We start from the raw sequence: 118,845 nt of genomic DNA, 5'->3' as shown, positions 1-118,845 counted from the left end.
GACTCCTGGGCCTGTGGGAGGGGGTGCAGGAGAGGGGAAAATTATACCATTGTTGCCAAAGCTGAAATGGACGAATTTTGATTGTCTGAACTATACTAGCAAAGTTGAGGAAAGTATGAAATCTTTTTCGCCGCAAACTGTTAATGATGTATTAAATGTTATAATTAATTCTTCACATTATAAGCTAGGTTCAAAGAGTAATACACCTTTTGTTGGTAAACAACCTTGGTTTGACTATCACTGTTTAAACGCCAGAAAGAGAGTGTTTAAACTGTTACAGCTTTTTAGACAAACCAATTCAACTGAAATAAAGGCTAAGTATGTTGAGGAGCAGAGGAAATATAAACAGCTATGTACAGGAAAGAAGAACGAATACAACTATTCTTTAATCTCAACTCTTACTGTGTCTAAAGATTCCAAAACGTGTTGGCGAGCAATAAACTCGTTTAAGTGTAAAAATAACATAAACCGAGTAGGAAATATAAAACCTGAAGAATGGGTTACACACTTTAAAACTTTACTAAATCCTCTGGTGGAGAGTACTATCTCGTTTGCAGAACCTTTTATTGCCGATGATTATCTTGATAAAGACTTTGATTCCCTAGAATTAAAAGTTGTTTTGTCCAGCTTGAAAAATAATAAAGCACCGGGCCTAGATAGAGTCCCATATGAGTTTTATAAGAATGCCCCAGACCTATTTTTGACTAAACTACTTAGTATTTATAATGACATTTTTCGGAATAAGGTCATACCTGAAAGCTTTAAGAAATCGATAGTTTTTCCATTGGTTAAAAAGGGTGATATTAATTCAGTTCAAAATTATAGAGGATTGTCTTTTATAAATTGTATTGGTAAAATATTTATAGGAATGCTAAATAATAGACTTACAAATTGGGTCAATGAAAACCACGTCTTATCGGAGTTCCAGGCGGGTTTCAGACAAAACTATTCCACTATAGATAATATTTTTAATTTGGCTTTGATGATCAAACTACGTTTAGCGGAGAAAGGTGGCAAGTTGTATGCATTTTTTGTGGATTATTCAAGTGCGTTTGACACGATTGATAGACGATCACTTATGTTAAAACTTTCATCAATCGGCGTATCAACGCACGTTTTAGATGTTTTGAGGAGTTATTATTGTAACCCATCTGCAGCGGTTTAGTGTAAGGGCGGCATTTCAGATGAGTTTGAGACAAAGACAGGTTTAAGACAAGGATGTATAGGAAGTCCTCTCCTGTTCAGCTTATTCATAAATGATTTGCCAGAGGTGCTGAAAGGTGGCTGTAATTTCGGTGGAAAGAGAGTAAATGTTTTGATGTATGCAGACGACATCGTATTGTTGGCCCCCACAGCAACAGCATTACAAATGATGATTAAAAACTTGGAGTGTTACAGTGCAATTTGGAACCTTACAGTAAATATATCCAAATCTAAAATAATGGTTTTCAGGAAAGGCGGTAGATTATCAGGACATGATAGATGGTGGTATAAGGGCAAACAGGTTGAAGTGGTAGATAGTTATAAATATTTGGGAATGTTATTTACAACGACATTGTCATGGGAAAAACATTTCATAGAGAAGAGGAGGCTAACTAATTATGCAATTAATTCAGTATGGCAAAGGCTAATAGACAACAACAAAGTCCCGCTGCAGATTAAAATATTATGCTTCGAATCTATTCTCAGAGCTATTTTGTGTTACAGCGCACAAGTTTGGGGGTTTTCAGAAATTTCTCAGTTAGAAAATGCTCAGAAAACGTTTATTAAAAGGATGTTTAGATTGCCACATAACACTCCCAACTATATTGTTTACTTAGAAACATGTTTTGAAAAGTTGTTTTTCTCTAATCTACAAATTAACGCAACATACATTTTTAAGGTTTTTAATATGCCAGAATCACGCCTACCAAAAATTATTGCTAAATCTGTAATTGGAAAAGGTATTTTTTGGGCCAAAGAGTGGAAATGTCTAGGGCGAAAACACGGTTTGGATATTAATTTTGAGTCAGTAGATGTTTTTGAGGGATTAGTGAAGATAATTGAGGCGGAAAGAGATAGCTGGAGAATTGATATGGTTGGCAGACATCGCAATATCACCAACAACTGCTTGTCGTTGACCTTGACCTAGGGCCCAGGAGTTTTCTCACTGATAGCATCAATTTAAGTCTTATCTCATGGGTCATTAAGGCCCGAGCAGAGCTGGTTGATTTGAATCACAAACCATGGATAACGAATAAAAATCATTTTTGTAGTTTGTGCAATTTGCGTGAATTTGAAACAGTTTTTCATTTTGTTTCTATTTGCCCAATTTTAGGTGATATCAGGGAGTATTGGTTTGGAAAACGAAGCATGCATTGGGAAGAACACATAGAATACATAAATGGTAGGGATTGGCGTAAATTAGCAAACTTTATGAGGGAGGCGTGGAGAAGGAGGTGGGAGTTAATTAGAGAATTTAATTACGAATAAATTAAATGATTTTCTTTTTCAAATTCAAAATTGTTTTATTAGGTTTTTAATTTATAAATTAAATCAAAACAATAATTTGTAAAGAAAAAAAGGAAAAAGTAACTCTGACTTTGACTCTCATATATTTAAATATTATATTTAAATATATTTACTCCTTGCAATGCTCTTTAATGAATTCTTTACAAATGTTGGTTGCCCCTAGGTTGGAAGAACTCTAGAAAATAAAAATATCAGGCAGAGCTTTTTGGCAGTGGAAGCTTGATGTTAATGAAAAATATGAGTGGACCCTGCAAAATATAAATATTCCCCAAAGGTCCTTAGGGGACGCCCCTGGCACTGTTTGTAGTTCTTCCAATAAAGTAATACCTTTAATGAGATCAATTTACCAGTCTTAATTCTACACTGAATTTACTTGCTCACTACTACAATAGTGACTAGTGTTGCACTTAAAAGGTGAATCTTTTGTAGTGGCTTATGATTTACTGAATTACCTTTTGTTTATCAATTAAATACTATTGCATATACTAGAATACCAAGGTTATTGAGAACTAAAAGTGAATAACAATTGGAGTTTATTGCACAGAATTTAATAATACACTTATTTCAGTTTACAGTCGTTGTTGTATTCTTTCAAGTAAAAATGACCTTGAGATACACAATCAGTTGGAAATTTATTGAAACTGTTGAATGGATTTATCAAAGGGGAGGTATGGTGCGGTTTCACACCGATCTCGAAAGTATCAATGGAAGAGTGGTATTTAATCTAATGGTTGAGATGACCTGTACCAAGCAAATCCTTTCGTTGGCCAACGATTAAAAACGAAGGTCGTCTCGCAGTCCAACTGATTGAACAATATTGTATTCAATCGTAGTAATGTTTATCAGAATGTTGCTTTATTATTTTATAGCTAATTTGGCACTTTGGTGGTTCATCTATGTTCAAACTGGCACAACTTCCAACAACACTTCCGTATCAATCGAACCAGCTACCTGCTCCCTTCTTTGATAATAATTTGTTTCCCCCAAAAGATACTGACTGTGACACTCTTTAAAAGAATTGTACCATTTGCTCAACAATGAAAATTAACAATGACTCTGTGTAAAATTCCAACACTATAAAAATCTTATTAAATAACTCTGAATTGCCCTATAAAAACATTTTTACCTATTTATTCTTAATACTATAGGGTTGTTACAATCTAATTAATAAAGCGGATTGCTACAATATGAATGGATGTGAAAATCAGTGATTTGAATTTGAACCTGTGAACATGTGCTTACTCTACATGAAATGACAAAACAAGACAGGAAAAATTTACAAAAGTGCGACTCACTGAAATCTTAAATTAACAAATAAATAACACAAATTACTTACAGTTTGGACGTCCACGAATATGACACAAATAAAGGGGAAGGGATTGGGAAATGTAACTAGCCGGTATTCTACAAGACGCGATCAATTGAACTCGTGAAACGAACGTGTAATTTTCAAATGGCGGAACTGCGTTGGCCGGTAACGAACTTTTTCACTTTCTGACAATGACACTGATACTAATTTCCAATCGCGGGGCAATTATATCCCTTAGGGATATAGGCTGTACGATTTTAAGGAAAAATAAGATTGCCCGACCAAACGCCGCGAAATGAATTTAATTTCCACGAACGAAAAACAATTTTACCGAACTAGCTACGATGAGATTTGGATAGGAACTGGAACTGCTGGAAGCAAGTGACCATCCGGCTAGACCTTATTCCCCCTCCTACTTTAGTGCGTGGTGCATTCTGGTCTATACTGATCTATTGTTTAAACCAGCTGACTGTTCTTCGCGTTACCCTGTATTAATTTGTTGCCTTTTTACAACAAAATCGGTACAAATTATGTCAAACAACTTGTCAGCCTGTTTTCTTAAATATTCATAGTAATTTTTATAGTTTTCATTATGCGTAAACCTTTTAAATTCTAATAATTTTAAAAATAAAATAATAAAAGTTATGTAAACAATATTATGAAAAAGGTATTTTTTTTTAGTAATAGTATGTTTTTAGTAAGGTGTGTTTTTTAGTTTTGTTGAAAATGGATGTAAATTTGTGTATGTTAGTAAGTGTATTTTGTTTCTACTTAATTTTCATAAATGTGTTTTCCAGGTGTGCCAACCAAACAGACGGTCGTAGACCATTGTTTAATTAAGTGTATGCTTATGTTATGAGAGGAATGTTTATGTTAAAATAAAGCACTTTATTCATTCATTCATTCATTCATTCATTCATTCAAACATAAACATTGACATAAAGAAAACCAAAATCGGCTCACTAATAACAAAATGGTGCCCTAAAACGTTTCAAATCCAAATAACCATGAGGGTGGCACAAAAATTAACTTGTACCCTCTTTAACTTTTTAACTATTTGAGATATTTGAAATTGGTTTATGGCAACTTGTTTGGATACGAAGGGCTACAATAATTATGGTCAGTTTTTAAAATTTTTTCCCTTAGGGGTAGCAGGAGTAGGGGGTAGCTCAAAACTTTCAAATAGCAAGTATAGTCGAGTTTGGTATCATTTTGTAGGTCTTGACGAAACATAACATTTAACATAAAGAAAATAGAAATCGGACCATTAATATCAAAATGGAAGTTCAAAATTACTTTAAATAACCATTGCCTCAATCATTTTAGCTGCCATTTTGTTATTAATGGTCCGATTTCTATTTTCTTTATGTTATTTGTTATGTTTCATCAAGACCTGTAAAATGATACCAAACTCGACTATACTTGCTACTTGAACATTTTGAGCTACCCCCTACCACCACTACCCCTAAAGGCAAAATTTTCAAAACTGAGCATAATTATTGTAGCCCTTCATTTCCAAACAAGTTGTCGCAAACCAATTTCAAATATCTCAAATAGTTAAAAAGCTAAAGAGGGTGCAAGTAAATTTTTTTGCCACCCTCATAGTTATTTGGATTTGAAACGTTTTAGGGTGCCATTTTGTTATTAGTGAGCCGATTTTGGTTTTCTTTATGTCAATGTTTATGTTCCGTCAAGACCTGTAAAATGATACCAAACTTGACTATACTTGTCATTTGAAAATTTTGAGCCTCCCCCTACCCCCGCTACCCCTAAGGGCAAAATTTTCAAAATTGACCATAATTATTGTAGCCCCTCATATCTAAGAATAAGGTTGCCGCAAACCGATTTCAAATATCTCAAATGGTTGAAAAGTTAAGGGGGGTGCAAGTTACTTTTCAGCCACCCTGTATAATAAGTTACAAGTCCTTACATTCTTAAAGAAAATAATGTAGTCAGTCAATTTTAATAGTTTTTTGTTATTCAGAGAAATGTTGAGTTATGGATTTTAAGTTGGCAACAATGATTGTTTTGTACCAGCTGAGAGTTCTTATTGTTGTTGTTAATATTTCTACATGTTTCTAGTTTACTTTCATGTTCAGTAGTGATGTTTTTAATTCAATTTCAGTGCATTTTATGAAAAAAGCTAATCTATTATTCTAATTCCGTAAGGAATTTCTTGTGCACAGCAAAACTCTTTTATTTATTAACCGATTTTGATGATTGATGTGTCAAATTAAAGGGAATTACCTGCTGAAGTCATGGAATAATTTTTGTCACGTTCAGTTCAATGTGCTTCGCCCCATTGGACTTTAAAGTTTCCATTTATTTTTAAATATAAGTGAATATTTAGTTAATTTGATCAAACATATGATTCATTTGCTTTAAAAAATCATCTGTCTTCATAAAAGTAGCCTTTTTCCCTATAGTACAGTGCAATTAGCTTAAAAAAGAGCAAACCGGGACATCCAAAAAAAAAGTTTCAAACCAGTGCCAAATTTTTGAATACACTTCCCTCAATATGTAAAAAAAAGTTACACTGTTTTGAGTGTCGGGTTTGGGGGGGAGGGGGTGAAAATGGGATTAAAATAGGACTTTTTTTACTTTTTTGCAAATACCTCAAAAACTGTGAGTTTTTCTTAAAATACAATGAATTACAAAAATAATCTACATTAAATTTCGAACAAAATGATACCATACAATACCTATCTACTATGAACGGTTCCGGAAATATTGGGGGGTAAATGTGATTTTTTCTAAAAATTCTAAAAAAAAATTGTTTTTAAATGGAGAAAAACCATGGACACTCATAAAAAAGTTTCTAATGAGTGCCAAATTGTTCAATATTCCTCCCTTAATATGTGTAAAAAAGTTACACTGATTTGAGTGTCGGATTTGGGAAGTAGGGTTTAAAGAAAATGGGGTGAAAATAGGACTTTTTTTTACTTTTTTGCAAATACCTCAAAAATGGTGCGTTTTTCTTAAAATACAATGAATCACAAAAATAATCTAAATTAAATTTAGAACAAGATGATACCATTCAATACCTATCTACCATTTACGGGTAAGGAGATATTGAGGAGTAAATGTGATTTTCTTCTTTTAATTCTAAAAAAGTTGTTTTTTTAAATTCATGAAAACTATGGATACCCATAAAAATCTCCTAATGAGTGCTAATTTATTCAATAGACCTCCCTTAATATGTGTAATAAAGTTACACTGATTTGAGTCTCTGATTTGGTAGGAGGGCTTTTCAAAAAGGGAGGCTCGTAAAGGGTGCTTTTTTATATAATGAATTACAAAAAAAAATCTTTATTGAATTTCAAACACAATCATATTTACAATACCTATCAACTATGCACGGTTTTAAAAATTTCAACTACATTCTAATAAAATACGATAAAAATATTGATTTCCTTGTAAAAAAACTTTCCACCATTTTCCAAAATGGCAGCTAACTTTAATATTGGAACCTTCTGTATTTCATGGTCTGTTTAAGATATAAATGCGATTTTAACTCTTTTTTGTTCTTTGCATATCTATATATATAAAATCCAATGTATGTTTGTATATTTGTATGTTTGTATATTTGTATGTTTGTCCTTTATGGACTCGAAAACCGCTCGACAGATTGTAATGAAACTTTCAGGCATTATTAAGGATTATTCAAGGATGGTTTGTGTGAAGTTTGGTGCAGATCCGTCAATAGGGCTCCGCCCCAGTGGCTCTGGAGTTTCCCATGTTAACCTTATGAGTACTCATATTTAAATGGAATTAAAGAATCTTAACAGCTGGTGCAGCTAAACAATTAGTTGAGTAATATATTAATAAAAATTAAATAATTTCACCATCACTTTTATACAGGTGCTATAAATATACAGCAATATAATATACAATATATAATATATAATATAAATATACAGCTGCATAAATATACAGTCCATGTTAAATATACAGTACACAAACCACAACATTAGTTAAATACCCCCACTGCAGCAAACCTGCAGACTAAGCGATAATTTCCATTTTCCTGATTGGATTTACACTAAAATGTCTCCTTAAAAATTTCCCATTTATTCCCTATTTAAATAGCATTAGTATAACGAGTGAGTAGCGAGTAGGCCTACTTAGGTTTTCTAAAACGGGGGGGGGGGGGGGGGGGATAAAATGGTATAAGGGGCTGGTTGTTTTTTTTAATGATAACAGTTTAGTAAGAAGTACAGTAGAACTCCAATTATCCGAACTCCAATTAACCGAATCTCCAATTATCCGAATCGCTTATTTCAACAATTTTAAAAACGTAAAGCTACAGTAATAAGTTTTGCAAAATATCAAAAGAATTGTTATTAAACACATTTAGCCAATTTTGGACTTGGATGGAACACTATTGACTTAATAACATGTATAGAACACTAACTTGTACTATGAGCATTGTAAACTGTAATAATGTTCTGATTTAAATTATTATTAATTAAAAGTTCACTTAGTACTGAAAATGAGGATTTTTCCTTAAAATTCCCGGAATTCAGGTAAAACTCCGATTATCCGAATTTTTGATTATCCGAATGGGGTCTGGTCCCTATTGATTCGGATAATCGGAGTTCTACTGTAAATGCATTTTCCAAATTTGATCACAATACCTATGTTCATAAACAAGCAAACTACAACAGTTTACTTATTATATTATATACAGTATACTCCATAATAATAACATGGGAATTTTAAGTTTAAAATTTTTTGGAATTTTCTCCGTAACCATTAGGAGCATAAAAACACTTCAATATAAATGGTTTTGTTTGTTTAAGCTCTACAAAATAGTTTGGAAATAAATTGTTAAATATTGTTGTTTTTTTGTTTTTTTTTTTAAAGGGGAAAACCCAATTTTTAGCCCATAAACCCCCCCCCCCTCTAATAAATGTAGGTATACACGCTAATACCAAATTTAATCAAAATCGGATAATTTATTTTCAAGTTATCATGCTAATGGGGATATGTTTTTGGCCTCTAGGGACCTCAAAAGGAAAAAATTAAATCGGTCTTGGGTCTAGATCTTATAAGTACTATGGTAATAGCTTATTCCCTATATGAAAAAGTCGCTAATAAAAAGTAAAAAAAAATGTATTTATATGTTTCCTGATGATACTAATAAATCTATACTATTATAAAAAAGAGGTGGTGTCTGTGTGTGTGTATGGGAAAAGTAAACGCGAAAACTACTGGTCGGATCGGGCTGAAATTTGGCATGATGATAGCTCACATTCCCGATTAACATATAGGCATATTTTTATCCCAAAAATCCTTTCGGGCTCCGCCCCAGTGGCTCTGGAGTTTCCCATGTTAACCTTATGAAATTATTGAATCTAATTAATATTAATTAATTAATATGAATGAAATTATTGAATCTTAACAGCTGTTTCAATTAAACAAGTTGGTTCTGTTCTGTGATGTTCAATAGCATTAAAGTTACAAGGATTACCAACAGGGTGCAGCACTAGCACTATTATTTCTTTTACATTTATGACAACAGCAAAAGGTGAGTGAGCGTAGCGAACAAACTTCAACCTGGAGGCGAGTGAGCGTAGCGAACGAGCTAACCTGAAGGCAAGTGAGCGTAGCGAACGAGCTAACCTGAAGGAAAGTGAGCGCAGCGAACGAGCTCCAACCTAAAGGTGAGTGAGCGTAGCGAACGAACTTCAAAAAGAACCGAAATTTCTTAAACCATGTCCTCACTCATAACTGCTATAAGCATTTGATACTTATATGCCAACCCCGTACGAAGGACGGGTACTCTGCTAGTTCTCTATAAACTTATTCGTATATGAGCTACAGGATGCGGAATGTATACAGCAAGCCTTTTTTCCATAAGTGTAACACCAGTTGTAACTCCTAAATGAGTAGTTTTTAAGAGAAAATGTCAAAATTAAAAATGTCTTAAAATTGCATTTGAATTATAAAACAATCATAAACCACAGGGTGTTCCATAAGAAATAACAAAGTTGTCAGCCATATTGGAAAATGGCAAACATATTTTTAAAATTGGAAATCATCCCAAAAAACATCTAAAAAGTAAAGGGAAGTGCTCCATAAGAAGTCAACTCTATAACTAACTCATAATAAAAAAAGGTGAGTTTCAACGCTATTGGTTCACTTTACGTGAGACATCCTACAGGGTGTCCCGTAAGAACAGCCAATCTCCAGAAAATGGTTCTATGGGTCAAAATAATTAGAAAATCAAGAGTAAATTATTTCCCAAAATCACTTCGTTAACCAGATATTTGTCATTTTGTTTTTTTACACATAAACAGTATTTTATCTTTGAATTTTTTTACCGATCATTATGTAACTTGGTATGTATGTTGAGGTAAAATAGACTCTCGTTAGAAAAAGAATGATCTTAATCCAATTAAAAATTTCAAAATGTCGGCCATTTAAATTTTTTTAAATTGAAATTGCAAAAAATGACTAATTTTATGAGACTTTTATGAACTTCATTTAGCTTTTAAAATGATGAAAATAATAAAAGAAATAAATGAAATATCACAATTTTTAGTTGTAAAATGAGGCAAACCTGAATAGCGAAGCCTTGATCTTAATAATTTTACAACTAAAAATAGTTATAATTTAGTTATTTTTATTCAATCTTATTGAGCTTGGTGTCGTTTGATAGGGAATTTTAAAACCTAAATAAAAGTTTTCATTACATTTTTCATAAAAAATAGCCTTTTTTGCAATTTAAATTTAAAATATTAAAATGGCCACCATTTTAAAATTCTTTATTGGATTAAGATAATTTATGGGTGTCCATGGGTTTTCTCCATTTAAAAAACAATTTTTGTAGAATTTTAAGAAAAAATCACATTTACCCCTCAATATCTCCTGAACCAATTATTGTAGATAGGTATTGTATGGTATCATTTTGTTCTAAATTTAATTTAGATTATTTTTGTAATTCATTGTATGAAAAACTCGCCATTTTTGAGGTATTTGCAAAAAAGTAAAAAAAGTCCTATTTTCACCCCATTTTCTTTAAACACTACTTCCCAAATCCGTCACTCAAAACAGTGTAACTTTTTTACACATATTAAGGGAGGTCTATTGAACAATTTGGCACTCATTAGAAACCTTTTCTATGGGTGTCCATGGTTTTTCTCCATTTAAAAAACAATTTTTTTTAGAATTTTAAGAAAAAATCACATTTACCCCCCAAAATTTCCTGAACCGTTCATAGTAGATAGGTATTGTATGGTATCATTTTGTTTGAAATTTAATGTAAATTATTTTTGTAATTCATTGTATTTTATGAAAAACTCGCCGTTTTTGAGGTATTTGCAAAAAAGTAAAAAAAGTCCTATTTTCACCCATTTTCTTTAAACCCTACTTCCCAAATCCGTCACTCAAAACAGTGTAACTTTTTTACACATATTAAGGGAGGTATATTGAACAATTTGGCACTCAATAGAAACTTTTTTATGGGTGTCCATGGGTTTTCTCCATTTAAAAAACAATTTTTTTTAGAATTTTAAGAAAAAATCACATTTACCCCTCAATATCTCCTGAACCGTTCATCGTAGATAGGTATTGTATGGTATCATTTTGTTTGAAATTTAATGTAGATTATTTTTGTAATTCATTGTATTTTAAGAAAAACTCACCGTTTTTGAGGTATTTGCACAAAAGTAAAAAAAGTCCTATTTTCACCCCATTTTCACCCCCTCCCCCCCAAACCCGACACTCAAATCAGTGTAACTTTTTTTTACATATTGAGGGAAGTGTATTCAACAATTTGGCGCTGGTTTGAAACTTTTTTTTTGGATGTCCCGGTTTAGGTCTAATTGCACCGTACTACTACTGTCATTTTAATGTTTACATTTTCTGTTTACCTATCAGTTTACTTTCAAATACAATGATAACTTATGAGATGGGATAGTTTATTTATGCAGTTTCATTCATAGGGAGTAAAAATCAATCTATTTCATTATGTGATTGTATTTTTTTCAGATAAGGTGTATTTTAATGTTTTCATACATATTTTTATGTGTTGTGTTTTCCAATTTTCAATTTTGATTATCATAAAATGCCACCTAGAAGAAACAATTACGTGTTTGCGATTCGGCGAAGTATTAACAACAGAGATCGTATGATAATAAAGCTTGAAAAGTTACCTATGTTGGTTTTTGAAATTCAAAGAAATGTTATGCGATCGCTTGATTATTTTTTAAATATTGCTCGGACAGATGCTGTCACAACAGACTATTTTGACTTAGGAGATCTTAGCGTACAGTACAAAACAGATTTAAATTGCCAATACAATGAAATGAGTCAGTTTCAGTTTTCGGAATAAAATACAAAAGTAAAGAAGCTAAATATTTGTAAAATAATATTATGGGATGAAGCTTTTATGTACAATAAGTATGCTTTATCTTCTGTAGAATTATTACTGCGAGATATTGCCAGAAGAGAAGACCAAGAAAAGCCTTTTGGTGGAGCGGTTTTTGGAGGTAATTTCCGGCAATGAGCTATCATAGTCTCTGGTGCGAGTCGCTGTGCAATGGTAGAAAATTCAATAATTAATTATATCACCTTTATGGCCAATGTTTAAAAATATATCTTTTGCTAAAAACATGAGAGCAAATCCAAGTGAATCAATATTTGCTGAATATCTTTTACGAAAAGGGAATGGCAATAATGATCTTTGTGAGACATTGACAATTAGTCTTCCCTTCCTTCACAATGTTTTGTGAATATAAGATATCAAAATATAATTGACAAAATCTTCAGTGAAGGATTCTCTCAAGATGCTTAAAAAAGACAAAAATCATGCAACAATTTCACCAAAGAATGAACATTAAATAATAAAATAGCCAAGCAACTAAATAATAACAGTAGAGTTTCTTCTCAGTAGATACTTTGATTCACGAAGGGGAACAGTTACATCCACACTTTAGCACCAAGTGGTTATGTCTCACAAGTTATGCTTTAAAAAAGGTGTAATAGTAATTTTACTAAGAAATTTAAACCCATAAAAAGGACTGGTTAATGGAACCAGATTAATGGTGAAAGAGGTTAATTATCTTAAATCTTAAATCTGGAAATGATTACTGGAAGTTCGGCTGGAAAACGAGATTTATTATTACAATTAAGTTTAGAATCGTCAGAAGGAAATTTTCTCCTGAAATTCAAACGTCGGCAGTTCCAATGCCCAATATTTCTTTTGCCATGACCATCAAAAAAATACACTTGAAAAAGTTGGTCTTATCTGCCATGCTTCCAGCATGGGGCATTGTACGTACCGCGCTTTCGATTAACTAAAAATAATGGTTAAAGAACAACGAAACTAAGGTCATCCGGTTCAAGACGTTATTATTTGCGCAAAGAGATCTTATGGAAAGAGTTTCCCCTTAAACATTTCAAAAGTAAGATATTAACTGTTCTGTAGGGCAGTATTCTGAACTCTGTTAAAACCTTTATTAAAACAGTATTGAGTATTGACTTTTGATTTATTATGTAGTGACAAGGTAAAATGGTATTTAAATAATTATTAAAATGACATTGAAATGTAGTTAATATTATTAACTGGAAACAACTAGTTTGAACTAAGCAGCAAAAAAAAACCTGTGATACAAATGAGAACTGTAAAAGTAGGATTGTTTACAGTTATGTTTATGTTTTTAATTTCATGAATAATTTGTGATATTTTGCTAATTCTTAATAACTATTTTTCTCTATTGTGTAGGTGAAGTGGTAGAGCTTTGTGACTATGGTAGATGTGTAATACTATTGCATACCATACCGTAAATTTGAGGGCGCAAATTTTCTCAAACCGTGTCTTCTCACATTGCAAAAGCAAAGATTGAGTATAACTGCAATAAGCATTTTATGTACTTATTTGCCAACCCCCACGAAGGACGGGTACTCTGCTAGTAGTATAATGCTTATACTATATATATCACAAACGAGATTTTGTGGCAATGATATATTTTCAGTAAGAACGCAAAACTCGAGAACCATTTGGGCTGAAACTTTTCATAAGAGTAGGTAGTAATTTGGACAACACAAAAATGACTATAATCATGTTTCGAAAATCCGATGTCTTGGGGCTCCACCCCATTGGCCATAAAAGTTTAGTGTTAATTCTTATTCCAATTTACAGTATTTATTTTCATGATTACAGTACCATGGAAACTATTTATTTTTCATGACCAAGCACATATTTAGATCAATTGCCTCATAGACACATTAAACGATATGTATACTTTAACTTCAGAAACCGCATTCTACTAGCCTGAGAAGAATACACTGTAGCCTAATGGAAATCTTCCACGTCCTTAAGCTCTCTTGCTCTTGATAGGAAACATTACGTTTCTTGATAACCTCAGAAAATGCCCCTGCTGGAACTACTCTAGCTATAATACCCATGCCATGGAAAGTTCCATTACCATCTAGTCTAATTATATTGTGGCCAATGTTGTCAGCAGAATATTGAATAAAACACTCAGGAGATGTGGATTGTGATCAGGCATAATGTGCAGCAGCAGAATGGGCGACCTGGTAGAGCTTATGTCACTAATTGTTGTGGTATAGATTTTCCATTTCGAAATTTTACTAAACATTGTTTGTGATAACATGCTTTCATAGCAGGCAAATCATACACATTTAGAAGCCGTATTTTGACTTTGACAGCCCATTCATCTTTACATTTCGTTGCACTTTTCTAGCACTGATGTTCTTAAGTTTAGCATCCGAGCTTCAAACCGTTCGTTTTATTCCTCTGTTTATATGTTAGGCTTAATTCAGCTGTGCACAACAAACAATTTACTTTTGAAATCAAAATAGGTTTCACTAAAACGTGTCAAACGGGAACAACTGGTTTCATCCTCCCGCTTTCTGAATGAAGACTTTAAGTCAATAAACTGTGCTCTACATTTTTTATGAATTTTTTACCAAAAATTACATGGAATTCAGTTATTTTCCTTGCCTTACTGGTTCGGTGTATTGCTTCAATTGCTTTTTGAGTGAGAACACCTCACAACTGTTGTGTATAATTTTTTCACAAATATAACATGTTTCGATATTCATTTTTCTATTTTCAGTTGTCATACTAAGGGGGATTAACATCCCCATCGCAACACTAATGTTCCTAAAATTTAATTTAAAACATCACTACTGAACATGAAAGTAAACTAGAAACATGTAGAAATATTAACAACAACAATAAGAACTCTCAGCTGGTACAAAACAATCATTGTTGCCAACTTAAAATCCATAACTCAAAATTTCTCTGAATAACAATACCTAAACTATTAAAATTGTTTGACTACATTATTTTCTTTTAAGAATGTAAGGACTTGTAACTTATTATATACCAAAAGTTGCGCAATTTAATTCTTTAAAATTTACTCATTTACTTATTTAAGCTACCTGTAATAGTTTAGGACTTATTGGCTAAAAACATAAATATTTACGGTAGCCATTTTGAAAAACCTTTCATACAAGGCCAACCTCCGCAGAGTGGTAGACTTTTCACCATCGTTTTTTCCGCCATTTTTACATAAGAATCCATTTATAGAAATTATATTACAATTACTTCTAGGTTAACCAACAATTTTACTAGTCTAATATGTGAATGGATATATGCAAAGTAAATGTTTTCCAAAGTTTTGACATCACAGTACGAGTACACAGACATTTTTGAAAGGGCAAAAATTCCAGAGTTGATTTTTGAAACTATTTTTTTGTATGATCATTCCAATTCAAATTTTGATCAATTGTTAGACCCAAAAAGTTTGTGCTGGTCTTTTGCTCAATAAGTTACGAGTCATACATTATTATTGGGTGATTGGAATTTTTATTTTGTGGTGTTTTAAATGTGATAAAATTAGTTTTTTGGTTATTTAATTTTAGGTTTTGGCACACCAGATAACTGCCCAAATTTCCAAGTTCTAGAAAAGCAGAAATTTCCGTTTGTTCTAGTGTAGGAGAGGAAATCATTAAATTAGCATCGTCAGCATACAGGCACAATTCACTTCTAGGTCTACATACTAGGACACTGCTTATGTCCTTTAAATAGCACAAAAATAGCAATGGTCCTAGAATAGACCCTTGAGGCACTCCATATTTTATTGTTTTAATTTCTGAGGCAGTTTGAATAATTTTATTATTTTTTAATTGAGTAATTTCAACATGTTGTGTTCTATTACTCAGATAGGAATTAAACCATTGCAATGCATTTTTAGTTATTCCAAGCAATTTCAATTTATTCAATAATATTGGATGTTTTACACTATCAAAAGCTTTAGATAGATCCATGAATATGCCAATTGTTGTTTCACCTCTATCAACCGATTCAATAACTGACTCTAAAAATGATACTGCTGCAGTGACTACCGACTTTCCAGCCCTAAAACCATGCTGGTAATCATCAAGTAAGTTAAACTTTTTAAGATAATCACTCAACTGATTGTAAACAATTTTTTCATAAATTTTGGAAACAGTTGGAAGAAGTGAAATGGGTCTGTAGTTTATTACATCTGTCTCATCATCTTTTTTATGCAGAGGGATAATTTTTGCCTTTTTTAATTGATCTGGAAACAAACCAGAAATGAAGGAAGAGTTTATCAAGCGAGCCAAAACTTAACTGATATTATGACCTACTTTCTTAAGTAAATTAATAGGTACATCATCATGCCCGCTAGACTTTTTGTTCTTTAGCGATTTCAATACGTTTTCCACCTCCTTCTCACATGGCCATTCAAAAAGGAAATGTCACCAGCATCATTGGATCCTCACCCGCAGACAATGACCTTTCATCGATATTTTATTTGTAGAATTATTGTAGAAATTTGTATACTAGCAATAAATTGTTTTTTATGTTATTTGTGATATTATGCGAAAGTTTGATAGTTTACTTTTTTTTTTGTTTAGGTGCAGTGGGAGGATATTATGGCTATTGTAGAATATGAGAATGTTATCGTAGAAGTCTTTTACTAACAAACCGTTAATTTAAAGAACAGAATTTTCTCAAATTGTGTCCTCCCCAATGCAAACGTAAAGCACGAGTATAACACTACACTGCAATAAGAATTTTATACTTATACGCCAACCCCATACAAAGGACAGGTACTCTGCTAGTAGTGATATATTTTAAAACAAAATTAATAGTTAAAAAACTGTAGTAGGGTATCAATACTTTATTTAATTAGACTTTAAGGTTTTCCAAATATTCTCCAAGGGTATTCTTTTTTAATGTAATATTTTTTTATTGATCTTTGAATTGTGTAACTTTTAAACAAGAGTAGTTTGTTGTACAATCTTAGTCCCATATATTGAGGGCTGTTCCTGAGTATCATCAACTTGTGATCAGGTGAACATTGTACTTCTGTGTTTTTTTAGCTAAGTGCTTACTTTTGTAATGTAATGTAGCAGTTAGAATTTGACACTATTTGACATAGCTCCCTATAAAATGTTGCAAACTGTCCTTTAGTTGTCAACATCGGATGCACACAGTATCCCTTTCTTTTTCACTTAACATGCCCACAACACTGATGCACTAAAATGTCATCTTGACACTGAAGCTAGGTATAGCATTTGTTGTCGTAGTAGTGGTCGTGTCAATCTCTGGATGCATCGTGTACTAGGACAAGTCGAGGCTTTTGTCGTGGTCAGACTGGAGCGCCATTACCCTTAGTCTACTAACCTACTCCTCGAGTTGACGGCCATTACTCAAAACCAAAAGTAAAACAACCACCACATACCTTCCTTAAAAGAATAAAACCTGATAGGTTAAAGATGTGCATATAATATTAAAAGGCCAATATTAGTATGGTAGTAAAAAGCTTTAGGGATCTCCAATGTTTACTTGATGGCAATTCCCCTTCAGTATTATTCATTTTGTAAGTTAATATTGCATTGTTGAAATGGAATTTAGTCAATTTACGGTTGAATATTAATACTTTGATGGACATTTGAGTGAAATTTAAACAAGAATATTAAGGGGACTGTGACTGCCTATTTGATATAATGTTAACTATTATGCTATATAGATAACTATAATAGAGCCTCAATTTTAATTTTTTTTATTTTAAAGGTCAAATGTTTATCTAGTTCCTCATAGAAGATTTTAAAAATATATTTACTCTAAAATCCTTCTGGTGGTAACTAATTTGTTGTGTATAAAATATGTGGTAAAAATTTGGATATTCTTAGTCAAAAAGATAGGTGAGAAAAGTAACATCAAAGTAATGAAAAACTGACGTTCATAGTGTGAATGATTAGAAAGTAGCAGACGTACTGAACTGACTGAATGCTCAATTAGTTCATTGAATCAGATCGGATCTTCGGATCCGGATCCAAATTTTTCAAGATCCGGATCCAAATTTTTCAAGATCCGGATCCGAATTTTTCAAGATCCGGATCCGGATCCGGTACCGACATTTTCTTGGATCCGCCCATCACTAAGGCTACGGCCACACGGGCGTTTTTTCACGCAAGAACGCAGCGTGAAAAAACGCAAGAAATATGAGCAGCATTAAATGTAATGAGGTATGCCACACGCAGTGTGTTTTCCCGCATTAGCGGTCGCCTATTTGTTTCAATGCTACTCTAATTTTTCGCGTGTTTTCACGCTGCGTTTGTGCGTGAAAAAAACGCCCGTGTGGCCGCAGCCTAAAAGATAACTATAATAGAGCCTTAATTTAATTTTTTTTTATTTTAAAGGTCATATGTTTATCTAGTTCCTCATAGAAGATTTTAAAAATATATTTACTCTAAGTGATATCTTTTGAATTTTCAAAAATTACCATTTTTTTTATAAAAAATTAGTAATGAAACTTTTTTTATTAAAACTTGTGTGTTTCATAAATCAAAATCCTTCTGGTAGTAACTAATATGTTGTGTATAAAATATGTGGTAAAAAATTGGATACTCTTAGTCAAAAAGATAGGTGAGAAAAGTAACATCAAAGTAATGAAAAACTGACGTTCATAGTGTGAATGATTAAAAAGTAGCAGACGTACTGAACTGACTGAATGCTCAATTAGTTCACTGAATCAGACCTAGGAGAGCTTAGTGTCATCGTGTGCTTGCTTAAAACTGCAAACTACCTGATCGCCCGATGGTGGTATGGTAGCTCTGTCGGCTAAAGCATTGCACTGACGAGTGTAGCGCTGAGGTCTTTCTACATGCGCGAGTTCGTTTCCCGACGTGTGCAATCCTGACTAAGCTCAATAATGTGTGGCTAAGCTGGCTGGAGAGGCCCACCTTAAATAAACGGTGACTGGCTTGGGTGGAAGTTGACGGCATTATTGAGTTTAAAATGGATTGCACACAACACCTGTTATGCCACTTTTTACTATAGAGGAGGACACACTTTTTTTGCTTTATTTCAGTGTGTTTCATACATATCTGATACCAACAATAACATGACTTAACGTAGAAAAAACAAAAGGATAAGAAATAATTTTTTTTAATTTTCAAAAATTGTTCAGTCACAGTCCCCTTAATCTGACTGGATAGAGGTAGAAAGAGGGATTTGTCCCTTTGAGTTTCTGTTCCATTTCTAAGAAACTCACTTAGTACCTATGCTGGTTTACCATGTTGGATGTAAATACAATAACTACAACATATGTTTTTGCACATTTGGAAAAGGGGAAAGTGATGTAAATGAGAATCATTTGTCTTTAACAAGTTTACTGTGAGTATGAGCGAGTCTACAGCCAAGCCAAACGAGTACAAAAGGGTGGCTAGCAATCACACAAAACAAAAATCAATGGGGTCAATGGTTTATTTCATACTTTCTAAACAACTATGCAATATAGATTAATATTATCCTAATATATTATAATTAATTTATATTAATAACCATAATAGTATGAATCGGATATGATAGACAAAAATTACAATTACTCTTTTCTATAATAGCGGAAAATTATTTACAGCAGTTAAAAACAAAATGAACATTTTCAGGTCATACTCAAAATTATTATAGACAACAAAATGGCCAAATCATACGGGTCGAAACTTTGGCCCTCATTGGCATACGGTACTTAACATTTAACACACGTTTTGTACCATTCAATACACTAGCACCAACAAAACTGAATCTCTCTCAAAATTTGATTCAAAAGCGACTGGCACTGGAGTATAGATGCGGTAACTGCTCTACTGGCAAGTACAGCTACGCCACTCTGGCCCTATTCTTTTGTTTGATTAGCTGATGTTAACATGCAGGTGAAAACTGTGTAAGGACATTTAACTGTAGGCTTCCTATACACAGGTTCAAGTTGTATACAGGTGTATAAGGATGTGCATAACTTATAAATATAAACAATTGAGACTTGAGGTAATCCAAAGAATTCAGATTACCAGGTGAGAGTAAATCAAATAATTTTTTAGTAAAAATGTGGTTATTCGCAGTTGGAACAGAGTGCAAATTGTAAATTATCCAATATTAAGTTGGCACCGAAGATAGATTGGCAATTCAACATTTGGTTTGAGCGGATGAATATAGTTTAAAGAATATTTCTGTTTTCACTGTATTTGGTAAAGGAATATAATTCACAACACAAAGTGCGAGTGAAGTGCTTTTGAATTGCAATAGTGACAGTAATAGTTAAGTACAGTGAAGGAAACATCGAATGATTTACTGTCCAGTGCGACTTTTGAACAAATGCTATAAACAACGTCAACAGAATTAAAGAGGCGTAGGCCTGTGATGTCAAACATACATCTATCCTGTATGTACAGTCCACTAAACGATTAACTGATAGTAGCACACTTTACAAAAGATTCTATATCAAGACTAACTACGTTGGTTGTCATTTAAAATTATCTACAAAAAGAAATGGTTTCCGAAAGAATTGAACTTTTGGAGCGGTGAAGTAATAAAAAATCGACTACAAATACTCGTACATACACATGCGCTCGTAAGCTTTACAAGTCTATACAGAAGTTTCGTACACTTGGTTTGATAATTTGTATACAGTCGGTGCAGAAAGAAACGCTAATGAGCCATTAGGTTGTTTATTCGCCAATCAATATGATATGTGAACACAACATGATCCTACGGTGCATTTCAGATATCTGTGTCGCCTAAGTAGGGTTTATACTAGGTCCCTAGCGAGTATCGTTATATAATATAGAAATTTGTTCTAACATAGATGGAGAGGCTAAAGCACAACAAATAAGCATCCCTATTATCTACAGCACCTCTGAAGAGGTCAAAATTCACCATTTATCTGTTCTCCCTCACATTGCCCATGTGCAAACTCCCATCTCATAAAGTAGTGACTTATATTAATCTTTTAACTAGAATTTCAACAAATTACTTTTGAGTATTCCTCAATCTATCCAAATTGAAGGATATTTTTATTACCGTCAATAAATGTACAAATGACAATCTTTTCATGTGTACAACTACAAAATACCATTTGAAAAATTGAAATCAATAATAAGCATGCTAAACAAATACACTGTACAATATATAAATCAAAGGCAATATCCAACCGTGCTTGGGTTTAAATAAAAATAATGATGATAATTTAAAGCTTAAAAAATACATCTGTACTAACAATAAAATGAACAACAAATTAAATGTAATAAAACTCATAATAGCTACTTTCAGTAGGCCCTAATAATATTGCCTATTTATAAAAGGTAAAACTGCTTCCTTATTTACAAAAAAATCCATAAAAATATTTTTAACTAAAATATTAATAAAATATTCACAAATTTAAAAATGTTTCTTACTAACAAACTGATAATCTGTCAATTTAAAAGCATAAATATATAATTCAAATGGTTTTTATAACATAACAAAACTTAAATAAGTAATTACATTACTTAAAGGGTTACATTTTTGGTCCCGGCGGATCAAAAACCAAGTTAAAAGATTAATACTCAATTTTAATGCAATTCAAAGAATATCTATGACATAAAAAGTCTACCAGAATGTTTGTTCAATTCTTGTACGTTTTAGTACTTGCAGTAAGGCTTTTAAAACAAAAATCAATAGGATGCCTCTAGTTTTGAATGAAAACAAATGTAGAATTCGACTCTATTGCACTTGAGAAAAACCGCATGTCATGATCACAGAAATACATGTAAAGCTCATCAGACTGAGAAATGAACTAAACCAACTAGACGGTCTAGGAATAGTACAAGCCAGGCATCTAAGAAATCACACTTTGACAAGAACAATGAAATAACAAAAGAAGGTTGGGCATTAAAAAAGTCGTACAAATAATATTACGCAGTATAATCCCGTAAATAAAATTTATGTAATGCCAAAATAATACAAATAAATAAAATACACGTCGAACATAGTCTATTCTTTAAAAAGAATAAGAACTTAATATGGTGAAAACAATGCCGGTACAAAAAATATAACTCAATCGGAGAAGATTTAAAATCTGTACAATTGTGTAACGAGTCGGAGAAGATGAGCTGAAGCGAACGACTCTTCCCGTCCAGGTTTGGTCACCATCACCTGCCTCACTGCAACATACAACCACCAAGATATAGACAACAACATAAGCTACATACATTTCATAAGTCTCACCTATTTTATTTTTAAACATCTTTTTTTAGAACTGAATATATACAAATTGTAGACAACTTAATAATAAAATACCCCCACTGCAGAAACCTGGAGACTAAGCGAATTTCCATTTATATGATTGGATCTTTTTAAATAGCTCTAGGTTTAACAAGCACCTAGGTTTGCTGCTACAGGGAGTTTAATAAAGTGATAGTAAAATAATTAGGGGTGTGCAAATAGTGATTTTCAACCTCGAGCCGAGCCGAGCCGAGCTTTTTCAAAAATTTTCGAGCTCGAGCTTTTTTGAGCTGAGCTTTTTCTAGCGTCACCTTATCTAAATTATTAAACTTTTTTTCCCTAAAAAATTGCATAATAATAATGTTCAGTCAATTTTTAAATAAACACAATGTTATTTTAATATGTTTAAAAACATTGAGAATTGTCAAGACATCAAATAGTAGATAATCAAGGTAAGAACTGAACTGAACTAAATTAAGATGCAAGAAATAAAAGGATAATTGAAGGCCTGACGAGATATGCAGTGCAGACTGAGCTGAGACAATTGGATTGTCTTTCATAACAGAACAGCAACGCAACCTTGAATGACGACAAAACAACTAGCAAGTCGATTACATTATTATGTATATTGTAACTACTATGAATATTTAATTCTATTTTGTATAAATACAAAATAAATTTAAAAACACGTTATTATTCTTGTTGTTTTCCATGCACAAAATATTTAAGTTTTATCAATCGTATTAATCAAAAAAGAACATAGTTGGTTTGGATCCAAAAAGGTGGAGAGACAAGTAAAAAGTAAACTTATATTAAAAAAGATATAATTGACATATGGAGGAAAGGAAATAGACCAAAACACTAAAATTAATAGAATAACACACAAAGTAAACAAGAAATGAAATAAAGAACACAATGAATTAACACTGTCACTCAATTTTGTTATCTAGAAGGGTCGGAGAAATAATCAATAAATAGCCAAAACCAGTTTCCTCCCCTTCTTGCAGTCTCACCACCACCCCTCCCCCCTAAACCGGGAGGCCCAACACTTTGTCCTTGAAACACCCACGTCCTTTGTACCCCTATGAAACAATAAACCCTTACACCCGTGTTGCTGTTTTGACAACAGGTTTATGAATGCGATCACTATTTTTCAATTTCCAGAATTAACTATCAATTATTATTATTTGCAAGTTACTGAAATAGGAAACTACATCACATTATGGTATTCAATGACCCATGTATTATTATCAAAAATTAATAATTCATTACTTATTTTGATAATAAAAAGCATTCACTACAGCACGCACCACTTATTGATAAATATAATCATCAAGGTAACTGTTACTTTATACAAAATAAAAAAGGTACAAAATTGTGTGGCCAGTCAAACTTTATGAAAAAGTAAACAAACAAGGAACAACGTTTACAGCCTTATTGTGTCGCCCACTACATTTGCTCACGTGACCACTTTTTGTTTCTTCCTTATCTTTCATCCGTCCCAAAATAGAATTCCTGAAATTGTTTGTTGGTATAATCTTCCCTCCCACACAAGGCGCAGTGCTCAGCGCTCACTGTAGGTTGTCATGGCAACCGTGTGTCGTCATAGCGACAAGCCAATCACGCACTCGCACTGCGTTGTATATTACGATACGAATAGCTGTTAGAAAGACAACGCAATAGGTGGTCGTTTGTCTCTTTCCTATCTCCTCAAAATTACGATCGATAATCATTGCGTCTTGACTGAGCTGAGGTTCGTGCTTATCAAACCTCGAATGCATGAACAACGTAGAATTGTGATAACATTGTTTTCAATTATGACACAAATTAAGTGTTTTGACTTTGTATTAAAAGCTCGGCTCGAACTTCGAGCTTTTTCAAAACGCCTCGAGCCGAGCCGAATAATGAAAAGCTCGACCAAAAAGCTCGAAGATTCGAGTACTCGCACACCCCTAAAAATAATTTTAGCTTAGTATAGAGTAAATAAATTTGCCTAGTTTTATTCAAATACATCACTAAAAAACCAAACTAAACCGTTTACTTATTTTCCATAAGAACAACATGGGAATTTTACATTGACAACTTTTAGAAATTTCTCCGTAACAAAAGAAATTAAAAAAACACACTTCAGTATACTAAATTATTTGCTTTTCCTGCTCTTTATGCTTTCAAAATTTCATGTTTTGAGGTTAAAAAAATGATATGCATTTTTACCCCATAAAACTCATACCATCCTGTTCCCATGGTCCGGTCATGCTGCTTCGCAAACTCATTTAAGTTTATCCCGCCTTACACCTTTAAACCAAATTTCATCAAAATCGGACAAAAATTACTCAAGTCATCGCGTTCACGGGTGTATACATATGTATATTAATCTATATTCAAAAATTTGAACAGATTGTGTTTTTTCCCAGGGACATCAAAATGAAAAAGTATATCGGTACCGGGTCTAGGTCTTCCCGTGCCTACGGTAATAGCTACTTCCCTATAGGGAAATTCGCTTAACACCAGATCTTTGTTGCAAATTGAGAGAAGGGAACTTTCCCACTGGTGGATAACCCCCAACCTAAACCTAAATAAATAATCAGGTAATCCTACCCCTACACAGCAGGCTTTTGTTAACATAGAATTATTTGTTTGGTATAATATTCAGTTGTGACTTAGTGATAGGGACTAAAACCATTGACTAGACAGCCCATTCTTCTTCCTACTTCAGCACCCTACAAGAACAATAACAGACTTTACGACTGATGAAATGAAATGTGTTAATTGTCTTGTGAATTTATACAAATTATTGACAATGTCAGAAAACTGCTAAAATTAGCATAGTCAGTTAATGAATACAATATTTACAAGAATACTACACACAAGGAGATATGTTACAATACATACTTTAATATTACAACCAAATAATCTTATTGTTAAGGAAAATGCAAGGCATTTGGAATAATGGAAGTTATTAAACCCCATAACCAACTAAATCCAACAGTAATTTGGTAGATTTGCTAGCTCTACTTAAAAATTAATAAAAGGCATTTCAAAAAATCTTTTAGAGAATAAAAAGGGTTGTTCAAAAGCCATTTGTGGAATTTAGATTTAAAAGTTTTTTTAGGATATTTTGTTATTAAATGTATTAGCTTGTTGTATATTTTTAGTGAGATTACAATATGACTTTTAAGAGTTTTAGACAGTCTAAAAAAATCTATGGTAGCAATAGCAACGTTTTTATTCCTTGTATTATGAACGTGAGAATTTTGTTTGATAAGGTCGGGATTATTTAGAATATATGATACAGAGTCAAATATACTAGGTGGCGTTCGCAGAGGCATCCACAAAATTGAGCGGAGTCATCAAGGGTTAATATTATATTGTTTTTGTCATACTGCAGTAAAAACAGTAGTTTTAATGCATGCGTTGCGGGTCTACAGTAGCATTTTAATTCTTTAGGGAGCCAAAATCGTTTTTAGCCTCTATTGAGTAAAAATCAGCTGTTGTCAACTCAGTTGTAATTTTCTATTGTAAACGATTGCATGTATCGAAATATGTATCGATTTGTGCTTTGTAATCATTTTAGCCTACAGTCTACAGTCTCTTCCCATAGCGTTTTAGCATTGCAGATACATTAATCCATTCCCACACTCAACACTGCTCACCTTTACTACTTCCTTCACCACCCCCTACGTCGTGGTCCTGTTTCACTCTCTTCCCATAGAATTTTAAGATTGTAGATACCTTAATCTAATCGTCATAAACAGTCCCCACTCTCCGAACAGCTCGCCTTGACTACTTCCTTCACCACTTCCTATGTCTCGGACCTGTTTCCCTCCCTTCCCCTAGCATTTTAGGATTCCAGATCCCTTAATCTAATCGTCATAAACAGTTTCCACACTCCGGACTGCTCGCATTTACTACTTCCTCCACCACTTCCTACGTCACGGATCTGTTTCCCTCCCTTCCCATAGCGTTTAGGATTGCAGATACCTTAATCTAATCGTCATTCGTCATAAAAAGTTCCCACACTCCGGACTGCTCGCCTCTACTACTTCCTTCACCACTTCCTACGTCATGGACCTGTTTACCTCCCTTCCCATTATTGGATTGCAAATACCTTAATCTATTGGTCATAAACAGATCCCACACTCAGAAGAACTCACCTTTACTACTTCCTTCACCACTTCCTACGTCACGGACCTGTTTCCCACCCATAGCATTTTCGGATTGCAGATACCTTAATCTAATCGTCACAAACAGTTCCCACAGTCCGGACTGCTTGCCTTTACTACTTCCTTCACCACTTCCTACGTCACGGACCTGTTTCCCTCCCTTCCCATAGCATCATATGATACCTTAATCTAATGGTCATAAACAGATCCCATACCCCAAACAGCTCGCCTTTACTACTTCTTTCACCACCTGTTTCCTTTAGGATTACATTGTATTTTAGGATTGCAGATACCTTAATTTAACCATCATAAACAGTTCCCAAAATCCGGACAGCTCGCCTTGACTACTTCCTTCACCACTTCCTACGTCGCAGACCCGTTTTCCTCCCTTCCCATACAATTTTAGGAATGCATATACCTAAATCTAATCGTCATAAACAGTTTCCACGGGTCCGCGGAATTGGCTAACTCTGGAACTCACTAACCCCATGTTAAACGCCCTATCTTCAAATTTGGTCGATGAGAGGAACTCGCTAACTTGTTCGGTTTCGGAATTGGCTAACTCCGGAACCCGCTAACCCGCTCTAGAGCCGGGTTAGCGAATTCCGTCCTTGTACGGAAGTCGCTAACTCGGTCCCTCGGCGGAACTCGCTAACTCCCAATCAGAAGCCTCGCGGGCCGTCCAATGGGAGCCAAGCACGAATATTTTTGGCCAGTGTTGCCGAAAGTGTAGTACCTATATCGTATCGGTACCATAATGTCGTATCCTACGATTAATTAGGAGTAAGAGCAACGTAGTCGATAAAATAAATATATTTAGAAGTATGTTTAACATTATTCTTATGATTATTAGGGTGGAAAATGCATTATAGTCTTGGAGTATGTTTTATCTATGGTCTTACCATAGACTAACCAACACAAGTAAACTTTACATCCCATTGTAAACTTTGAAGCTCGTTTTTCGTGTCTAGTTCATGTCCGGTGACACTGATCGCTAGTGTCGACAAAATTGTGTTTCTATTATTTTATAGTTAACTTCATGATTTGTTCTTTTACTGTTTGGTTATATAACTAGGGGACGTGATATTAGTTGTGATTAGAACGTTTTATTTGGTTAAACGAGGTTTTAAATTACTGGAAACAAGAAACAATTGTAAACAAAACACGACCTCTTAAGACACTGCACCGGACAGAACTAACAATACAACTGTCTTCAGATGATCCATATGGATGAAAAATGTACTAATATAAGGGAGTATGTTTTATATGTAGGTTTCTTACTTAAATAGTAGCTTATTGGTATGCAAAAAGATAAAAATACACATTTAATTTGGATCTATTATATGTTATGAAATATATATTTTCGTAGTCTGCCATTTGTTTCTTTTATTCAAATAAATACCATTTTGTGAACTTCTGCAAATAAAATTATTGAGTTCGTATTTTATATACTGGGCTTGTAACCTTAAATCATAAATCATAATAAAATTTACACGTTAAACGTCATTACAGAATTACATTGTAGTGGTAATGTGTTTTTAAATAGAGCTATTGAATTTAAATAAATATTTATCATTACATTATAAAGTAGTAGGCCTAATGTATTCATGGATTGCATTAAAAGTTAGTCTATGCATAAATACAACTTGTAAATTTCTTTTGTCGTAGGCTATTAGTGTAGAACCCGGGTCATCCTCTTAATTTTGTTGAATTAATATTAATTTTAAGTCTTTAAGTAGGCCTACTTTTTAAAAGTCTGGAGTTTTTCTCCAGGCTGGTTCTAAATGGACCCGAGCGTTCTTTTGTTTGTTACAATTCTATGTATTGGTGGCCATAGCTAAAATTACTTAATCTTATCCAAAAACAAAGCTATTGTCTATTGTGTAGCTCAGTACTGGGGAACGGTGAACCGAGCAATGGCTTGGTATAGTTTATATCGATTGTGAAAGCAATATAAAGGAAACCCAACACTCAAATCAGGAAAATCCGTCAATTTGTTTATTAAGAATCGTGAATTAAAATAGCCCTGTCACGTTTTATTATATATGAATATTATATCTTCTCCTATTTTTTACTAGTGGTGCTTAGGTTTACAATCTAAAAACGGTTTTAAAACATGTAATTGCAAAAAAAATCACCACATTTTAGAATTAGGCAACCATTTACTAGTAGGCCTACAATGCTTTGGTTCAAACTATTAGGCCTAGATAAAAACTTAGTCTATGTCATCATATTTGTACACGTAAGTTGGACGGTTCAACGACGAACATTTAATTTAAAATATATGAATTATTTATAAAAGTTACGATGGTTGATGACTATAATTAATGGTTTTGGTTTATTACGACATTACAATTAAATCTGTTTTCCGTGTTTAAGAACTTGCGTGTATTTTAGCTTAATTTCGTAGATGTTTAAATATTTAGTACCAATAAAACTAAATTTTAAATGTTTTTCATATTCTATTATTTTCCTTTATACTGATGGCATTTATATTTAAGATCGAAATCATAAACATTTAACTGGCCATTGTACAGTTTAATAAAAAAAAACACTTTTTCATGATTTTTTAATTGTCTTTTAATTACTTTAGGCTAGTTATCTGTTAAAAGTGGAATTGATAACAAAAAACAATAACATTTACTGTATCTTTATAGATACTGACATTTTGAAATACGGCAGTGTACGATTATTTTGTCGTACAAGGTTGGCAACGCTCCGAGCAGTGGGCGCGGCCGGGTTAGCGACTTCCAGAGTTAGCGAATTCCGCCTCGAGACAAAATCGAGTTAGCGGGTTCCGGAGTTAGCCAATTCCTGACTGAGACGGTTAGCCAGTTCCAGAGTTAGCCAGTTCCGACACACGACCGAGTTAGCGAGTTCCTGTGTTAGCCAATTCCTACGTCTCGGTTCCACACTCCAGACTACTCACCTTTAGTACTTCCTTCACCACTTTCTACGTCACGGACCTCAAGCTAGTGTCGTCTTTTGATTATATTTATGATCCATACGGTTTCTGTTCTAATATCTGTGGAATCATGCTATCAGCTATTTCTTTATCTACTGCATTCAAAAGTTAACAGCTGATCATATGTCTTTGTTTATGTGTCAAATACTGCTTCCATAAGGTTTACATTGAAACTTTGAGACCCAGTGGGGCTGATTCCTGAGAGACATGTTCAACGCCATATAGATGTTAGCACTCACCGATATGTTCTTTATCACCATGCAAAATTTGAAAACGATTGATTTAGCCGTCTAGGAGGAGTTTGCGTATTACAAAATGCACAAGAGTCGACGTATAAGAGCTCCGCTCAATAAATGTTAATTACTGTTGGAATTTGTAGCTGAATGAACAGGGGTTTACAGTGTTCCTGTAGGGGTTCACAAGATATGATTCTAACCAAATTATATGAAATGAAATGAAAATGTGCTTTATTGTACAATTTAGAACATAAATACATTTTTTCACAGACACATAAAAACAATGGTTAATAACTGTCTGTTTTGTTGGCACTAGAGTTGTTCCATTACTTAAGATTAGAATAGTAGGCCTATTGAGCACTAAAAAGATTTATTAATATTTCTGAAATAAAGACATAAGAGAAAAGATATAAGAGAGAACGAAATATTATTACATAAGTGATAAAAAAACAAAAACATACTGATCCTAACTTATCTGTAGACGAGTTTCATATACAATTATTTAGATTCAAAAGTTAAATTCTGTCACTATCTCCCATCTATACTTCCAAGCATTTTCTAGATAACTAGCTAAAGCTCGCCAATTCCTCCCATTTATAAATTGATGATATTCTATTTCGTTTAAAAAAAAGTTTTCCCAGCCACAAATGTCTTATGTGTTTTAAAATCGGACAAAGTGCAATAAAATGATAGACTGTTTCATTTTCAATTTGGTTACATAAAGAACATCTATAATTTTGATTGAGCCAAGGCTTGTAGTTCAGGTTGATAAGCTCTAATCTTGCTTTAAGAATCCACGAAATGGTACGAGTATTGTTGAGTTTGAGGGGACTCTTATCTCCAAGTTCAAGGTCGAGCGTGAGTAACTGGCTGTGATGGACGGAGGTGCGCGCTCGACCAACACACTCCCCCCTCCACCTACAACGTAGCCCCTCCGCTACCGACCTCAACTGTTCGCTAAGCTCCGCTAAATCATCATTTTGAAAATTAATATTTATATTAAATTGTTGTCCCAGAAGCTTCCATTCTTTACTCCAAAATACATTCCTTGAAATAATTTGTTTAGCTAAAATTTCGGGCAATCTCCCTGCTGGTAACGTTAAACATTTCAATAAATAATTTAGATTTACATTCAAAGTATAAAAGTATAACTTTTCACAGCATGTTTCCAAATATAATGCATAATTTGGTGTGTTAAAAGGTAAAGAGAATAATTTTTTGAGAAATATTTTTTGAACAGATTCTATTTGATCGCTTTCTATACATCCCCACACCTGAGCTCCGTAGCAGATTGTAGCTCGCACTACCGCTTCGAAACAACACATTTTAGAACATAGCGGTACTTTTGGGTTTTTAAATAAAGCACTCCAGACTGAATTAACAGCAAATTGACCTATTCTGGCTTTTTCTTTGAAATGATTACTCCATGAAAGGGAACTTGTGAACGTGATTCCTAAATATTTGTACTCATTTACCACCTCAATAATTTTACCCATATACCACCATTTGTCGCTCGTCTTCAATTTCCCACCATTTCTAAAAACAATAATCTTTGATTTATTTAAATTTACAGTTAAATTCCATGTCCCACAGTAGGTTTCTAAATTTTTTATCATGTGCTGCAGCCCGGTACTAGTTGGAGACAGAAGAATAATGTCATCAGCGTAAAGCAACATATTTATTTTCGATCCACCAAAATGGAATCCACCTCCTACCGCCTCCGGCAGGTCATTGATAAATAAACTGAATAAAGTCGGTGAGAGATTGCAGCCTTGCCTCAGACCTGTGTTAGTTTCGAAACTGTCAGTTACACCTCCTTCACACCACACACTCGAACTGGTGTTGTTGTAGTAGTTTTTTAATACATTCAGCATGCGCGTCAATAATCCCAAACTTGACAGTTTAAAAAACATTGATTTTCGATCGATTGTATCAAAAGCCGCACTAAAGTCAACAAAAAACGCATAAAGTTTCCCCCCTTTTTGTGATAGACGTAACTTAACCATACAAGCAAGATTAAAAATGTTATCAATGGTGGAGTAACCTTTCCTAAAACCCGCTTGGAATTCCGTTAATATTTCATTTTCTTGAACCCACGTTTGTATTCTATTGTTTATGAGACTTGTGAAAATTTTGGCCACGCTATCAATAAAAGATAATCCACGGTAGTTTTCAACTAAATCGAGGTCTCCTTTTTTGTGTAGAGGGAAAATAATTGAGGTTTTGAAAAATTTTGGAACAATTTCACTTTTTAAAATTTTGTTGTTTCCCTGTGTTTCCCTCCCTTCCCCTAGCATTTTAGGATTCCTGATCCCTTAATCTAATCGTCATAAACAGTTCCCACACTCCGGACTGCTCGCATTTACTACTTCCTCCACCACTTCCTACGTCACGGATCTGTTTCCCTCCCTTCCCATAGCGTTTAGGATTGCAGATACCTTAATCTAATCGTCATTCGTCATAAAAAGTTCCCACACTCCGGACTGCTCGCCTCTACTACTTCCTTCACCACTTCCTACGTCATGGACCTGTTTACCTCCCTTCCCATTATTGGATTGCAAATACCTTAATCTATTGGTCATAAACAGATCCCACACTCAGAAGAACTCACCTTTACTACTTCCTTCACCACTTCCTACGTCACGGACCTGTTTCCCACCCATAGCATTTTCGGATTGCAGATACCTTAATCTAATCGTCACAAACAGTTCCCACAGTCCGGACTGCTTGCCTTTACTACTTCCTTCACCACTTCCTACGTCACGGACCTGTTTCCCTCCCTTCCCATAACATCATATGATACCTTAATCTAATGGTCATAAACAGATCCCATACCCCAAACAGCTCGCCTTTACTACTTCTTTCACCACCTGTTTCCTTTAGGATTACATTGTATTTTAGGATTGCAGATACCTTAATTTAATCATCATAAACAGTTCCCAAAATCCGGACAGCTCGCCTTGACTACTTCCTTCACCACTTCCTACGTCGCAGACCCGTTTTCCTCCCTTCCCATAAAATTTTAGGAATGCATATACCTAAATCTAATCGTCATAAACAGTTTCCACACTCCAGACTACTCACCTTTAGTACTTCCTTCACCACTTTCTACGTCACGGACCTCAAGCTAGTGTCGTCTTTTGATTATATTTATGATCCATACAGTTTCTGTTCTAATATCTGTGGAATCATGCTATCAGCTATTTCTTTATCTACTGCATTCAAAAGTTAACAGCTGATCATATGTCTTTGTTTATGTGTCAAATACTGCTTCCATAAGGTTTACATTGAAACTTTGAGACCCAGTGGGGCTGATTCCTGAGAGACATGTTCAACGCCATATAGATGTTAGCACTCACCGATATGTTCTTTATCACCATGCAAAATTTGAAAACGATTGATTTAGCCGTCTAGGAGGAGTTTGCGTATTACAAAATGCACAAGAGTCGACGTATAAGAGCTCCGCTCAATAAATGTTAATTACTGTTGGAATTTGTAGCTGAATGAACAGGGGTTTACAGTGTTCCTGTAGGGGTTCACAAGATATGATTCTAACCAACTTATATTGTAAGACTAAAATGTCCTCTATCCTACTGCAATTTCCGTAAAAGATGAAGGAGCTAATAGCTCTGAAAACTAAGTGTTTGTGTTATTTGTGCATTTTCTTCTATTTCCGTTGGTAAGGTAAGGCAGCTGTTAAACCTATCCAATACAAAAACCATTCAATGTCAAGGTTAATTACATCCAGGGCAAGGTTTATTATCCACAATTTTGGCTATTCACAATCACTCACTAACATGGATAATCAGGAGTCTACTGGCTTTGTATTATAGAAATACTAGCTGTAACCCGCGGGCTTTGCCCCGTTTAACTTCTTAATTTTCAAGATTATCTCGTTCGCATGGCTCAATCACGTCCTGGTTGAAGTTTGTTCGCTACGCTCACTCACCTTTAGGTTGGAGCTCGTTCGCTGCGCTTACTCACCTTTAGGTTGGAGCTCGTTCGCTGCGCTCACTTGCCTTCAGGTTAGCTCGTTCGCTACGCTAACTCGCCTCCAGGTCGAAGTTCGTTCGCTACGCTCACTCACCTTTTGGTTGCAAATTAGCTGTTGTCATAAATGTAAAAGAAATAATAGTGCTGCACCCTGTTGGTAATCCTTGTAACTTTAATGCTATTGAACATCATAGAACAGAACCAACTTGTTTAATTGAAACAGCTGTTAAGATTCAATAATTCCATTTCTCATAAGGTTAACATGGGAAACTCCAGAGACACTGGCGCGGAGCCCGAAAGGATTTTTGAAATAAGAATATGCCTATATGTTAATCGGGAATGTGAGCTATCATCATGCCAAATTTGAGCCCAATCCGACCAGTATTTTTCGCGTTCACTTGTCACAAACATCCAAACTTTCTCATTTATAATATTAGTAGGATAGAGTTACCTTGTATAATGTTCAAGCCATGTCTGCCGAGGGCTGGCTGGCCTGACTGGCAGGGTCAGGGGTAGGTGCTGGGTCTGAGGGTACCTGTGACCCTCCGGCCCCCTCTGCACTACCACTCCCCCCTCCACTGCCTCCACCCTCCGCGGTGTTGGCGTGGCGAGGCAGCAGCACCGAGTTGAGTGAAGGCTGTATGTTCAACTCTGTAATAAGAAAAGGAAACATATTTTACCACTGCTTGAAAAGAAAACCCTTTTGAAATAAAAATTTGTTGTTGTAGCTTAAAAACTACCTTGAATATCAAAAACTGGTTTGGATACCTGCTTTTAAATAATTATACTGTCAAATATTGTGCAACTAGTTACAAATTGTTAAGAAGTCATCTTCAGGTGTTGGAGGATGTCATAATCGCTTGATCAGAAGTGATGTCACAGCATAGACCAAGTTGACGGGTAGTCTTGACTTTACATCTAATCTGTCTTGTCACATCATTCAGTGAGCCGTGAGCCGAGTTACTGGTGATATTGCCATTTAATTAATTGGTTTAAGGTGCCGTTTGATTATTTTTATGTCCACTGTAATGTTGAAGTGTATTCGTTAGTCAACACGACAATGCATATGTACTTTTAAATGACAAAATTCTGCAGCAATTATGAATCCTACAATGCCTGAACATGTCTGTCACCACTTATTATATTTACATTTTGTTCTGTACAATTAATTTCCCTTTTGTACTTTTTATTTAATATCATATGTTCAGCTGTTTTTTTATTTATTTATATTTTCTTAACAAATATCAATTACATTCTGTTGTTCATTAAAACAAGACCTCTCTCTTCTCTTTCTTTATAAATACTTTTTTACTATTCAAATTACCAACAACCTGCGTTCTGCCAATATTATATTCAACTATGATCTCCTCCTCCGGTATGGAAGTGGTGGAGGACAAAGCGTATAATAATCCTGATGGCGGGGGCAGCGGTGTTGACACGTCCTTTGAAAGAAATAACAAGCCAACCTATGGATGATATGAATTCTCTGAGCCTGAGAGGTAGGAATATAAGACCTGAGAGCAGAGTGGAAAAAGAAAAATCATTGAGAAACAAATCAATTAGATCCTCAAGAAAAACAGAAGCTGAAGATGAGCTACAAGAACTAATTGATTTACAAGAGATTGAGAGGGATAAGACCTGAGAGCAGAGTGGAAAAAGAAAAATCATTGAGAAACAAATCAATTAGATCCTCAAGAAAAACAGAAGCTGAAGATGAGCTACAAGAACTAATTGATTTACAAGAGTTTGAGAGGGAAAAGGAACGATTAGAACAAGAATTTAAGATCACTGAACGTCAAAGAAATGGAAATGGAAAAAGAAAAAGCAAAAATGAAACTAGAACAAAAGTTTAAAGAATTAGACAGACTGAGCATTTTTCACTGAGGTGAATAGCAGACTATTAACACGAGTTTCGACAGACCTAAATGATGATGAAAATCTAACTCGCAATCACTTTCTCATAGGAAGGACAGGTGCAAAGTCTCCTTGTACAAAAATACCTGTGAAGAGTCTTCGTAAATCTATCGAATGTTACCTGTCTCTGTAAAGTTGAAGAGAGGAGGCAGGGGCCGGCCGTTGGGCAACCGGGTGTTGGGTTCGCGCAGCTCGTCAAAGAAGTTGTGGGCGCAGGCTTGCAGTGGGGAGATACGTGAGGAGGGCGTGTACTCTAGCAGCCGAGACACCAGGTCAATAGCCTCTGCAGGTGTCCTGGCTCTGAACACCTACACAACACAATTACAATCATTGGAGGAAACATAAGTACAAACAGACTACAGAATGTAAAGAGAAAGTAACCTAACACTTGCACTTACACTCTCAATTAAAACACAGTAAATATATACATAAGTTGGTAGGTGATCGATTTTGAAGGACAATCCGATCATCAAATTCATTAGGGAATCTACTGTCTTGTAATGAAAGAGTTAACGTTTAAAACACACTATTAACGTTTGAAATGTTTTAGATGTATTTTTATTTACAATAAATATAATACCGGTACCAATACTGTGCCGATATATTATACCAATATACAGTACAAACACCGCGCAGATTCATAAGTAATTTATAACATACAGCACTAGGCCTAACCCTAAAGTCCTGACTATCAAAATAATACCTACATCCATAAAAAACCTACACTATTCATGACCTTAGTTGTAAATATGACCTTAGTTGTAAATAATTAAGTTCTATCTGAGTGTTTTAATCTTAGTTTATTGGTGAAGTATTTGGCATAGGAACGCATGAAGGAAAATTAATGAAGACATAATAACTCGCCCCAGAAAAGATTTCCTGGTTGTTAATAGCACGCAGAGTTTAAAAGCAATTTACATGATATTTTGCTACTACAAGTGGGCTTTTCGAGTCAAAGCAGTATAGTGGATAAACAGGGGCTGAACCTCTCAACCCCCTAAATGGTTGAAATATCAATGGTGTTATGGATATTCTTTGAACCATTATCTGCCAGTTACTATTTTCCTATACTCCATTCTACGTTCCCTATGCAGTACGGAGAGTCAATAAGCAATGTATTTCAAATGGCAGATCCATTCAATGATACTAGCCGGCAGCCGGCCAAAAACCATATACATACCCCCAGCACGATGGTCCATACGGAAATGTATTTTTTTACATTAATACTTGTTCCTACACTGTTTTACTACTAGACTAATTTTGACTATACTAAAGTCAAATCATAATTATTAAATGAAAATCATTTTTATTAAAGGCACTTTTGTATTATAACCTCTTTATTTTACAGCGCGCTGCGGCTGTTAGGTTAGGTTGGGTTATCATAAATATGTTTGTTGGACTTTCCTCGTTTAGTTATGAATCAAACGATACCAGATGAAACATAACACAATTATGATAACCCCACCTAACCTAACCGCCACAGCGCGCTGTATTTTGGTGGCCTCCGTATAATATAAAAGTACCGTATAAAAATCACACAAGTTGTGGAAGTAAATAAATTGTAATTTACTATACATCGTATTATGTTTTCACTACTACCTAGCATTTAAGATACACAGGATACAGGGTACAGCAAAAAAACCAATCTATTTTCTGCAGCACACTCAATGTTCAGGGACAGGTCGATGGAGGGTGGATACCATTATATGTAGTCGTAGAGCAGTGGTCGCCTGAGCTATGTGCGTTTGTTATTGAGTCGTATTTAAAAACTAGTGAATTCATTCATTGCAACTCAGCGGCAGTTCCGTGCATTCTTTCAGTTAAATGGATGGAGAAGTTCCGTTGCGTAGCACAATCATGCGGTGGGTTACTAACTGTAGAACAACGGCTTCTGCGTCCTAAAGGAAGCTGACAGGGGTCCAAAGTCAGGTCAGACGCCAGACAACTAACATTCGATAGAGCTGCTGTGGAAAACAGTCCTCGTACTGCCCAAAAACAAGCGGCTGCCTTGAACATTTCTGACATTAGTTACACAAATGTTAAGGTTAAAATTCATCCCTACAGATTAATTAGAATACTAATCAGTTTAATTTGGTTAATTATCCACACAGAATATCACAACGGAACCTCTCATAGTCGACAAGGAGGTCGACCTAATTGAATGAATGCACGGAACTGCCGCAGAGTTGTAATGACTGAATCATTATTTTTTTTAACAACTCGATAACAACCGCATGTAGCTCAGTTGACCACTGCTCTATGACTACAAAAAATGGTAATGTGTAGGCTTTCCAACGAGCCTACTCCCACTACCCTCAGACCTGTCGCTGAACAGTGCACTGCAGAAAATATATTAGTTTTTTTGCTGCACCCTGTAAAATAAATTACTAAAATTTATTGAATCATTAATCAGAAAAAATATCATGTAGCTTAATCCCAGGATCTAGATCTAAAGAAGGTGCCTCCTATATCTAGTTTCAAAAACTTGTATATTCATATTTTAATCATGATAGGCAAAAACAGTAAGCATATGATATTTTTTACTGCAGTGGATGTAAAGAATTATGCTGGGGTTATGAGAGTTTAATTAAAAGTTACAAGATACTTTTTACCAACATAGACATACTACCTGACTTTAAATATCCAACCCTTTAAGAAAAGTTTGCTATAATACACAGAAAATCTAGTTATGGGTAGAAATCAGCTGGTAAAACTTCCATTCTACTCATTCATAAACAGGTATCACTCATCCTTCATTCATCTTGGCCTTAAAGTAACAACAAGAGGTACAGTTCATTTAGGTGTTACATTCAAAGATAACTCTTAATATATCTTCAAACCCTCCATTAGTCACATTGTTTGCACACAGAAGTTATTCCAGGTTACACAAAAAATCTCATAGAATTTTTTAAAAACTACAACAGACACAATTTAAAAAGAACCATTTGCCAAAAAGGAGCATTTTTTACAGTTATATTACCAAACATTAAATGTGTGTTTATAGGGCAAGGAAGATAACACAATCTTTCTAATCTTTATCAAATGTCAATTCCGCTACTTTTACTAACATTGCACCTAGCTCCATATAGGTAAAATACATATATGAAGGGTACAAAATGGTTTCAATGTGTGATAAAAATACTTAAGGAGTGAAGTTTACTTTTTGACTTAGTACCCTTTATAATAAACCCAAGGAAATAGTTAAACAAAACAAAACCTCTGAGTAGCTAGGCTTAGCATAGAATGTTAAAACCGATTCATTAATCAGGAAAAAAGTCTTTAGATTACATTCAAATAATAATTTTTAAATTTGAGAAGGAAATTGTATCCAATACAACTTAAGCATATAAATATAGGTTTAGTACAGACTTATTTGTCATTCTACAAGATTTATTTATCATTCTGCAAACAAAAATATAAAAACTGATAAAGGAACAACATGTGTTATACAGTGTGATTGAAAAGTCCCACGGTGAAATAAATTTTATACTATTATGGATAAAGAAATTTAACTTCATAAATAAATTATAGCCATAAAACAAGCTATTATTACTTTTTCATCCCTTAAGGAGGACGGCCCAAGAGGAGTCAGACAATATTCTTAAATAGCATCATAGGTCGAGTTTGCTATCAAATTAAAGGTCTCTATTATTAGTAAAACACAATGCCACAAACACAAACTCAAACAGACAATAGAGTAAAAATTCTGTTAAAAGATTCCTTGAACTTGCAATGCTTATTATCTTGTAGGAATACTAGAAGTCAGAATCATAAACGTAAACATAGGTCGATATGCACATCACATTAAAGGTCTTTATTAGTAGAATACAATGTCACAAATTTGAGCTCAAAATAAAAGCTGGGTAAAAAATAGCAGCCGTTCAAAGATCTAAATGGCAGATTAAAGAAATATTTGAACGGCTGCCATTTTTGACTTGCTTGTCCGTTTGAGTTCGGGTTTATAGCATTGTGTTTTACTACATAAGACCTTTGATTTGATACTAAACTTGATCTATGCTGCTATTTGAGAATTTCGTCTTACTCCTGGTGGGCTATCCCCTTTAAGAGGTAAAAATGTAATAATAGCTTGAAAGAGTAGACTTATGGTTATTATTGATATACCAACACCAAGTTGTATTAGCCTTTATAGATAAAGTAATATCTATAAAGGTAAAAAATATAGTACACCGTTCCGGGACTTTTCAATCACACTGTATAATGTACTGACTTTATAAAAACATTTTATACATCGGTTGAGTTACAGTACGGTACAGATGCGAGTAATTTGTTTACCTGTTAAAACACGAGGAAAACTATTAGTAAATATTACTACAAACAAAATATGACGACATAAAAAGAAATAAAATTAAGTCTAGATGAGTTTTACAGATCTTCAATAACTAGTCAGGCACTTTGAAAAAAAAGAAACATTGGCTGAAGCGTTTTTTTCAAGGACAACAGGTTAATTTATTTTTATAAATTTTGCACAGCAACATTTAAACAATTTGTCCCCTCTAAAGTAGAGGTGCGCAGATATCCAAAAAATCGGGACGGATTCGGTTCCCAACCAAGCCCAAATTTGATATCCGACACCATCTGTTAAATATCCAACTTTTTCGGATAGACTATGTATTTTGAAATTTTGGGCAGAAAACAAAATCTTCAAAACCATCATCAATTTCCCAGGACAAAATTTCAGTATTTCGTTTCCAACGACCTATCAGCGGTCAGCGCGTCGTCTACGACTTTGACTAAGGAAGTGTAATTACCACAATGCTTTGAAAAATAATCCAAATTACGATTTAATTAGATTTGATGCATCAAATCACAATCAAGTTCTACGGTAATAAAAATTGTGATTCGATTCATGCACAAAGGGGTCACCTATAAGCAACTCAACTCTTACATCACGACATAAGGAATACACTAAGACATTGCCGAGCTGTTTAAGTTATTTATATCAAGATTATAAGGCATACACCGAGACACTGCGTAGCGAAATATAAGCTATTTATATTACAATAATTAAGTTTATATAAGTACAATAATTAGATTCTGAGTCATCGTTAGTCATATTAACATCCGGGGATACATTATCAATGTATTTGTTCTCTACCTCACTGAAGCCTTCTCAACCTCATATACCTTTCTCGATGAGCATAAACTGCTTATAATCTACAAGTAGATACCTGTAATTTTTAAACACGTCAAAGTCTTAACATGACTTCCCATACAAAACTCTTTGGTTCTTTACGTGATTTATTGCTGTAAAATGTTTTGAAACTTTTTTGTTAAGTTTGAGTAAGCTGTGAATTTAAACTTCAATTTTTATAACTGATCCAAGATTAATGACTTACGTATCACAATAGTAATTGTACAATATTCATATTGTAGTTTTTGTATATAAAAATGCAAATTATAAACTATTAACCTTAATAATGATACATTAAGTACTTGGACGTCAAACTATCCAAATTCGGACTGATTGTCCGGATCTAATTATCCGAAACAAACTCAAATTTCACTATCCGCACACCTCTACTCTAAAATAAAATTTTTATTTTCCAAAAGTTATTCAGTTTTAGTTACCATGTTTAAAAATCCCCATAACATTAATAGGCTAGGAATATTAGGAGTATAAGTGGCAGTTAGCGGAAGGTTTAGGTACAGTCCTAATCATCACTTTTCATTATGTTTTTTGGGTCGTTAAACACGAATATGAGGTTTGCTTAGAGATATTTTGCCCGAAACATTGTTTATTTTGTAAAAACCTTAAAATTTGGACACTTTTTTAGGTTTTTCGGGCAAATCTCGCTAAGTATGGGTTTTTGAGAAAACCCTGCTTTGTAAAATTAAAGATGACAAAATTTACTACAGGTTTCCTATATAATGTTTGTTTCTACGACGAACCGTTTTGCCACTAGAGCACACTAAAAAAGGCCAGAAGTACAAAAAAATTAAAAACATTGCTAAATGCTGCCATTTTACATTAGGTTTCCATGGAACCAACCCATGTTTCGATAATTTTAACTATTTATTTATGATAATAAACTGAAACACACTTAAAAATAAACAAACTAGTGTGTCCTCTGACCACAATCCTCCACCTGAAATAAATACCCGTCTTTTAAGATTAAATTAAGGAAAATGGTGACCATCTTTTTTTATAATGTTAATAACCTCATGAATAGCAATAGGTTGGTAGGTAGAATCATGTTATTCACTCTCTTCGGGTTGAAGGTTGGCATTCCATCCATCCTTTTTTTTTTGAGGGCCCAAGAGGAGAGAAAGCATCTTCTTCCACATCCTAATTTGCTTCTAAGGCTTCCTCAAGGGTAAGAAACTGAGGACCAAGTTTATCTTTGAATATTCTCAGCTGCCTACAGTTTTCTTCTTTATAGCAAGGCAAGGAGTGGTGAGTATGTTGTCGATTAAGTTTTTCTTGGTTTTTGATGGTTGATGCTCTGGTCATAGCTTTTGTGTAGTTAGGAACCCACCATCAATAACATACTGCACTTGACCATGGAAGTGCTTGTTTTCAATGGGGACAGGGGCTTTAGGCTGAGATAAAACATGAATGTACTCATATGTGAATTGTAGCTAAATTACTTTTAATATTTATTAATTACTGTATTTTCAAAAAGAATATTTAAATTTAATGAAATATAAATTAGTGAAGAAGAAAAACTATATTCAAAAATACCATTCTAAAATTAAATATTGTCTAGGTAGGAAATATTTCTTTTGTACTGTCCAGTGTCCAGGTGTGAAGTAATTGTTGGAAGGAAAGCTAAAGAAAAGGAAGAAAATGTGCTTGTGGTGGAAGATATAGAGAGAGATGGATGTGGGAGCCAAGTCTCCAGTGATTTAAATATCCAAAATTGAAAATTAACATTCAGAATACATATAAATATTGAATATAAAGAGACATAAAGAAAGAAGAAAATCACTATTCAACAAAATTGGTAATATCAACCTCAATTAACACTTAAAAAACTCATCATCAATTTCCAACCACCACATTGTGAATTGACTAAATTCAAGTGACTTTCAAATTAAGAACTTATAGCCTAAATTTTGTTTATCCTCATTATTAGCCTATCTCATATTATTTAGCCTATATTAGTACTGTATAAATTAAGTTAATCAGCCTATCAGAATTCCATACCCGGCACGAACCAACCCCTAGATTTAAGATAATTTGCTCTCCAAATTGTTATCTAGCCTAGCCCATCAAAAACCTAGACCAAAATATATTTCACTGTCATAGCCTAGCCCAATGAGATTGTTAATAGCTATAGAACCTAAATATATTTTATTGTAACTTTATGGGAATTTTATTATCTATTTTAAGTAAATTCATATTTTGAAATCCATTAATAAAGAGGAGTAGGTTGCAAAATGGCGCCCAACGTGGGGCTATTGAAAATTCTGATCTGGGCCTAACCTACGATTAACCTACACAATTTAAGATAGACCCTAGTAACCAAATTAACACACAACTAACAAACCTTCAAATACACAAATAACAAAATATATACAACAACACAGGGAATCATCATTTAATCAATATGAGTGACGATGACAAAAGGTACAATTTACGACCAAAGCCGAAGTTATCGTGGAAGGCAGCCGAAAATAATTTGCGTTACAATACCGACAGTGAATCAGACCCAGACGATAATTGTGGCGAATTAGCAAATGCTAATAAGCAAGATAATTTTGTGAACACCGTAAACAACATACAATCAAACGACATGAATACACAGCACAACGAAGGACACAATCTACAAGAAAATATTCATACACAAAGCATCACTAGAACAGCGATAGACAACACAGCAGCAGACGCACAAGACAACGCCGCCATGACATCCGCATCGAATTCACACCAGCCAATGGGAACACAGGGAATGGTGGAACGAGAACTGGACACAGCAGAAGGACTTGACATAGAGGAGAAGAAGAACGGCGGAGATGAATCGTCACAACAACAGACAGACAAATCAGCTGATGTGAGTGACGTCACTATGAAAGCCACCACACTGACATCGAATACGACTGGAGTCACAGACATCGCATCACTGCCTCTAACATCTGCGAGTGAAATAAATATGAATGATTCTATTCTTCAATTAATGCGAATGGTTCAACAGAATAATGCATTAATAATTTCACAACACGACACATTAAAATTAGAAATACAATCTGAAATGTCAGAAATAAAATTACAAAATGATAATTTAAAATCAGAAATTCAGCGTGAAATTAAACAGTGCCAGATTTTCCTTGAAGAAAAAATCACCTCTGTTAAAACTAACCAAGAAAACATGCGTAAGGAAATGGATCAGATACAAATAACTCAGATTCAACATACCAAAGAGATCCTTACAATGAAAGAAACGTTTAAAGCAGAAATATATGAATGTGATACCAAAATACGTGAAAATTTAATCCAAGACTTAGAAGAACAAAAATCCGAAATGAAGTCCATGATAATCCAAAATAATTCTCAAACTCTTGAAAAAGTGAATATGGAAATACAAAAACAAAAGTATGATACTCATACACAGATAAACCAATTCAGGTTGGAACATGAACAACTAATAACAACAAAATCAGAACAAAATACCCATGAAATACAAAAGTCAATGATCATTATTGAAAATCAAGGTCAAGAAATATCAGCTATCCAACAGAATCTACAAAAACAAAGTGAGGAGATTATTGAAATAAAACAAAATATCACTAAACATGGACAAGTAACATCGTCCCCTCAACATATCTATGTTACATGTAACGGAAACTCTGGAATCGTGTCAGATATGACATTACCAAAATTCAATGGTAGAGGATATAATCCGAAAGAATTCATTGCTAAGCTGCAAAAATACTATAAAAAGAGTATACTAAGGAAAGATCCAAATATTGACAACATAGAGTTTCTCATCGACCTGATTGAAACCAGCCTTGAAAATCACGCTGCACGTTGGTTCAACCTCGTAAAAGGCGACATTAGAAATTGGGAACAATTCCAACACCTGTTCGAAAGCAAATACTGGAATAAAGACACACAACGAGGAATCAGACAAAGACTGGAATCTGAAAAATATCGTAACAATGGTAATCTTTCACGATCTGAATATTTTGTCGAACGTGTCCTCACACTACAATCATTGACACCACCCCTTGATGAAGAAGAAATAGTGGATTGCCTGTGCGAACATTTCGAAGAACTAATCCAGAATGCACGACGAGTACAAAATATAACTACAATCCAAGGGTTTGAAGCCTTACTTTTACGGGAAGACATCAAAGATCAACAGAAGAAAAATCAACATAAACCATACATCTCAAACTTACATCAAAATCCGCAAAACAAATTCAACGAGCAACCACGAAGAAATGAAGATTATAATGATCCACATAAGAAAGAATGGAGGGGATCAGATTCAAATCGGAACCGTTACGATAATGCCTATGTTCCAAAGAACCAATACTACCGGACAGCACCTCAACCAAATGATCACCCTTACAATAGATATAACGACCGTAGGACAAATAATTATCCACCACCACCAGAAAACCAACACAGATTTAATCCACGTCAACAACAAAGTAATCAAAATGACGGAAGGCGATATCCTACCCATGAACAAAAACAAATATGCCACATGACTATCGAACGAAGTCCAAATCAACCAAATATTTCCCCAACAACTCCTAACGAATATAAGGAGCCTTTAAACTGTTAAGCACTGTCGATAATAGTTGCCTACAATCAACATCAGAATCTAAATTAAATGAACAAAGATCTTCAGTGCCAAATATTAACAAAATCGGATTAAGTAGGCAAATTAATAATTATAAACCAAATGACGAAGACGCTCAAACTATATGTAATATCTATTGTGACCGAGAATTCCTACTTACAGAAGAACCAAGTCTTAATGAACAATGCTCATTAAAACAAATTCCAATTCATTATCCAGAAATCAAAATTAAAATTAATAATATTTCTGTAAATGCTCTTATTGATACAGGTTCAAACGTAACATGTATGTCTGAAAATTGGTACTCTGAGAACCAAATAAACATTGGCCGTCATGAGCAATTACCAGTTGTTGGTACAAGTATTAAAACCGCTGTAAATGTTAAATCAAAGAAAATATCAAAAATAATAATGTTGCCAATCACCATAGATGATCAAATCACGAACATTCAAATGTTGATTGTACCCAATTTAGTAAGACCTATTATATTCGGAATGGACGTGTTAAGCTCATGGAAAACTGTTATGGATTTCAATCAAGAACAAATAATAATAAATATAAATGATTCACAGAAAATATTAAAGTTTGACAAAGTTAGTACCCAAGGAGTATTATATCATATAATCAATGAAAACATCAATCAAATTAATAACCATAAAATGAGTGATAATACATTTGAATACGAAAATATAAATAGAAGCAACATAAACAGTGATCTTACACCGCAAATGATTAGCAAAGCTATATGTGACAACAACTTAATCAACAATGAAGAGAAACAACAATTAGCTGATTTATTACTTAACTACAAAAGTACCTTTTCTGACATTCCTGGTATATGTAACAAATATGAACATGTTTTAAAGGTTGATAATCCCAAAAATTTCAAACATCATTGTTATCCAGTCCCAACCATACACCAAAATGCTGTTATGAAAGAAATAGAACGCATGGAAACTCTTGGAATCATCGAAAGAAGCAATAGTACATTCATAAACCCAATAATACCTGTAATAAAGAAGAGTGGAGAAATACGCTTATGCCTTGACGCTAGAAAAGCGAATGAGATTATCACACCGGATTACGAATGTAATCGAAGTATCAATGAAATTTTAGCAAAATGTCGCAACACTAAATTTATAAGCAGTATTGATCTGACGGCATCTTACTGGCAAGTCCCGCTATCTTTTGAATCACGACAATTTACCGCCTTTCAATTCAGAGGTAAAACATATCAATATAGGGTCACACCTTTTGGGATATCCACGTCGCAAGCCGCCCTAGTTCGAGCACTCGACCAAGTATTTGATGATAGCGTTGAAGACTTCACAATGATCTATGTAGATGACATTTGTATAATATCTCCTGATTTCAAAACTCACTTAAAACATTTAGAGTACATTTTCAAGAAACTACATGAAGCAAATATGACGATAAACTTTGGAAAATCACAATTCTGTTTGAATTCAGTACCATTTTTGGGCTATACTCTGACAGAAAACGGGTTGGAAATGGATCAAACTAAGATAAAACCAATATTAGATTTCCCCAGTCCCAAAAACCGAACACAACTAAAATCTTTCTTAGGATGTATTAATTACTACAACAAATTCTTGGATAAATTTGCAGCCAATGTACAGCCACTTTTACGTTTAACATCAAAAAAGAATAAATTCATTTGGACACCCGAAGACGAACAAACTTTTACTAAGATCAAACAACTGTTCTTAAGTGCAAATGTTTTACATCACCCAGACATTTCAAAAACGTTCTATTTACAAACAGACGCATCTGATTTATCCATAGGTGGACACTTATTTCAGTATTTGGAAAATGGAGACAAAGCAGCGATAGTATTTATGTCCAGGGCCTTGCAGCCAGCCGAGCAGAGATATACTACTACGGAAAAAGAACTACTAGCAATAGTATATTGTTTACAGAAAACCCGATACATCATCTTGGGAGCAAAACTTAAAATTTTGACTTATAACCATGCCATTACTTTCTTGCAAACCTGTAAATTGTTGAACAATCGGTTAACTCGCTGGACTCTAGCCATACAAGAATACAACTTTGAAATTGAACATTGTAAAGGATCAGATAATCTCACAGCAGATGCTCTAAGCCGCATCACCCATTCAGAACAACCAGAGTCAACAACTCCTGAGTTAACCATTAATTACATTCGTCGTGTTCCTGATCCTCAACTGAGAGACGCTCTTCAGAATTTACCCAAATTACAATCAGAAGATTGCCGACTCCAAACCATATATCAAATACTCTCTAATCCAGAAGATACACCTGAATTCCATCGAATCTCAACGAAATACAAACTTCATAAAGGGATTCTATATCAGAAATACAAAGATAATTGGTTAATTAGTGTTCCAAATTGTGTCATTGACAGATTAATATGGGAATGTCATTATTATTATCTGCATTGCGGACCAAAGAAATGTTTTCTTCTACTGCAAGAATATTTCATTTTCAAAAATATGCATCGACGTATTAGAGTTAACCTAGCCACCTGTGACTCATGTCAAAGATGTAAAGTTTCTCCTCATACTCTGTATGGTTCTGCTCAAGGGATTAGTTGCACTGGCAAAAATGAACAAGTGGCAATCGACATAATCGGACCACTACCGACTAGTATTGGTAAAGTAAAATACATATTGATCGTTCTAGACATTTATACTAAGTTTGTCAAGTTATATAATATGAGACGTGCTACTACTCAGACTATTTTGAATAAATTGTTTAACATTCATTTTCCCACATATGGCATACCAAAGCGATTACAATCTGACAACGGTACTCAATTTAAAAGCAAGGCATATATTAAGAAACTAGAAGAAAATGACATTACTCCAATCTTCAGTCCAGTATATTATCCCCGATACAATATGGCAGAACGACCCATTAAAGAAGTCAAGAGGTGTTTACGCACATATTGTGCTCATCAACAACGAAGGTGGGCTACTTATATTCCAGACATTAATGAGTGCCTTAATGAAATATATCATGAGACAACTGGTTTCTCCCCAAATGAATTACAATTTGGGCAAAGAAACATCCGCTTTTGGGAAAAATACATTAAGAATCCTTTCATCAATGAAGTACCACTCCCACGCAAACTATATTTAACTTCGAAGAGAATCATAGAAAAGCGTCATATAAGAGCTAGAAGAAACCATAACAAATCACATCCAACTTATTTTCATCCAGGCGATTTAGTACTCATAAGAAATCACCCTCTTTCAAATTTAGCGCAAGGCGAGACTGCCAAACTATTTGAAGTGTATGAAGGACCATTCAAGATTAGCAGAGTGTTAGGATCATCGACATACTTCATTAGTAGTTTAGAAAACCCAGAAGAATTCGGTCCATACCACATTTCTTCAATCAAGAAGTATTTCCCCCCATGAACAACGAAAATGTTTAATTCCCTTTCCTGTTCTCTGAAAATCAAGTGTATAAACAATCTTTTAGTGAAAATGACCGTATTGTTTAAAAGACAATTATAGTGCTCAAGATAAACTTTTATAAAAGATGAGAGGACTGTGTGTTCAGTGGTGATAGACTGATAGACAATAGGAAATGGTTAATTCCCACACACTCACACATCACAAATATATAGACACAAAACCACTTTATGTTTTCCACTGTTTCTGTTCTTTACCACTGTTTGTTTGTAATAATAATATTATTAATCATGTTTTGTTGTGTTAACGTCCCATGTTATGTTTTATCAGGTTATATTTATGTTTTCAATGTTTGTTTTTATTCTAGATAAAAAAAAGGTTCTGTTTATGTAAATTAGTTAAGTTGTCATACATTCATTCATTATCTTATCGAAATAATGTTCTGTTGATTCATCACCATACCATCATTTCTGAGGGGATATTGAGATAAAACATGAATGTACTCATATGTGAATTGTAGCTAAATTACTTTTAATATTTATTAATTACTGTATTTTCAAAAAGAATATTTAAATTTAATGAAATATAAATTAGTGAAGAAGAAAAACTATATTCAAAAATACCATTCTAAAATTAAATAGTGTCTAGGTAGGAAATATTTCTTTTGTACTGTCCAGTGTCCAGGTGTGAAGTAATTGTTGGAAGGAAAGCTAAAGAAAAGGAAGAAAATGTGCTTGTGGTGGAAGATATAGAGAGAGATGGATGTGGGAGCCAAGTCTCCAGTGATTTAAATATCCAAAATTGAAAATTAACATTCAGAATACATATAAATATTGAATATAAAGAGACATAAAGAAAGAAGAAAATCACTATTCAACAAAATTGGTAATATCAACCTCAATTAACACTTAAAAAAAACTCATCATCAATTTCCAACCACCACATTGTGAATTGGCTAAATTCAAGTGACTTTCAAATTAAGAACTTATAGCCTAAATTTTTTTTATCCTCATTATTAGCCTATCTCATATTATTTAGCCTATATTAGTACTGTATAAATTAAGTTAATCAGCCTATCAGAATTCCATACCCGGCACGAACCAACCCCTAGATTTAAGATAATTTGCTCTCCAAATTGTTATCTAGCCTAGCCCATCAAAAACCTAGACCAAAATATATTTCACTGTCATAGCCTAGCCCAATGAGATTGTTAATAGCTATAGAACCTAAATATATTTTATTGTAACTTTATGGGAATTTTATTATCTATTTTAAGTAAATTCATATTTTGAAATCCATTAATAAAGAGGAGTAGGTTGCAAGGCCTATAAAGATTTGATTTGGTTTCTTGTGCAAACCGTTATTATCAAACAACGAGAAAGAGTATGGACCCAGTTCGTAGGACAAGAAGTGGTTTAGTTCTTCATCAGAATCCCTAGCGATGCTGATACGTTGAAACAATGTGTTGGGGTTTACGGGTAAGAATTCTCTACTTTCATCGCGTTATTTATTATGGCAAGTGGCTGGACACGGTCTGCTCGTCTGAATTTGACGTTGCCAAAGTTAAAGTCATCTACAACTCTTTTAATGTCTTTCATCATTTTTTCTCTATCACTATAGCAGTCAACCCTGTGGCCAGCAACATCCCTGTGCTGAGAAAATAAATGGGGGTTTTGTGGGAACGGGAAATGTTCCAGCAGTCAGTCATACATCATACATAGATAGATTTATCAAGTGTGTTTCAGTTCATTATCATGAATAAATAGTTCAAATTATCGTAACATGGGTTGTTTCCATGGAAACCTAATGTAAAACCTTTGTAAAACGGTTAGGGTTTATTTTAATTTTTGGTACTTCTGGTCATTTTTGGCGTGCTCTAGTGGCGTAACGGTTCGTCGTAGAAACAAATATTATATAGGAAACTTGTAGTAGATTTTGTCTTCTTTAATTTTACAAAGCAGGGTCTTCTCAAAAACCCATAATAACCGAGATTTACCCCAAAACCTAAAAAAGTGCCAAAATGCTTAGGTTTTTCACAAAATAAACAATGTTCCGGGCAAAATATCCGCCAGCAAACCTCACATTCATGTTCAGCAACCCAAAAAACGTTAAGAAAAGTGATGATTAGGACTGTACCTAAACTTTCCGCTAACTTTCCTAATATGCCTAGACTATAAATATAAAATATTCAAATGAAAAGGTAAATAATTTAAGTTATTATATAATTCTTTACATTGAGGGTGAACTGAACATAAATCGTTGTTAATATGTTAAACTTCTTAAACAACTTTATAAAATTTAAAAGTAAATGATACAGAGGAAAAATTACTAACACTTTTTGATCTCAAAATGAACAATGGTGCATTAATCCAATGACACATTTTTTAATGAAAAGTATTCCTGAAGAGCAGTTAAGCGATTATTGAAATAAGGGACAGACGGGTGAATATTGGTTTACTAATTACTTCAAATAAATGTTTGCACCTTTACGCATTAAAATAACTGAGAAGTATAATGGGTACATTCTTCCACTTAACCCTGACTGATATTCATTGAAGTTTAAAGGTGTGAATACATACATATTATATTATAACTTTACTTTGTAATGAAGTACTAATGAATTACTATGGGTACTAAAACAAAAATATAATTTTTTTTAACGGGCTTAAACTTAGAAGAGAAAGGAACTAGGGATATTCTATCCAGGGGTTGGTGGCCAAGGTGTTTAGTAAACAGAGTCCAAATATTTTGGCTGGAGCTAAAGGGGCCTCAAGTTCAGATAAGGATAAGATTTCTTGGATTGGAGTTGTTTTACAAATCAGCAATCTAGTAAAATAAGTTTGGTGCATTTCCAATCTACTCTAACTTTGGGTTTCACTACAGTCCCGACAAAATTTAAGATGAGAACAAAGCTGTACACACAAAATCTAGTATAAAATATTTAACAAGATAAAAATAGACAATGTTGCGTTTAGTTCCTGGGCTAAAACTCCCGAGTGATACTTGGTGATCCTCAAGAGTAGCCACAAGGCATGCCTGCAGTATACATTTTATCTATGTGACTTAATTTATGTATTATATGTATCTTTTGACAAAATATTTGTTGCCTTGATATTTTGTTATTGCTTGTTAAGTTTGACGATGTCTATTACAATATGTGTATATTGTTGAAGGAATAAAGAATTTGTCTATTTGTCTATTGTCTATTGTCTAACCTTAACAACAAATTGTAGATCTTTCAAAAAAATATTGCAAATAAAAACTATGAAGGAGAAGCATCACACATTCATTTTGATGATTTACTTTTACCCACAAAAAAATAATTTAAAAGTCAGTAGAAGAGAATATTCAAACCAAATGAATAATCCCTTGTGAATTTAACTGTTCCTTTAAATTAATTGTATGCCTAGTTTAGTAACAGTTTTGATAACTTAAGTTTCGTTACAATGGAAAAACTGAAAAACATTTTCAATAAATTCCCTAAATTGGAGTCGAGTTGTGTTCCGTTGCTCCCGTCCGTCCCTTGATCGAGTTAGGGGGAGCACACGCACACACACACACAGACACACTTACTCTTATCTTTTGGTGGTCAGTTGTACATTTCGGAACAGACATTTGCTGGAGCAAGAACTGCAATGAAGGAATTGTCTGTCATTTTACAAAAGCATCGCCGTGTATCATTAAACTAATTTTGAAAAAAAAGTGTTTTGAAACTAAAGGGTGTTTCTTATCTAAAACTGATAATGCAACAAGGCAAGTTCTACGGCTTCCTTCTGATATTCCCAACCTGCATTTAAAAAATAGTAAATCAGTGAGATCGTAAACTATTGTATAGCATCTACTAAAATAGGAGTCAATAGAATCTTTTTGCCATCAGTTTTAGAATAGGAGTAGTTGACTTGAGCCACTGACAGTGTGTGCTGGTGTAAATTAGTTATCTCTGTTGGAACAATTTATTGTAAATAATGGAGTAAGAGTTCAGCCAGCTTACCTTATAAAATTATACTCCAGGGGCTAATAGATACAATCAAAAGACACAAAACATGACACTTCTTAAGAGAATAGGCTGAAGTGAAACCGACTGTAAAATATAGTTTCTGTTGTGCCCCAACAACTATTCAGTTTTAATTTTTCAGAAAATAAAATTTTGACACTATGCGCACTACGAATAGCTCAATCAACAGTATTCTTTTTAAATCAGCTGGTCCACTGCATAGACAAATAGAATTAAAGACTGACAGTAGTGCTACGGTTAGAATAAGTTCTGGCATCCACCGCTAGGAGTGCCACACGCTATTTAACTACACGGCAATCCTAGCAGTGGACGCCAGAACTTATGCTAACCGCAGCACTGCTGTCGGTCTATATTTTAATTCTATTTGTCTATGTCCATAGAGATGTGGTGATGTCTAATCTTGTATCAGGAGTTTTTGTGACCAAGTCACTGTAGGAAGTATTAACTCACCTTCTGCCATGGGTGTGACTTTATCTGAGGGAACTTGAACTCTGTGTAATTTGGGTTCATCTCGCGTATCTGCTCCCGTGTAGGTGTGCCAAGCACTTTGATGATCTCAACCAGCTGGTCCACACCTGAGTCTCCAGGGAAGATGGGTTGTCCTAGCAACAGCTCAGCCAACACACAGCCCGCACTCCACACGTCTGTTACAACAAGTATTGATATAGAACTCGGCCCACGATCTTGCCTACTAATAAATTGATTATTTTGGCTGATACCATTAATACCAATAACATTAGGACACTTTTTGTCATATTTAAACCCAAAAAACCTTACTAACTAACCTACCTTATTTGTAGTGATGGATAAATCTAGGAATTTTGAATCTCGAATCCAAATCTGAATCCTAAAAAAATCGAATCTTGAATCTTGAGTCCAAAAAAATGTACAAACTGGCCTATGATGATTAAAAAAGCAAGAATGGAATAGGAACCATTTAATAATAAATATTACAATAACCATAAATGACATACTCTTTGCAATGAAAAGTTACGTTATTACTTTTGACACACGGAAAAAATAACAGACGACTACTCGGTTAAATCTTTTAAAACCTATTAACCTAAATCGAACGGTCGGTCGGTTATTTGGATGGGAAATATTTATTATTGGTTTTTTATGGTTGTTGTAGGTACACTTTATCATTTTAAATTCATTGATCGATAAGAAACGGCCTACTCTGTTCATAGCATTTTATTTTAAATAGGGATGGACGGGATTGAATTTTTAGTTCGGGACGGGATTTTTATTTCCTTCCCGATTTTCGGGATGGGACGAGACGGGATTTTTTTCAGTGCATAAAAAGAAAGTCTTGAGTATTGCAAAAAAGACGCAATCAATTTTTACCGTTTGTAGCACTGAATTATAAAAACCAAAAAATTGGTAACAACTTACAGGTACCTATAGAAACTTGTGACTCGCGGTCGAAATGACTCGCAGCCATGGTGCGATCGTCAAAATGACCGCGGTCACGGTGTGATCGTCGGTATGACTCGCGGTCACGGCATGATCGTCGGTATGACTCGCGGTCACGGCATGATCGTCGGTATGACTCGCGGTCACGGCATGATCGTCGGTATGACTCCGCGGTCACGGCGTGATCGTCGGTATGACTCCGCGGTCACGGGACGATCGTCAGTATGACTCGCGATCACGGCAAGATTGTCGTTATTACTCAAGATCACGGCACGATCGTCGGCATGACTCCGCGGTTACGGCACGATCGTCGGTATGACTCCACGGTCACGTCGTGATCGTCGGTATGACTCGCCATCACGGCATGATCGTCGGTATGACTCGCCATCACGTCATGATCGTCAGTATGACTCCGCGGTAACGGCGCGATCGTTGGTATGACTCGCGGTCACGGCGTGATCGTCGGTATGACTCGTGGTCACGGCGCGATCGTCGGTAGAACTTCGCGGTGACGGCGAGATCGTCGGTAGAACTTCGTCTCCTGCATTCGCAGACGTATTGCTCGCAATAGCGGCGTTATCGGCACTCGCGAAGCGGAAAAATCGCCGACAATCGGACCAAATCCCGTCCCGAAAAATTCCCGAATCAAATGTAATCCCGTCTCGATAATGGGGCATATTTTTCCCCCGAAAAATTCCCGAAAATTCGGGACCCGTCCATCTCTAATTTTAAATAACATATTAAAGACTAAACATCAATTCAATCCACAGTCGAGCATTGATTGAGAATCGTATTGTGTAACTGAGTAAATCGTTGAATCGTCTGTCTAGTGTCTACGGTACAGTTCCACAATTGCAACCCAGACAAATACTTATTTTGGGCGGTCAAGGTTAAGTCTATGATACTGGCAATAGTTGCTCGAACACTCACGCTGAACTAGAGCTATAACCTACAACCGACGGTAGCAGTAAAAGCAGTTGAGATACATTGGCCTCCACATGTACTACGGGACTAGTACTATGGAACCAGGAGATTGTGGGATTGCAATTAAGCCAACAGCCAATGAGCTGGTTGATTTGTCTGGTGGTACCAACATAACAACATTACACAGCGGCTCGATTTTCTAGCAGAGTTACCGTGCCACTGCTACCTCCATTTGGATGTTTTCAGTCTACAACTATTTCGTTTTGTAAAAAGCAAGAGCAGTTCCCTGATTCCATTTACTTATCAGACTTGGATACGATAAATAACTGAGAGTGCACGATAATTTTGGGCCGGCATGAACTACGCCGGTTGTCTGATTCAGAATGTAAACGAACAACAAAACATTGACCATCGCAACTTCTATCCTCCCAAAAATCCTAAAAACCTAGGCCCTTGTGCTCTATATTACATCGATATCATAAATTTGTGTGGTTAGGTTTTGTAAAACTTGATGTGGTGAATAAACATTTCATTTTAATGTAATTCCGTAAGCGAATCGGTCCCCACGAAATATCTCGAGCTAGGAAAAAGGTAGCATGGCTGTTGAGGGTTCATTTGAAAGGTTTACGGTGGTAAAGATATCAGAAGTGTCAAAAATTACTCCTGCTCTGCCCCACAGGTCCTCAAAGATCCAGTCATTTTATAATGGGAAGTACTGCTACAGTGTTTCTATAAGCTGTTTTAAGTATACCAGCTGATGTACACCACGACTAAATGTGTAAAAAGTGTGTATTTAAGTTCAATTTGTATATATAACTAAACAGCAGAAATTTCTGCTATGGTCCCCTAGTTTCATTTTATTACCACACATAGACAGATGAGTGGTTGAGTGTTAGGGCCGGACTACACGAGCGTATGAAATGCCGCCGATAGTCCTTGTAAGCTATAAATAATAACAATTATAGGTAAATAACATAACATAATTATAATAATAACAAATATAATCCGTACTCAAGTCCTTGTAAATTACACTTTCAAAATTTAAAAATTCAAACACTCACAGGACTATACATATTTGAATTATTAAATTACATACACAATATAAAAAATAACCTCCCGGATTCATTCAAATTCACACACAACTACAGTACAAGAAACGAAACAATTTTCAGATTACCAAATCACCGTTTGACCTTATTTGAAAAAAGTCCTTTGTATGCAGGTTTAAAAATGTATAATAAACTACCGGTATATTATAAAATAATGAGTTCAAACAAGTTTCAAGAAACATTGAAAAATGGACTCCTTGAACGTGCATTTTATAAAATAGAAGAATTCTATAACCATCCCTTGAGTTAATTTTTTTGTTTTTAATTTTCTTAACTTGTATTTACATTATTTGGCTAGGTATTTTTTTCCTGTTACTTTGTACTTTGTATTTTTCTAGTCTAGGCTCAATTTTGACAATGCACCTGTTCTATATGTTATCACATCTAAAAGAATGTTATGTGCAAATAAATAATGTCTAATGTCTAATGTCTAAAAAGTACGCGCAAAAATGTCTAGGACTACACAAAGCCGACAATCAGTAGCGGATTAAACGCGAAAACATTGACTGCATGAGCGAATAGAACGCCGCCGACTGTCCTCGCCCAATGTGACTAACATTTGGACCGTTCCAATATGGAATGGACACGATACAGGTCGGATGTATAGCTGGTATGGTATTGTTGCAGGCTGTTAAGAAGAAATGTCGTGCAAAGAGGCGTTGGTAGTCACACCGAACATTATCAAGTCGTTTAGTAACAGTTCAGTTTCAATTATTGTTTAATACCCATAGAATGTACCCAGACAAACTTTTTCAGCAAAACAAATACAAATATTAAGGCACAAAACAGAATCAGACGACTCCAAATACAACAAGTAGTGCAGATGCAGAATTTGACTCGCCCAAGTGAGGGGAGGGATGTATCAACGCGCAGGAGAAATGCTAGTTGCTGCTTCGTGTAGTCCGGTGCGCCCGCGTATTTTACGCATCCAGAGACGTTAGATCTGCGTTAGATTTTGCGTCCTCACCGGGTAGACAAAACGCTCGTGTAGTCCACATCATATAAAGCTATTGGCTCTGCAAAAAAAGCAGACGGTCGGTGGCGTTCCTTATGCTCGTGTAGTCCGGCCCTTAGGCTATAATAAGTTGCGAATATTGATGGTATACAAGCAAATTTCAGACTGTAAAACAAAACAAAAATGACCAGTTGAGTAAAATATCTCATTATAGATGTATTGATGACAGGGTGCAAACACCAGAAAAACTACCCTAGGGTAGTTTTTTGTGCACATGTCCTACGTTAAATTCGCTTAAATGTGAGGCCAAGCAGTCTTGATGATTCTTTGTTCGTGTTATGGTCTTTTCCCTGTTAATTTCAAAGTTTTTATTATTACTGATGCTTTATCCTTTTAAGATTCTTTTAACTTAATTTTAACATTTTCTGTAGAATATTTAATATTTTATATAACATATGTAACAAAACATGTTGACCTTGTCTATTGTAATGTTTATATTACCAAACGACAATAAAGATATATTATTATTATTATTATTATTATTAAGAGTTACCAAGGTGGCTCTTAAACTAACTGAAAAAGCCATAGAACACAACAGCTTACCAATCTTGGTAGTGTAGTCGATAGCCCCGAAGATGAGCTCGGGAGCTCGGTAGTACCGTGAGCAGATGTATGACACGTTAGGCTCTCCTTTGACCAAATGCTTGGCTGAGCCAAAGTCACACAGCTTGAGTACACCTGTCTCTGGGTCCAGCAATAGGTTCTGTGGCTTGATGTCTCGATGGCAGATGCCTAACGAGTGGATGTACGCCAGGCTCCGGAACAGTTGATACATGTACAACTGGACAAACAACAGTTCTTAACACTTTGAATTTCATTTTTGGCGATGACATTCTTTGTTATTGAAGAATGAAGAGATTGTTGCAGTCATTTTCCACCACAGTTAATACAACACACACAGTTATCATGTTTTGGTATCTGCAATCTGATACTGTCCTCAGGTGAGAAAGTTTTCCATAACAAAACGATTAGTCGAAAAATCTAGCCAAGTTGATGTATTTACTTGAATGTGTTAATTTAATTTAAGCAAAGCAAGGGATGAGCCAGTACAGTACGGAAAAGAACTGTACTGTTAATTTTGCTCATTGGCAGCACCAAGATGAAAACCCAAGATATCGCTACCTTAGCGTCACAGTCTGACGCACCACTGAGTTACTTTAATTTTATTTTCCTATTTTTTAACTTGTAAAACAGGGTGTACAACAGACCAACCAGAAAAAATGCATGAGTAATTCATGAGTAAAAAAAAATCCAGGGAGTTCAGTTCGTACTTTTCATAGTAAAATTTCCAACGTGTTTTGCGCCAACTTTCGCAATGCTGTTTTATCGGTAACACAGCTCGCTATTTTAGTTATCGGAAAGAGCATTCTCAATTAAAGAAACAAAATTTATCATTACTGTAATATTGCCTGACACAAGTGTTCAATTTTTATACATCACTGTTTAAATAATCCGAAAATTAAAAACTAATCCTTAAACCTGCAATTTATCAACAACTTCTTAAAAAAAGTGATATGTCAATACCAATTTTTTTTTCTCTGTACAGACACCTGAAAATAGATTCTTAATACTGATTTCAACTTTACCAAATTTTCTGTAATGATTACTACACCAACCCCTGTCTTTATGTACTTTCATATAGCATGTAATGAGCCGTGTCAGTCGGCTCAGTTTGAGAGAGGAGAGTATTTCTTATAGTACATATTACGGCAGAGGCACTGTACGCCGACGCTTGCCAAAGGCCGTGGGCGAGTCCACTTTGTCTTTACTCCCCTTCTTCTCCGATTTGCTTGGAGACGTTCTCTCTACTTGAAATCTTCCTCCGAGATAGACGTTTCAAATTTTACTGGCACTATGGAGACTCAAGAAAGAAGTTTATATTGTTCGACCTTCCTAAAATGCTAGCTTAAATTTGTTTTTGACACCAAGCCAGGTATGTCAAATCATTGTATTAGATTAATTGTCCGTTTTTTCATTTTTAAACTTAGCCATTTTCCCTCAAACTTTTTGTCTGTTCTTGAAAGCGTTCACAAGAGATTTGTCCTTTTTCTATATTTTTGTGTAAAATGTTGTTTATAATGTCTTTTAAAGTTGTTTAAATTGTTTAACTTGTTTTGTCAAATGTTTAAAATTGTAGTTGTCAATAAAATTTTGTGCTTAAAGTTAGTTTTTGTCTGGTCACAGACAGGAAAATTTCATGTTGGTGTTCAGGACACACGTGTTCGACTTTGGTAAATTTGTTGATTTTAATTATTTGTGTTGTTCTGAGTCGTTAATTGTTTGTGTTTACAGGTTTTCTAAACTAAACTAAAGTGAAAGAGTTAGTTTTTCCCTTTAACAAAATCCACAGGCTAGGCCTAGGCTGGAAATTGTATTAGTATTGGTAACAGAAGGGTGAATGAAAATATGTATTGTTTTGTTAAGCCAAGAAAAAGCAACAGAGATTATTTGTTTAATCATGACTAACAGATATTTAAATTTTTACTTAAAATTTTATGTAAATTTAGCTCTGCCGAAAACTCTCGAAAGACCAAGTCTATATTCTTTGAAAGGGTTAGGTTTGATAACATTCTGAAATACTGGTTATTTTCAACTTTTAAGTAGGCCTGTGTAATTTTAAAGGGCTCCTGTCCTGGACCGACAAGCAGTGGACACATCATGCCTCCTGATCCTGACCTAGTTCGGAGCAAGACGAGGGCGTCGCCCCCGGATTAAACTAGGCCTAACCTCAACCAACTCGCAGCGGAAGGACTTCACCCAGAAACATTCTACAAGAACTTTGACCTTCTTCATCTCTACAAACCAAGTGCTATCTACTCCATGTTATTATTACTCCAACGTTTTCATTCAGCCTACCTTCAAGAACAGTTATTTTACATCAAGTTTTTCCCCAATTTAAAGTTTTACCGTTTCAACTTCTTAAATTCTGTAGCCTAGCAAATTGAACTTAGTGTTTCCCTAACTAGGCCTACTTCTTATTTCTGGACTAAACTACAGACTATAAATCCCCTTGTGTTTTACCGTTTCAATTTAAATGATTCTTCCCCACAATTTTTGCCATTTTTAAAATTCTATTTCTTACTGTTTAAATTAAATTTCTATCCTGATGTTAGTGTATATTCGTGTATAATTGTCTTATGTTGCTATTTAAATATTTTCATGTCAATGTTGAGTGTAATTTTGAACTGTAAGGTTTGTTCGAACGTATTTCTTTAAACGCAACTTGTTATTGATATTTTGGTCAAATACTATTTTTAAATGATTTCATTGTAGGTCATTTCAATTCAATGTTTGTTTTATGTCATATTTTCAATTTCTTGCCTTTTAAGATTCATATTTTTAAATTTTTCATTGTCCTAAACCTTTTATTCCGAGTAGGCCTAACCTAACTTAAAGTCAGGAATTTCTTTTAGTTACCAGCTTGGTCCTTAAACTTGAACTTCAATTTTGGTAAAGTTATATACATAAATGTTTTGGTAAATGATTTAGGCCTAACACTGGTATTGATTTACATTCTCAGCCTTGTACCAAATTGTATATATTGCTGTTGTTTAAGGGCGCATATTTGTTAATTTTTTTTAATTGAGTTGGTAATAAAGGATGTTAATCACATTTCAGTTGTATTTTTTTGAACACCTGCAGATCTCTCATGAGCACAGAATCTTGGTAAAAGTTCCACGTACCCATTTTGGGGTCTGGGAACTCAGTCATGTTTCAGTAATTTCGGAGTTAAAGGTTGTATCTCAAATGTCCTACAGAAATAATTAATGCAGAAATTACAAAAAATTCACGTAGCCAATTAAAATTCTAAACCCTTCTAAACACATTAAATAAATACCACGTTAAAGGTAAATGAAGATATTACAAAACATAAAAAATAAAACTTCCTAAAAGTGTGCCATTTTGAAATTTTTTGTCAAGCCAAACTCGAGGTTATATCGTGAACTGTTGTCCTGTACTGTTGTAAAGACACCATCATCGATTTCTGCGATGACTGAAAAATCCTGAATATCTCACTCAGTAACAGAAATATAACCACTGTCTTTCTTGGTCGTGACAAAATTCTGATATTTTTCAGAGGTAACGGAAACATTATAATTCCTTTTCTGCGGTCACGGAAACGTCATCGTCGTCTCCCGCGGTCACGGTAACGTCATCATCGTCACCCACGGTCACGAAAACGTCATTGTCGTCACCCGCGGTCACGGAAACGTCATCGTCGTCTCCCGCGGTCACGGAAACGTCATCTTCATGCGCGATTGTGGCAAATTGAAAATTCCCGGTAAAATACGAAATTCACGCATAATTCCCGGTTTTCCCGGTCGGTGGACACCCTGTAAAATGTATTGTGTGTGTGTTATGTGTTTCTACTCACTGTGATGACGCTGCTTCAGCCGAAGACGTCTGATGATAGCATATTTATGCCGAAACGGCCGTAACGAAAGTTACAACTCATTGAGCTGTAGACGAAGGTAAACCCTATTTTTTAGCACTGTACCTTTACCACACTTGAATACAAATTTTGCATGGTAATAAAAGAAATGCACAAACTTGCACCTTACCTTTATAAAACTAGTAGGTATAGTCTGTTTGGATTTACTATAATGCCTCGCCACTTTATAAACAGTCTCTGGGATGTATTCCAACACTAAGTTCAAATAAACCTCGTCCTTCTGTAAAAGAAAAAAAATAGTGGGTTTTGTATATACAAATATTTTACTCTAAAGAATATTTAGTATTTTTAGAATGAAATAAAAGTATAAGTTGTGTTATGATACATCTGGATTTATCATTAACATTCTTCATTTGTAATTTTTTAGATGCATATTGATTTCTCTGATAAAATGTATCATCTAATTTAATCTAATTATGTCTAAAACAGTAAATGCCTGCTAATGAAGTACTTTCAATAATCCAGCATCAGTATACAGAATTTTTTTGCATGCTTTTTCAAGCCATATTAGCAAGTTTAGTAGTTATCAGTAGCGATTGGAAGAGTTGGCGACAGTCTGGAGCTCAGCAGATGTTTGTAATTTTTGAAAAATTCAGTAGCATTTGGGAGACATTGGGAGTGATGAACAGATATCAGGACCTATGGGCAGACATCGGGAGCGACCGACAGTCATGGGGAGCGATCAGAAAGTTAGTAGCAGTCAAGAGCTATCAGCTAGTGTAACTCCTCGCCTTCCCATAGTCGTGTGGACATCAGCACAGTCTCCTGCAGTTGCGTCAAAGCTTGTTCATCCCCCATGGTCATGGACACATCACCGTTTTCTGCAATACTATAGCGGCAAAAATTTGCAGAAACATCACATCAGCGTTTTCCGCAGTCACAGAATCTTTATCGTCATCTCCCTGCGATCGGAGCCAAATCTAGCATGTGACGGATTAGAGGGGTTGTACCTACTGTATTTACAAATAAATAGAGAAAACATTCTGTAACCTTGGTTAAAAATTTTTTTTAAACTTAGGGTAAGTTATCAATTTATATTCTGTACAGTGTTTTTTTTTAACTTACCTTGTCTCCACTTGAATAGAAGAAATATTTAAGTTTTACTATGTTACAGTGTTCTAAACGCCTCATTATTTGAAGCTCTCGGTTCTGTAAAAAAAAAAAAACACATTCAAATTAGATTAAAAAAGACAACATATTTCACACAGAATACCATTTATGATCACTGTTTTGTTGAAGATCCAATTGAAAAAATACCCTCAAAACAGACCGTGTCTAATTATTGCTGCTACCTAGTAACGCATTGAACAACTTGGGTATAGCGTCATTGGTAGCGCAATCTGTTGGCAATTGTTGACTTCAGCTTAAATACCGGTTTTTACTCCATAGTCTCCAAGAACAGTTAGCCAAGGTGGCTAGGATGTGTGCCACTTGGCCAGTGGGATATTTTGCTCGGGTTCAAAAATAATTGGAGACCTTTGTGTTTTTAGCCATATACTACAACCACTGGGGCATAGTGAGGTGTTCATAATCCTTGTTTTATACATACACCAGATTCATTGGATTGGGCGATCTTTTAGCAAAGTGGTTGTTGGTGTTGTATCCTATAAACATGCAGTTCGCCAATGGCCGTTTTGGCTACTTTTTTCAAATAAGTAGTTTTTAGATACTTCCTCACTACATCCCTTAGAGATTTTGGTAAACAACGATATATCATTGCATAGCCCTCAAAGAGTTCACAAATTTCTGCAAGACGTCCTTGGATTAACTTGTGCGATAACTCTTATAATTCTCTTTTGGATTTTAAATATTGTTTTACTATCTGTAGCATTTCCTCAGAACTCAACACCATATGTCATAATAATACTCATAGTAATAAATGTAATACCACTAATGTCAGAAAATCATCAATGTTGCTACAACATTTGCCGAACATAGTAATTATAACAGAGAACAACGGAAAGTTAGTTATGTCTCCGTGAACAATAGACAAGCTTTCTAAACTAAAATGTCAAGAAAAATGATCATTGTCTCCTATGATTGCGTGGAAATTATTATCATCTCCTTCAAAATCATCATCTCAAATGATTGCAGCCTATTGCAAAATCTTTTATGTTTGACAGCTGAGATTTGTGACAGCTGATTGCAATGATTTAACTATAGATGTGTTGATTTTTTTAAAGAAATCTGCTTATTCCGATTTCCCACTACTCCCATAATTCCAAGGATTCATTGCCACCGTTTGTCCAACTCACCTTGAACCTCTTGTCCTGGAGTACCTTCTTGATAGCGACCATCTCGCTGGAGTCGCACAGCTTGGCTTGGTAGACAACTCCGAAGCTGCCGTTGCCGATGACCTTGGTGTCTGTGTATGAGACTTCCAGCGGCCGGTCGGGACCTTGCCCTGGAGTCGCCACCACTGTCGTCACCTTACTGCCATCCTTACCTGCCAAACAACACACGCACATGTAGTCAACATCCAAAAGTATTGGTAGATTGATAATGTTAAAACTAAGGAGATACCCTCAAGTCAACCAAGGAACAACCATCTTTACTGAACCATTTGCGAGGCTCTCATTCGCCTCCTGGCTGTGCATTTCAGTGCAATGTCATATTTCTTAAATATGTTCATTTGATTTTAAAAGTCAGTGTTTGTTACTGTTTAGGAAGAAAATTTGTATTGTACAAAGTAGAAAAGGAAAATAATGCAGCAATTGAAAAATTCTACAGAAAGCCTTTAAAGTTTATAGCCAATGCAGCTGTATGGTTTATATGATGGACAATGTTGACGTTTGTAAGCCTTTCTAATGGCCAAATATTTTGAAGTTTTAGTGAGTCTAGTAAAAACAAGTTGTCTTCAATATCACTAACGTAGACTTGGCAGTCTTCAGAATATCTACAGGAATTAATTAAAGAAATTTCAAACATATTTCATTAATATGTGGTGATTATTCAATACAGAATAAAGTAATTATCAACAATCGCCTAGGCTTTTTAGTTTCAATGATTCAATAATCTTAAGGGATTTGGTCTTTTTGCTTCAACAACTAAAATCAACAGATCAAAAAAAGGGTGGGAGGCTCAAGTACTTTCTTGATGACTAAACAAACTGCAATTTCTTGGAACCCTATACTCTATAGACAAGACAAAGTTTACAATATACGAGTAGATGGAATATTTTTTATCCGTGGGTTAGAATTTACAAGCTACAACATTCTACTAGAAATTCACTTCTTATTTTTCAAACATCTACTATCTGATCACTTAAATAATTTTTTCCAATGTAAATGTTTATTGTTGCATAACATATTTTGCAAATAGAAGAAAATGACTAGCCTAAATCATTTTAAGAAACCCAAATTTCAGTCAAGGTAAAAATAGTCACAGAAGTAATTCCTGAGCAATAATCGATTATCACAATGTTGTTATTCAATGCTAAGCAAGTAATTAGTTACTATTTCAAAAACTTAATAAAAAAACATGGTACTTCTAACTCTAATTTTTAAATACTGTATATATTTTTATTTTAAAACAAAATATAAAATCTATGTTTAAAAATATCTAGAATAATTAGAGCCAAAAACGATAAATGTTTTCTTTTTTTACTGAAATATGTTTAAATGTCCTACACAACTATTATTTGAAATATATTACCAACAGTCAAAGACTACTTAGCTATTTGCATGCAATTACACTGAAGATAGTCTTATCAATGAGTAAATTAATTCTGCATCTGTGATCATTACTGCTTATGTCCAATTAATAACTGATAACCATAGCACTGAATCTAGGGAAACATGTCATGATAACATTGCAAAACAAATTTTAAATTTACAGAAGCTATTATAAGCTGTTAGGGAAGATATTTTTAGGTTGATCCAAAAATGCAAAAATTAAAAGAATGTTTCCTTATTTTAATTTTTGCGCAATCTTATTGTTTGTGTATGTGTTTCTCAGAAGAATCAGCTTATAACTAAAGGATCGGTTGATACTGAAATTACACCAACAAGTGCATAGTGTGCTCAAGCAGATCTAAATATCAATCATTTGAACAGTGTTTGTATGAAAATAAATAAAAACAAAATAAACTTAAAGAATAAGACTAAGAAATGAACACAAATAAGGCAGAAACAGACAACATACACATTTAATAGTTAGTCCAAAGCAAAACTAGCTAAAACATTTAATATTGGTAACTTGTCCATAAGTAGTAAGTACAGATTGCTGGGTTTTGCATTATTTTACTGTGACAACTAAAACTTCTTTAAATCCTAACATAATTTATTTCAATTGATTGGGTTCTATGGACACTATGTTAAACTGCTTGGTAAAACTAGTAAATCACAACGTACAACAGATAGAAAACATTTTTAAATTTCCTTGAATGATCACATTAAGAATCATTTGTTTTGTTTATTTTGATAAAGAAAACTTCAAAATGTAGTGTCTTATATAACTATAAAAAGATATGCGACCTTTCTCACTAGTTTTAATCTTGTTTACCACTTCACTAGCTAGGTTGAACACCACAACCAACACTCTAGGTGATCAAGTGTATGTTTGTCGGTATCAGTTATTTATAAAATGCATCTAGAAATATTGACAGCCAGTCATTTGAACAAGATCCAACTCCTTTGAAAAATAAACTGTTAAATTGCTACATTCTCTGGAAATATACAGAAATATAAGTAGGAAATGTCTAAATTTCTACTAAAACCATAAGCTAAGAATCAATGACCAAAGAGATAACTCAAGTGGCATACATTAATAACAACCAATCATAATTGATCTAATTACCTCCTTTGGGCAACCATATGAGACATAAGGTTTCTTTGATTTAAATTTTCAAGAAAATCATTGCACTTCACCTTTGAAAACCAGATTGTAATTAAAAATTTGAATATGGGAATCATTATAATTATTTACTAGTGTACCTGTTGCTCGAATTCGAGCAATTGCGAAGCATTACAGGCGACTCAAAGATTATGGAACTCTCCATAATCTCTTTTGGTGGATTACTCACGATCTACACAACAGTTAGATATAATCAAAATCTTTTGTAAATGTCTTATCTTTTTCAAAAAATTCATTTTGTTTTTTTTAGTGTTTTTAGTGTAAAAAAACATTTCTATTTTTTTTACTTGGTTGTGTTCTATGACTTTTTCTATGTTTCCATTGTTTGCAAATCGATTATTTAAATGATTGCTTAAGAAATGTAGCCACAGTGTTAATTCAGTTTTATTTTTAGCCTATATCAAATTGTCCAAGATTTCTCGCTCTTTTCCATTGTATTAATTACACCAACCCAACTTTCGTCTACAGATGCAATATGCCAAAGAATATCACCTACGTACAATCTCCAAGAAGCGGTAAAAAAGGCAGAAACCAACCCATACAATAGATATAAGTTAACTCCATAAGAAATCATTTTAAAAGTTACTGTGATATTAGGATTTTCCACTGATTTGGTAATAGAACATTATATTGCAAAACATGACACGATGCAGAAGAAAATCAATTTTAAAATCAGTAAAATCCATTGCAAATACTGTACTTTATTTTTACAAATTCAATAAATCACAATTTAAATATTAACAGCTGTTGCATTAAAAAGTAGGTAGTGTAGAATTATGCATATGGTCGTAATGTAAACAAATCTGAAGAGGCAACTTTAAAGGCTTCTGGGGCAGAGCCCCAAGGGAATTTACCTCTTTCCTCTTTTGATGGCTCATCTACAGACCAAGACCTTTCTTTAGAGACCCCTACCAAGTTTCTACGCCCAGCCGTTCTCTCAAATTAGCTGTGACAAAAACCCCGTTTTCCTCCATAAGAATAACATGGGATGGGAATTTAAAGGCCATGGGGGCAGAGCCCCAAGGGAATTCACCATGTTTCTCTTTTGATGGCTCATCTACAGACCAAGACCTTTCTTTAGACACCTCTACCGAGTTTCTACGCCCAGCCGTTCTCTCAAAATAGCTGTGACAAAGAAAAACAGTTTCAAATTAATATATAGATATATAGAAAATTGTAGCCATCTGGTTTATTAGGGGAAAATACACTACTTTTATCTTAACCAACAAAAATGACAGTTATCCAAGAAAAATCATACACAAATTTAATAAGACTAAACTAAAGTTGGTCTACATTTGACTGATCAGGAAATAAAACTTAACAATAAATAACTTTAGTAGTGGGCTACTGTAAATTGCTTAACAGTGAATAAAGATGAACCATTACATAGAAAATACAAGCAGTCCTACACCAGTAACAACGCAAACAAACCAAAAATGTTGTATAGGCTAACTTTATGCAAATATGAAAATTTAAATGTGGTTAAAAACAAACCAATTATTAAGAGGAGGGAGAAAAATTATAGGTTCAGACACCTTCCCAGCGTACTAGCGACACTACTGACCCAAATATCTGCTTAAGCCTTGGCACTTAATACTTGGCTGACCACCAAGGTACCACACTCAATCAGACCACAAAACAATGTAAGACACTAATAAACAATTATAACTTAATCACTGGTAGCACAACAAAACTGCCATGATTTGATGTTAAAAGTAGAACCCCTGTTAACTGAATTTGGGTTAACCGAAACCCGGGGTAACCGAAATGGTTTTATAAGATAATATAAGGCTGTAAAATGCTTTAATAATATCAGTTGTCTGGTTTAAAGTATTTTTTTTGTATCCAATTGTAACATTTTTGTAGCTGAAACAAAACACTGTTGAACTATATAGACATTTTCCTAAATTCATTTTTCCTACACACTGTGGTGTTACATTGGCTATTTTTAGCATACGATGGGTTAACCGAAAAATTGGTTATCCGAAACAGCCTCCCCCCTTTATTTCGGTTAACCGGGTTATCCGAAACAGCCTCCCCCCTTTATTTCGGTTAACCGGGGTTCTGCTATATTACCGTTTATAAACGTATTTCCATATAGGAAATATGCTTTTACTGTAGGTCTCGTGGTAAGATATCGTGATAAGTGGCTGGGTAGCTGAGTGGTTATATAGTGCTCGCCTACTAATCAAAAGGTCGCCGGTTCGATCCTGAGAAATGTCAGTAGCTTTTTGATGGTTCGAAACTGGACCCAGCTGTTCCTGATCATTGGGCTTTAAATAAATGATCCTGGCTAAAGTAACAGCTGATCTTAGTAACAAAGCTACACAAATCATCTCGCACCATTCTACACTCATCCTTCACTCATATTTGGGTCAAAATATGCACCTAAGTGGCATCCCCATCTTAATGATGGATAATTGATAAAGATCTAGACCCAGCATCAATTTACTTTTTTATTTTAATGTCCTCAGAGGACAAAAACACCACCTGTTCAAATTCATGTAATAAATACAGGGTGATTCAAAATGAATGACCCAGTTTTAACGCTTTATAACTTTCATACTATTAAACTTACCGCTATAAAATAGACATCAAACGAAAAAGCAACTCAAAGAGTTGATGCCTTCCAAAGACACATCATTTAACAAAATCGATCCAACAGAACTGTAGATTTAATTGTACAAAGTTAAAAAGTTATCTCCAACTTTTTTTACCACTAGAAATTTGGAGGTTACTTAACGTTTTTGCAAATAACTTTTAAATGGTGAGGAAATCGACCAAAGTGGAAGGTATTATTCCTCCTATAATATACTATTATGCATTTTTTGAAAATAGACAATAAATGTAACCTAAATTTGGCTTAAAATATAAAAAAATGTGAAATTTAATGTTTGCTATGTTTAATTTCTACATTGAAGACGGATATTTTTAATTTTTTTATCTTGAGGCAATTTTTGGTACCTTTCTTGAGTATTTTCAAAAAATGCATATTAGTAGATTGTAGGAAATTTTATTCTCTTTCGGAATATTACCTTCCACTTTGGTCGATTTCCTCACCATTTAAAAGTTATTTGCAAAAACGTCAAGTAACCTCCAAATTTCTAGTGGTAAAAAAAGTTGGAGATTACTTTTTAACTTTGTACAATTAAATCTACAGTTCTGCTGGACCGATTTTGTTAAATGATGTGTCTTTGGAAGGCACAAACTCTTCGAGTTGCTTTTTCGTTTGATGTGTATTTTATTTTATAGAGGTAAGTTTAATAGTATAAAAGTTATAAAGCGCTAAAACTGGGTCATTCATTTTGAATCACCCTGTATATGTGTGTGTGTGTGTGTCCATTAGCCCGATAACTCACATAATAATCATTCAATTTTGATAACATTTGGTACTAAAGTGTAAACCTGCATTTTTTTTGAAAAAGTTCGCAGCTAGCATGAAAATAGTCATATTATGGGAAAGAGGTTTTATGGGGTAAATATTAGTTTGTCTAATTTTACCCCAAAACATAAAATTTAACAATTTCTTTCTAAACCATTTTGTAGATCTTATTTACTTATTTCATACTCAGCTATGTTCAATTCAATAAAATCACTCTTTATTACTTTCCCTTTATCAGCAAACCTAGTAGGTACTCATAAAACGTAATGTTATTTAAATAGGCGTTAAATCTGAAAATGTTAGTAAAAATCCAACTAGCAATAAACTAGAAATTTGCTTGGAGGTATATGAATATATCAAGGATAATACAAAAAACACATTTTATTTAGACCTAACATTAGGTCCTTGTATGAGTACTGAGGAAGGTAAAAAGACAAACACTTTAACTCTAAGGATATAGTGGAAGAGCACGAGGCTCTGGACCCATAGGTCACAGAAAACGTACTACTATACCCAGAATGCCAACCGCATGGTAAAAAGCATTAAGCGGTTTGAGAGAGCTTTGCCTGTCAATCCGCAGCGCCTAATTATATTTACGCCTAATTAGCAATAGCATAGCAACGCTGGTGGCGCTGCCTACGGATTGACAGGCAAAGCTCTCTCAAACCGCTTAATGCTTTTTACCATGCGGTTGGCATTCTGGGTTATAGTAGTACGTTTTTTGTGCATAGGTTCAGAGTTTAAATTCTACCAATCACCAATATGGTTTCTGGCTAAGGCCTATTATCCTAGGGCATAAAAAACATTTTTTTCCTATATCTACCGAATTAATTTATTGTGGATGCATTTTTCTTGGGAAGCTCAGACATAGACTTTGTAAAATCTTTTCTAAAATAATGCTGTTGTTATAATTTTTGGGATACATTAAAAGCATAACTTATAATTTTGTTTGCCCATTATAAAAAGGTTGGATAATACCTTCATGGCAACATACAGGTTTTTGCAAGTTGTACAATCAATTAGGTATCTAAATAGCATTGGCCGTGTTTTCTGAAATAAATACACCCAGTCTTTTAGCAAACAACTAATGATACTATTTAACAAAATGTATACATAGTATGTCTAATGTTACACGACCACAGTTATGTTCCAATGACATTAAAAACGACTAATATTGGACAAAGTAGCTCATATCCATTACATGACCTAAGAATATTTAAAATTGTTTCTTCGCATGTTGAATACGTGTTCTATACAAACTCACCATCAAAATTTAATAACGATTGATAAATAAATTTCCAAGTAGGAACGTCTACAATAGGATAATGAAAAACACAATTTCCCATTATAACCCAACTCACAAAAATGTTTTAGTTTGCGTAGAAACGAGTGTACCATCGCGTGCGGCGACCTGGAATAGCGTTCTCTCGGTTTCAAACCTGCTAAGACAGGAGAGGCGGGTGAATTGGCCGAGTCCGCCACAGAGTAAGGAGCCGGCGACTTGGACGTCTCCACGGAGTAATAATTGTTGTTTTGTTCACAAAACGCTTTGTACGACAACTGCGCTATCTGCGCCTGGTAATGTGTCCACTGACACGGACCACGAGGTAAACTGTTATGTAGACACATAGAGCCTGTCACACTACCCACTGTAGTAGCCATCGGAGTATTTGTACACAAAACAATCACAAAGTCACACACATCGTACGAAACACAACGGACGCGACGCCGAACTCAACTGAACCGGAGTTTGGCATGAGGCACATTTTTATTATTGAAGGATCCCTGACCTGCGTAACCGTGCCAAAACAGGGGGAAGGGGATTACCAGAAATGAACCAAGGAGAAAGAGACAGTGGCGGCCAACGAAAACAGCTGTCAGCGACATGACACAGCGCACACCGCCCCTACTGCGTAGCCAACAGATAAGGTAATCAGTGTACAAACTGGCCAATGCGAGATAGTGGAACATTCCTACATACGAAATTATTGTAACTGAATTTACTTACACAAAGGAAATTGTCTACTCAATTATTATTGCAATCTACTCTGTAATTGTTGTTGGCTACATTTTATAGCTCAACAATTGAATTGGTCTTTGGTTTAAAACGTTAATGTTGATTATGTTAATAGTATACAACAACATTTTTAAGAATACAGGTTACTGTATCGATTTGTGAACCAAGGTAGTGACGTGATTGTATTTACTTATTAACGAGAGAAAATTATTAAAGAACGAGTGCGGTGCATCGTGAAGAAGAATCCTAGACAAAATCAAGGTCCTAACTTTTCTATATCAACTGCACTAAAACACCGGTAGGTCTACAGGACCAACAATCAAACGCAAATCTCAACTAGCTTGGGAAATTTGAAAGAAAAATCTCAAACCGCCTTGGGTTTTTTTGAGATAACACATGTTTGATTGAAAAATAAAAGACAACGATACGAAAGTATAAATTGATTTATATATTTTTTAACTTACGGCTAGAGACACATTTCCACAGGGCCAACACTGTAGCTGAGACGTGGCTCACACCGCGACTTGCACATCACAGTGTTCACTGTTCAGTGTTATGATTAGATAGATAGTCGAGTGTTAATGGGCTACATTAGAGGCCTATCACACACTTTGTATTCATAGCTTTCGTGCACCTCCCACTGGCAAAAACATCCAAACTGATTTTTATGTTTGCAAACCTTAATTGATTTCCGTAGTTAAATCTTAGTTTTGAACGCTGAACAGAGATTCCATCAGTGTAGACTGACAGTACACACATATTTTGGTTCCAGTTCAAGCTAAATTTAAACAAAATTATTTGAATATTGAAGTACTTTTGCAGTAAATATAATTAGGCCTACTGTATGCAAACTATGTCAAACCCCACACAACTTGTTCAGTTTCCAAATTGAACTATCTGAAATCTAGATTCACTCTTGGTCAAACTGGTTACGGTAACGATACTGTACTTTTAGAAGAACCTAACGGATGTACAGACAGCTCTTGCACATGCCTGCTAATACCTTTTTTGTATACACATTATTTTTAGTAAATTTTTAAATTTTTAATTAGTTTAGTATTTTGTTAAATGTGATCATGTCTCACACTTTTGTTCCTTATTTCTTAACCCAACATAAAGAATAGTGAATGAAAAAAAATGGGTTAACTACTTTACTGAACATCCCTATAAGACCCCAAGAATAACAATTCAGTAACTGCCCAAATGCCACAAATAACCGCGGATAAAATTCTTATCAAATCAATTCCCCATTGTGAAAAACGGGTTCACGAAATGTCAACATTAACTCAAATCTATGAATGAAAACGAATAGCGTTAGCAGGAGCAGGGAATGCATGTAACTAACTGGTACAGTGGGGTGAGCTTATGAATGGTGGTGAAGAGAGGGGAGGAGAGGCTACAATCGATGTGGACTGCACTGACAAGCACTTCCATCATAAACCCTTCACCCCCCCCCCCCTTAGAGGCTATTGTCTCGCATTTGTTAGGCCGTCGTGAAAAATTAACCACCGGCCTGGACTGTGAAGAACAGAATACTGTCTCCGCGACTCGCGACTGATGGCTGATGACACGGACAAAACGTAGCCATCCTCCTCGGTTGCTCAATTCGTGTTGTAGGTATTAGTTTCTTTATGTCGACGATATGTACCTATCTATGGCGGAATTTTAATAACAAACTATGGTAAGACGTGTAAGAAAATGTGATAAAATTTACATGCTTTTTTATCATATTGAACTTGGGACCTCGTGGTTTTTCCCGAGTTAAGCGCCAATGAAGGGGGAAATGATTAAATGAATACCTAATTTCCGGTTATACCGATGCACTATAGTATAAAATCTTAAGTTCTTTGCCCTTACTTGTAGAAACAGTTCTATAGTGCCATATTTGGTGACTACATTGACAATAGACGGAAAAGAGCAAATTTATTGAATTGATACATTTTACAAATCAGAAGAGTCTATTGTAGAAGATTTCTTTAAAACGTCTTACAAGCTCCCATACGTCATCAACACTTATTTTTTAAGATCTTACGAGAGACAACACGTTAGTTACTAAACAATGCCGTATTCTATTTTAACATAACTTAGTTTTCCAGCATTATTAAAAAAACTGCAAAACAACCAGATATTTATTTGAAGTACAGTATGATGATGGCGAGTACAAGAAAAACTTAATCCCCTTTTACAAAGAACAGAAAATCAACCAGAATACAAAATTTTCAATCGTTAATAACGTATCATAAAAAAAACACAGCTTTAGGTCTCATTTAAGATACTTTATAAAATTTAATTTTTCAATAAATCCTGGAAATGACCAAATTACTTGATTAATTATTCCCCCCCCCCCCCCCAAATATATTTGAGACGCTCAAGTCCATGAACAGTTAAAAGCAATGAATTATCGTGGGTTTGTAGTGTGAGCGTGTGTGTGTAGAAACAAGTGGAGTAGTGCATCGGCATGTGGGAAGTTCACGGTCTAGTTACACAGCACTGCCCTACTTATACACAAACATCTTGGACCGGCCATCTCCACACACACACACACTCACACCACTACATCACTACCACTACACCACTATCATTACACCACTACTACATCGCGAGTTGTGTCAGGACAACCACGTAGCTCTACACTAATTGGTTAGATATAGGCAATATACGATATTATCGTTGGTTTCTGTGGTGTCGTGAAGATTATATACCAAACGAGACCAAACCTAGTAATATACATCTAAATCCTTTAGGCTAGACAGCAGCTTTAAGTATGAAATGCACGTCTAGATAATAGACTATACATACTGTACTGGTGCTGGCGGCTTAATGAAGCTACACTGCAAAATTTTAGGTCACCAATATTTCTAACAACAAAAAACGAGGTTGGATAATCCACCGAGTGTTCTGATGTGTAACTATTGAATCTTCTTTAGGACTTTGCTATATTATAATAACTAATTTGGTACAGATTATGTTATACAATTGAACGAAAAAAAATGTGTTTCAATTGGGTATTAAGTAAAAAAAAAATTAACAGCACAAACTGACGGTGGCTCGATTTAAATAATTTATTTTCAATTATAAAACTTTTAAAACTTGTCCTACACATAGCAACGCGTTGTTGACCCCACGGTAGAGAATCTATAGTCAATTACTTTTTAAACGATGGTAAAATTATATGACTATTTTTTCTCGAAAAAAAAAAAGAAACAAGTGACATAAAAAGATGCAAACGATACTAACGTTAGGCGTACTTGGAGTTCCTCTTTATGGTGGTTTAAACTGTGTATGAAACATTTTCTCTTTAAACGCTTCGCCAAGTAAAAATAATCAAATTAATTTCAACCAAACCACCATGAAATTTACCAAAGTTCGTAAAGAAACATAAAAGACGGTTTTAGGAAATCTCTTTGTGTTTTGCAACCTCTTTTGTAATTAAAATTTCGTTTGAGCTGGTTTACGCTGAAAGTAACAAAATGTCCTAGTGCTTTTAACGTTGACAATTTTGTATTTACACAGGTTTTTATTTGTTAGTAAATGTGCAGCGTAAACTGTACTTTAAATATTTTAGACATCTTTAAACCCAGCAACATCCAACATCGCGGTTAAGCACAGCGGGAGAACGAAAAGAGTCGGAGTCGAATCTCGGGCGAGTTAAAATTAAAATCTGTCTAACGGGAATCCTCGAATCTGGCGTTGGCGTTTTGTGATTTAGTGGAAGAGAAGAGTAGAGAATAGACCAGACACCTGGGCGCGTGCGCTCTGGCACGTCTGTAGCCTGCTCTGCATAGGTCGTCACTGCGACGCTGCGACCACGACTCGGGCAAGCAACTGCGTGTTCTGACAAATCTGGCATTGTTTATAATTAGTAGCCACGACACTAAAAAATAATAATTTTGATCAAATAATGCGTATACGTACGAAAATTGGAACAAGGATTGTCTCATACATTAGTTATAGAACACGACATGACTCTTTTTCCTGTTGGCCTGGGTTCACCAATGGGCTTTAACTACGGTGAATCGGAATCTATTTGAAGCTATGGTCTACTGTAACTAGAAAATAAAAACAGAATAGGTCCCTCTTACCCGCGGAAATGAGTTGTACAAGTCCTTTAAACTTTTTTTTATAAAGAAAGAATAGTTTGTATTGTTCCCGTTTAAGCATGTGCTAATCAAGGGATCACGAAGGTCACAATTTTAATTGGTCATACATTAATTATTTAAACTAATCCTACGAAACGTTTGTAATCACACCAATGTATGTTGTAGCCAAAAATGTAGGATGAATTGACGTAATATGAGTAGAGACGGTGACTTAAAAATACTTTTAAAAATGTATCACAACGTGTTCATTTACTCACTAGACACAATGGATTGGTCGGATTGGATTAGGTTCCTTAGCTGTAGTGAATAGTTTATGGTAAATGGTTATACTACTCGGTTTTATACTGGCCATTATTTCTTCTTTAGTGTAGCGAAAATACCGTGTTTTAGTAAAAATTATGATTAACTATGCGGTTAAATATTAGTCTGGAATTTGTGTACAGCCTACTTAAGAAACATTAAACGGGATAATAAGAACGCCATTTGTGTCAGGTTTCCAGGTGGTAATGGATAAGGAGAAGGGATTGAGTTTATCAGCAATCCCAACTTGATTGAACTTGCAACCCCAAGTCATGCCAGCCTTTACATACAACGTGCATCACGGAACTAGCTAACTAAAAGTGCAGCTGGTAAATTAGCTTATTCTGACACAACCTTGACAATAGATACTGACCTCACAATCCAACTGTCTACCTCAATTATTTTAAACCTGGGAAACAGTGCTAACTAGGAAGTTGTACGAACTGATGCAAGGACCAAACGTTTTGCGTCACTGATTTTGACACGTGCAGCGTGTGAATCATCAGTAGTGAGTTGAGTATTGCAGAGTTAAAATAAACCGACTACGAGTCAAAACTGAATTAGAACACTAAATATATCGCCTGGCCGCTCACCCGCAGTCAGGGCAATATATTGATCTTGAATTCGCAAGATCATAATGGACCAGTTTGAAAAAAGCCCAGATGTTTCACAAACTAAATTAAGTTATGGCAAAAAATATTTCGTTTCGGTGTTTTGACTGGCGCTAGACACATTTTTTGCATAACTGAAAATATTTGTGGTGAGGTGGTTACTGTTAAATGTTTGCTAATGTACTGTATTAAAGAAAATATTAAACCGCTTCCAATATTAGATAGATTAGTTTACTTTGCTAATAAAATAGTTCAGGTGACACGTGGCATTTCCAGACGTTCAAAATTTCACCTATGAGGTCTGATGATGATTGGAGAGTCCAATCAAATTGATCACCACTTGCATTCTTTTATGTACAGTATAATTAACGTCATATGCGTTAACAGTATAGGCGTAAATAGGCTGTACGTTTAAATGTTATTAGACTTATCTTTTATTTACTTTCCTTAAATTGAATAACACGTACAATGCTGATCAAGAAGTTATTTACGTTCAAAATTTAACGTTAGACTCCTCTTTCACAACTTTAAGGTTACAAATATTCTGCTACATCCTTATCTTATAGAGTGCAGGACTTCTGGTTTAGGGGTCCAGGATCAAATCCTGACAATCACCAATATTTTTAGCTGAACGATAATGCCACGATTCAGTGTTCAGGATATGAAGGTACACACACTAAGCGGTATTTTACACGAATATATAGGAAAGAAACCCCCCATTTTTGGGGAGTAGCACTTTAATGAGGAACCCCTTCACTAAATTACATACCATGGAATAGTCACGAATCATTATACATTCCCGATTCATCCAAACATCCACCTCGCCTGTAGCCGTAGGCGTGGCCTGTGGCCTATATAAAAGATCCCGGAGTTGGAACTAATGAACATATTGTTGACAATCGATGTAATCACTATAATCACCTCACAGCCAGGGTACGGCGTAGAAGTGGCGACGATACAATTTGTGTTGTATAGTTTCAATTAATTATCAGATCAGGTATTGATCATGTACCCGGCCTTGGGTAGAACGGAACACCAAACGTGGGTTTGTCATCGCCAAGTGACTGGAAATTGTTGGAGAAAGAATCCATACAAACATACAGTACTGACCGTATACGTATTTGTAGTTTTAATGGTTTTTTAGTTTATCAGTTGACATTTTTTGTATACCAACGTTGTTTCTTAAAGCTATTGAAAACAATCACGATTGTATGACGAGTAATCACACATCTATGGATTTTTAATAAACTCTACGTCAATAGATTTTTAGGAGCCTTAATTTAATAATTTCTACATTTATTTTTAGTACAAGTAATAATTTAACTATTATTTATTATTTCAATTTTAAATCATATAATAAGATACTATTATGTTTATGCCTGCGTTGGATGAAGATAGCTTATTCCACTTTAGCAATCTGATAAGATTTCAACTTTATAATAAGTAAAATTGAATCGTATTTAGGTTTGTGGCACAAAGCCGATCTCTTCTCTTATAGGGGGAATCAGACCACCCGTGCACAACGCCCAACAAGCGTTAAAAACGACATTTTCATTGAAAATCCGCCATTTATTTTTTTGTCAGTTACAATTTTAAAATGTCACTTAAGGCACTTTTCTTTATATGTTGAGATCATTAAACAAATAAATGTCCGAAAATTAATTTAAAAATTTAAAAAACACGTCGAAATTAGACATTTTACACATTTAGAATAGAGCGTTTTTTGAAGGTGAAGGAATGCGATTTTCGTAAAACACCTTTTAATCAGTGTCATGTCAAAAATATAATTCCTAGCTCTTACCGTTTTTGAGCTATAGCCGTTAAAAAAGACCTGTTTTCTCTAAAAAAAGGGGATTTAAGGGATTTTTTTTGGGGGGGGGAGGGTTTAATTTTAAAATGTAACTTGTTCGATTTTCTGGGTGGTTTGGGACCGAGACGGACCTCCACAAAAAATGTCATATCCCTAGCTATTATAGAAGTGGGTAAACGTTTGTATACCTGATCAAGCGTCAGTGAATTACACAAGCGGCTGTATATCCCGTTAAAGTACCTATGTGCACGGTGGTCTGATTCACCCTGTATAGTGTAACATAATGTACTACAGTATAAATATGGTTTTAAGATAAATTATTTCGTTGTTAAAAAATTTTCAAAGGTTAACATGCACATGTTGATTTTATAAATTATTCCCGTCGCTGACTCACCAAAGCTATGTTTCTTCATTGGAAAAGTGCATTCGCAGTTTATATTGTTATCGATACGTTTAGGTCGCATGTCTAAATGCAAAACCACGTTTAATGTAACTTATTAGTTTGGTTTTGAATGTTAAATAAGTCTTTGCCTATCATATTACGTAACGTACAATCACAGTCCAAATAAATCTACGTATATTATATCAGCTTTATCCATTTCCCTGACATTTTTGTATAAGAAGAATTGCAAAATGTGAACATACATTTAGCAATAAATCGGAAAAAATGAGTTTTGTAGTTTTTCTTCGAAAAGAAAGTATGTAATATTTGTAAAGTTTACCCGTAACATATATACTTTAAATTAGCTTTCAAAAAGGTAAATTTAGAAAACATACATCATGACAGGAAAGCTCGTAACTCGTACCGGTAATCAATTCGTTGGTAAAATGGACTTTTTAACTTCAGAAATAACAGATAATAATCTTCGGACATATGTAGGTAAAGCAACATGAATTACTTGTCAGAATCAAAGCCCTGTTTTACGGCACTGTAATTAGGCTTAAGCAATCGAATTTTTAAGGCACTTTTCGGACGCTCGATTGTGATCAATTGTGTACCCTAGTGTTTTACCCATAACCTTGTTCTTGTTACATTACACTGTGTATAAGGATGGCGGTCTGAGACAATGACCAGGAAAATTCGCTGTTTTCCTCGACGGCTGTGTAATTTACTAAGTTTAAATTTCAACAAAACCACCGAGTGCAGTAAGTTGGGGTTTCCTTCTTGAATCGGTTCCTTCGTTTACGTGAGAAAAGTCGCCAATTATATGGCATACCATTAAGCGCGTTATTAGCAGAATACGCTTAAGGTTCGGTATATGTAAGGGGCGTTTTAATTTTACTCTCATTTTGTTAAGTAACATCATTATTGCATCTACAAGAATATAAGTGCATCACGAGGTAGGTTAAAATGGGGGAATTGGGTACCAGGTTTTGTAAAATGTACTTGTGGGCTAAACGAAATAGCTTACTCAATTCAACGAGTCAGATGAAACTACGTAGCCTATTGTATACTTAGATAGAGAACTAGATTTGTCTTGGTAACTAATAGACCAATGTTTATAAAGAACTTACACAATACATGCCACTTGGCAACAAATAAGACAAGCGACATTAAATGTAGTTGATAACTGGTACCATACTGTGAATTTTCGTGCTGTAAACTTGTAAGGTTACAACACATTCCAACGATTGAAAGAGTCGGGACACGCACAGCATAATCCCGCGGTTCAAAGTCGATTTCGGGTTGTGAACACAAAGTTTGCAGATGCGAGATTCGACAAAAGCTGTTACAATCGCTTTATCACGAGAGAGAAACACCCGGCCTCTTGACCATTGTGTGTTGACAACATTGCCTACATGTCACTTAACATGTTTGTTCTGTATCAATACAAATAATTATGAAATGAACCTTACGTCGTTTTATTGTTTGGTAATTAATTGACCTGGTTTACTGTTTTAATGAACATTTCGTTTAAGAACGGATTAAAGCATTGCTAAATATTTATTTTTTTTATTTTTAAAATATAGTTTTATTTTAGTGACGCATTGTGTTGGTTTATCAACATTTTCACAAACGGTTCAACTTAGAACTAATTGTTTTAGGAGATATTATCTATATTATCGTACAGAAATTTTAAATATGAACCCTTTGCATTTAACCCAACAATATTGTGTAAAAAGGTCATAACTATACATTTACCGGAACTGTACTGACCGAGTGTACAATTTACTCAGAGCTATTCAGGTAAATAATTAAAAACCAATTAAAAACATTTTTATAATTCTTTTCACAACTGATTTTACATAAACAATGATAAAACCAAAACTACACTATTTCCTCAAGCCTGCTAATAAGCAAATTAGAAAGAATTAATAAATAACCTCCAACTATTCCTAAGGGGTTAAAAAAATATTTTCCACACCAACAATCCACGTAGTCTTTCAAACACTTCAACAATAAAATCCAACCAATATCACGACACATGGTATCGATTGACCAGTACGATTGAGAGGTATCGAGGTATCGACAGCCAATGTCGTAGTCGAGTGTCTGAGTGGACCAAGCCATTACGAGGGGGGGCTCGCGTGTCCCTCCCCCCTTCCTACCCTCGCTACACCGTGTCAAGACGAATATAATACACCCGTGTATCATTCACAACTACACTGTGTACAGATGGTCGCTGGATTAACATATTCGAAGACCAATTCCTCGAGACAGTTTGAATTTTCTTTACAGTTAACATCGTAACTTTTTCTCAAGAGTTCACCTTCAAGAGATCTGTCCTTTTGTTTTTTGGATACGCGGACCTGCGAGTTGAATTAGGCTCCAACGAGTCGCGGAATTATTTCAGCTAAAAGACATTTGTGATTGGCAGAGTTTGAACCCAGGCCACCATAGAACAGCCGCGCTCCACCGGTAGTGGTGGCGATGTAAACTGTTTAGGCAAAATTATTCTAAATTATTCTAAGGCAAAAACCAAGATTGATTGATGAACAGTTGATCGTGTTTTGTTTTATGTTTTAATGACAGGGAACCTTTTACGTTTTTGTGAGTGAGTGTTCAAAACTGATATTTGTATCATGGATTTTACATGTTTGGTTACTGTCCAATTAAGTTTCTGTTTTTAAACAGACATGAAACCAACTAAATTTATTAGTACAGTTCTTCAAAAAAGTAAAATTAGTGAAGGAGGAAACACTGTCGGGATTCACGCTATTGGGGAAAGTCCACGGCTGCGAGTGTGCATTTCTGAGCTTAGTAAATGCATAAAAACTGAAAATCTCAATTTTTACAACCACTATCAATTCATTTTTATGTAATCTTATCGAGATTCGACTGAACTGTTAGCATATGAATCAATTAGTAAGCATCACTGATGGACAGATGAAATAAGGCCGAATTCAACTTTTAATTAATTGCAAATAATTACCAAAGGTTTAAAAAGAAACCTCTGAGAAAAAAAGATAACAAGACCTAAAAATACATTTGAATGTGGCTGTGAGAGTAGTAGCAGGATGAAGATCAAGTTGATTTTTTAAGGCCAAAAACAATCTTGGTTTCCAATGCTCACTTGAGTATAGTAACAGACTAAAAAAAGAAGTAAAAAACTACGTTGATCAAATAGTGAGTGGTTGGTCTGGACTAGTGGCTGGAGTGGTGCCTGTGCCGATGCACTAGGTGGTGGTCGATACATTCGCGTGCCGTGTAGGTGTCCAACGTCGTATCTATTCTACTATTTCCAGCTCACTTTCAACACGAGCGATCACGCTACAGTAGTCGCGATACAACGACAAATAAATACATCCAATACACTTTAGTTCGATTTACTGTTAAACTGCGTAACTTACAGAGAGAACTTCTATACCTCTGCATTGTCGAGATGCAAGTGTTTTCAGGATGTCTGAATAAACTCATATAAACATATATATTGAATAAACATCATATTGTTTAGTCCAATATGATTGAAGATGGTTTAGAATTTTCTTTTACATCAAACCACGCAAAAAAGTTTCGATATAAATTGTAGTTGATATAATCTGTTGTATCTAATAAATCATTAGGAGGAGGTTATGTCCTTGAAAATATTTATATGTGTTCAATGTTTGTACAAATTATACCGAATCGACAATATCTCAAGTTTAGCAAGAGATGGAAAACTAAAAGTTTAGTTAGCCTATGAGACAAAGGACTGGCGATAACGTTTCGAAGTAGACACCTAGGTCTCCACTTTAAAATAAATGGAATCGTAAGGTAAGCCTACGCCTCTTTCACACGAAGCGGCGCGCGCCGTGCGGCGTCCGCCGTGCGGCGCTGCGCCGGACAAGCGTGTGTCTTCACACTAGTATGGTTTCGTGCGGCGCGCGCCGTACGGCCCTCCTAAATATTTATTATTTTCTGTTCAGTTGTGGCTTTTAAATTAATACTCCACTTAAAAGTTCAAATAAAATGAATACTGTAGGCTAATTTAATTTCCGTTCAGTTGTGGCTTTTAAATGAATACTCCACTTAAAAGTTCAAATAAAATTAATACTGTAGGCTAATTTAAAATATAAAAACTAGTGCACCTGTTGCTCGAATTCGAGCAATTGCAAAATATTAAAGTAGTTTTTTTACGAATAATTGTCACAATTTCCGTCGACTTAAAAGAGTCAACTCATAGATAATGTAACCAATCACTCCACTCCAGTTATCGAAACTGGAAACGAACTCACTCTGAAAACGAACGCTCACTCCACTCCATCTATCGAAACTGAAAACGAAAACTCTCTGTGTATCATGTGTGTACTATGAACAGTTGTAATTAATACTAATTATTCGTCTGTTTAACCATAGATAAAAAATACTCCCCCTAAAATAATAGAAACAAAATTTCGTCGACACTAGCGCCCAGTATGGCGTACATGAACTAGACATGAAAAACGAGCTTCAAAATTAACAATGGGATGAGAAGTCTACTTGTGTTGGTTAGTCTATGGTTTAACCATAGACGAACCAACACAAGTAGACTTCTCATCCCATTGTAAATTTTGAAGCACGTTTTTCGTGTCTAGTTTATGTACGTGACACATGGGCGCTAAAAACGACGAAACTTTGTTTCTATTATTTTAGGGTTAATTTCTTGATTTGTGCTTTACTGTGTGGTTATATAACTAGGGGACAGGTTATTGTTTATGATTAGATCGTATTATTTGGTTAAACGAGGTTTTAAATGGCTGTAATAACGGGAAACAAATTGTAAACAAACCACGACCTCTACAGAAAACCGTACAGAACTAACAATAAAATTGTCTTCAGTTGTTCCATAAGGATGAGAAATCTACTAAGGGAGTATGTTTTATCTATGGTTTAACTAAACAAAATCTTGTCTTCATAAGATATACATTGGGATTTTCATGGCCGGAGGGCAAAGCCCGAGGACTTTTACTACAGGAATTGGTGAAAGGGTACACAACAAATACTTAATTTTGACACATCGTTTGTAAAAATCCGTCCATTATTAACAGAGGAGTAGTATTTTATAGAAATCGCCTTCACGTATTATATATAAGTATTCGTCATATCTGAAAATATTGTATCTAGAAGTTAAAAAAATGTTACATTACGTATAAATTACTAAATTATTAACTTAATACTAAATATTCTCCTCTAGTTATTAAAGAAAAAAATTTGTTTTAATACTTTAAGTTGACCGATTTGCATGGGATGAACATAAAAATATATGTTTTGTAATAGCTTTAAATATATTATTTTCCGATACAACGATATATAATTTCTTAATTAACTGTTGCACCTTCTTGGTCAGGTTGTTTGCCTAAATTGAGACAGCGTAGGGGTTGGGCCGTGCGGCGCGCGCCGCACCGTGTGAAAGCTCCCATAAGAACCAATGCACCTTCACCAAGTGGTCCGGCGTGGACGCCGCGCGGCGCTGTCGTCCGGCTCAAGGTGCATCCGGCGGTAACTCGCGCGCCGTGCGGCGAATTCGCCGCGCGGCGCGCGCCGGACATAGTGTGAAGGGACTCATATACTCCCATAGCCCTACGCCGGATCCGGCGGGCGCCGCACGGCGCGCGCCGCGTCGTGTGAAAGAGGCGTTAGATTTAACTATGTATTGTAAATGTTCCTGACTAATGGTAACAGATTAACAAAAAGAGGTATCTTCATGCAAACATGCAACAGCCATCTCAATGAATCTACAACAATAAGCAACGTGTTTTTATAAACAAATTAACTGTAGGAATTGCAAATTATTTTCAATAAGTAACAGTTAATGAGAACTTAGATTGCGGATGGCCAACAAATTATTCCTCAGAGTCAAAAGTGCACATTACCAGAGGTTCTTTAGCTACATAATGCAGTCATCAATTTTACAATTTAAGAAAAAATTTGAAAACAATTTATCATTAAAGTAAACTTGGAGTATTTTGGATTCTTTCTATAAAGAAACTAGGTGAAAAAACGAGGTTGGAGCTTAAACATTCGACCAATTCAGGTGTTTAGTAAACAAACCATTAAACCGGAGAGCCTTGGAGGTCCCGGCTTGCTTGCACTTAACATTTTGGGAGACGTGTTCGTCGAAAAAATGGAAATAAATTTTACATTTTTGTTGATTAAGCAAATGACAAAAAATACTCCATCTACAAACTGAATTATGTTGACTATGTTCGTACAAATTTATATTTTCCCATAAGCGTTTTTTGTGGCCAAAGTTGTTCATTAAAATTACCTTTACCTATAAATCTTGCTTAGCATTGCCCTGCATTACCTATTACACATCTCGAAAGCCTGTGATTCATACACGAGTGGCAAAAATACCAGAAGCAGTCCCAATATCACGAAGACTAAGGGTACATCAACCCCTCATTATTGCGGGGACCTAATGATCATCATTTTAAATAACAGGTAATAATGATTGGGTAAAATATATATTTCGTTATCTGCTGTGGCTTCCTGGTATAATTGTTTTTTCCCTTTTTTGTAATGTGTAATTAGTATGTAGAGTAAAAATCATTATTAAAACGATGTTTAGACTGTATAATATGGATGGTCTGATAATAACTCGTTCCCCACGCACAGGCTTCGCCTATGTGGGGAAGTTCCATTATTATTAAGAATACTGTTTTGTTATTTTTGTTTTTCTTGGAATAAATGATATTTGATTTGATTTGATTTGATCAGCAAGTGACGACCCAAGAAGGGTTCACTAACTAACTATAAAACAGAAAGTGCCTTAATAAGAACGCATATGATAAGCAACTACTGTACCGCAATCTATCTATAATATTAAAATGCGACAGGGTTTTTTAATTTCACGATTCTGAATCAACCACTCGACAGATTTTCATGATTTTTGTTTTGAAAGAAAGATAATTTTGAGAACTAGGGAATGTCGAAGCCAAAATTTTAGTTTTAGGTTCCATTTTTTAGAAATTAAGTTTTAAATTTTAAAAAGTCTAGCAGCCGACGCTAACATTCTAAACTATATTTTGGAACAATATAATTTGCTTAACATAACAGCTGTAAACATCCAGAGTTTGTGACACAAATTCAGTATTTGGATGAAAATGAAATGAAATCCTTAGGGTTGAATTATTTATACTATGTGTAATGCTATAATCATTGATACGTTAATTTATTCGGTTAGAGGATGAGGGATAATTTAAATATACATAGTAAAATACTAGATGTTCTTATTTATTTTTTTGAACAGTCTTTAACATCTTTAGTTTATTGTAGTGCAATACATTTTTCGAAGTGACTATTCGCACGTCAAAATGCTCCACAGCCCGATCCCGTTCCAGTTCCAGTATTCTGTTACAGTTCCAGTATTACAAAATAATGCAACGGGAACTTTCAGAACGTTCAGTTTCAGTTATTTTTAAGAAGCCTTGAAATGAAACGTTCAAGAACAATCGATGGAGCCAGAAAGAAAGGTGTTAAAAGTTAAGAAAAACACATAAATGATAATTTGAATTATTATCAATTGACTTACAGATGCATACACAGTGGTACAAGGATAAAGTACAAGCTCGGGAAAGCGGCCAAATCAAAAATAGGATTTTAAGTAGGCCAATTAATATTTTACTTGCAAGCTTACACTGTAAAATGTTAAGCTTTAAGTCGATGACAGCCTGGTGATTTGTTAATATTTTATCCTAATGCCTAGCCTACTTCTGGGCTATCTAGGCCAACATCGGCCTACCAATGTTAGGCCCTACTTTTTATAGGCCTAGCCTTTGATTGGTAAAGGTAAAGTAGGCTAACATGAGGCCTAGGCTAGGCTTAAGTTTTTTACGATTCCTTGATTCTTCTAATGTATTTTCTAATAAACATCTTATTATTGGCCAGCACCTATATTTTTGATTGCTTATAACCTCTTTGGCTCTGTTCAACTCGTTTACCTTTCTCTTTACGAAGTTGATCCCATCCATTTCGATTTCGGCTAATATGAGGTACTAACGTTACCGTTCCTAATACTAGGATACCTTTTTGTGAAACCTGTTCCCAAACAGCTATAGCAGTTACTAGATTAGGAACGTAATGTGAAGTCATTTGGAACAGACGTGCGTGGTAGCGGCGCACGTCTGACGTGCGAATAGCCACTGCCTACATTTTTTTTATAACTAACAGCTGGTTGAATATAAAAATATTCTATAGAACTATGAGGTTAGTTTATTTACTATGTGATTTTGTCATTGATTATAGGAATTAAGAAAGGTTCTATAACCATTGCTGTATACGGATCGAAGCTCACGAGTCTTCAAAAGATATTATGAAAGTGATTTTACCACTCGACTTTTTGAGGAGAGGGTGGGAAAGTAACAACGTTTTAATTCATCATGGCAGCTTTTTCTTTACAATAAATTTTGAACTGCTTAAACTAAGCTTGAATTAGGAATAGACATATTGACTAAATATACAGTATAAAGTTTTAATGGACTGCTCGATTCCCGTACGTAGGACGGGCCAACAGCTCGTCTTTATAATTTTAATACTCTTCAATGAAATGGCGACCAAACAAAGTAGATAGTTTAAGCCAAGTATGAATGGAGATGAGTGTAGGATGAGTGGCGCGATCTTGTAGTCTTGTTAGTGACCAAGGCCGACTTATCCTTTGGACACATAATCACGACGATAACATAATCAGAAACAATCGTAATCACGACACTCAGTTGATCAGCAACTACGGTAATCACGAAGATGACATGATTCACAGCTACCGAAATCACGACGATAACATGACAGTACCTATCGTAATCGTGACACTGAGGTGATCAGCAACTACGGTAATCACGACGCTAGGATGATTACTACGATAATCACAACGATAAGGTGATCAGCAACTGCCACAATCACGACGATGAGATAACCAGCAACTACGGTAACCTTGGCCCGAGATGATCGGCAACTACGGTAATCATGGCCTGAGATAACCAGCAACTACGGTAACCTTGGCCTGAGATAATCAGCAACTACGGTAATCATGGCCTGAGATGATCGGCAACTACGGTAATCATGGCCTGAGATAATCAGCAACTACGGTAATCATGGCCTGAGTTGATCGGTAACTACGGTAATCACGGGATAAGGGGATTAGTAACTACAGTAATCATGACGATGAGGATCAGCAACTGCCACAATCACGACGATGAGATAACCAGCAACTACGGTAACCTTGGCCTGAGATGATCGGCAACTACGGTAATCATGGCCTGAGATAATCAGCAACTACGGTAATCATGGCCTGAGTTGATCGGTAACTACGGTAATCACGGGATAAGGGGATTAGTAACTACAGTAATCATGACGATGAGGATCAGCAACTGCAACAATCACGATGGTGAGATAATCAACAACGACGGTCATCACGGCCTGAGATCAGCAACTACACTGACCTCATCGTCGTGATTATACAGTGATCAGCAATTGCCACAATCAGGACGCCGATGTTGAGGTGTGTAGAGAGTGCGGCTCGCTCGATATCGCGTGATAGCCGTGTCCGACTGACTCTATTCTGGGCCCACTTCCGACGCCTACGTAACCGCGCGGCTCGCGTTTCCTGATTCCACACGACCTTTTCTTTTCTTCTCCCCTCCCCACCTATCGACACTTGTGTGATCCCCTGCATAACGGGGTGGACCTGTCAGGCTGTCAATCACTACGTCGATACTGTGACGGATCACCGAACCTTCAACAACACCGTATGTTATCTAAAAAATTGCTGATACTGGTTTTTGTTCACAGTTTCAATACAGAGTGTCACAAAAAAGTGTGATGGGCTTTACAGGACCTAATTATACATGGGAAAATAAGGCAAAAATTAAGAATTAAAGTTTTTGGATTTCGGTTCAGTTTAGCCGTAATCCGCCATTTTGTTTTTTTGGTGAAAATATTTACTACTTCAAAATCCCTTAGAGATATTTTTACGAAACTTGGCAAATTTAATTACACTTAAGTTAGTAACATTTAGAACAAATTTATTTTTTTACTTTCCAAATTTCAAAATGGCGGCCATTTGAATTTTTAATGCCAAATTTCATGAAAACCGGTAAATAAATCAAAATTTCGCAAGACACAAAAGTTTAAGTATTTATTATGACAAATCCAACAAAACAAAAATGAATAAAATCGGTTCATAAATAAAGAAGCTGTGTTTATTTTAGTAATTTAGACTGAAATTATTAATAAAATGAATAATGAAAAATTTGGTTTGAAGGTGTAAGGCGGGATAAACTTGAATGAGTTCGCGAACCAGCATGATCGGACTATGGGAATGGGGTTTTATGGGGTAAAAATAGGTTTTTCCCATTTTGACCCTAAAAACACAAAATTTTACAATTTCTTTTTAAACCATTTTGTAGAGCTTAAAAAAACAAATAATTTAGTATATTGAAGCGTTATTATGTGCCTAATTGATACGGAGAAAATTAAAAAAAAATTGTAATTTTAAAATTCCTATGTTATTCTTATGGAGAATAAGTCAACTGTTGTAGTTTGCTTGTTTATGAACATATTTTGATCATATTTGGAAAATACATTAATTTCTTACTAAACCACAGTACCTTTTAACATTTTACATAAAAAAGTAACCAAGTACTCATTAAACTAATTCTGTTTAAATAGGGAATAAATGTGATATTTTTAAGGAGACATTTTAGTTTAAATCCCATCAGGCAAATGGAAATTCGCCAAGTCTGCAGGTTTGCTGCGGCAGGGGTATTGAAATGTTTTAATTAGGTTTTAAAATCACTAAAACATTGTTTACATATTTTCTAGTAATAAAAAAAATGAATAGACATGTGTAACTAAAAAAATAGAAAAAAATAAAACGATTTATCCGTTTTTCAAAATCTCCGAACCAAGAATTGTATTTGTTTTAAATTAATATTTTTTACCATACACTATACAGATGTAGAGAATATGTTCAAAATCTGTCCCTACAAGAAAAAGGACTTTCTAAACTACAATTATTTATATTTAAAGAAGATAATAATTTAAAAGGCCATTGGGGGGTGAGGGGGTTAACATTTTACCTCCAAATTACCCCACATGGGTAAATTGGTGGCAATGTTTTTTTTTTTTTATTTTCTGTTTGTTTTTACACAAAATCATTTGAAAATGCCACAAACAACTTGTTAAAGGCATATACTATCATCTCAAGACTAAATTACAAGTTTTATAAAGTACCACCAAATTACCCCACATGAGGTAAATTGGAGGTATTTTTTGCATTGCACAACTGTATGTTTGGTAACGCTGGTTATTTTTGTTTGTTTTAGGATATGTGTTCTGAGGACTGTTGTTGTATGAAGATAGTATCTTTAATTATTTAAAAAAATGTTTGAACTGTTTAATTTTAAGTGTTTGAACTTTTTTAAGCAACATGCCTCGCACCTATCAGAGGAAACGTGTTGTAAATTACAACTTAGAAGATCTCATAGCCGCTGTAAGTGATGGAATGTCTATTTACCAAGCTGCAAGAGCTTACAATGTTCCTGAAAGCACAATTCGAAATCGGATTCAACAAAAAACACCTAATATAGTGAAAGGACCTGGAAGGAATCAGTTAGTTCCGAAAGAGATTGAAGATGAGTTAGCCTCTCATATTATATTCCTGAGTGAGATTCAACAACCATTGACATGGTTGGAAATACTAAACTTAGTTCAAGAATACTTTTTAACAGCCAAGATAAAAAATCCATTTTCAAAAGTAGGTGGTGGACCTGGAAGGGAATGGTTAATGAATTTCCTTAAAATATATCCAGAAATCAAAAATCGTAAGGCCCAGCCCCAACAAAAGGCGTGTGCTTAATGCGCAACTGTGGAATCATTCACTAAATTCTTCAATATGTTAGAAGAATACGTTGCTAAACTACAGATTGAGAATGCATCACAGATACTGTAATAAATTTAGATGAAACGGGTTACGCATCAAGTATTGGTACAGCTGTTTTAGCAAAAAAAGGCACGTACGATGTGTCTCTCAAATCCAAGGAGGGTCAGGAAAAGAGACTTTTTCTGTTGTGGAAACAATAGCAGGAAATGGCCACGTATTTCCTCCTTGTGTTATTTATAAGAGTAAATACTTATATGACGCATTGTGCTTAAATGGCCCTGAAGGGGCAGCATATGTTTCATCTGACAATGGTTGGCAAGACAAAAAAACTTTCCAATCCTATTTTGCCAATTCATTGAGTGGACTTAAAGACTGGCAGAAACCCATGTTGGTGGTATATGATGGTCATAATAGCCATATCCAACTAAGCATTAGCAAAATGGCAAAAGAAAACAATATTCATAATTTGTCACTGCCAGCTCACTCGTCCGATAAAATACAACCACTAGATGTTGCGGTTTTCGGACCAGCAAAGAAAGTGTGGATGAAGGTTAAACGGGAGTTCAGCAGGAAATCATCCCAAATATCAATAAGCAAAGAGGGGTTTCCGTCTCTTTTAAAAGAAATGAGGACACAAGGAGCCTTCCCAGCAGCAAATATCATCTCGGGGTTCAGATCAAGTGGTATTTGGCCAGTTAGTCTAGAAAAAGCCCAAGCAAAGTTGCCACCTCAACCTCCAGCATTCCAATTGAAGCAGGCGAAATGCTTTCTTTAAGTGAGGTAACTGATGCACCAGTGGTAGCTTTGACATCTGCAATGGAACAAGGGGTAGGCAGTCCTGTAAATGTAGTTAGTGGATTTTTTTAGTAGTGATTGTAAATACGCAAACCTAAATACGCAAAATATTTACGGACATGCAAACTTTGTATTGTGGAATTTACTCTTAATGGTCAAAAAACCTTGAATATTTAAAATTTCTCATCATTGGTAGGAGTTATTTAAAAACCAACTAAAATTTCCCTGTTAATTTGTTTTTCTCAAGACTCAATGTTAATGTAGGTTTGAGCTTTTTAAAATGGTTACAAACAAATTTACAATGTAAATCTTACTTAAAATATTTTTACTATGTAGATCTTGCAATGAACTTCCAGCAACAGACCTTCAACCAGTTGAAAACAATGACATCTCAGTTTTAAGCAACAACTTGCAAGAGCAAGAAGAACAGTTACCAGGAACACCACTGCAGATACCTAAAGCTTCACAAGATGACCTAATTAAGCCGGGACCATCAGGTTTACAGTCATATAGGCCTACAACTGCTGTAGCACAAGTTTGTATTTGAATAGGCCTAGTTGTTCTACTAGTTGCTCGTCTTCAGGACAAGTTACACCAACAACTACACCTAACAGTAGTTTTCATGAAATAAGCCTGGACGTTTTTCGAAAAGTACTTTTCAATGTCCTAACACCTTCTCAACCTAACTTGGCACCAATAAAGGCGAAGAAGAAAAGACTTACCTTTAATAACATGGCACTGACATCAGAAGATGTTATGAAACAGATTGAAGAGGCAGAAGAAAATGTTAAACAGAAAAAAAATAAAACAGAAGAAAGAAAGGCCAAAGGAGGTCACAAGCATGATAAAAAGGTAGGCCTAGCAAAGAAACGTAAAGGAAAAATGTTGACATGTCCATTAAATAAAAAACAGAAAACCCTAATGCAAAATAAAACCCAGAAGAGACTTTCAAAGAAAAAATGTCTCGATTCATCTACAGATGAGGAAGACGAGTCCTTTGAATCGGATCCTAGTGGTTCTGATTTCAGCTTTAGCAACCTAAGCCTAGACGAGGATGACGACCTACTTGCGAGCAAAGTTATTCAGCCATCACAGAAACTGCCAAAATCCACCAATATATCAAATCTTAATGCTGGTGATTTGGTTGCAGCAGTCTATGAAGGAGAGTGGTTTTTAGCTTCAGTGCTCAGTGAATCTCCCGTTGAACAAGGGGATGCAGGTCACACTTATTATAACCTTAGTTTTGCACAGATTAAAGGCCAAAATAAATTCATTTGTCCTAAGAAGCGTGATGACAATCTTGCCCTAGTAGATGCCATTTTGTGTGCAGTCAGTCCACCAATTCCAGTTAGTTCCAGACATATTGGTCTTATTGACGCGGACTACAGTAAAGTAAAGAAATTACTGAGTGAGAAACGTCAGCAGCTAGGTGTGATTTAGACTAAATATGAGTTCAAACATGTCTTCATAATACACTAAGAAGTATTTCTTTTCTTACAAAAAATATGCCTTACTTTTAAAAGAATACGTTTGGTTTTCTCAGTAGCTACTAGGGCACAAAATGCTGATTTTGGTAGAATTTTATAAGTTAATAATAAATTTTATGACAAAGTACAATAAAAACTGGATTTATTTTCTTAATCCTAATCCATTAGTTTGTAGCTTGTTGCAATATAAACTATTTATTTGATTTCTTTAATGAGTAGGCTATTACAACACAAAAATGGCCAGAATTCAAGTTTTTTATCTTTTAGCGTAATTTTTTTGCCTTAATTTTTTTATATTTATCTATGAAATAATGTTTTAGTGAAGGTTTAAATTTGTTTTTTCAGCACCAATTTACGTTTTTCATTTTTAACATTTGTGTAAATGTGTTTTTGACCATGCCTCCAAATTACCCCACATAGGCTAATAAGGGTAAATTGGAGGTAACTTTTAAAATATTTTTTTTACATAGGTAAAACTTTTATTTTAATTACGAAACCACTTCAGTATTAATATTGAATGCAGCCCCCAACTATATAAATGTTTACAATGGCAACTGTTCAAAATATAAGTGTGATTTTTAAAAAAACTAAATTTTCCACCGATTTACCTTACTCTATCCTACTGTAGGAAAACAAAATTCATGCTGCTGAATAGTTTAACTCCCAGCCCCTTTCAACTCTTACCTCAAATCCACGACAAACTAAATAAAATTAAATTGTTAACAACAATAAAAATTTATATTGAAATTGTGATGAAAATACAAAAAAATAGGAATACGGACTCAAGATTGCCAATTAAGTGGAGCAAACAAAGGAGTAATAGGATATTCTTCTTCTTCTAAATACAATTTTTTATCTAAATATAGTAGATTATAACATAACAGCTTGAGAAAACTTGTAATAATCAATACAATTATTAATATTTCACTATACAAATATTTTATGTCCATTAACCTTTTATTCTTGTAACTCTTTCTATAAAAATCTTCAATTAGCAAGCCCTCTATAGTTCTTAATCTCAACAACTCTAGATAAGGTAAGACAAGGGACATTTTTGATTTTTCTAGGTCCACCACAGCAGGGCCGGATTTAGCATTTCGGCGCCCCTAGGCCCAAATAATTTTCCGCCCCCTAGTCTGGTCAAAGTTATCATGTCCATAGGCCTAAGTTAATTGCTTGAATACCACTCCTTTTAGGAATTTTATCATTGCAAGTTTTTTGAAGAATTGACCCATTTAGCCTTAACAAAATGCCGTAATAAACACTTTTAGCAATCGTATGCTTTTAGCAAATGCTCATGTTTGTGGGACTGAAACAAAACAACTTGATCCACCGAGCATTCTTGCAAAAAACATGGCCATTAATTTCAGGCCCAAAAACATGAACTCCATGCAGTACATGATACCATAGATTAAACATACTCCTTTAGTAGATTCGTCATCATTATGGATTAGCTGAAAACAATTCTTGTTATAAACTTAGTTTATCCGAAATAAAACGATATAATCATAAACAATAGGTCGTCTCCTGGTTATATTACAAGAAATAAAAACACATCATAGAACTAACCCTAAAATAATAGAAACAAAAGTACCGTACGTCAAAACTAACGTCCAATGTCACCAACATGAACTACACACGAAAAAGAATTTGAATTAACAATGTGGTAGAAAGTCGACTTGAGTTATATTTAATCTATGGTGGTACTGCATCTAGGTTATAGATTTCCAAAGCAAAACAGAGCAATATTCCGGCCAACCATACCGATCCTTAGGTCTGAGGAGAAAATTACAGCATTAATGGTGCTTTGGAGGGTATTGAATTAGTCGAAAACCTGTTGCAAACTGAAATTAATATTTTTTCGTTAATTTTAAAGATAAATTAATCATTTTTTTAAAATATTCAACACAACGTATTATATATTTTAACTTGATCCTGCAGATTGTTATAAACTAATCAAAAGATTAGTCAATAACTTTTTTTGTGAGTTATTTGTTTTGTGTGTTTGGTTAACAGTGTCTAGCACGCATGCGCCCCTAATTACTCCGATCAGTAGCACCGAGCCAACATAGTGGCAGTGCAGTTGCAATACGATGCGTACAGCACAGCTCGGGCGCTCGTCAACAGCCTCCCGTACCAATGTTGTAATGAAATTGATGCGTAATTCAGAAAAATAGTTTAAATCTTCTAACAATTATTTCTTTCCATCAACTTCAGAATCAGAATGCTTTATTAGCCAGAGTTTAAAAAAAAATCAACTATGAGGCTATTAATTATTTTTATTTTTAGATATAAAAAAAATTCTCTCGGCCTTGTGCCCTCTGGGAGCTTGCGCCCATAGGCCCGGGCCTACCGGGCCTATTGGGAAATCCGGCCCTGCACCACAGCCTGATCTAAAATGGATCATTGGGTAAGATCATTGACTATATAACACTAGTGTTATATAGTCAATGGTAAGATGTACCAAACTCGCATAGGGTAGATGTAGTGATGGTTGCCTTAGTTTTACCTTATTAATTTTGCTTTATTTAATCCAAAGGAATTGATTAATTAGGCTACTTATAATGACTAAGTAACAACCCGTTATTCAATGTGGGTCCAATGCATTTTTCAAATTGCACTAAAATGCAAATCAGGAAATATTCTAGTTAAATTTAACTGTCAGCAAATTTAAGTGAGCTGCAGTACCGTACCTCTGCAACCATTTTCATAGACATGCAGAGGCCCAAAGATTATTCCGAAGTATTATACGACAACCTTATGAAATACAGTATATAGGTGTTTTTTAAGAACTTGGCAGTCATCTAATGTTGCATTAGCAGCAGTCATGTTATTGTTAATGGCAGTAATACATGGTAGGGGCCTATATGCACATTACATTAAGGCTACATTAAGGTACATTAAGGCTTCTTATTGTACGCCGTGATAAATTAATTTGTTGTATTGAAACGTGTAGTATTTTATTCAGGTAATTTGTTTTTTTCTTAAATTATTAATTGTAAATCGTAAGGCCAATATATTTATTACATATTTTTAGCTTTTGCATGGCTTCTGGTAATTATGTTTAAAATTTAGAGTGCATGTCTTTAAATTATTTAAGCCCTAAAATTAGAGTGAAACATTTTTAGTCAACATCAGTGCACTCAAAATATCGCCAATACTCATCAAACAGGCTTCCAAATTAACAATAGGATGATAGATTAATTTCACTGTTTTAAGTAAATGGAAATGGACCATACTGAAATTAGGTGGACATTTTTGTCCCTCAATGTTTCTAAAAAAAAAAAAAAAAAAAAAACTAATTTACCTATACAAACTTGATATTTTTTATAAACTAGCAGCTATACCCGTGCCTTGCAACGGGGTCAGTATGCAAAAGAGACATTGTCTGTTCTTTGAAAATGGCTTAAAAAATTGTTTTACTACTACCGTTTCATTTAGAAACAAAATTGAACTATATTAATTAATTTGATAATAGTAGTATGTTTTTGTTAACTCAGTAGTTTAAGTATCTTATTCTGGCAATCCGATTGTTGTATTCCACATCTAGTTTCAACCTGCTAGGTCATCATCAGGTATGTACAAATATGAAAAAAGTGTTATTTACAAAGTCAACTGTTCAGATTGTAACAAGTATTACATAGGCCAAACTTCCCGCTCTTTCTCGACCTTTAAATTGATGTATCACACAACCCATGTTTACATTTGAAAATTTCTCAAAAAGCACCCCTACCCCCCAAATTGGGCCCTTTTGGGTCATTTTTTAAAATTGAAAATAATTTTATTGGATTTGGCATGTCCAAATTAGGGGGAAATGAGAACAAACCAATGTTAAAAGCCTTACCTTTGCACACTACAGATATGGAAAGTTTTCAAATGAACACCCTGTATAAAAGCTCTAAAAATGCTCATTGGACAGCAGCACTGTCCATTGGTAAAGAGTCGACATATAAGAGTTTTGTTCGCTCCACTCAAAAAATAATAACAAATTGAAACCAAACTGTTGGTGATTTTGTGTTTTTAAACTTTGTTAAGCTACTAAAAATATCTAATTGCATATTCCAATCAAATATTTTCAACATTTGTAGAAAATAATATGACTAGGTGCAAATCAACTAATGTTATGAAAGTCAGTAAATGTCTCAACACATCTTGTTATTTAAACTATTCTTGTAAAGGAAACAGTGAAGAAAGATGTTAAACCTTGACAATTCAAGTCCTTTATTTCATGAAAATAGTTCAGATCGTACAGGCAGAATCGTTTAAAATAAATTTTTCAATACTGTACTTTGAATCTGTGGTAATTATAGAATGCTTTGTTCAGTCACAGACCTCGTAAATACCAGGCTTATTTTTCATAATATCCATATTTTTATTAAAGAAATACAATTGACACTGGAAACAATCAATCTTTTAAATTTAGAAGTAGGTTTATAAGTCAAAAGAGTAAATTTACGTTCCACAAACTAAATGCAATTTGAGACATGTTTTGGAAAGATGTGTTGCATCTTATGGATACGTTTACATTGAGGAGGAACTAGAATGAAGGACATCCCAAAATAGATGAGCGACTGCGCACTGGAACAGCGTTCACGATTTAAATTGTTTTCTGATAACTTAACTGGAATGTCACTCGATGTGAGCTGCCAAATTATTGGCATTGACTGTATGTGATTGTAAACTTTGGTTTAGGCTATATTCAATAAAAATGATAGAAAATTGGCAATGTATACAATTTAAATAGCTATGAAAACCACACACAATTAAATATCAATCAATTAATTTCATGTAATTCTACTGAAAGATTTGAGAATCATTAAGTATACAAGGGTTTTACAATCTAATTGGATCGAGAAACTGGATATTTCCTGGATGCAGTCAAGTAGTCGTGGTGCATTATCTACCGACTAAGCTCTTAGACGATGATGTTTACAATTTCTTACGATATGGGGAGAAATTAAGAGCAGTGAAATTATGAATGCCAATAGCATACTAAATTCCTACGCACCAACAAGTAGAACAATTCTGTGCATATAGGAGGCTGTTACATCACAAAACTGATATACTCCCACTTGTTCATCAATTCGAATGTTTTCAAAACCATAAAAACTAATACAACAGTATAATCTTTTTTGTCCTGTACTATTTGGTATGTAGAAGTAGCTAATTTAGCACACCAAAGTGGTGGTTTGAAACATATAAATTTATATTTATATATTACCTTGCGATGGTTACAATTTTTTTTTTAAATTTTGGACAAGGCTGATCATTAGGTTGTCGCACAAGAGAGAATCCACTGTTAAGATAATAAAAAGTTCATTATTTGCTGTGATTTTACTGTTTTGTAAATATCTCTTTGTTTCGTGGGTTTTACCTATCAAACATTTATCTATTAAAATAACTTCAATAGCACTAGGCTACATTTGAAGTGTTATTGACCACTAACAAGTGAATGTATTAAAAAGCATCTTAGTTGGATTGGAAAATTGGACTTCACAATTGTTTAATTTTTTACTCGTTAACCTAGATTCATTGAACCTTACTTTGAAATTTCTATATTTTTGTCCTATGTATAATAGTGGTCACAATCCTACAATTACTTTGGTAGGTACTCCAGATTTGTTGTCCATGTGTGTTGTGTTATCTGTTGTGGGTTTGTTAGTTTTAGCGTATTTTGTTTAGGGTAGTAGCGATTACGGTAAGTGGCATAGTAAGACCTAGACCTGAGACCAATATACTTTTTCATTTTGATGTCCCTAGAGGCCAAAAACACTCTTGGTTCGAATTTGTAAACAACGAACAATCAACTACACTTGTTACGGAACTTGAGGTCTTAAGGTCCATGAACTTGAGTCATATTTGTTAATTTTTATAAAATTTGGCTTGACGGTGTAGAATGGGATGAACTTGAATGAGTTCGCGAAGCAACATGATTGGACCATGGTAAAAATGGGTTTCCCATTTTTGACCCCTGAGATAAATTCCCAATTTCTCTCTAAACCGTTATTAAGAGCTTAAAATACCCTCGCCGCAGCAAACCTGCAGACTAACCGAATTTCCATTTACCTGGCAGGATTTCTACCCAAATATTCCCTAAAAATTGTCCGATTTATTTCTTATTTAATTAACATTAATTTTAGTGAGTACTTAGGTTTGCTTCTACAGGGAAGATATTGAGATGTGTTTTTCTATTGCAATGTTGATAGCTTAGTATTAAATAAACAAAATTTCCAAATTTGGTTTAAATATATCCATGAACAAGCAAACTATAACAGTTTATTTATTCTCCATAAGAACAACATGGGAATTTTAAATTTACAATTTCCTTTAATTATTTCCGTAATTGTTGGGCATACAATAACTCTTCAATATAAAAATGTTTTTAAGCTCTACAAAATGGTTTGGAGAAAAATATGAAATTTTGTGTTTTTGAGTCAAAAATGGGAAAAATCAATTTTTACCCATAAAACCCCGTTCCCATAGTCCGATTATGCTGGTTTGCGAACTCGTTCGAATAAATGTAGGTTTACACGTTTGTACTGAATTTCATCAAAATCAGATCATTTTTGCTCATATATGAATTTGAAAGGATGGTGTTTTTGGCCTCTAGGGACCTTAAAACGAAAAAGTAAATCGGTCCTGGGTCCAGGTCTTACCATGAGACCTGCAGTTAATAGCTTATTCCCTAAGGGAAATTCGCTAAAACTAACAATTTAGTATATTAAAGTGTTTTTACAGTTGTTAGTTATTAAGAAATAAAATATTTTTAAGGAAAATAAGTAAACTGTTGTAGTTTGTTTGTTTATAAATACATTTTGAACAAAATTGGCAAATTTATTTATTTTATACTAAGCTACCTATATAATTATTTTACTAAAATCACACTTCGTTACCCTCTCTGTAGCAGCAAATCTATGTACTTGCAAAGCCCCCATACACAGGCGAGCATGTTCACGAGCCTGTTGGCGGACACGCTCGCGAACATGCTCGAGAACTTGCTTGCCGCCAGTACTTTTGCTTTTCTCGTGCTGTGACGAACTGACGAGCCAACGCCGAGCCCAACATGCTCGCCGGTACGAAGGGTCGCAGACCCCACACACAGGCGAGCATGTTGGCCACCAACACCGTCACGAACATGCTCGCAAACATGTTTGCTCGTATATGGGGGGCTTTAAACCTAATATTATTTAACATGTTCTCTACCGGTCATCAACTATAGTAAACACCAGACTTAACTTGCCCTAACTTGTGGGCCAGATTTCCCATTTGGACAAAGCTTATTGAAATAAACATACCCACGGACCATCTTTGCTATTGGGTTTTCTGATCAATTAGGGTGTAAATAATATTTAAATTGCAAAAAAATTCAGACATAGGCCTATATTTTTTTTTTTAATTAGTTTTGTTGTCAACTATAATAGACATCGGTCCATAACTTATTAGTTATTTCGTTGTATGTATCAATCGTCTTTACCCATTAGTAGTAGGGCCTATGTCAATCTTTATCCATGATATTAAACAACAAAAATGTTTAATAAACACACATCAACTCACTTGAAAAGGACTGAGTCAACTTACACATCGAGACCCGTAGAAATTTATGTCTTTAAAAAATAGGCCTACTGCCAGTCATAAAAAAAATCACCCATAAATCCACGTCAACAGTATCTAGCATTTTTAGGGACTATTCCATTTGACCTACCGGTACAACTAACTACCAAGTCGCTGAAATAAATCGAACCTTTGTGACAAGTTACCAAGTGTGTGGATATTGGTGTCAATTAACAATAATTGTTGTGTCCAGTGAGTTCCGCGGACTGTGGCAAAAATCCTTACGTTAACCTTAGTTGATGCTGGTGAAGGAATTTTTTTAGCTTGTCGGTAGCGAATGAGTTGAATGGATTTAATTGCAAATCCAATCAGATAAATGGAAATTTACTTAGTCAACTAGAGTTGAGTCAAGTCCGTCTCTTATATTGTGTCCGTCATACTTAATGTAACCAAGAACGAGATGATAATATAAATCCACCAGACAAAGGAGGAATTTAAATAACTGGATGTTTATGAAATTGATTGTTACAGAAATATAGATATTTTGGGCTGATTTGTTAAACAAGCGCTGGTCCATTCTGGCTTGTAGATATTAGGAACAGATCATTACCTAGCACATCTCCAATTAGCAAAATCGAAACTCTCTGGTGTGCATGCAGAAGCTGTCTATGATAAAATTTGTCCTCTCATTGAATACAATTTATTCTATGTGCAAATATTGTAGGTAATCAAAATACTGACTAATAATTTAATTGCTTTTAATCAGATAAGCTGTCAAACGTTTGCTGATTGATGTGCAACCAAGTCGCCTAGTGTATTTTTTGAAAAAAGAAAAACCAATACCGGTAAGCATCATAACTGCTCACGCTCATAAGGCCTAACATGAATAGCTTCATTGCCAATACACAAAATCAGTACGAGTATGAATCTTATATTCACAGGTGCTATAAAACTAGAAAATAATGCAATACATACCAAACATGGTCACAATATTGACATGCGAAATCATGCAAATCACTCTGGAACAAAACAAAAAGCTCATGTACCATGCAGCTACAACAAAATGTACAATAAATACAAAACCTACTTCTAAACTAGCTTGTTGTACAATACGAACAATAGAAGGGTAGATTTAAGCGGCGATGGTGAGTTTGCAACTACGTTACAGATTTCTAATGGCAAACCTACTACCTACTGATTGCAATTTTCGTCAATAATTGTCTGTGGTTTACAACCACATGCTTATGATTTTTTAACTTATAGTTTGTAGCTTATATTTGCTGCCAGGGGTAGGTAAAATTAGAGAATGTTGTCAATTTTTGTCAGAAACCGCTGTTTCATTAACTCTTATGGTGTTTGTTACCATTACAAAAACCCCTCCGTAACTAATTCTTTTGATAAACTGGTCTAATTTTTTTTTTTCAAAAGTTAACGACACATCTACCGCTGTTGTGTTTTATTATAGCCAGTAGTGGGTTTAACAAACACTTCACACTGTCATTTGCTCTCACACTGTCATAGTCCAACGATAGGTACTCCAAAAATGATTAAACAAAAATCAGCCTTTGCCCAGCACCTGGTCGACTCAAATCACTCAATGAGCAGCATTGACGAAGATTTAGAAATTTTACATGTCTGTGACGAAGGTAGTAAACTTGACACCTTGGAGGAGTTCGAGATTTATAAAATTTATAATGATGAACAGTGTAAGGACCACATCCTTAACGAAAAATTACAGTTCCGGTCTCACTTGATTTTCAATACAATCATTAACTAAAGAACAGCTGATCGAAGATCTGAAGCCTCGTTCACACATGGCGATTTGTCTGCGGAAACATTGTCTGACTGTCTCTGGAGTGTTGCCATTTGTCTAGCGATGTCTCCAGTAAGTAGGCCGACTGCCGGCAGACAAATTTCAATGTTTCTGGAGACAAAATACAGTGTTTTCTGTTTGCCGTTCGAAAGGGAAACATGGAGACAAGAGACAAAAAACTTTTATCTCAAGTCTGCATGTGTGGACGTGTCTGGAGACAGGAGACTGGATACAAGCCAAAGGTTTTCAACATTCAGCCCATTTAGTTAGACCTCAAAGCGGTAATATTACAATTTTTGGACGGTAATAAAAGAGCTGGATTGAATTTCTTGAAAGTTTTGGAATTAGTTTTCAATTACTTATAAAAATCATAGTCAGTTAATTGACATTTTATTGAATTGTTCATTTCTTCAAGTTTGAAATCCTAGGACCAACAAAGCCCAGCAAAATTTCAAATTCTTTAGAAGTCAACCTCGTGAAGTTCCTAAATCCTCCACCTAATCTGAAGGTCTGATAGAAGTGATAGAAGATTGTGGCCATAGTTGGTACGAACCTTGCTCGATAAAATGTTGGGTCCATCATCGTCTCTTCCTAGATTCATTAGGCACATGGTTCAGAAAAATGAAGCCCGCACAGGATATAATTATGTCCTCCTTGGTCACCGTACCAAGAAACATGGAAACACTGTCTGGCTAGTGTGGACGCAAAACACATCAGAAACTTGTATCCGAAACTGTGTTGACAGACTGTCTGTTGACTGTCTGCGCACGGTCGGCCGACTCAGTCTCCATGTGTGGACTAGGCTTGATAACATCAGTGATAATAGTAGAGGAGACTTTGTGACGTAGACCTCCAGTCTGCTACCAACTCCGCACGGCGCCAGACCAAATCAGTATCATGATGTTATTAGCAGTATCTAAATGTTTATTGTGTAACCGTTTTAATCTTTTTTGTGTACGCGTCGTCCGTGTTTTAAATGTGTTTTTGACAAGTTGCAAGTTTGGAAAATGTTGTCTTCGCAACAAAACATGTAAGCATGATGAGCAATTAATTATTAGACTATTTGACAGAGGTAGGCTACCTATGTAAAAAACACATTATTGTCGAAAGAACTGAAATTCCACCCCTATAGAATCATGGTGGTCCAGAAGATTCCCCAACATAGCATCATAGGCAACATAGTTTAAGGCTTCAGTTTAGCCAACGGATGTTGGAGTTGGTGGAAGATGAAAACCTGATTAAATCCTGATGTCTGACGAGGCTCACTTTCACATTAACGGCTACATTAACAAGCAAAATTGCCATTACTGTAGGTAGGTAGGGATAATTGGGCCTTAGTTTTTTTTTATGAAAGGGAGCAGGCGGTTATTGTTAATTCGCAGCGTTATGTACGAACATGATTGTAGAATTTCTTTTCCCACAAGAGAACAATTACGACATGGATATTATGTGGTTCCAACAAGACAGGGCAACTGCACATACCGCTAGGATATCAATGCAAGCTGTTCCCTGGACGTTTGATTTCCCCTAATAGAGATTTCCATTGGCCCCCTCACTCACTGGACCTCACGGTATGAGACTTTTTCTTTAGGTTTGGGGTGTATCGGTACACTACCCCCTTGATCTGGGGTAGGAGTACACCCCCCCTTATTGTAACTTTCAACTGCATATTACTTGATGTTGAGAGTAGATTGTAGAGGGGAAAATTAGCTTGCTTTTGATTTTTTATTTATCAAAATATCTAAAATGGTTCATGAGTTAAAAACTTGTGTATGAACCTCCACCAGGGAAAACAGAAACCCCCAGCTTTATTAGAAATTCTAAAGAAGAAAAAAACCTCTATAATAGCATAATTAAAATATCTTAATAGCGTAGGCCTACTTAGTTAAGAGATTTTTCGTAAACCTCCGATTGGTAAAGTAACTTAAGTTTTTTCTTGTCAGTCAAGCAAGAAACAACAAAGATTTCTTTAGTAATACTTGTCCCATGAGAAAAAATACACTTGCCCCATAGGAAAAGGTACACTTGCCCCTAACGTGTTTTCACACCGGGTAAGTTTACGCCCCCCCCCCCCCCCTAACTCCCCAAAATTGACTTTTATGGCTATAACAATGTTATTTTTCAATTCCCCCTAAAAAATAGGTAAGATAACCAAATTTCAGTTAGCCTAAACTCATAGAAATCATAACAAGAGAATTTTTATTGATCACACGGTAATTAAAAAGAGCATAGGCCTAGTTTGAAATAGGCCTACCTTTGGCCAAGTTTTCCAATTTTTTTGCTAATAAACAAATTTATTATTAAGTTAGCTGGAAGTCCGCTTGCCTCGTGGGCGTACACTTACCCCATTTGACCTTATCCCAGATTTAACTAATTTACTAATGATGAAGATATTTTAGTGTAGCCTATCACAATTTTTATTTGAAAATTTAATTGTATGGAAAAATTTGGTTTTGACGACCAACCTCTTTCTTACTAACCTTCTAACTTATAACTTATGTATTAAGTTTTTTTAAAGATAAATAGATATTAACATTTTTTTATAGAGATTTTCATCCCGGGAGTAAAATTATATAAGTAGGTAGGCCTAGGTAGTTTGCTGTGGGGGTAATTATTTAGTATTAGGTGCCTCCGAACAAATGTTTAATTTTAATGTGTGTATATACTTAGGCCTAGGCTTTAGTTTTTTACCTCCTGAATCCAAATAAGTAGGCCTATAGGCTACCATCATTTTTCACCGCTGATGAATATTTCTCAAGATATAACCGTAAAAATATAAGTCGGTACAACATTACAAAACAAGGTAGGGTGGACGACATTTATTTACAAGTGGAATGAACTGTGGGTGAAGTAACCAAAAGCTGATTGTTCTCAATCATAGTCAAGCAAATGGAAGTGACAACTTTATTAGCTAGCCTAACTCTGATTCAGCAATTTGAAAATCACCTTGGATTAACCCTTCACTTTTCACAAGACCAATAAGTTAGGTAACACATTTAATATAGGGCCTAAGCCTAATTTATTAACTTATTGTTACCAGTTTTTTTTTTATTCTTATTAACTTATGGTTTATTTGCCGTTTAGAAATTACATAATAAAATGGTGCTGTTCTAACATAACCTAACCGAACCAAACCTCTAGAACGTTGGCAAACTCCTTTGATGTCAGATAAGGCATGTCAGGGTGGTTGGCCGTGCTTTAGGCGAATTCGTGACTGCATTGAGTCAGTTGAAGGTAGGGCCTAGGTTAGATGAGGTAAGTTAGGCTACCTTAAGTTAAAGTTTAGGTTAGCCTATAATAAAAACTAGCCTAAGTTACAACTGGATTTTTCTAGTCTAATTTCAAGGGTACACTTAGTGGCTGACGTGCAACAGGACAAGGTCCGCCCCTACAGAATCAATCAATCAATCAATCAAGGGTACACTTTCTTAACTGGGCTATGCTAATATCGATTGAAACTACTGATTCGATAAGTAAACCTTCATGAGATTTTTTCACTATCAGTAAGTTTGGTTGGTTAGGTTAGGTTATGATAGTTTAATTTAATAATAAGTTAGATAGCCTATATTTAAAAATATTGATATTAGGCCTAATGAATATTTTCAATTCGATAGTTTCAATCGATATTAGCATAGCCCAGTTAAGAAAGTGTACCCAATTTCAACACGACAAGTTAACCAAGCCTATTTATTTCATGAGGACAGATTACGCTAACTAACTTGGGCTTAAGTTACGTTACAGTAACTCAATGTTGGATTTCTTAGAGTGTTTAAGTAACAATCTAGGACCAGTTGAGCAATAAGTTAGCATAGGCCTAGGCCTAGTCTAAGGATAAAAACCTTCTATGTTAGGCCTAAGACATCCTAAAAGGGCCAAGTTATTCAGGGTTAACTTATGATTTATTAGATTTAGGCCTAGCCTAAGTTTTAGTCTATAGCCTAACTTATATGTTAACACTTTTGAGTAATGCTTTTGAACATTTGGGCTGTTTTAAAACGAGTTGATAACATTTTTCAAACAAGGAGGCTGACATTTTGGAAAATTTTGGTTCAATCCTCCCGAAGACCTAAATGTAAGTTAAAACAATTTTTTTTTCAATTTTCAGAATCATATTGATGTTATCCAATACTCATACTACTGGTATCACTAAATAATAAAATTTAAGCAGTCATAGCAGCCATATTTGAACCAATTTTATTCCTAACCAACGTCATTTCTACTGAGCTCTGCTGAGTAACTGCACTTACTACTTATTTTCATGCCCCCTAATGGAGGATTGGGAGGTTGCTTGTTACCCTCTGCAAAGGACGTAGTTCTAGGACGTCCACTCATTTCTATCTGCGCTGATTTATTTCATAGATGTTCATGAAATTCTAACATTTATCACATTTCTTGCTAACACCCTTGCGAATGAAATATCGGACAGGGGCTGGTAGGCCTGCGTAGGTCCTCCTTACAAATTGGGTTTTCTACGCTCGAACTTCATTAACCACCACTAATCCACCACGAACACCGATAGCCTTATTATATCACTCACGAGATCGTCCTAAAACACATTTATCGAATTTTAAAACTATAAATCCGCTAACAAAAGCCACCCATTTCTCACATCACCACAAAATTTTCGATGCTTCAGCATTGACCCGTTCGGGTAACTTCGTATCCAATCATATTCACTTGGGTTTCCCGAAGACACCCGAATGTGACGTAGCTTGCAACCTTTTACGTCATTATGCATGGCGATATACCCAGAATACCTCAGTGAGTGGTATAACTAGAGACCTAGAGCAGTGTTGCCGATTAGTGCATATTCTGGATGCAAAAGATATTACATATAATTCATCAACTATTTTTAAATACCCCCGCCACAGCAAACCTGCAGACTAAGCGAATTTCCATTTGCCTGATTGGATTTGCATATAAATGTGATATAAATGTCTACATAAAAATATAACATTTATTCCTTATTTAAATACAATTAGTTTACAAGTACATAGGTTTGCTGCATCAGGGATGGAAAAACTGTTTTTTTGTTGTAAAATGTTAATAGTTAGAAAGGAATTAACATTTTCCAAATTTGATCAAAACATGTTCATAAACAAGCAAACTACATAGTTAGAAAGGAATTAACATTTTCCAAATTTGATCAAAACATGTTCATAAACAAGCAAACTACAACAGTTTACTTATTCTCCATAAGAATAACATGGGAATTTAAAATTTTTTGGAATTTTCTCCGTAACCATTAGGCGCATAATAACGATTCAATATACTAAATTATTTGTTTTTTTAAGATCTACAAAATGGTTTGGAAAGAAATTGCTAAATTTATGTTTTTTTTTTATCAAAAATGGGAAAACCCTATTTTTACCCCCATAAAACCCCCCGTAAACACCCGTTCCCATAGTCCGATCATGCTGGTTCGCGAACTTGTTCAAAAATGTAGGTTTACACGTTTATACAAAATTTCATCAAAATCGGATCAATTTTGCTCAAATTATCGTGCTAACGGACATATATACAGTATAATTATATATATATATATGTGTGTGTGTGTGTGTTTAAAGTGTATTAAGTCGTTTTATCCCCTATATGGGAAATTCGATAAAACTACTTAAATTTAAAAGTAAGATGTTCCTAGCCAAATGGGTTTATTACTTATTACTGATGATTTGTCAAATACCCCCCGCTGCAGCAAACCTGCCGACTAAGTGAACTTCCATTTGTCTGAATTGATTTTCAACTAAATTTATTTTAATAACATTAGGTCATAGATAAAACATACTCCCTTAGTAGATTTCTCATCCTAATGGAACAGCTGAAGACAATTTTATTGTTAGTTCTGTACGGTTTATGTAGAGGTCGTGTTTTGTTTACAATTTGTTTCCCGTTAATACAGACATTTAAAACCTCGTTTAACCAAATAATACGATCTAATCATAAACAATAAATTGTGCCCTAGTTATTTAACCAAACAGTTATAAGCACAAATCAAGAAATTAACCCTAAAATAATATAAATATAAATGTTTCGTCGACACTAGCGCCTATAGTGTGGCGTACATGAACTAGACATGAAAAACGAGCTTCAAAATTTACAATGGGATGAGAAGTCTACTTGTGTTGGTTAGTCTATGATTAGGTTTAACGAGTACCTGAACAAGGAAAAGGCTGAAATTGGCTGGAAAGGGCCGATACAAGGAAACTAATCAAATGTGGTTACTATGGTTGTTATTAAAATATTAATAACTTAATATAAATAAATAAATTTCCCAAGTTTTATCAGAATATACAGAAACAAGCAAACTACAACATTATTACAATTTAATCTCTATAAGAATAACATCGGAATTTTCAAAATACGATTTTTGAATTTTCTCTGCAACCAAGTGTACTAAACTATTTGTTTTTTTAGCTATTTAAAATTGTACAGAGATAAATTGGGAAATGTTGTGTTTTCAGGGTCAAAAACGAGAAAAACCTATTTTTACCCCATGAACCTCCCCGTAAAACCCAGTTCCCATGGTCCGATCATGCTGGTTCGCGAACTCATTCAAGTTTGTCCCACCTTCCCCTTACACCTTTAAACCAAATTTCATCAAAATCGCAACTGGACTTATTTATATGAAGGTGTAAATGGAGGGATTTAGAGCAAAATTCCTCATATGTAGGTGCTACACTGACCCACTGACCAAGATCTGCTGTTCTTTTGTCCATTACCACACAACACAAGGTCATGTTTTGCCAAACCTCCAATGTTCTAGGCATCCAGCTAGAGGTCCTGCTTCGAACCATCAACATTGATGGCAAGTTCCTGGCTTTTAAAGCCCCCCCCCCACACACTACCAGGCCAGACCGTCCGGTCTGGCGTCTGGCGCACTTGTCTTCGTGTGTGACTGATTTTCTCGGACCAGACTGTCTGCATGTCTGATGGTTATTTTTGTCTGGTCTGTGCTGTGCTGTGAGTGTGTAGTCACGTGTAGTGCCGTCTGTCAGACGTCTACTGTTTTTGACAAGTTGCAAGTTTGGAAAATGTTGTCTTCGCAACAAAACATGTAAGCATGATGAGCAATTAATTATTAGACTATTTGACGGAGGTAGGCTACCTATGTAAAAAACACATTATTGTCGAAAGAACTGAAATTCCACCCCTATAGAATCATGGTGGTCCAGAAGATTCCCCAACATAGCATCATAGGCAACATAGTTTAAGGCTTCAGTTTAGCCAACGGATGTTGGAGTTGGTGGAAGATGAAAACCTGATTAAATCCTGATGTCAAGGCTCACTTTCACATTAACGGCTACATTAACAAGCAAAATTGCCGTAAGGTAAAAAACCTTCAATTATTAACGGAGGAGTAGTGTTTCGTATAAATCGCCTTCACCTATTATTTTATATAAGGATGGTGATCTATTGTGATTTGATGCAGCTAATGCTGCCGCCAACACACACTCACCCACTCATTTATAAATATACGGTTCATTCTAAAATAAATATTAAGATAAGAAAGGAAAATATTTTTCAATAGTATATTATTTATAAGATAATATTTTCATCGACGTTATTTTTTATCACCCAAAATTTTAAAGTTGGCATTATATTAATTGATAAAACTCTTATGACTGTGTCAAAAAATTACTAATAATGAGAAGAACAGTAACGCAGTAATAGCAACGCCATAATTAATTATAAGTCATCAAATTTTAAAGGTTAAACAAAATAATGATATATTATATTATAGTCAGTGACTAATAATCAATGTCATCATCTCTTTCCTTACTGACTAGTTTTGGTTTGAAGTGAAAAGAACACAGAAGATATGGAGGGAATAATGAAGAGATGTAATAATAAATAATAATATCATGTCATGTCAACCAAGAACCAATGCATGTGTCACACGCAGTTAATATTATAATCAATTCAATTTATTTGATTTTGATTTAGCACTGCAGTTAGATGTATTGTAAAGTGTAAAGTCAAGTGTTTAGTGTTTAGCCAATGGTGGTAAGTTAAATTTTTAACCTAAATGGAATGTGGGTGTCCACGTCTGAGACCAGTTGCAGTTTCTGGCGTTCTTTTAAATCACCTTTTGTACATTTAAAGTTTGAAGTAGTGGTGTAGTTTAATAATTCCCTATATTTTATCATCATTAGGTTAAACACGATCTCTAGGTAAGCATAGTTTTTAGCCTAGAGAGAGAGGGAGAGAGAATAACATTTAATCAAAATCGTTAAGATTTGACAGGCGTCAGAGTAATGTTATTGTTATAATAGGTGAGATTGTGTAGTGCGTGTACTTCAGGTAATAGGGTCTCTCCAGTTCATAAATTCTTTAACAGTATAGAAGGGACATTGGGAAAGCCACTGCTGCAGGTGAGATTTTACTTGGTTGGGACACACAAACTTCAGTTCTTCTGGTAGAATACCGGTATTGTAGAATCTGGCTCCGGCGTAGGAAGGTTTCACCTCGAAAAATTTCCTGTGATGAAGGGGCAGGTTGAAGTCTCCAGCATGTCTGGTGTTGTAGGAGTGAAGATGGCCATTTCTTTTGAGGCTTCTGGAGCATGCAGAGTTCACAGCTTCCAAGATGTATACGGCTACAACAGTGAGTATTCCCCAATCTCTAAAAGTCGTTCTGCAGCTATCTCGTCAATCCAACCTTGCCATTGTTCGCATGGCTCTCTTCTGGAGTAGTAGGACTCTTTCCAGATTGGTGAATGATGATCCTCCCCAGAGGGATACTCCATAGTTCATGTTACTCTCGAAGAGGGCGTGGTAAGCGACTCTTGCTGTTTCCAATGTACTGGAGGCCATGACTCTTCTAATTGTGAATAATGCGCTAGGCCTACTTAACATCATGCATAGGATATCTACATGGGGTATCCATGTAAAAGTGGAATCGATGGTCAACCCTAGATGTGTTGTAGAGCTCGTGGTGTCAAGGTTCGGCAAGCCAGGAAAGGTGTTTTTTACCAAAAGTCAGTTGCTTGGTCTTTTCTTCGTTAAACCATACAAGTAGACTTGTCATCCCATTGTACATTTTGAAGCACGTTTTTCGTGTCTAGTTCATGTACGGTGACACTGGGTGCTAGTGTCGACAAAATTTTGTTTCTATTATTTTAGGGTTAATTTCTTGATTTGTGCTTTACTGTTAGGTTATATAACTAGGAGACAAGTTATTGTTTACGATTAGATCGTATTATTTGGTTAAACGAGGTTTTAAATTACTGCAATAACTGGAAACAAATTGTAAACAAAACACGACCTCTACATAAACCGTACAGAACTAACAATAAAATTGTCTTCAGCTGTTGCATAAGGATGAGATATATACTTGGGGGAGTATGTTTTATCTATGGTTAAACATAGCCTAGGCCTAATTTTCCTATCACATTAGTTTCATTTCAAGGTGAAAACTTCCTTGAAGTAAGGAATGAATATAGTGCTTGCCATTAAGTCTATGGATTGTCGTTTTGATTATACAAAGGATCAATACGCTACTAAGAAGATTGCCTTTTTAGGATTATGGGCTGCACTTTACGTCCTACACTCATTCGAAAGAAAATGGATATGAATACAAATTGTCATCCTTGTTAATTTATCTGTTTAACAAACTAAGTAGGCCTAAACACCAAAAAGTAGGTATCTCTTCTTTGTAAAAATGTTACCTTATTTGTTACCTATTATCATAAGCTAAATTAAACTAAACTGAACGAAACTTATATTTCCGTCTGTCACACACATTTAAAAAATATTCTTAAAAACCTTAGGCTACAATGATACAGTCCATATTCATATAACTTAGAGTGAAAACTTTAACTTATCAGATAAAAAGTTATAAGTTATTTGATACGAGATAATTATCAAACTAATATTTAATCCAATATCAAAGGTTTTCTGCGGAACTGTAGGCCCTAATCCTAAGTCTTCGTAAAAACATCCTGTGTGCCTTCAGGACTAATTTGTTTAGGCTACCTTACTTGATTTGATCAAGAAGTGGCCCGAATAAAAATGACCATTTACCTCTTTATGTTTTGTGATTTAACAGAACTTTCCAAATGAATTGCCTCTCTTTTAAACTGTGCCATATGCAAACGTATTATGTGGTGTTTGATCTTCAATCCTAGGATCCTTTCTTTTATCTACATTTGCGCTATAAGATTATTTATTTTATTTCACCAACAAACATTTAAGTTATGTGGCCTGGTAGAATTTTTTTTCTTGATGACTGTCAGTGGCATTGCTACAGGAGAGGCAGGGCCGATTTACCGAATAGGCACAGTAGGCAGGTGCCTAGGGCACAAAGCAAAAATTTGGTTTTTTGGGGGGTGCCAAAAATTTGGAAAATAAAAAAAAATTGGTGGTTGTATTTGCATGCGATCGCGGTAAACTTCTGATAATCCCTCGCGGCCGTGTGGCAATTGTAATCGTCTCCCGCGTTCGCGGGAAAATTCTTACTATTTTCTGCGGTCGGGTCGTTTAGACATAATATTGTCTTCCATGATTGAGGCAATATATGAGCATATTCCGCGGTCGTGAGGAGATTATCATCGTCTGCTGCAAATGAGGCAAAATTCTGATCTTTTCCTGCGGTCGTGATGACAATATCCTCGGATTGCGCGATCGCGGACAAATTCTGACCACTCGCGGCCGTGAAGACATTCATTATAATTGTCCCCCTGCGGTCATGTGGACATAGTAATCGCCTCCCGCGATTGTGGTAAAATGGTTATCATCTCCCTCGGTCTTGTGGAGACCATCATCCTCTTCCGCAAATTAGGCAAAATTCTGACCTTTTCCGCGATCATGTGGCCATTATCATCGTATTCAGTGATCGCGGAAATATTCGGATCATTCGTCGCGACCGTGAAGAAATCATTATTGTATCTCCCGCGGTCCTGTAGACATCGTAATTGTCTCCCGTAGTCGTAAAGATATTGTAATCGTCTTCCGCGACTGCGGAAAAATGGTAATCATCCCCCGCGGACATATGGAGATCATCTTCTTCCGTAAATGAGGCAAAATTCTTATCTTTTCCCGTGGTCATGTGTACATTATCATAGTCTTGCGCGATCATGGCATAATTCTGATCATCCCTCGCAGCCGTGTAGAAATCATTATTGCATCTCCTGCGGTCCAGTAGACATCGTAATCGTCTCCCGCGGTCTTGAATACGTGGCAATCGTCTCCCGCGGTTGTGAATATTGCGTGATTGCGGCAAAATGTTAATCATGTCCCGCAGTTGTGTGGAGATCATCATCGTCTTACGCGATCGCGGCAAAATTCTTGCTGTTTCCCGCGGTTGTGTGGACGTTTTCATCGTCTTCTGTGATCGTGGTAATATTCTAATCATCCCTAGCGGCCGTGTGTAGACATATTATTGTCTCCCGTGGTCACAGAAACGTCACTGTTTTCATGTGCGATCTCGGTAAATTGAAAACTCCAGGTAGAAATACAAAATTCACACATAACTCCCGGTTCAAAAAACTCCCTCATAATTCCTGGATTTCCCGGTCGGTGGACACCCTGTTATTTATACTGCAAAGGGGCGCTACTATTATTTATGCCTAGAGCGCTGAGAGGGTCAAAAACGGTCCTGAGGAGAGGCAATATACACTCAAAAACGCTTTTAGGCTAAGCGGTCGAAATCTATATGTGCGAGGAACTTATCCCTCCCACACCAAAATCTGAGACGCTAACCACTAGACTAGCTGCAATGCAACACATCCATTTTTTTTGTATACCTAAAATAAATAATCTGCCCTCTTCAGGTTGAAAGTTGAACAACTCTCCATTGACTATGAATGTACCAAATATAGAAGGACTGGGCAAACTACACCAGGCAATAACAGAGGCTCTGGAGATTGAAAAGTGCTCAATTTGGTAAGTACTTAGTGTAGCCTGGTGGCTGCTAAAGCCACGTTTACACCGGAATTAGGAACACGTATGTTTAGGTAACTAACTTAATGTTTCTTAAAAAACCGAGGAACACCACTTTTGGAATAAAAATATTTTAATATTGGAAACAGTTTTTGAGTGTTTACAACAGAAACTTTGTTTCCCACCAGAAGTCAGTCTAGTAACCATCTCGAGAGGGACTGACCTTGTGATCTCGGGAACGGTGGTTAAATTATTTGCAACAAAATCAAAGAATATTGCACTATCTGTTGTACACTTTTGTTTAAGAAACAGTGTTACAAAAAGTTCCAAACATTTTGTTCCAAACTCCGTTGTCAACGCGGCTTAAGGTGTAACTTAAATGAGTTTTACTAGCGGCTAGCCATTTCTTGCATTTATTTACACAATCCTTACTGATGTTAGGGTATACAGTTGGATATTGCAATTGGAAACAAATAGTTTAACTTTTTTTTTATTGATGCTTCTTCTGTTCAAGTTAGTGATGGGCGATACGGACGCGTATCGCGATACAGCGATACGATACGTATCGGAAAAAAATATCGTATCGCCATATTGAATCGGGCGTCTGTATCGCGATACGCGAATCGTATCGTCAAAAATATCGAAAAACGATACGTATCGTAACGATACGTAGCGATACGTAGGTACCCCTACCTAACCTAGAAACGGCAAATTTATATAAGTACCTGGGGACCAAGCTTTGCTCGGGAAAATCATGTACTCAGTTTAAATCAGTTTACTCTGAAAACAGTCTGAAAATAGTATTGCAGATACTCCATTTCCACACTCCACGCTGCTCGCCTCTACTCTACTACTTCCTTCACAACTCCCTACGTCTTGGACCTGTTTCCGTATCCTTCCCATAGCATTTTAGGATTGCAGATACATTAATATAATTGCCACAGACAGTTGGACAGTTCCCACACTCTGCACTGCTAGTGCTAGATACACAAAGGCGGCCGTGGCTAGATATCAGCATAGATAAAACTTAGTCTATGATATCAGGCTAGTGGAAATGGACTGGACTGGGATGGGACTGGTACATTATCAATTGAAAACAAAAAATACAGACGTCAAAAACCACTTCAAAAACTCCTATTTCAAACTACACATCCACAGAGTACAGATTTTGCAGTTTGCTCGGCCTGCGCAAAAAAGCTTCAAAATATCGTTTTCACATGAATCGTATCGCTCTATGTGCCGATATAAATACAAATATCGTTTTAGGCGATACGATACGTATCGTTTTTCAAATATCGTATCGAAATATCGTATCGTCCCTCGCGTATCGCGATATTCCGATACGATACGATACGTATCGCACATCACTAGTTCAAGTTAGCCAATAGAAAATGGTTTTCAAGTTTACTTGGATTTATATGACCATATTAATTCTACAATATGATTATCCAGCTAATACATCAAGGCCTGCTGTAAATGATTTATAACATTCTGGTATTGGGTTGGAAAAAAAACCATTTTCATTAAGATTTTTTGTGTACTGTAATGAGTGAGTCGAGGGAAAGTTGTTCCAACTCAGAATGTTTCCCCCTTGTGTCAAGTAAAAAATCACAACTACACTGGGTGATCGTGGATGTTGCTGCGATCTCAGAAGATCTTAGCGATTTCGTATTGATCGTAACAATCGCTTTTCCATTGTGTCACTTTTGGTTTCGACTCACCACTATTGGGCTGCTATTGCTGGATCATACCACCAATAGGCCTGTGGTTCATAAAATCATATCCTATTGGTATGTAGGCATTATCCACAACCAAATTTCAACGACTCTCTCTGTCGGTACTTTTATCGAGAACAAGTTTAATGTTAAGTTAATCATTGGTTATCAAATAGAACAAAAAAGATTTATATCCGGGTGACATTTAATTGCAAAGCGTTTGGTTATTGTGTTTTCAAATGTTGTGAGTATTCCTATAATAGGTTTTCAAGCATATCTGGTAAACTGCATACTTAATAAGCAATCAATTTGTTGATCTGAATAGGTATAATAAGGTTTCAACTGACTACAAGATCCCCGTCCGTAGAACAGGAACACAGCTATTAATAATATAAACAACAACAATATAAATAATGTACCGGTAACAATAATGTAGCAATTAAATATAACTTGAGTATTAGTAGTTAAGTATTTTTCATGTCTACAGTTCTTATTGGGAAATTGTATACTTTGATGAGCTTTTTCTCAACCATACTTGTAGCACCAAGGACAGAGAGCAAGGCTTGCAAGAAAGATGGACCTCTAATTTAATGTGTTTGTACTCGTTAGTAAATTTAGTAAAGCCATTACATTTTTTTTCAGCCTAGAACAACTAGAAAGCACTGTTTTACTGTGGCCTTGTACACATTGGTTTTGCAACAAATGCATTTCAACTCTCCAAAAGAGTGCTCGTGGAGAGAAAGTGACTTGCCCACTGTGTAAGGTCGTGACCAGTCGAAGAAAGATCCTTCCCTTTCAAGATAAACAAAGTGAATATGAGGACCACCTACAGACGTTAATTGGTGCCTTGAGCTTGGATCTTAAATTTGATGGTAAGACATTTTATGCTGTGACTAGCAACAGAGCCTGTTGTGGTTAAATACAACGGTCTCTAGAAGAATAGTACTGTACTTCCAATAATGCAAATTCTACCCACCGAACACATGTTCAGAGATTAAAGTTATGGTAGTTAATTTTGCCCCTACTGTAATTTTTTATACAATAAAGGTACTTTGGCTTCAAAGCTGTTAATCTGGTATGAACTATTTATGGAGAGCACCATGAAATGGATTGGATAAAAATCTTAACTAGCCTAATATTCTGTATATGTATATATATATATATATATATACACTGTCTAATGTAGGCATATTAATAATTCCAAATATTATTTAAATAAATCACCAGTTTGTAAAGTCTTTCTATTTGAGATTTAGACCACCAAAGATTCTCTTGCAAGTGATTCACTGCCAGTTGTTATTTAATACATCAACCCACACTGGCTTATTTTAAGCTGAACAATAATGCAGGGTGTGTAGAATAGAGTAGATGATTGATTTTAGCTTTATTATTAAGTACCCATTCAAGTGTGAACACCATAAAATGGTTGATGGTGATTTTGATAGAGGTCACAAAATTTTTATAGAGGTATTATATAACCAGTAAATTGGGGAAGCCATCTAAGTGTGTATTTCAACCTAAATATGAATGAAGAATGAAATGAGATGCCTTTTATAGCTTTGTGAAGATCCGCCATTTCATCAGCCAACTCCATTTATTAAAAGCCCAGTGTACAGGTATCGAGGAAACATTTATTCTTGATACTTTGTGACTTTGGATTTTTTGAAATCATGATCATCTAGGCCTATTATGATCACAAGATGTCATCAATAGGTGTTAGTATAGATATTTTGATATCTGTTTAAATTTTAAACTTTGAACCATCAAAACCGGCAACCATTATCATTTATTCCCCCCACTTTCACATCCTAGGATGCTAGGTTCACATTACTTCAGGCTAGTCCAAGAGGGTTACGGCATTATCACATGGATAAAATCCATTGTTGATTGGCGGGATTTTATCCCGAGACCTCGGGCTCTGAAGCCCTACGCTCTACCAATAGATCAGCTCTCTCCCCAACCATTTGATTACTAGGCAAGCTCTATGTCCACTCAGGGACCCAGCTTTTTGCTCCTACTCTAGTTACCGACATTTAACAACAGCATTGAAACTGTTCTGTTCAACATTTTTCTTGTATGTGATTTTTGTTTCAGTGACAAGCTATAACAATTTAAGAAAACAAACACAGTTAATAGAATATGACATTCTGAAAACTAATGAAGAAGTAGAATCTATGGCATTATTATCACCTGTCAAGAAGACTAGAACAAAAGCATCAGTTAGAGTCATTGAAGTAAAGACGAAAACAGACGAAATTCAAACAAGACCAACAAGAAGATCAGGATATTTGAATGCTAAAAATAGAAACTCATTGGCAGTTAAGAATAAACAGACACCAGCTGGCAAATCACCGATTCCATCCACAGCATTGTTGCCAGAAACTCCAAATAGTCCTAAAGAAAAGAAAGTCCGGGAATGGCTTGATGCAAACAAGTTTTCACAAGCAGGTCCAGATGTGTGTGTCGAAACTGTTGTGGCAGATGTTCA

The 118,845-nt window shown here is 35.0% G+C and overlaps 2 protein-coding genes across 6 annotated transcripts in view; one reads left to right on the top strand and one right to left on the bottom strand.

The window, feature by feature from the left end:
* Positions 1-20,817: 20,817 nt before the first annotated feature.
* On the bottom strand, positions 20,818-107,423 carry LOC128988216 (protein kinase shaggy-like). Of its 5 annotated transcripts, none has more exons than XM_054409496.1 (9): positions 107,011-107,423; positions 64,021-64,211; positions 62,831-62,914; positions 61,875-61,985; positions 57,856-58,093; positions 53,299-53,492; positions 35,760-35,946; positions 34,176-34,375; positions 20,818-22,306 (listed from the first exon to the last, which is right to left on the bottom strand). In XM_054409496.1, exons 1-8 carry the CDS (start codon positions 107,093-107,095, stop codon positions 34,188-34,190), a joined length of 1,278 nt encoding a protein of 425 aa, XP_054265471.1. In that variant the 5' UTR covers positions 107,096-107,423; the 3' UTR covers positions 20,818-22,306; positions 34,176-34,187. The 5 variants fall into 5 exon arrangements, with proteins under 5 accessions (XP_054265471.1, XP_054265472.1, XP_054265473.1 ...); XM_054409497.1 differs by having other exon boundaries at positions 107,014-107,423; XM_054409498.1 differs by having other exon boundaries at positions 107,059-107,423.
* Positions 107,424-110,633: 3,210 nt separating this feature from the next.
* Positions 110,634-118,845, top strand: part of LOC128985062 (uncharacterized) — a 21,356-nt gene continuing 13,144 nt past the window's right edge. Inside the window, exons 1-4 of the mRNA XM_054404435.1 lie at positions 110,634-110,767; positions 114,534-114,645; positions 117,000-117,229; positions 118,452-118,845. The exon at positions 118,452-118,845 is cut by the window's right edge and continues 1,725 nt beyond it. Of these exons, the coding sequence (XP_054260410.1) occupies positions 114,563-114,645; positions 117,000-117,229; positions 118,452-118,845 (707 nt within the window). The 5' untranslated portion in view covers positions 110,634-110,767; positions 114,534-114,562. The remainder of the gene's footprint in view (positions 110,768-114,533; positions 114,646-116,999; positions 117,230-118,451) is intronic.

Source organism: Macrosteles quadrilineatus, unplaced genomic scaffold (genome assembly GCF_028750875.1).
Source record: "Macrosteles quadrilineatus isolate MER2022 unplaced genomic scaffold, UCM_ALF_1.0 Scaffold_2__2_contigs__length_208266976, whole genome shotgun sequence".
In the NCBI taxonomy this organism is placed as follows: Eukaryota; Metazoa; Arthropoda; class Insecta; order Hemiptera; family Cicadellidae; genus Macrosteles; species Macrosteles quadrilineatus.
The sequence above is the reverse complement of the archived record's forward strand: the minus strand, read 5'-3'. Positions and strand labels throughout refer to the sequence as shown.

What these genes read in the sequence shown, in the direction of transcription:
- LOC128988216 (XM_054409494.1), bottom strand. Translation starts at nt 71,663, where the DNA reads ATGGCTACTACAGTGGGTAGTGTGACAGGCTCTATGTGTCTACATAAC. An exon ending in TACCTACTAGTTTTATAAAG is followed by an intron (nt 58,094 to 61,874) that starts GTAAGGTGCAAG and finishes TTGTTTGTCCAG; the next exon opens with TTGTACATGTATCAACTGTT. An exon ending in CGACTACACTACCAAGATTG is followed by an intron (nt 53,493 to 57,855) that starts GTAAGCTGTTGT and finishes TTGTTGTAACAG; the next exon opens with ACGTGTGGAGTGCGGGCTGT.